The following is a 121,896-nucleotide window of genomic DNA, read 5'->3' on the forward strand; positions in this document are numbered from 1 at the left end:
CCTTTGAAGTAGCTGAATTGCTGCTTAATGTCTTCTGAAAGAAATCAAAAATCATGGCTGAGCTGCTTCGGGCATCCCATGACCTCTTCCTCGACGTCTGACCTCCACCTGCAGACCCGAGTGTAACGAAAGCACCAGAATCACTGAAATATTTGGACTGAGTTGATGTTGCAGTGCTGCCTTCAGGTGATTTTAGAGGTGAATGCTGCTGATTGGAGTTAGATGTAATGGAAGGAGAAGCCTCGGTGGAAATGTTTGGTAATGAAGGCATGTCTCTTTTAGCTCCAGGCTCTGATATAGAGTACTTCCTGAGGTTAGTGCTGGTAAAAAGATCCTGAATGGAAGTCTGTTTAATCTTAGCTCCTCGTTGGTTTCCAGTGTCACTCTGAGATTTAGGAGCTTTAACAGGTGAGCCGTTAATGTTGACAAAAACTCTGATGTTCCCAACGGACCTCTTCACAGGAGGTTTTCCTCCAGCGGTGCTAGCTGGTCTGAAAGAGGGTGGGGTGTTTGAGATTGAGTTGGTTTGATCAGATAAGCCAGAGCAAACTGGAGAGGAGAGACTTCTATAAGGAGATGAAGGGGTTGAGGATATTTTAGGTGAGGAGATGAAGCTGGATGAAGCAGACACTGATGGTGAGTGAGATGTGGAGGAAGAAGAGAAGGTTTGGGACGTTCCTCCTAAGAGGAAGCCTTTCCCACTGAAAGGGATGACGTTCCTTATGTCCTGAGATCCAGAACCTGAGCAGAAAGACAGCAGGTATTAATAACAACTGCAATGTTTGTACAATTAAAACTGAACACTCTTGATAAGGTAAAATCCCATCACCTTTGCCTGTTTTTGAGAGCTTCCCATTTCCTACGATATTCTTCTCTGAGGCCTTCGTCTCCTTCTTGTTTTTTTTCCCGTATCCTTCAGGCTCCTTGACCTTGGTGTAAGTCCCACCACATGTTCTCTGGTGGTCCTCCCACCAGGGGTCCTGAGAGGACGGTGCCCGGTTCATGGACCTCTTCACGTACCCAAAGTAAGGCTTGCGACTCTGGCAGGGCCCGTTGCACCGCCACCAGTGCTGCCGGTAGACGTCGACTTCGTCATGGAAGCTGTGGTAGACCTGAAAAAAAAAAAAAAAAGGCAGTTTCACATCAATGACTGGATGGTGATCAGCTGACAGAGCTCAATTTGGAAGGAAGTACCCTTACAGTGATGTTTGTCCCGGTGGCCTTGTTGATCCTGTTCATGTGTTTGCAGAACTCGGGTCCGTGGCCGTCTCTGTCTCGGTTGTTCTGGGTCACAAACAGGAGGGCGTGGATCATTTCATGGAGGAGAGTCTGTGGAAGCAAACAAACATTTAACAATGACCTGCTCAATCACCATCATCCCATGGCAGGAACTGAGGAAAAATTAGAGAAACGTTTTAAAATTGACTTTTGATGCACATCAATATAATTAAAACATAAAAATCTTTCTTTTAATATAACACTGATGTGAAATGTATGATTTGACCTCCACCAGGTCTTTTCTGGGTCTCAGCTTCAGCAGAGGCTCACTGAGCCGGATTGAACAGAGTCCACCTCGGCCTTCATAGGAACACACGCCGGCACACCTACATAAAGAAAAAACAAGGAGAAAAGCAGGAAACAGCTTCTTTATTCAGGAAACTAAGACACACTTACATTTTTCTTAAAAGAAATTCTTATACACCTAATTTTATTGCTACTTTACACACTTATGTATACTTTTTTTTAAGAATGCAAGACTGCCATTTGAATGATTAATTAAATTTTGTAGATTCTCACCAGAGGCAACAAAATTGTGAATGAAAACACATAGAATTATGTAGTAAACAAACTAAAAAATGTTTAGATTCCTGCTTTGCTCTCTTGGCATTCTCTCCCTGAGCTTCATGAGGTGGTCACCTGAAATGGTTTTCCAAAGACTCCTGAAAGAACTTCTCAGACGTTCATTTGAGAGACGGCCAAAGATGAATGTTTCTGTCATCACAGAAAAGGGCGGCTACTTTAAGGAATCTAAAATATAAAACCTATTTAAAGTTCTTTTACAATTTTCATTTGCTACATATTTCCATGTGTGTTCATCTACTGTTTTGATGCCTTCAGTGAGAATATACTTAAAATGTAAATAGTCATAAACCCATTTAAAGAAAGTGTCTTAAACCTTTAACCTGTAGTGTATATATAAACATATATAATAATAAAGGACTAGAAAAAAACAAAACACATAGCATAAAAACACTGCATGTCTGAATGTTTATCTAATTTAAAGTACAAAATAAACATTAAAAGAAGATTAGATGAAAAATTACGGAATATTGTATAAAACTAATAATGTAAAAGGTCAGTTAGCACATTTTTTGCACTAATAAAGATATGAAATAACCTGCTGGTTGTTTCAAGAAATGTTTTAAATGATGCATTTATGTGTTTGGGGTCATTATTTTGACAGCCAAAATGAATTTAAATGAACAATTTTGAATGTCAAATAAATGTTTATATTTTCTTGTCTTCTGAAATAATTCTACTTGTTCTCTTTTTTTAATACTACTCTTCTAAAATGATATTCTGAAATGATATACTTGCTTGAAAGAGGGGATTTGTGTTTACTGGCTGAGTTTTGCAAAGTGCTGTTCTGCAAAGTTCCTGAGGGGGTCAGGGGGGTTGATAGTCCAGTCCACATGTATTTGTGGTTCTGGAGAAATCTCTGAAGGTATTCTATAAGGTAGTGACCTTCAGCATGAGCTAGATTGGTTTAAGGCTGGGAATCAGCTCTTCTGAGGTAATGGTCTCCACCAGAAATACGTGAGATGCTCTCCTCCACCTTCAATGTTCTAACTTTCAACCAGGGTCAAGAAATATGAATGACCAAGAAAACAACAGTGTGTTACATGAAGCCAAAAAAGTGCTTTCTCTGTAGGGTGGCTGGACTTAAAGATAAGGTGAGGAGCTCCATCATCTGGAGGGAGCTTTGAGAATCAATGCTCCTCCACATCAAGGGGAGTCAGTTCAGATTTTTCAGTCATCTGAGCACGATGCTTTTTTTTTGAAGGTTGTCTTGTCATACCCCATAGGGCAAAGATCAGAAACTCAATGGAGGAATCGCTTCTGGCCTAGGAAAGTCTTATGAAATCATGAAGTGTGTCTACTAAGGAGAGGGATGACTGGGGTTTGCCTCTTAGTCTTGTTACCACTTCGACCCAAACTTGATGAATCAGAAGTCAGCGAATGGATGGTAAGCATCGTTGTGTAATTTTGTGCTGGGAAACGCTGATATTTTTTCTCTTTTTCCTAATAAACCTATTCAAATATTACCTGTTCACAAAATGTCATCAACCCAACTGTTTTACTCACAGATGAAGAGTCACAGTAATCCTAATCTGTTGTATGTTCAGCGAGATGTGGCACCATGCATTCAAAGACTGACGATTAATAACAAAACATGATTAAATAAAAAGTGTCCTACAGAGTCATCCTGGGGCTCCACTTGACCTCCACTCCGCTAAGTTTCCCCCAGAAGAACATGTCGTTGAACTCCAGGAACATGGCCCTCACGTCCGGGTTGGGGTCCAGCATCTCCCAGGACTCGTCTACGATACTCAGCGGCCTCTCTGGCAAGAAGGTCGGCGGTTTCCAGCGGGGAGTAGCGTCGCTGCCACCTCCAGATGCCTCAGCTTTCGGTTTCTTGCGGCTCTGTCCTGGTTCATCGTCCAGAAAGCACTCTGGTGGGAACTGGGACCTCTGGTATTCGTTGTCGAACTGCTCCTGAAGCTGACTGGCGAGCAGAAAATCAGCATCCATGACAACAGCGAACAGAAGGCTAGCTTTGGAGCTCAAAATTAACGTAAAATACCAGCAACTTAAGCTCTGAAAAGAACAAATACTTCGACCAGATCATAATAACAGCCTATTAGAGTTAAAATACTCGAATTTTCGATACATTTTCGAACTTAGTCCCATTTTCAGAACTAAGAGTATCTGATAACTGCCATTGTGCCAAAAGTTAGCAGATAGGTTATGTCAAACGGAACAAAGGATTTATTTCCGGTAGTTTCTCAAAAATAAAAGCATATTTGGTACACGTAGCTTCGTTCATTCGGCAAATTCTCGTACTTTTTGTATAATTTCTAAATAAGCAGATGGCCTATATAGAAATGATCAATAATAAATTATAATCTAACTTTCTATTTATTAGAGTTCCGGCGTTATCTCAGAAACTTGACGACGGGCAGCAACAGAAAAGACTTCCGGAAGTTTTCTTCCGTGCTGTCAAAACTTGACCCGGATGTTGTTTTACGATCAAGTCAACTCTAAATTGAAATATGCGTTTTAGAGATATAAAAGCTTTTTTTTGAATGACCAATCATAACCAAATATTATCATCGCAATTAAAGCATAAAAAAAAACTTAACGCTCAAACATAACTGGGTCAGTTCGTGGCCAGTCATGCCCAGCCACTTTCCTATGTGTTGTAGTACTATTTTCCAAAATGGGAAAATGTATTTTCATTTCCAGATCGAATGCATACAGGTTCTGGTTGACATGTCCTGCAAAATCAATGGTCAGTAAACCCATTCTATGAAACCTAAATGGGATCAAATAAAAATGTATAATAAATACATTTCTCTAGATTCTTTAACATTTTTATTTCACAGTATTCATCCTTACGCATCTCCTTTATTAATCACTGTAGTGAAAGTTAAAATAAATAAATAAACACACGTGGTTCATAAAAAAAATTACACAAGTCAGCATTTATTTTACTTTGCCTTGATTTGTGGAGCCGAGCCTACCTCCTCAATATGGCGGCGCCGTTGACGTGCTAGTCATATTGATCCCGTGACGTTCACAACCCGGCTGTCAACCTTTATACAGCTTCCTGTTTGTGCTTTGGCGGATATGAAGGAGTTTTTCCGTTGTTCTCATTCTCTCTTCTAATTATACTTTTGATTTAATAAGTAACGAAACGCAGGATGTCTGAAACCGGGAATCGACTTCGGAAACTCCTCGAATCACCTAATTTCGACCCGCAAACCTACGTGAAGCAGTTGTCCCAGCAGTCCGATGGTGACCGAGACCTGCAGGAGCATCGCCAGAAAATCCAGAATCTTGCCGACGAGACGGCCCAGAACCTCAAGAAGAATGTGTACAAGAACTACAGGCAGTTCATCGAGACGGCCAAGGAGATCTCGTATCTGGAGAGCGAGATGTACCAGCTGAGCCACATCCTGACCGAGCAAAAGAGCATCATGGAGAGCATCACTCAGTCCCTGCTGTCCACAGATAAAGATGAGACCTCTAAGGAGATGCAAGCAGCCTTCCCCAAAGAGACAGAGGAACTGAAGCAGCGGACCCTCACCTCCCTGCTGGAGAAGGTAGAAGGAGCTAAAAACATCATGGACACCCCAGGGAGACACCTGGTCTACAATGGAGACCTTGTAGAGTTTGATGTGGACAACATGTCGCCCATCCAGAAGGTGCATGCTTTCCTCATGAACGACTGCCTGCTGATTGCCACCTGGTTACCTAACCGCAGAGGCACGGTGAAGTATAAGTACAACGCCCTGTATGACCTGGAGAGCTTTGCTGTGGTGAACGTGAAGGACAACCCCCCCATGAAGGATATGTTCAAGATCCTCATGTTCCCCGACAGCCGCATCTTTCAAGCGGAGAACAGCAAAGTGAAGAAGGAATGGCTGGAGATCCTGGATGAGACCAAGAAAAACAAAGCCTCCAAAGACAAGCACAAGAAGGAGGAGGAGGTCCCCATGTCTCCTGTGCGGGCTGAAGTGTCCACCAACCCTTTCGACATCGACGATGATGAGCCAGCGGACTCAGAGAACATTGTGGACCTCAGCCTCGAGTGGATACAGGAGCTGCCAGAGGATCTGGACGTGTGCATCGCCCAGAGGGACTTTGAGGGCGCAGTGGACCTTCTGGACAAGCTCAACGAGTACCTGAAGGACCAGCCTGTGACCCCGAAGGTGAAGGAACTCAGGGCTAAGGTGGATGAGCGTGTGCGGCAGCTGACGGAGGTCCTGGTGTTTGAGTTGTCTCCAGATCGCTCACTCCGTGGTGGACCTAAAGCAACCCGACGGGCTGTGTCCCAACTCATCAGATTAGGTTATTGTTTTTATGTATTACTTACAACAACAATCTACTAACACCGTACAACTGGAGATGCATCGATCACGCTTTTCTAGTCCAGGTCAGATTATGAACTCACTTGTGTAAACATTGACCATAAAAAGAAAAACAACACACAGTACAGGTCCTTCTCAAAATATTAGCATATTGTGATAAAGTTCATTATTTTCCATAATGTAATGATGAAAATTTAACATTCATATATTTTAGATTCATTGCACACTAACTGAAATATTTCAGGTCTTTTATTGTCTTAATACGGATGATTCTGACATACAGCTCATGAAAACCCAAAATTCCTATCTCACAAAATTAGCATATTTCATCCGACCAATAAAAGAAAAGTGTTTTTAATACAAAAAACGTCAACCTTCAAATAATCATGTACAGTTATGCACTCAATACTTGGTTGGGAATCCTTTTGCAGAAATGACTGCTTCAATGTGGCGTGGCATGGAGGCAATCAGCCTGTGGCACTGCTGAGGTCTTATGGAGGCCCAGGATGCTTCGATAGCGGCCTTTAGCTCATCCAGAGTGTTGGGTCTTGAGTCTCTCAACGTTCTCTTCACAATATCCCACAGATTCTCTATGGGGTTCAGGTCAGGAGAGTTGGCAGGCCAATTGAGCACAGTGATACCATGGTCAGTAAACCAGTTACCAGTGGTTTTAGCACTGTGAGCAGGTGCCAGGTCTGAAAAATGAAATCTTCATCTCCATAAAGCTTTTCAGCAGATGGAAGCATGAAGTGCTCCAAAATCTCCTGATAGCTAGCTGCAATGACCCTGCCCTTGATAAAACACAGTGGACCAACACCAGCAGCTGACACGGCACCCCAGACCATCACTGACTGTGGGTACTTGACACTGGACTTCTGGCATTTTGGCATTTCCTTCTCCCCAGTCTTCCACCAGACTCTGGCACCTTGATTTCCGAATGACATGCAGAATTTGCTTTCATTCGAAAAAAGTACTTTGGACCACTGAGCAACAGTCCAGTGCTGCTTCTCTGTAGCCCAGGTCAGGCGCTTCTGCCGCTGTTTCTGGTTCAAAGGTGGCTTGACCTGGGGAATGCGGCACCTGTAGCCCATTTCCTGCACACGCCTGTGCACGGTGGCTCTGGATGTTTCTACTCCAGACTCAATCCACTGCTTCCGCAGGTCCCCCAAGGTCTGGAATCGGCCCTTCTCCACAATCTTCCTCAGGGTCCGGTCACCTCTTCTCGTTGTGCAGCGTTTTCTGCCGCACTTTTTCCTTCCCACAGACTTCCCACTGAGGTGCCTTGATACAGCACTCTGGGAACAGCCTATTCGTTCAGAAATTTCTTTCTGTGTCTTACCCTCTTGCTTGAGGGTGTCAATAGTGGCCTTCTGGACAGCAGTCAGGTCGGCAGTCTTACCCATGATTGGGGTTTTGAGTGATGAACCAGGCTGGGAGTTTTAAAGGCCTCAGGAATCTTTTGCAGGTGTTTAGAGTTAACTCGTTGATTCAGATGATTAGGTTCATAGCTCGTTTAGAGACCCTTTTAATGATATGCTAATTTTGTGAGATATGAATTTTGGGTTTTCATGAGCTGTATGCCAAAATCATCCGTATTAAGACAATAAAAGACCTGAAATATTTCAGTTAGTGTGCAATGAATCTAAAATATATGAATGTTCAATTTTCATCATGACATTATGGAAAATAATGAACTTTATCACAATATGCTAATATTTTGAGAAGGACCTGTAGGTTCCTTTATCGAGGCAGTAGTATTGAATCCAACAGAAATGAAGGGATTAACCCGTCTAAAGCATTCAGTGCTGGTCAGGAGTTGACAAACACTAATCGTCAGCATGGAGCCCATTTTGACTCAAATCATTTATTGGACCTGTTCTTTTTTTTTTTGAAGAATTTGGAGGTCCCTCATAACCTTTATTGTTCCACCACTACCACTGGCAGCAAAACAGAACCTCACCATGATGCTGCCACCACTGTGCCTGGCAGTTGATATGGAGTCCTTAAGCTTAAAAGCCCCAACTTGCATTCTCCAGGCATACTTTGGACAGTTCTGTTCAAATGTTTGAAACGTGGACACAATAGGCTGCTACAACATGATATCGATACCATTGATCACTGGCTGACTGATTAGTGTATCACTGATCTTTTCTACATCTTAAATTAGTTTGCAGGATTTTAGATCTGGTAGGATTGCTATTTAAAGACTAGAGAACTTGATGTCCAATTTTAATCATTTTTTCCCAATATAATGCTATATAAATTGGTATGTTAGTTTACTCTGTTAAGAAGGAACAAATCACTCAAACAAAATATTTAAAGTTGTGTTTTCATGAACGTAGCACTAACCAGTGATACTATGAGCAGCGATAACCAGGTCCGACACTGAGAAATTTCATTTCTTTTTTCCTGTTTATTAAATGCATCAAAACTGAAAGATCTCAGCGTCTGTTGCCTGTGAACACATCAACAAACATCATGTTCTTTGAAACACTCTCTGTTTTGAGTTTGGTAAATCTGAGATTAAGTTCATAAGCATAAACTCCCACCTAACGTTAATTGTTGAATTAAAACGATTACAAAACTGAATTGGCACAAGAATCTGCAAGTCAGATCTCAATGAAAACTGGAATTTTGTATCATCCAGGAGAATCCTGATCGATGCAACTCGAGGAAAAAAAATTCAATGGCATCAATAACATTTGAATAATGTAGAATGTATAATATTCAGTACTTTGCACAAACTCTTAAGTCTTCTCTCATTTCTATATGGGTTGTTTCTAAGCTGCCAGACCTTCTTGTAATCCTTTCAAAATGCTCTTGTTCTAAGGTTCTCCAGGCTACCTGAAGTTTCTTTAGCTATTTTATAACCTTTGAAATCTCCCGTCAATCTTCAGTCATAATTTTTTGTTTATTAAGCCTGACAGCAACTCTTAAACACTAAGCAGAAAACGAAGAATCTCTTTTTAATAGGCTCTTTAGGTACTTTGTTTTTATCAGCCTAAAATACACTATTTATTATGATATTCTGAGTTGAATCTATAACAACTTCCATGGATAACACAGTTTGGCTGAGGAGGAGTTAGAACCAACAAGGTGATTCCCTAACAGTTCCTAGCTGAGAACTTGGTTTACAATTTCTTTTTAAAACTTCGAACCTCCAGATACTATGAAGTGGTAAAATGTCCCTGCTGTCCAAGGCTGGAAAAGCTTCATAAAAATCTTCAGAAGGTTTCAGAACCCTTGCAGAAAAAACTACAAACACACGCAAAAAAATAGCAAGAGCTAGATAAATGTCAAAAAGCGAAGCATAGTGAAACAACTCAGCAGCAGAACTTGATGCAGTGAGATGTTTAAGCAAAGACCAACAAGTTTCCCCAGAGAAAACAGTTTTCAGACTGATTCAGACATATTTTATTTTCAGCAAAACTCCTCTGACTGCAAAGAAGGCTCACAACTGTTCAACTGCTGAATTTATTTTTCACTTCATTTATCATCTACACAATGGGTCAGAAAAATAGTTCAGTAAAAAAAACTTCAGAGAGCCTGGAGAACACGGGATAAGACTTCTGCACAGTACTGGAAAATCTGTAATGACTAATGGATCCTGCTGGTTCCAGGTCAGTCCACCAAAGCTTGTGAGCTGTTCCTGAACAACCGCGCCGCGGCCGTCCAGACTGCTATACGGCAGCTTCGCATCGAGGGAGCGACGCTTCTTTACATCCACAAGCTCTGCAACATTTTCTTCACCAGCTTGCTGGAGACCGCCAAGGAGTTTGAGATGGACTTTGCAGGAAACACGGGCTGCTACTCAGCCTTCGTGGTGTGGTCCAGGTCAGCCATAACTATGTTTGTGGACGCCTTCAGCAAACAGGTCAGCAAAGACACTCAGAGAGGAGCTTAATACGCTCGTTAAAATGTTCTTTAGCTCTGGTTCTTAACAGAACAGGCGTCCAAAATGTTTTTCACTCTTCCAGGTGTTTGACAGTAAGGAGAGCCTGTCCACAGCAGCCGAGTGCGTCAAAGTGGCTAAAGAGCACTGCCAGCAGCTGACCGAGATCGGCCTGGACCTGACCTTCACTCTGCAGTCACTACTGGTGAAAGACATCAGGGCGGTCCTGCAGAGCTACAAAGATATCATCATTGAAGCCACCAAGCACAGGAACTCTGAGGAGATGTGGAGGAGGATGAACCTGATGACTCCTGAAGCCTTGGCCAAACTCATGGTGGAGCCCACTGTTCACCATTGTTGTCATCTTTTGTTCTGCTCGCTGTATTGTTACTTCATTCTCAGTTGGTGTTTTTAGATGTTTGACTTTGGAAGCTGAAGTTTGCATGGTATTTTGGAAGACTTTAATGGAGTTCTATAAAAAAGACCAAAAAAGTATACAATATCTATTGAATGGGAAACTAGACTATATGAACTAACACTGGGGAAAAAATGATCAAAAACAGGACCTAAGAGATTTCCCTGAGCAGTGGCGCTAGTAATGGGGGGGCACTGACATCCTGACCACATGGTCGTGTTTTTCTCAAAACATTCATATTTAACTTTATTAATATTATTATTACAAAAATATCACCCAAAGGAGAGATAAAAAAAAACCAGAAATTATTCATAAAATGACTTTGTCTCAAGTCTTATTTTGATTTTTGATTTTTCTTTTTTTTTTGCTTGTTCTTCATATTTTAGAATTTATGGGAAAAAAAAACATTTAAATAAATTGCAATATTTATTTATTTATGCTTACTTGCCCTCTGTTATTTTTGATCTGGCTTTTGGTTTAAATGTTTCACCCCAAACCTTTCCAGTGGCCCCCAATTAGCCATTTGGTTTTTAAATTTGATGGATGCACCTCTGATCGACTGTGCGCCAAGTTTTATCTGATAGGTCTTCAGGGATCGTCTTGTTGGTGCTAAAATTAAGTTTTTTGGCTGTCAAGTTGTGTTATCTTTGATATTTTTTGTACATTTGGCTGCAGAAAGGGCAAGAAATTGTATTTTTGTGACTGGCTGCTGGTAACAATTTTCCTTTTAAATAACTTAAAAACAAATTGGTTCTTTGTTCATTTTTTTATGTAAAATCACAGCACTGGTTCACCCCCTTAGTTTAGGAGCTTTTTATTCCTTGAAGGCGCAGTGGGAAGCATTAAAAAGCTAAAGGAAAAAATATTTAAATACACTGAAAATTATATGACAAAAGCAGGAACAATATATATGTATTTTTAAATACTACAATCTTCTCTCTTGCGGCAGGAAGAGATGCGCAGTTGTGGTATCAGCTTCCAGCAGTACACAGGGGACGACTGCTGGGTCAACCTGAGCTACACCGTTGTGGCCTTCACCAAGCAGATGATGAGCTTCTTGGAGGAAGGCCTGAAACTCTACTTCCCTGAGCTGCACATGGTGCTGCTGGAGAGCCTGCGGGAGATCATCCTGGTGGCAGTGCAGCACGTCGACTACAGTCTGCGCTGCGAGCAGGACTCCGAGAAGAAGTCCTTCATCCTGCAGAATGCCACCTTCCTGCACGATACCGTGCTGCCGGTCGTGGAGCGGCGCTTCGAGGAGGGCGTGGGCAAGCCAGCCAAACAGCTGCAGGACCTGAGGAAGAGCACGAGGCCGGTGCGGATCAACCCCGACAGCACCACATCCTTGGTCTGAGACTCGCTGGAACCTCTGTGGCTCATTTTGATGAAAATGGATGAGACTGAAACAAAGGACGGTGGCCAAGAACGCCCACACATCCTTTCCTCCCTGCAATTTCAAGTCAAATTTCAGAACTGACCAAAACACTAAGTGCTGCTGGTTGTTGTGATGCTACAGCAGAAAAATGAAAGTATCGTTTAAAACAACCGCGGTAACATTGGTTAAAAGAAAGTGCACCTTTTTCCACATAAAAGTTTATTTAGATCCTCTTTCATTTTAGTTTAAAAATATAATTCCTGCTGCAGCTGAAAATGTTTTCCTCTCGCCCAGCATGAGGTCAGCATACGCTTAGATCTTTATACTTATTTATCTCTTCCATTCATATAAGCATCAAACATCTGTTTTTGCCAAATCCATTTTCTGTATTTACATAAAATCATTTTACAGCACAGCTAATTACCAGAGTTTACCCACCGCTGAGGTTCATGCTGTTAGATTATATGAGATGTGATGCTCGATCATGTGGATTTTAATCCAACTGTATTGTAATGACCACTCACGTATGTGAGATGATATAAAGAGATGACTAAACAACTCCATTAAAAGCCAAATGTGCGTTTTTGTCTGATCTTAACACATGAAATCAAATAAAAATCTTAAGCACATATAATCTGTTTTTGTCCAGTTCTGTGGTTCAAACTAGATCCAATGTAGTTTATATGCATTCCTGATGGTGATAGTTGCATTATCTCTGCTGTTTAAATTGATAATTTAATACAAGTAGCCGAAATTAGCTTCCTCTGCAAGCTAGAGATAACATGAGGAGCTCGGAGGTTTTTAAAATGTCTCCTTGATAACTCCCTTTGGAGGTTTTCCAGGCACGTCCCACTGGGAGGAGAGCCCGGGGCAGACCATGAACTTGGTAGAGGAACTATTTGTCCCTTCTGATCGGGGAACACCTTGGGCTCTTCCATGAGGTGCTGGAGACTGGTCGCAGGGGAGAAGGTTGTCAGGGTTTCCCTCCTGGATTGGGATTTGCTTCATATCTGACTAAAAGTGGTTTGTCTTAGCAAGATCAAATATAGCATAATGGATAAATCATATTTAAAAAAACCTATTAGTTGCTATGTAACAGGACCATTCAGAATTAAAGTGGATTCATTCAGTGGTTCTGAAACCTGGCAGCTTTCCCCTCAGTAGGGTCACAGCTCAAACTTTGGGAACCATTAAGGTAGACTAAATTCAAATACTTTTTTAAACGTGTTTATGAATGAGGTGAGCAAACAGGATAATAAAAAATATCCAAAGTTTACAAGCATGAGTTTTCACAATGAAACATAAAATCCCTTCAGTAATCCTGAAGCTCAGATTTGAAGATGTCACACTGGACATAGCTTCAGAGACAGAACCTGTTTAATTAAGATGCTTTTGAGGATTTTTAAATAAAAGTATTAGTCAGTTTACATCAGAAATAATTTCCTGATTTATATTATGAAGAATTGTCGCCCTCTTGTGGAGCATCAGGAAATAGATGTTTATTTATATGTGAAAATTCATGACCTCCAGTGATAAAAAATATCAAAATATCAGAACTCGCAGCCAAAAAAAAGGCAAAAATAAATGCTGATGAATTCATTAAAATGGTGTGCATGGTGAAATAAAACCCAATTAAAATTGCAGAAACATTTTTTATAGCAGTCACTAAATCAACCTGGAAGAATATCAGATATCAGTTATTTGTTGTTGCTGCCTAAGAGTTCACCTCTTTACGATCACCGTGATTGGGAGTTTGAGGGAATCCTTGGGGGATGTTAACAGTTTATATTCCCAGAGCAAATGCATCAAGACAAATTTGGCAAGAATTCCCTCATCTTGAGGTTGTTAAAATTAAAACCATTAAACATTAAAACAGCATTCATCTAAGGCAGAGGTCAGCAATTTTTGCCCTCATTCTGGCTAAATAAAACTTGTTTAGAGCCACAAATGTTACATTACCATTAACAAAAAAGGCAACTTATAATTAAAAACAAATATCTGCTAAAAAAAATCAGCTGTCATTTTTAAATAACCACTATTTTATTTATCTTTTTAGGCTTTAGAATAAAGGGAAAAAAAAACTTTTGCACAAAGAGGTTGGATAAATTTCTTCTTTGGGATGTTGATATTTGTAGAAAATGATGTAAAACTAAAAAGCACATTCTGTATCATTTTAGCCAAAGTTAGTAAGAGCCATTGTGGAAGGTCCAAAGAGCCACTGCAGACCCCTGATCTAAGGGGTAATTGAGTAAATAAATGTATAAATGTGCAGATTTATCTTACTGTATCTTTCTGAAAGAGAGTTAATTCCACACAACATTGCTTACAGATGAAGTGAGGAAATTATTGATTATTATTATCCGAGATCAACTTTATTTCTTTCTTTTATTAATTTCCTGTGACAGTTCAACACATGGGATGTAAAGGTAATAAAGGAACATGTATATGACGTATGAAGGAAACAATAAAACTAACTACAGCCCAAGTTTATAAATGAAAAAATAGGACATCCTATGAAAGCCTGTGCTTTTCTAACACATGTGGACCTGTGGGTATTTAAAATCACACATAAAAAGACCTTTTAAACTTTTTGTAAAATGTAATGATAAAATAAATGTCTGGTGAGGAATAGGTTAGGATACTGAAAATGACACACAGGTGTATCCCATCAGGTGTACATGATTAGACCAGGATTTTAAAGGTGGTTTGCCCTCTTTAAACCTCAGACTTGTAGCTTGGTGTGTTCCTGACTGCTGAAGTGACACTGAACCTTATTTCAAGATCTTAAGAGCTGTCTGAGAAGATTGTTTGCAGCTTTAAGAAATGGGCTCAAAGGAATTTGAAATCAGACATTCTACTGATTGAAAAATATTCTACAAGTGGAGGATACTAGAAACGACTGCCGACATGTCCGGGTCTGGGCATCCAAGCAAGTTTGCCCAGAAAGTGGACCACAGCAGGCTGAAAGAGGTCTCCAAGCCCTTAAAATGTCATCATGAGACCTACAGCAGGTTGTTGCTACTACTGATATGGAAGTGCATGACTGTGAAAGAAAAAGTGCACAAGTTAGATTTTTATGGGAGGTATGCAGAAAGCTTTGCTTTGCCACTGAGTCGTTTGTAAAGCAAAGTAATGAAAATTAGCTTTATTGCTTTATTTCACAAAATGTTGTGCTCCATAAACTCTAAAAACCCCTTTTTTGACAGCCTACTGACTATTGTTCTCTGAGAGCATCTATTGTGACTTTTGAAAAGCCATTTAGACTTTCAAATTACCGTCTAAGTCTTATCTTCAGTTTTCACACTTATTGTAGACTGCAGCTCTATGGTTTTAGGAGCACATATGCTCACAAGGAACAAAATATATCTATCTTAGATTGTTATATGGAATGAAAGCGGATAAAACCGTCAGAAACCGTCTTGTCTGAGGAGATGTTCACACTATAATGTACACAGATGCTCCCTGGTGCTCATTTCACAACAAAACAGATCTGAAAAGCAGGTAATAAGATGCTAACAGGGCTGACAAATGGAAAAAATGTTTCAGTTTGTGGAATTGATGCAGCTCCCTGAGGGACCCCAGTCACTGCTGCTGTCTGCTCTGTTAAATGTTCAGCTAACACAAAAGGGCAATGGGAGAAAATACAAAGGTTACTGGGTCGATCTGCCTTCAGAGCTTCCCTCATCCATTTTCAGTGTGTTTGGAACCATCTGATCGTTATTTGATGGAGAATGTGCTTCCACCGCAGTGATCATGTTTCATCCGGCTCAGAACGACGGGCAGAATGAATGCCGAGCTTGAGGCGGTCGCAGTAAATGATAAGCATGATCATTATCACGGTTGTCATTATTGTTGACATAATGATGTCAGTTAGGGCCTCTTTTTCCTTGTAATGGTAATAGGAAGGTCAGTCAGTCATTTTCTACCACTTATTCCATAGTGCGTCGCGGGGAAGCTGGTGCCTATCTCCAGCAGTCTATGGGCGAGAGGCGGGGTACACCCTGGACAGGTCGCCAGTCCATCGCAGGGCAACGCATAAACAACCATGCACACACTCATTCATACACCTAAGGGCAATTTAGAGTGACCAATTAACCTAACAGTCATGTTTTTGGACTGTGGGAGGAAGCCAGAGTACCTGGTGAGAACCCACACATGCATGGGGAGAACATGCAAACTCCATGCAGAAAGACCCCTGGCTGGGAATTGAACCCAGGACCTTCTAGCTGCAAGGCAACAGTGCTACCAACTGCACCACCATGCAGCCCATAATAGGAAGGTATAGAGAAAAATAAAATTTTGTCCAGGAACACTAAGGCGTTGGCAAATTCTTCCTCAACAAGTGGCTTTATTGGTTTCCAGCTCCATTCTGGGCAGGGTATGCAAGGTAATAATCTCCTTATCCACAGAGGTCCAAAGTGTTGTGTTTGTCTGAACTGTCTCCTCTTGGAATTAAAAGAACCTGCCAAGAACCATTTGACTTCAATCAACAGCCATATGGGGCACAAGACCCCAAAAACTGCACCCCTCTGAGGCAGCTATAGTAGGGTTCCAGAGACAGACAGGACTTATTTGAGAGATTACAAGTCTCAGCTGGGGATCCCCCCAATGGAGCTAACCACAAGACAGAGAGGTCTGGGGGAACTTTGTTTCTCCTCTTTAATCTCTGCAATAAAAATGCTCTTTGCAGTTTAAATAAGCTTTTTTAATTGATCAAATCTATTTTGCTGGGACCATTTTTTGCAAAGTTGCATTTGTGGCAGCAATCCTATGTTAGATAAAATCCACAATTTTCAATAATTAAACTTGTGATCAAGCTGATCACATTCACAGATTCACAGATCAATTCACATTTTTACACGATCGGTCACAAAGTTTTTAATATATCTGTTTTGGGTACTTTTGTGTTCTAGATTTGTGTCAACGCAATTTTTAAAAACAGTGGAAAGAAAACATTAAATTGTTAAAAAAAAAGAGTACACTATCTTTCAGTTCAGGGCTTTGAAGTATAAATAATCTATACATTAAAGTGGAATTGTGGAAACTAAGTACACCCCCTAAAATCTAAATTCATTCAGAATGTAGACACTGTAAGGTCGTGAAACAGAATCTAGTGAGATCTAATTCCAGGACCTATAAAGCAGTGTGATTCATGAACAGCAATGGTGATTTCCGGTCTCTGTACAAGCAGAGCAGGAGTTTGGTCCGCATTGCCGGCACTAAGTCGGACCTGTTCCCGGTGCATGTTGGACTCCGGCAGGGCTGCCCTTTGTCACCGGTCCTGTTCATAACTTTTATGGACAGGATTTCTAGACGCAGCCAAGGGCCGGAGGGGGTCTTGTTTGGGGACCAGAGGATTTCATCTCTTCTTTTTGTAGATGACGTGGTCCTACTGGCCCCCTCTAGCCAAGACCTACAGCATGCACTGGGGCGGTTCGCAGCCAAGTGTGAAGCGGCTGGGATGAAGATCAGCTCCTCCAAGACCGAGGCCATGATTCTCGACCGGAAAAGGGTGGCTTGTCCTCTTCAGGTTGGAGGGGAGTTCCTGCCTCAAGTGGAGGAGTTTAAGTATCTCGGGGTCTTGCTCACGAGTGAGGGAAGAATGGAACGGGAGATGGACAGACGGATCGGTGCGGCTGCCACAGTAATAGGGGCGCTGTGCCAGTCAGTTGTGGTGAAGAGAGAGCTTAGCCGAAAAGCAAAGCTCTCAATTTACCGGTCGGTCTACGTTCCTACCCTCACCTATGGCCATGAACTTTGGGTCATGACCGAAAGAACGAGATCCCGGATACAAGCGGCTGAAATGAGCTTCCTCCGTAGGCTGGCCGGGCACTCCCTTAGAGATAGGGTGAGGAGCTCGGCCATCCGGGAGGGGCTCGGAGTAGAGCAGTTGCTCCTCCACATCAAGAGGAGCCAGTTGAGGTGGCTCGGGCATCTATACCGGATGCCTCCTGGACGCCTTCCTCGGGAGGTGTTCCAGGCACGTCCCACCGGGAAGAGGCCGAGGGGACGGCCCAGGACACGCTGGAGGGACTATGTCTCTCGGCTGGCCTGGAAACGCCTTGGGCTCCCCCTGGAGGAGCTGGAGGAGGTGTCTGGAGAGAGGGACGTCTGGACGTCTCTGCTGAGTCTGCTGCCCCCACGACCCTGTCCCAGATAAGCGGAAGACGACGAGTACGAGTACAATGGTGATTTCTTTTTGCCTCTTGAAATTAAAATTTTAATGTTTCAAGTTGGAAAGATTACTCTGAAAGTAGGAGGGTCTCATTCAGCCTCAAGATGTGAATCAAACATGGCTACTCTACATGTAAAGGGGGTGGATGTGGCCCAATGGAAATAGTTTTTGTCTTCCAATGAGAATGTGGTGCAGTTTCCCAGAGGCCTGCAGATCTGCATATCGGTGAATAAGTGTGGGAACTTTCTAGCTACGGGTGAGTTAATGAGACTTTGTTAAAGTTGTTTCAAGTGGTTTTCATGACTAGAAAAACACTATAATTTCAGTCTATTTACTTACTATAAAACATAATGCCGACAGCTGCCTTAATAAACAGTTTATTTACGCCTCGGAAAGTTTGCCTCTCCTTCAAACATTCTCCAGTCATAATACAGTACTGCCTTTGGTAGTGAATGTGTTGCTATAGAGTTTGAAATCATACAAGGATGAAAATTAGTGGTGCTCAGTGACCAGGCTAATTGCTGTTTGACTACTTTCAACAACACAAGCTAATAGCAATGAATGTCTTTGCATTTTTTTTGTTTAAAATACAATAGAAGTATAGTCCAAAATACAATACTATGTAACCAGTTGATTTAAATTGGTACAATTCATCAGAGCTACAAACGAAATGATACCAAACGATGGTGGAAATCTCTGTGCTCATCTCCACCAGCTTCCTAACAATTTTTGGATCCATACATCAAACAACAACATGGCCCAACACTTAATCTCTCCTCTTAAAATACCAGGATTTGGCATATAGAAATATAAATCCTGCTTGTGTTGGCCATTGTTGTTCAGCAACTACAATCATGGCGACATGAAAAACCAATGAAATAATAATAACATTAAGCACCTTATTGCTTCATGAAATATAAACGATTGAATGAATTGAACTTAATAGAGAGAACTCTTTCCATATTGTAATGGACATTTACAAAAAATATGTAGGCATAGATGAGAAAAACTTAACTGTTGTCAAATGATGAATAATTCATTGTGTTTGACTTTGTTTAAAAGGACACAGATCACTGTGTTTTTTTTTTTTTTGTCTTTTAACTTAAAATTGGAAGTTAGTGAGTCTATAGATACAATTTTAAATGTTTTCATAAAACATGTTTTCTCTTCTTTCTCTGACAAAATTAGGTATTTTAACCTTTGTGTGTTCCATAGCGACTGGTCTTTAGGGGCCTGGTTTTACCTCTGTTGGCTGCAAACATGAAAAATCAAAACATGTTGATAATAAAATCAATATATCAAAATATACTACTTACATTTCATTTACTCGAGTGCAACACATAAAATATGTTATGTAAATCCTTTTTGGCTCATTCTTTGGCCATTTTGACTTATTAAGTATAGAGAAGCCTGAAGGTGGGGCTAGCTCATTTGTGCAAATGAAAATGTATTGCATTTTGCAAGCACATGCTGATTGGATGATTTTGGATTGATCTTAATCATGTGTACACCCATTGATATATATTACTGGATTGGACAACATGTAACTACCTCATGACACACATGCAGGATTGCTATGCATTGAGTCAGGATGGCTGCAGAAGCAGCGTCAGAAGTACACAAAGCTGGTTCTTTTTAAAGAGCAATGAAGTTCTATGAGTAGAATCCCATCTTGTTTTGGACAGTTTCACTTGAATGTAACTGATATATAATTGACATGAAATGTTATTTGTGAAAATCCTTGAAAAATAAGCAATGTACACAGGTATGCCATAAAAAGTAGTACAGTGTTTTAAATATGTTAGAAAACGTTTTACCGGTTAATAAAGGTCAAAAAGAATAATATAATACAAGGATTACAATAATCATATAATGTAATTTGTTAGCGAAGTTTATTAAAGGTACATAGAATCTAAATTCTTGGACATTTTAGCATTAGGCTACATTATGGCTAGCATTTTTACTTGTCGCCACTAGTGTTTTTGTCTTACCTGCTCCTTTATGAACAAATATTAATTTACCGCACTTTGGTGTATCAGTGCCCAGTGCTTTTTTTTTTTGCCCTCTCCCTCTTTGGCTGCCTCTCTCGCTCTATTTTAAAAGCTCTGCACTGCTGGGACAGACAGCCTCAGAAAAAGAAAGGAGGAGGTGTCTGGGAGCTTCAGTGAGTCTGATTCACGAGTGAACCACAGGAAAGGCATGGATTGTTTATTTACAAAAGCACGACCTGGACAGAGCCTGATCCAGGAAATGTTCCGGTGTTCCCCATAGCCAGTCCTCCAATGGGCCAGGTGACAGGGGTCATATGAATCCTCTTTTTATTCATCAGTTTAGAAATTTCAGCATCAAGGGCAGAAACCAACAAACAGGCAGCTTGAGCTGTTAGACATCAATTGACAGCATGGCTTGTTTGTAGCATAGGAGGTATACCTGTCAACACTATAATGGACAGCTCCCAGACTGCTTTTAGATTTCTGTTTAGGGAGAGTACATATTTATATGTATCATAACATCAGCTTTAATTAGAGCCATATCTTATAAAATCAGATAAGAAATAAAGGTGCTAAGAGTGGTTTTGTGACAGGACAGCATGGTTTTGTTGACAAGACTCAATGCATAGCAATGGCACCTACATGTGCACATTACTACCTACAGTGGCTAATAGGCGATGTCCAATCCAGTAATATATTTCGATGTGTATAACATATGGTTGAGTGTAATGCGAGGTGCAGATGGAGCCAGAGCAGTTTAATTGCTTTTAAACTGTTGTGGGTGGAACTATTTCCTGTTTGACCTACAATGACGTCATTTAACAGTCAAGAACGGATAGGTTAGCTTGTTGGATGGGTAATCAATCCCAAGTGAAACATTGCGAGCAGTTAAAAGAGGCAGGAGCTTTTCATTTCTGTTGTCGCTACCTACAAACTTAAAGATGAATAGAGTGGACAGAGAAACCCGAGGTTTGTTGGTCACCAGACGTATTATCACTCAAATGAAAAATAAAATAAATAGGTTTTCCTCCAAGAACTTTTTAGTTAAGTATCAAATACATCCTCAACAAGAAAGCAATGAGAACAAAGACAATTCTTGACAAATTTGGGATCTATGATGCATCTCCTTGAAACGCCCTATGTATAAATACTGATTTATTTATCCCTTGAATTTTTGTTTGTATTATGTCTTGAAAAATATTAAGCCATGTGTGGAAGAATATTTAAAAAACAATAATAACCACGGCTCTGATTTGTGCCCTCCTTCATTTTGAAAAGTCAACAAATAGCTAAAAATTGTATTGTGTTGTATATAGTGAGGTTTAGGTATAGGCTTAAGCTCTTTGATCAGTTTGTTTGCTTCAAATGAAAGAAAAAATAATTTTGCCATGATCTTAAATTGTTATTGGTACTGGATTTCATTTCTGAAATAAAATCATTGTTCCATGTTGGAAAAGGACAATTCTCTCCACATATACCTAAGTAGCTAGACACGCTAAATGTTAGAAATAAATTTAAATAAGAAAAAGAGAAGAAAAGTCTGGGCTACAACCCTGATAACAGCTATTAATGGCCTTATATCTGACTATCATAATGAATCAAACCAAACCAGTCAACCCTCCCCCCGGTGCGCGCATGCGCAGAACAGTGCAGGGAGCTGTCCGCGGCAGTCGGTGCTGGAGTGTTTCACCCGCAGCAGCTTCACCGGACACAGCTACAGGAGACATGGAGGAAGAATTGAAATGCCCTGTTTGCGGTTCCTTCTTCAAGGACCCGATCCTGCTGCCGTGCTCCCACAATGTCTGCCTGTTGTGCGCCCGGAACATCACTGTCCAGACGCCGGATGGAGAGACTCCGGTGCAGAGCCGTGCCTCCGGCAGCTCTGACTATGACTACCTGGACATGGACAAGATGAGTCTGTACAGCGAGACGGACAGCGGGTACGGCTCCTACACCCCCTGCCAACTCAAGTCTCCAAACGGGGTGCGGGTTTTTCCGCCGGTCGCCCACCATCGGAACTGCTCCCTCACCTGTCCGCTGTGCCACCGGAGCGTCTCGCTGGATGAACGGGGGCTACGGGGGTTTCCTCGGAACCGGCTTCTGGAGGCCATTGTGGTGCGGTACCAGCAGACCCGCGGCATCCCGTGTTCTTCATCTTCCTCGGCGGTGAAGTGTCAGCTGTGCGACCGCAACCCGGTTGTCGCCACGGTAATGTGCGAGCAGTGCGATGTATACTACTGTAACGCCTGCCAACAGCGATGCCACCCGTCCCGCGGTCCGTTGGCCAAGCATCGCCTGGTGCCACCGCCGAACCAAGCGGCTGGAGGGGCGGCCAGCGGCGGCGGTGCTGGAGGAGGCAGCGGTGGTCAGCAGCCGCCCTTCACCGCGCGAAAAGCGGGGACCTGCGTGGATCATGACTCGGAAAACTTCGGCATGTACTGCTGCAGCTGCAAGGCTCCAGTGTGTATGAAGTGTTTGGAGGAGGGGAAACACGCCAAGCACGACGTCAAACCGCTGGCTGTGATGTGGAAGCAACACAAGGTGAGTGGATGCACAATCAGACAAACTCACAGTTATGCACCTCTGAAATACTAACAAATGATATCTGTGGCAAACCGGTTTTCATACAGAGGTCAACGAGTATTTTGTCTTGATTTATTAGTTTTGTCCTGTTTATGGTCCAGACAAAGACTTGAGGGAGACATGATTTTTAAGTTTTCGTTTTGATTACTTTAATCAATATGGACGGAAAATTTAACAGTTGTTAAAAAGAATAATACTTTAAACATTTATCATTTATCTTTTTGTGCAGCTTTCCTCTGCATCTGTTGTATAAGGGGACCCCTCTGACAGCCAATCCGGGTCAAAACCTGTCAACCGGTGAAGTGTCGCTTTTTGCTGCTTGAAAGGGGCGGGGCTTGAACTTGGGCTTTTTTCTATATTTGGATAGGCTACGTAGTAGGAGAGTTATGGCTGCTACTCACAGGAATCATCACAAGTCTGGGGGCGTATAGAAAATGCAGATATTTTAGGTTATGCAGGTGGTTGCGACATCTTTTTCGGGCGGAACTGGCGAGAGAGCAGAACATTGCAGAGAGGCATCCTTGTAGAGGCAGAAATGACATACTGACATCTGTTGTTTCATAAAAGGACAATGTACAGACCTGTTTTATATAGGGCTATATATAAAGGCTGCATCCACACAAAAATATTGCTTAATCCCTTTTCCACACAAAACCTCTGATATATCAACGATAAACTGACCGAGGAAATGTGATGGTAACTTTATGGCTACCCCATTTCTATAGTTATTGGCCTGCGGTCAATACACAAAGCATGGGTCTCAAACTCCAGCTTTTAAATTTGTCTCCAGAGCTTCATTGCATGCTGAGGAGTCAAGTCAGGGATGTGTGTCAGGTTTGTTGGACCACTTCTAAAAGTGGCAGGACAATGGGACTTTCAGACTGGAGTTTAAGAACCCTGACTATGACCCCTGGCTATGCTGAGAAACTATATGAAAATATTCACTTTACTCACCAGAGACACATGAACAATTAATACATTAACATTTATGCAATTACATAAATGAATATTAAAGCATGTACAGAGTGGTGCAGAACATATTTATTGTATTTTAACAATAGCTTTAACCTCATTATGATTCAAGCTGTGTTGGATGGAATTGTTGTTGCCAGCTAAATCAGCAGGTATAAAAAAGTCCACACAATGCCCAAAGGCCAATCTTTAAAGGCAATTTGCAGCCAGATCCTTTTTTTAAATTGTAATTGGAGCTTGGACTCCTTACATATCGCTATAAAAGAACCATCATGGCAAGAAATTGTTTCTGTTGACAAAAAGCATTTTCAATCAATGTGCAAATTACAGGTAATGTGTGAGTAAAGCTAACCAACATTTTGGTAAGGTGGCCTGGTTTATGTGAACAAGAAGGTTTTGGTTTGAGGACCTGGGGACTCGAGTTGGTGTATGTGGCTTTACCATCACAGTAATGTAGCCAGGAGCTTGACCATGTAAGGACCCGGAAAATTAAAGTCAGGATTGATATTTTTTTAATGAACGGGTATCCAGTGAAAAGAGAGTAAAACGGGAGTGAAATGAGCTCTTCTGTTTGTTCCAGTCAATAGTTTTGCTGCAGAGTAAAGGTTGCAATATTTCTTAAAAAGATATACATAAGAAATTTGCTTGGTTTCATGTGTATACACACAGTTGCATACATCTGAATTTGTTTGTGCACACAGTTTTCTGAACATCAGGGTATACCATATTTCAGTAGGAAATCCAAGCCTTTGTACATGAGGCCCTTGTTACCCTTAATATCTAGTACATGTTTCAATTGGTTTAACTCTCTGGCTGTTGCAGTACAGGACTTTGTTGAATTCTTGCAGAAAACAGCTCTTTATACCATTTTTTAGTGAATTAATCTTGTCCATTCTGAGATACAGCGTTGGATTCGCTGTATGTGGGGCAAATTAGATGTGAATGAACACATTAGAAAATAATTACTGTGGGCATGTAAAGTGTAAATGTGGGATGAGTCATATCAGCCACTGGCCTACATCTGTACTGTAAGTGGGTGCATATGAGGAGGGAGGAGGTCAGCTTTGGTTCATGCCTTAAAGGCTTTGGGAATAAGGTGGACTAAAATCAGTGGGTAATTTTTTTTTACTCTGTGATGCCTGTGGTTACACATCATAGAGATGTTAATATGCTCTGGTGTAGAGCTTGCACAATATATTGAAAATCACAAATTCTTATCATCATATCAAAGGGTGCAATATTGCAATCGCAAAGGACTGATTGGATGTAATATTTGATAGACTACTGTATTTAATGCATAATGCATTTGCTGCTAAATATATATTTAGCCTGTTAGATGTACCTTTACTATTCTTTATGGCCACACCAGATCTAGAACTTAGCAAATTAGAGTGGTCAGAACATGGTGATGATGGAAAAGAAGAAGATGATTTGGGAGATGTGAGTCATCGTAATATTACAGTAATGTTTTAATTTTCTCATATTGTGCAACGCTGCTTTGGAGGATTATTTCACATAATTTATCCCTTTCATTGGTTTTGATAATATGGATGTGAAAATATCTTGGAAAAACTAATGATAATGATAATGATAAAGTGCAAAAATGATTTTGATAGTTGTGATCATTTAAGAGATTGTCTGATATAAATAATGTAAAACATGTAATTTGGGGAGTATGAAGTAGAAATAATTTTGATTTAGCTTATTTTGTCTTCAAAACAATAATTAACGTAGACACATGAAAAAAACTTGATTTTTTGACTAATTGTAAAATAAATCCTGCTGTCCTTTGCTTTAATCTCTCTTTGGAAAATAGCTGTACTTATAACACATTGATTCTTCCATTAAGACATTCGAATGTCTTCAGGGACAAAAAGACTGGACGAAAACCTGCTGATACTAGTTCTCTGTCCCTCTACTCTGTCTGCCGAAATAGGAAAATAAATAAATCACCCACCTGTTTTATTAGGGAGTGATTAATGGTCTAATCCATTTTAAATGCCTCTTTCATTAATTTTAAAGATGAGTCTGCTCCTGGGCTGAGGTCAGCTTAAGTTCATTTCCCTCAGGTTAGTGGTGACCCTGCTGAATTTTATTAAAGATCCTGCTTTGAATGCATTTGTGTCTCATGTTGGTATAATGAAGGAAATCCTGATTTGATCATGCAAAAATAAAGACGTTCAGATTTTTCAAAGTAAGGTTTTGTGGAGATGTTATAATCAGTCAGCATCAAACCGATAATTTCATGGAAGGTTGAATTAAACAGTGCTAACCAGCATTAACAGCCTTAACCATTATTTGACTCTTACCTAAAGTTATTAAATTAAGAGGAATGCAGTGTAAAAACTGTCACATCAACAGCTACAATGTTTGTTTTCACCACACATTATTTTGTGGTTAGATAGCTATAGGAACTATATGGTTTGTAGTGGTGAACATAGAGCTTGATTTTACTGGTTCCGACCCCCACCTATGATGATGAGATATGGATCACAAGATACTGGATACGCGGGGCTGAAATGAACTTCCTCTGAAGGGTGTCTTAACTCAGAGTTGAAGATAGGGTGGAGAGCTTTGTCATTCGTAGGGAGCTTGGTGTAAAGCAACTATTCCGCCGCAACTACAGGAGTCAGTTGAACTGTTTGAGAAGGAAGCATTTTGGTTGCCTCCATTTGGTGGTTTTCCATGCATGTCCCTCTGGGAACACACCCAGAATCCACTGGAGGGGCTATATATGTCCTTTCTGGCCTGGTAACACCTTGGGATTTCCCAGAAGAAGCTGGAGAGCATCTATGCCAAGTGCACAAGACAGTAATTTAAAATTTATTGTGCTGTGCAACTGAAAAATCTTGATGTTAGTTCTAAAATAAACAGTTTTGCAAACGTATTGTTCTTTGAAACTATAGTAATATCACATTATCTAACTAGCATGTAAATCTGGGGAATTTAGTATAGTCATGTAAAAAGGCCTCAGGAACAGGAAGCAAAATGGTTTAAGGAAAGTAAAAACCTTGAGACTGTAGAGCTGTTTAAGTTTAGGTTATTTTACCTCCTGTCCTTTTTTATAATGTAGTATTTCATAAGGTTATCGTCCTCTCATCCAGACATCATTGCACAAATCAAAAGACATTCTTTCTGCTTTGTGCTAAATGGGTCATTTGGACTAATCTCTGTGTGTCTTTCTTGTTTTTTGGGGATTGGAATCCTGCAGCCATTCTATCTACCATTTCTTCCCTACACATATTAGCTTTTTCCCTCTTTTTCTAGCTCTTATTATAGCCTATCTCTTATTTACATCCTCCTCTACCCTTCATTTACCCTTCTCTGCCGTCCTCCATCCTTTCTCTTCATATCCCCCCATCGCACAGTCTCATAAATGGGCTGTGAAAATCCCATTAGGATGCAGAAGTGAGAGGGCGTTGAAAAGTAATCAGCAGTGTATGAACAAGAGGTGGGACACATCTTAGTTAATCTGGTGTCCTCCATGCTGAATTTGATCGATGACATCGTCTTTTCAAAGCTGAAATGGCTCTTCAGTTTTTGAAGTGTCACTCACTGAGATCAATGAAGTCTATTTTATTTATTTTTAATGGATTGCACCGGTTTCCTTCAACCTGCTTTGGTGGGTGTAGCTTTTTCCAGCTTCCTCCCCCATTTTCTTCTTGATCTCCTCTTCTTTTTGCTCTTTCTCTATTCTTTCTTCCAAAGCTTCATGGCTCTCTGCCTGTGACCCAGAAAGATTTTTTTTCTACAGTATTACTGGATGACGGGTGTTTTTGTTAAAACATTTCTGACCAGATCGTGTATCTTTGTAAAGATTAATTGATATTGAAATGCTGTATTTCCTTCTCCAAAGCCAAAAACGAGCTGGACGTTTGGAAACAAATCCTGGAAATGGAATTGACAGGCTCTGTAAATCATTGGTTGTAATTTTTTAACCATTAATGGAAAATGCGTGTGTCTTTTATCTGTTATAAGCCACTAATAGGAACAAGATTGGTGTTGTCAGACTGAACAAAAAGGAAAATCTTGGTTTCAGCAGACCTTAACCACAATAAATTGTAAGCTTTTACACTGGCAAAAAAGGGACAGATAAAAAATAGAAAATGTCTGTAAACAATTCAATTTGATTTAATCATTTTCAATGTCAGAATAAATCTGTAAAAAGAAACTTAAATATGTTTTAAAATGTCGCCAAGCTTTATTCCATTATCTAATAGAAAAGAAACCTGAGTTTACTGAAACAAATTATAATGTTTTTTAATATTTTATATTTATAAGATGTTTTCAGGTATGTTTCATGTTGGGGTTATTTAATTTGGCTTTCGAATTTAAGCAACAATGATTGACAAAAAAAATCACATTTTTTAAAGACATACAACTTTTTTCAGATCAGTGTATATTTATATTTTCAGCTAAAAAATAAAACAAACAAACACAGCACATAAAATTGGAGTAGAGCACACTGTACCTGGCCCAAGTTAGGAGGTTTCCTAAATTAAGTTGATGCCACAATGTATTCTCTGTTATCTGTAAACCTGGACAGACCACATGGTCCTTGATACTGTCAGGCATCGTTTGCTGGAGAGCTCTGCAATAACACAACCCTAAACCCATAATAAGTAAAAGTCAGCAGGTGACTAGAAAATGGCCAAATGAAAATGAATAAAGGTTAAATTAAAAGAAAGTAGCCTGGAAGTAGTGGAACTGCATTATTCATCTAAATATGTCATAAACATATTGTCATATGTCATTTTTCTGTTGGGTTACTTTCTTAAGGAGTGCTGACATCTATTGTGTTGTTATCCCCCACAGTTAAGAGTCTGGACCAGTTTCCCAAATTTTACAACTTCATACAAAATAATATCAGCTGCAGGAGACCTTTAACATTTAACCTTTTTACTGGGGTCGCCAAAAGTAGGCAAATATTACTAATGACCACTTGATCAAGAATATAATGGGCAAAATTAAAGTTCTTGAACACCATAATACTATTTTAAAGGAACCCAAGTATCGGCTGGGGATTTAGGCCAAGGTATTTTGAGTGATCAGTCTCAGAGTAGCTGGCTGCACTGATACGTGTTGTCGCCCTACTCTCCAGGATTTACATCAGCCACACTGTAAATGCTGGGAAACATTGTGATGGGACGTGCCAACCAATGTCGGTACCATGTTTGCAGAATGAAAGAAGTACAGTCACCACTTGGAAAATTAATAGTTCTGTCATGATGTAGGGTTGTTTGGTTTTTGGTTTCGGAGTTTTTCCTTATGTTTTTCACTGTTCAAGTTTTGAATCATGTTTCTGTTTATTTTCCCGGTCATGCTTTTGTTTTGTCCTCTTGTTCATGTTTTGTCAAGTTTGGTTTTCGGATCTGGTTATGCTTTTGCTTCATGTTTTTCTAGTTTGTGTTCAAGAGTCTCTGTTTTGCTCCAGTCACGTTTTGTTCTGTTAATTAAGTTTATTCAGTTCACCTGCTTCAAGTTAATCTGTCTCCTTGCTCCACCTGGTTTTCACGCCATATATTCACACCTGTTCTGTTAGTCTTCACGGAAACATCTTTCATTCTCATGCTCATGTCTTGTTCTAAAACCAAGTCTCGTCTTTTTGATCCTGCCATGCCTGTCTTGCCTGCCCGTTTGTTTTGTTCCTGCCTCCTGCTAAGTGTGAGTTTTCGTAATTTAACCTTTTTTTTTCATTTAAAATCACGCTGCCTGCTCGTCTGCATTGTGGGGTCCAATATCAAGACAGAACCGTGACAAGCTCAGGTATTTTACAAGGCGGTACTAATTTAAATAGACATTTACAATTTAAACCTTAGGCCAAATATGGGTTTACCAGGTAACTCTGAAAGTAATTAAGGTGAAGCAACATACTGTTGACATGGCCAAAGTGACAGTACCTGAGCTAGATTTAGAACAAGGGTTTACCATCACCTGATATCTTTTGCCAACTTCATGCTGTCTGAGAGGTTCTCTACAGGACTGTACAAGTCTGGCAGGAGTCAGGCCAGGGTGTGGCTAATGAAATTGAAAAAATACAAGTGGTTGATATAGTTAAAATCATGAGTTGTCATGGGGAGGTGATTATTTGTTCACATGGAGCCATGTTGGTTTGGAGAGATTTCTTTTCACCTAATCAATGAAACCCTTGCAAAACACAAAAAAATGCAAAAATGCAAACTACAGTTTTCAAACTGTATTTACTCAGGTTATATTTGTCTTATAATTAACATTTTAGTGTGACAAAAATGCAAAAACAGAAGAAATCTGCAAGGAAGCAAATTGTTATTTGGTGCACTGTACATGAAAATAACTTTCATGACTCAATTGTACTTGTGTGCAGGTTTCTCAAATCTCTGATCTTTATCAAGATAATTATGTTGTTCCTCAGTATTGTATTTGTCTGTGATAACAATAATGGATAAAAATGCATGTACCAATAATGTTCTACTATAGTTTGATTGCGGGAGTTCACATAAACAGTCTGCACTTGTTTCATGACCCACAGTCTGACCCATACCCCAGCTTGGAGAACCATTGTTCTTATAATAAATCTTTTATTTGTCTTCATCTGTTTTTTTCATAACTATTTTCATTGCCAGCAGATTTATTTAGCTGCCCATTTCTGTGGTGGTCCCATTTAGCCAGCATTAATCAGTGTAATCCCTTTGATTTTGTAGTGTAATAAAAAGGAGAACAGTTCGATGAAATTTAGCCCATATGCCATCACTGGCATCCTTTTGAAATATTTAATTACTGTCATACCCAAAACAAAGGGAGCAAAATAAATAAAATAAACTAACTGATTTATTTTTCAAATGACTTTATAAACCCGGTTTTTCAACATAGCAACATAAGAATTGTTACCAGGTTTTCCACATTGATAAACATATCTAAACATTTGTAAACACAACGTGGCAGTTAATTCAGGCCTTAAAAATCCCTTTTATCAGCATGTTCTTACAGACATGTCAGCTTTCTGTATTGGTGTTTTCGGCTTGGAGCAATACGCATCATGGAGCATAGTCGGGCTTCACTGGACCAAAAGTGAGCTGCCCCACTTGAGGAAAAGACATGAAAAGTGATGAGTCATGTTGCATGGAGTTTAAAAGCCAGTCTTCCTAGAATACTGTTATGTGAAAGGTTGAAATCAGAGAAAAACTCATTGTGAATGTAGCTTACTTAAACCTACAGAAACAAAGCTTAAAAGACAACTATCTACTGTAAAACACGAAGGAGGTTGTATCATGCTGATTTGCTGTTTTAGAAGAACACCAAAGATAGGATAAAAAAAGAAGTTAACTTGTTTTTAAAAAAGCTTCTATCATTTTGAAAATGATACAGAGGAATCTAATTTAAAATATTAAAACATATGTGTGCAATAAACGTTGGCTGTTAACAGATGTGTTATTACTATAAAGTTTTACAGTTTTAAGGCTGTTTATCTCATATAGTTTAAAATGAACATTTGTGGAGTGAATGTGCTCATGTTTAAACATTAGTCTTAGAAAGCATTTGTATATGTTTAGTAATATCTCAAATATCCAATATATTCCAATTTTATTGTTTAATCAAAGCATACAGCAAAACAATTACTTTTAGATCTTCAACAGGTTAATGTGAAAAATGATTAAACTACACAAAATAGCTAGACATATATAAAATAACTAACAATATGAAGTGTGTAATCTTGACAGCAGGTCAGCATTTAAACAGTTTAAGGCAGAAAGACGTGTAGCAGTCTAGTGGCTCGGCATAGGGAATGTTAAGATTTATAATTTTTTATTGTATTATTAAATTGTTAACAAAGCTTTTGAGTTAGATTTTTTGTGGATTGTGAAACTTGAAATGGTTTCAACTCTGGGTTGCTATTAGCTTGGCTCCTCCATCTTAAGTTCTTATGGAGATTAAACCTGTGGTGTTTGGATTTTGACCTATTTTTACTGTTTATTATGTTCTTTAGGTCTTGCTTTCTTTAGTTCATTTCCCCCATGGTTATTATAGTTAGGTGTTTAGTTTGTTAGCTAATTCACTTGTGTTTTACTTCCTAGTTTGTTCTAATGTTTCGACATTTAGAGTTGTTCTCTGTTAGGTTTCTGTTAGATACTTCCTTGGGTTTCCATCTCTGTTCAGCTCTACCTGTGTTTATTACTCTCTCTCTCGCAGCTATCCTGCCTTCCTTCTGTCACAGCTGCTCCAAAGTTGATTACTTTGATTACTCTTCTGTTTTGCCTGTCATTTCTCCACCCCTGCTCTGTATATAAGATCACTGGGTCATTTTTGTTACCCAATGGATCCTTTCATTACTATGCCCTTTTTCTCTCACTGTTTAACCCAGTTCTCTGTCTTCTCCTCGTGACTTCTTGTAACTTTTTGTATTTTTATTTATTAAATCATTTCAACTCACCATGCTGCTTCCACAGTCCTGCCTGTGTTTTGGTCCAGCTTCTACTTCACACAATATGACTATCTGTGTTTGAAGGCTAAAAAAAAGTAAATTTTAAAGATGGACAGTCATGAGAAGTTATTGCAATGCAATGAGTTGTTTCACTGAGCAAACACACCTTTGGCTCCTCCCCAACATCTGCACATCTGTGGATGTTTTCTAATAATCAAACTGTTCTCTGTAAGTATCACTGACTCGTGTTGAAAGCTGTGGATGCTCTTCATATTATCACCTTGCTTTCTGAAAATCATTGTGTTTGACAGGTTCTCTATCACCAACTCAGGAAGTGCATGAAGGCCAAAAGCAGGCTGTCAATACCTTTTTAGCTCTTTGAATTTAATTGTGATATATTTATGCATAATGGGTCTGCATCCGCTGGCAGCATTAAATGCATCTCTGAGCAGTTATTAGATCATTCCTCCTCTCAGAGATTTCAGCTCCTCTGATGCTTCATCATTTAATTCTGACACTAACACATGTTAAGCTGCATCCACGTTATGGATGCTGCCAAAACATTTTGACAGATTGTACTGTGTCAGAGCTGCCAGCTATTTGTTTGTTTAATTGATGATATATTTGATGCAGCTTTTAAAACACAAATTTACAGGGATTCTGCACTCAAGGGGTTGATTATATGCCACATCTAAAATGCACACATCACAGAATCCTTGTAGGGTTTTGGGCCCTATTATAGAGAAAAACGTCTAGATATATCAGGCAACATAAATGCTGTTGTGTCATAGAGATGAAGCAGTGTAGACTGAGTGCAGATTTGTGCCAACAGCAGTGCCCGACTAACCTCGTTCCAAATGGCAACATGCCAGCCGAATCTGACCTCAAGCCCAACAACGTGCAGACGTGCAGCTGACTCTAATGGCTTCATTATTATCTGACTAACACATCAGAAGACATATTTCAGTCTGACGTGTATTGTCAATGAGCTACTGTCATGATTTGTGGGTGTTTTTGAGTTCTTATTATTATTCTTGATAGGTTTATCATGCTTCTGTTTATTATTTTCCTGGTCATGCTTTAGTTTTTGTCCTCTAGTTCATGTTTTGTCAAGTTAGGTTTTTGGATCTGGTTATGCTTTAATTTCATAGTTTACTATTTGTGTTTCTATTAGTTTGTATTCAAGAGTCTCTGTTCTGCTCCCGCCATGTTCTGTTCTCTCCTGTCTGTTTTCAATCATCTTCATTCGGTTCACTTGCACCTAGCATTCAGTCTCCTCGTTTCACCTGGTTGTTGCTCCATAAAATACACAACTGTTCTGTTCATTCCTCACGGAAACATTTTGGATCACTCTCTCTGTTCTCTGTCTTGTCCTTTGATCATGCCAAGCCTGTCTTGCCAGCCTGCCCATGTCTGTTTTTGCCTTCACCGTCTGTAGTAAGTTTTGTTAATTAAATCATTTCACTTACCGTCATGCTGCCTGCTCGTCTGCATTCCGGGGTCCTCCACCAAACCAGCCATGACAGCTACAGTGTGTTTTTGGATAAAAACTTCCATCTACTTGTTTCCTTCCCTACAGTTATACTGTAATAATAGCCAAAATAAAAGTGATCAAATGTTTATCATTAGCTCTGAGACAAGAAGTACAGGAAGGAAATGGGAACTGAAAAAAATATAGATTATTTGCTTAAATGTAGGTTTAAATATTTTTAAAGACAAAATGATCAAAAAGACTAAGCAGAAGCTTTAAATAAAGTGACAAAACTGGATCTAAGCAGATAATGTGTTTTATTTCTATTTTATCAATGAATTATGAGCAACAAAAGAAGATAAACACTTTGGACATCAGTAGTTCTTTGGGCTTAAAATGGCTCAAGAGAGCCTAAATCCATCCGTCCGTCCGCCCGCCCGCCCGTCCATCCGTCCGTCCATCATCTTTCTGGTACATTCTGTCTCCTTCAACCCTTCAAAACAAGCCCTGCTCTTTTTACAATGTCATAATAATTTAACAATCAATATGCCTCTAGAGTCTGAGATAGAGCTCTTGGGTTTTTGCAATATCTCTGAGTATTGTAGGACCTGATTTTGGGTGAAATTGCTCGAACGTTCACTCCAGATCCGTTTTCATTGTTCTGGTACATAACACTATAGAATCAAAAGAGGTTGTACCTTCTTTTCCAATACTTTTCTCATTAAATACCGATGAGAGACATTACTGACAGATCAATAAAAACAAGCCCGCAATAAGGAGTAGATTTTTATTACTACATGGAGGCTCAGTCCCAAAGAAACAACTGTGCTGAACAGATTTTTGTCCTTGCAATGTTGTAAGCACAAGCAAACACAATTTCTCTCCCTCACACGCAACATGGCACTCAGTGACTAAAGGCTGTGCTGCAGGACTTCTGCAGAGAATGTAGGTTAATGCCCATTTTACTGCACTTCCTCTGTTTTGGCCCTAACATCCTCTGGAGACATGCGGAGTGTGTAGCTGGAGCCGACCTAGGGCGCACGTGTGTGTATTAGATTGTGTGTTCCTGTGATCTATTTTGGGCCACAGAGCGAGTGGTGCCAGACTTCTGAAAAGTGTGTGGACAGTGAATATTGTTGCTATGGCTACAAACGTTTGCTCATTCATCACAAACCTCTATTGAAAAAATGGATTAAAGACAAGGTTTTGTCATGAATGATTTTGTCTGTTTTTAAAATAATTTTCTGTCTGCTTTTAAGCAGTAAAATGTTTGGAACTTACTCAGGCAATGCTGAGTTAAAGTATATGGCGTTAAAACCATGGGTTAATGATTCCAACTTCATGTTTCTCTTAGTTTTTCAGTTTCTTTGTAATGCAAAAGATTCTACCAAAGACTTAGGCTGTCTTGATTTGAGGTTGTTGTGGACCTAAATTGCAACTGGGCCGAGGCAGACGCATGGTAATGTATTTCAATGATCAAGCTGAAGAACTTACAGGACACAATGAAACACTGTAACCAGGGAGACAGCAACAGACAAACAGGAATATCCAACAGAGAGGAAACAGAACCTGGGAAATTAAGCGGCGGTGTAATGAGCTGCATGAAAACCAGGTGAGTACGATCAACATAATGCAGAGCAGCTGAGGAGAAACTGAACTGCTGAGGAAATGGACACAGAAAGGATCGAAATACAAGCAAAGTGAGAACAAAAAAACAAACAGCTGCAGATCATGACATACGCTGCTTTTAAATTATCCACTCATTAAAAAATTGGTCACTATATTGTGAGTCATTTATCTGGTGCTCATTATTCACCGGAATGACATGACACAAAAGTAGTACACAGAAGTTGCTCACTAAATCTGTTGAATTCAGCCGTTGTGAGCTGTAATCTGAGACAGTGGAGCATGTCATCTTCCGCAACTCATTACTATGATTTTATTTTGATTTGCTGAAAACAAACAAGCATAATATTTCTTCAGACATCTCAGCAGTCTCTTCTGCTGACTGGGTGCAGGGTTTTAAGGGATTTTTAGTGCCTTCATTGATTTTGTAGCTATTTATTGCTTGATTATTTCTCGTGTGTCCTTTCTTAATGGCTCTGTTTTTGTTTAGTTTCTTAAGGTTAATTTGAAATTATACAACAAGAGAAGTTGGTGTTTTTGTTTGCAAACAAAAAGACAAAAACCCGTACAATATCACATTGTTTTACAGCGCTTACAGTCAAATACATAAAACGATCAGCTAACCTTAAGGAAATATTTCTTAAATTAATTAAATGAAGCGTGGACTTCCAACTTCATCCTCAGTAGAGGTGGAGAGAGTCAACTCAATACAGCTGTTTTCTGGGGAATGTTTTGAAGTGTCCATGTTCCCAGATATAAATAAAAACAATCACAAACCCTCAAATATGCGTCATTAACAGAATGATTTTAACTTGGGTTTCAAAATTTATTATATAAAAGCTATAAAATAATCACAAGTAATGGCTACAGAACTCCTCTTTGGTCAATGTTTATGATTGCAGTTACTTCAATCCATGGGATTTGGAGTGATTTTGCATAAGATATAAAGTATTGTTGCTGTGACAGAATCCTCACGTCTAGTTTTATTACGACAGCAGCCTTTCTTTGTACCACTCTGCCTTACATTTAATGGAGTGGTGTAATTCATAATTTTGACCATTTCTATTTATTCTTCCAAGCAAACCTAATTGGAACACATTTTCAGCCAATTATGTGTGCAGCGAGCTATATGTTCTCTCTGTATTTATGAATATGGAAGATGCTGAGATCAATTATTGATTAAAGTGGCCAACCTTCTTTTCTCTGCTGCAGATTTGTTGCCTTGACACTCTACTGTAAGAAGCTAGGGAGATAAAATAGCCAGCAGCTCTGGTGGAGTTATTATAGATCCACAGCAGGATTGAAAGCAGTCAAACTGTTTTTTCCGTATTGCTCTGATTTGCACAAAAAACTATCTGATACAATAACACAAAATATTTTCTGTATCTGTGATGTAATCTGCTCTCTGTGCTCTCTTGTTTTCTCTTGAGTTGTTCAGACAGCTTATTCTCTCCTTGGCATTTAGTTTGTGCCTCTTGCTTCAGGTGTTGATGCTGAGGTGCAGTAAATGTGCAGCATTTCAGTGCAGTGTATTAAAAATGCTTTTTTATAGCAGAGCGCAGAGGATTGGGAGGTTGGATGCAATGGTAGATGAAAGAGTATAGAGGAGAAAGGAGAGCTGAGATTGGTTTTCTGAACTAATAGGACAACAAAGCTGGGGGAGGGATCGACTGTTCTGCTGCAGCACAGCTACACATATACACATATATATATGTGTGTATATATATATATATATATATATATATATATATATATATATATATATATATATATATATATACACACATATATATATGTGTGTATATATATATATGTGTGTATATATATATATATATATATATATATATATATATATATTATGGCATGCCGTTCAGGAAATTATTTATATTATATTTATATTCAAAAATCTGAATATATGGAATGAACCTTGAATATATGGAATGAAAGTCTGAATATATGGAATGAAAGTCATCAAGGAATTATGGGTAATGTGGTCCGTGGTCCTAAACAGAGAAGGGAAGGGCAGAAGCTTCAAGTTTTTATACTATCATGACGTTGTCGCTAAATTAAATATTTTCCAGATGTGTTAAACAAGAAAATAGACATTAATATATTATCTGACCAGTCAGTTTATCAACATTGAGCATAATTTGAAATTTAGTCTGGGGTTTTCGAAACAGCAGAGCTCGGTTCACAGATCGCCTTGGCTGCTGAACTAACCGAACAGTTGGAGTGGGGTTTCCCCTCTCACGTATCGTATGTCGGATAAGCAGGCTGTCATTTCCCGTTACTCGTTAGTGACGGTTACATTTCAGTTTTGTGGCGAATAACAGCAACAACCAGAATATAGAATATATGATTTTTCTCCTTAAATTTTTGATATTTCTAAATAATTTTCACATTTTGTAATCTCTCAACTCAAATAGATTTTTTGTATGTCCCCAAAATAATTTTGGGTCAAATTCATAGAAACCGTATGTATGTTGTATACCGTGGTGATCAAACACTTTAACCGTTCCTTGTACATAACAGAAAAAAAAATTTTCTAAGTTTGACTTCCTGTAAACCAACCTTGTGAGAACTCTTAATTGTTTTTGATTTTTTTTCAGGAGGATAGACCACATTTCCAAATTTGAATCTCTCATCTTTTTACCTTGTAAACATTTGTAGACAAAAGCAAAATAACCAGATTCAGTCTCTACAATCAGATAAGTGAGTTTGCAGAAGACCCGTTCTGGATAAAATCAATGGACAAACCTGTCAGGAGAAAGAATTAAATGTAATAATTTTCTAAACTGCCTTAAGATGTCCACAAGCAGAGTTTGGACCTCAATCCTTTGATCTTAAGTGGTTAACATCATCCATCCATCCATCCCGTTTATCTTTTTGGAGTCGCAAGGGCCTACTGGTGCCTATCTCCAGCAGTCATAGGGCGAGAGGCAGGATACACCCTGGACAGGTCGTCAGTCCACCGCAGGGCAGCAGAGAGACAGACAGGACAAACAGACAACCATGCACACACACACACACACACACACCCCCACACACACACACACACACACCTAAGGAGAATTTAGAGAGACAAATTAACCTAACAGTCATGTGTTTGGACTGTGGGAGGGAGCCAGAGTACCCGGAAAGAACCCACGCATGCACGGGGAGAACACACAAACTCCATGTAGAAAGACCCCAGGCTGAAATCGAACCCAGGACCTTCTTGCTGCAAGGGCTAACATAATACAAAGCAAAAATGTGATGCCAACCAAATCCCGCACACTGCACTTGGCACTATCCTCAATAAAATGGATGAAATAAGAATATCTATGGGTTCTTTTAGAGTACTTCGTTTGATGCGTACTTAGGGTTGGAACAGTGCTTGAGCCACTGCCGATGAAGTGTCAAAAGCACGCGAAAACGCTGCTACAGACAACTCTGCATGTTTTGAACCACATTACCCATAAGTCCTCGAGGGCAGTCCGACTTTCATTCCATATATTCAAGATTCATTCAATATATTCAGACTTTCATTCCATATATTCAGATTTTTGAATATAAATATAAATAATTTCCTGAACGGCATGCCATAATATATATATATGTATATATATAGAGAGAGAGAGATAGAGACAGTACAGACCAAAGGTTTGGACACAGCTTCTCAGTCAAAGAGTTGGCTTTGACTATGAATATTGTAGCTTCACAATGAAGGCATCAAAACTATGAATTAACACATGTGGAATTATATACTGAACAAAAAAGTGTGAAACAACTGAAAATATGTCGTATATTCTAGGTTCTTCAAAGTAGCCACCTTTTGCTTTGATTACTGCTCCACACACTCTTGGTATTCTGTTGATGAGCTTCAAGAGGTAGTCACCTGAAATGGTTTTCACTTCACAGGTGTGCCCTGTCAGGTTTAATAAGTGGGATTTCAAGCCTTATAAATGGGGTTGGGACCATCAGTTGTGTTGTGCAGGAGGTGGATACAGTACACTGCTGATAGTCCTACTGAATAGACTGTTAGAAATTGTATTATGGCAAGAAAAAAGCAGCTAAGTAAAAAAACGAGTGGCCATCATTACTTTAAGAAATGAAGGTCAGTCAGTCCGAACAATTGGGAAAACTTTGAAAGTGTCCCCAAGTGCAGTCGCAAAAACCATCAAGCGCTACAAAGGAACTGGATCACATGAGGACCGCCCCAGGAAAGGAAGACCAAGAATCACCTCTGGTGCGGACGATAAGTTCATCCAAGTCACCAGCCTCAGAAATCGCTGGTTAACAGCAGCTCAGATTAGAGAACAAGTCAATGCCACACAGAGTTCTAGCAGCAGACACATCTCTAGAACAACTGTTAAGAGGAGACTGTGTGAATCAGGCCTTCATGGTAAAATAGCTGAAGGCGCAGGTATGCGCAGGGATGCGACCCTCTCATCCACTGGGGTAAACCCCAACACGAGACGGCTGAGCTGGGGGGCAACAAGCAAACCCACACCAGCCCGCCGCCTCTACCCGTGTGCCACTCCAAGGTACAAGAAAGTCCAGCCCCTCTCAAAGAGATGGGTTCGAGAGCCCACGCTGTGCGTGGAGGCCACACTTTAATGTTTAATTATCAGCTTGCTCTGAGTTGGACTCATTCATACTGAATTTCTCGCGTTTAACAGACCATTTTAAATATATATTTACACATAGAAACTTATATTTCTCTTTCACTGGTGTGCACATGAATGAGCTCCAACGCAGAAAAGTGTGTGGGAACTGTGACGCACTGAGTGGAGGCGGTTGCTTCCTCTGAAATCTATCAGGAACTGTGTGTGGGTTGCAGGCAGACTCGCCCTACGGTCTGCCTTGCATTCTGGATATTTCTGGTGGATCTGGTCAGATGAAGAGACCTCACTCTGAAACTTTCAAATAGCCATGCAGTATTTTTTCCCCCAAATATATTTACAGCACCCTCTATAAGGATTGTTAGTTAATCTTTTATTGCATCTCACATTGACAATCTAAGCTTTATATTGATCACATTTATTCACTGAAGGGAAAAAAAATCCACTTTAAGAAATCATACAAAACAAAATCACTGGTGCTACAATTCCTGGCTCCTTTGCTTTTAAAACTTTTTATAACCCTCTCTATTCTATAATATGTTAAGACTTTGGAGCAAACAGAGAGGAATCTTTAAATGCTCCTCTTTTCGACTGAGATGGCCAAGGAAGAAGGTGGATTTTGTTTGCCATATGATCTGGATAACTATTCTGCTGAAAGACTCATTGACAGCCGGTTTTCAGTTTACTTACAGAGGCAGACAGATGTTACTTAAACATTCCACTTAATTCAAAGAAATGTATGTTGCCACACACTGACATAATTCTCAGGGGGTTTAGTAGAGAATCTGGGCCACACCTTGATAGATCCTCCGCTGTACTTAAAAGAATCAGCTTTTTTCTCAACGTTTCTGCACTCAAACAAGGAATCTGATTTTGATTCCACTTTGCTGTCAATGAAGACATTTCAAGTATAAATATATAAAAAAATAAATGTTTTTTTCTTCTTCTTGTAAACATGTAAAAATGTTTTGGGCATAAGATACTTTTCATCTTTATCCTTAAGGAACTAGAGAAACTTTTTGCAAAGAATCACACACAGAAACCACATAAATCAGGTTGCAGAAGGCTGGAAAGCAGGAGGAATCAAAACTGAAAGGCTTCTAAATGCTGGGGGTTGATTAGAGTAAGCAGAACTAGGTGAGTGTAATTAACAACACCTCTGGCAGCTCTAAGAGGAGAAAGTTAAGGAGCTGAGGGAAATAGACGGATGACAGAGAGGCATGGAAGCAATGCAAGGAGACAATGGGGAATAACTGATAAACAACTGGAACTAAACCCTTTAAAAACAAGACTAAAGGAATAACTTAAAAAACAGAACACAGACAAACTCAGATTCAAACTTAAAGTCCATTGTATTATGACTGACTTATAAAGAGAAACATACATCTGGAATAACCGGATGGTATTCTCTCGTCTTTCCCATTTTGTAGGGTGGCTGGTACAGATAGGCCTCTGTGTCATGTTTCTACCCCGGGGAAACAGGAAATAATGGATTACTGATTAAAATTTCCTCAACACTTTGTCATCTTTCATAAATAAAGTATACTTTTTAAGAAATACTTTGATTTAGTTAAAAGCCAAATAATATTGCTGAAGTTAAAGGTTGGATTTTTCAGTGTGCGCTTGTGCTACTGTAAGAAAATCTTTCAAGGCCTTTTTCAAGGGTTATCATTTAAATATATTATTTATTGACATGTGTAAGCTTATTGTTTAAGCAAAACTAAATGTTAAAAATTAGAAATTTTTGAAAAATTCTAAACTATTTTTGCTGTACAGTAACAATACAAAATATCAGTTAGAGTCACATTCTTTTTAAAACGGGTAAAAAGGATATAAAAGACTTAATATTTAAAGTAAAGAAAGGAGGTGAAGAGGTAAAATATGACATTTTTGCTCCTCCTCCTCCTCCTTTGCCTCCTCTTGTCCCCTGGGTATTATTTTTGACAAGGTCAACACCACTATCACCCAGCTGACAACTAAATACGTAATCGCTCTCTATTGTTCTCCTGTGTGTTACTCTTGTTGGTTCTACTCAACAACAATGTGTCCATGAGAAAGTGGGCAGCACCATGGTCCTTATGTGTGTATATGATTCTGTATTTTATTACAAAAATCACGATAAAAGGGTAAATGCTGGACTTTTTTCACATGAGTAAGCTTAACAGTACAGTCCACTCACAGGTTATGTGTCTGGCACTGGCATCGGTCAGGCTTTCTCCTTCAGGCTTTGTTCACACTGCCATAAAAAGGGCCAGTTTTATGATGCACCATCTGACTCTTTTTCATCACAAGATGGATCAGTACAGGCTGTCTGCTCCCATCAGCAGAAACAGGAACCTTAATGCAGAGATAGGGATACAGAAAAGTGTCAGATGTTTAAACAGCTACTGTTTCATTCTATTTGTTTCTTTAATTCTTGCTCTTCAGAGTTGATGACATCCAGACTTTACATTGTCTAGCAATGAAATAAATCTGGGAAACAATTTTTATACATTGAATATTTCATTATTATATTAAACTGGATTTCCTTCATAAATTGTGTTTTGTTGGCTCAAATATCAGCACTGCAGAACTAAACTGGCAGAAAAACACCTGAACTTGTACCTTCGGAAGTTGTACTTCTTTTCTCATCTGTCATCCATCTATGTAGCCTTAACCTGACATACTTTCAACTGTGGCTTTAAACATATAGTTCAGGGGTTTTGAAGCAAGGTTCTGTTAAAGGAGTATAAACAGCTAATATCTGGCCCGATGTAGGTCCGTCTGTCCTTTCTTCCATGCAGTCTCTGGTCTGACCATTTTAGAAATATCTGCCAATAAATTAAGAGTAAAGCTTTATTTATTTTATTTCATTTATTGACTTTTAATGGAACACACTGAGGTTCTAGATCTGCTTCAACATGTTTCATTGTTGATCGTTTTATCACCTGAGGAACGTTAGAACCTCTCCTCTCATCTGTAAACCAACACAGCCGTGTTTCCTTCTCTGGCCTCTCTGAATGTCATGGACTGAATAAATGGCTGTGCATTATTCACATAACAACATAATACGATAATAGCACTTGTCTTTGAGAGCGGAGCTGAAGGCTGCTGACAGCAGGGAAAAAAAACAATGACATTACTGTCAGAGGATGAAAAAAGGTCATGGGAGGAGGACAAGAGAAACAAAACATAGAATAAATTGGGTTTCTAAGTGAAATCTGTTCTGCAGATGTGTGATTTTCTCTGGAGAGATATAATCAATTTCTTACCTTTTTCTGGTATTTTCTGACTTTTGTTCCATGTCTGTTTTCCGGGTCACAGCCTTTAACTGCAGGGACCAGCGTGTCACATTTAAGCGTGTCACAACCCTGGTGTTCAGGGACTATTCTCACTGAGGAAGAGGTAGAGAGTACTTTAGTGTTATTTCAAACCTGATAACATTTGATGTTAACAGGATTTTTCTTGTGCAAAATTTTATTTCCTCACATTGGATTTGTAGAAACTACTCTGGAACTATATTTCAGAAATATTATGGGATGGTCAAATGGTCTAAAATCCCCACTCTACTCATCTCTTGCCTCTAAACTCCAGAATGAGTAACTGAAATCAATAATCCAGTGAGCTTGTTGGGTTCAGAATAAGTGGAACATTACGCTGGAGCCCTTTTGTTTTATCGATTGCACAACTACAATTGTTATCATGTACCGGGTTTACTACATAGAGCATCCACCAGTGCCTGTTAACCCTGCTGTTAATACTTTTTACAGCCATCTTTCTCCAGGGAGAAAGGACTTCACAAGGTTGGAGCATTCAGTGAGAAAGATCTTTGACCAATCCTCTTTCTCTCTAGATCTTCCAGAGTCCTGGGTCCTCTCTTATATTAGCTTCCTTTCAGGTCACACATCACGTTTTAGATTGTTATCCTTTGGAAATACCCAGTGATTACAAATGTTGTTATTTTTTTCCCGTTTTCTTTCAGAGCCCACCATATTTTAAATATAAAATCTACTGGTATTTCAAGGATTTCATGATGCCACTCACTCTAACAAAGTTCCCAGAACTTTGGTAGAGAAAGAAACCCAAGGCATCACAAACGCTCCAACATACTCAACAGTAAGCATTAAGGGGCTTTTTAACATTGTCATCCTTTGTTTTACACCAGATCCGCCTGGAATATTTGTTGCCAAAAAGCTCCATACTCTCTAACCAAAGTTCCAGTTAAAGTTAGGGTTGGACATTGTTTGAATTTGAACGCTTCTAGCTCCGATTCCTCGTTTTGATTCTGGTTCCTAGCGATTCTCAATTGCTATTTTTTGTAGAGGCAGGGTCAAAAACGTTGACAAGGTTTAAATGAGCAAACTAACCAGAATTCTTTTAGGATGAAAAAGACTGCCAAAGTGCCACAGAAAGGTTACAGCATATATTGTGAAACGTATTCCCAAAATATGCTCAGGAGAGAAGCAAATACACTTTGGCAGAGGCTTAAAAGCTTCAGCTTTGGGGTTTCTGCATGAGTATTTCAGAAGTCAGTTTTAAATGATGTCACATATTTACAGGTTGGATAAGTGGATGTTTTTCTATGTTGCAGTTTCTTCTGTCGTAGAAAAAAACCCTCGAAGACTTTAGCTCTTCAAAGATCGGACTACAATCTGCCGCTGCTACTGTGTCTTTCTGCCTGTTCACACAATGCATGCTGGGACTGCTTCCAGCCCCATATCACCCTGCCAAAGATGTAGTGGGTGAAGAAAATCAATGAATGAATAAAACATGGTCAAAGCAGTGAATGAACGAGGGAGCTGACTGTCAGGGCAGAAGAGCCTCAGAACTTTGACCTGATGAGAAAAGCTGCAGTTAAATAAAAATAGAAACTGACAGAACAAATAAGAAAGTAGAAGATGTGGCAGAGTAACCCACATGGCACATCCATCATCTGCTTGTTAGCATCTTGGCACTCACACACAGAGAGGGGAGGCATATTAGTGGTCCAGATGGCCTCTGGGTGAAGAGTCCCACAGAGGGGCTTGGGTTGATTCATGAACCACCAGGTCCACATGTCCCTTCTCCGGACAGCACGGGGCTTCGAGGAAAGTGGACCGGGATGAGATCACTGTGGGAGTGTTTGGCTGTCAAAGTGTGGGGGTGGAGAGGTTATTGTGTGGATGAAAAGAGGGGATTACAAGCAGAGGCAGATTTAATTTCAGATGAAAGCACCGGACTGAATGAATGAGAGAGTTTTATGACATCATGCGTTAAAGTAAAAATCACTGATCCGTAGAAAGGTTGCTCATTGTGGCTTAATGTTTAATCAATAATACTTTAAACTGAGATATGAATGAATACACATGTTATAAATAAACAAGTTAGAATAATTTTTAGTGTTGATGAAAAAACATATTGAAAATGAATGGTCACGAAACGGGAAGTTGGCCTTCTCCAGCCTTTAATGATTGCAGATGAAAACAAAATCACATAAAAATGAATGTAGAAAAACAGCATTTTATTAACAAATTGTTCAATGCATGGGAAAAAGGCATTCCTTGTTCTAATAGAGAACAGTAGCTGTTTTAGGCTGGAAAACATCTAATTCTATCGTTGCCTTGTTCGCAGGTCAGTAGTTGCTAACAAAATCAGGTTATGAATGAATCTTTCAAAAAAACATCTATATGATGAACAAAATAATGTCATAGCACCATTTATGACTTGTTAGTAATGAAAACAGGAAGAAAAGCAATGAAAGTGAATTCAAACATATCTACTCAGAAGGTTTTTAACAACGCATATAGCTTTCTGGTGGACAGAAGAAAAACTGAGGAACAATTTTTCTGACCGTTGAGGAAACAAAATTGCGCATATGAAAAATAGGGGCTGTTATGTGCAAATATGTTCCAAATGTAACTGACTGAAGATTAAATCTGATTAGTTATCTGTCCCAAGTTATTAATCAGAAAACCTTGCAGATAGAAGATTTGTTTTTACTTTTAGCCCTCTCTCTATATTTTGATTGAATCTATTTTATGTTTAATAGAGATGATTATAAAGGTAATTTTAAACTGCCTTGTCAGATGTTATAATCAATCTAGAAATAAAAATAATAATCAATCGTAAGATATTTTGTTTATACCTTTATTTAAAACCAGGGTCATGTCTAGTCTTTATGTGCCATCAGTGTGTTAAAGAGTGAGTTTCAGTTTGGAAAACATTGTATATTTTGGCATTAATCTCTGTTAAAATGTTATCTATCTAGCAATCTCTCGTCCTGAGCTAGGATGTGACAATGGTAGGAAGAAATGACTCCATTTTAAAAGAAAAAACCTCTAGCAGAACTCAGCTGCTGTATGCTTTCATTAAGTCCCTCAGCAGCTCAGTTCTTACTTCCTCACAGCTGTTGCCAGTTTGCAATCATTCATAATGCACCATAACGGGATTAATTAACCACAGGCCTGTCGCCCCGATGTCTGTGGTCATGAAATCCTGCATCTGAAGGACATCAGGGGTGCCCCTGTAGTTTGCATACCAGGCAAACATCAGGCAGCAGATGGTGCTGTCAATTTGGGACTAAACTTCATCCTGCACCACCTCAACCACCCAGGGACGCATGCCAGGATCCTGTTTGTGGACTTCAGCTTGGCCTTCAACACCATCACCCTCCACCAGAAGCTCACCCAGCTCATAGTGCTGGCCTCTACCTGTCAGTGGATCACTACCCTTCTAACTGATTAGCAGCAGGTGAGGACCAGGTGAGGCTGGGGGGCATCTTCTCCTGCACAAGAACATGAGCACCACCCCCCCAGAGGTGTGTTTTCACCCCACTCTTCTTTTTTCTGCACACAAATGACTGCATCCATCCAGGACTTGTACAGGTGTAGGGTCAGGAAAAGGGCAGTTGACGTTGCTGCATACCCACGCATCCTGGACACAAACTGTTTTGACTTTTACCTTCAGGTTGGCACTACAGAGCACTCTTTGCAAAAACCAGCTGCCACAGAGACCGTTTCTCTCTGATCAACCCAGAAGACCAGGCATATTTGCACTAATTCTCCCATGTCCTTCTCTTTTGTAAAAACACAATGTACACAATTGTTTTGGTACACTATGTACCAAAAAACCTTTTATTTTTACTTGCGGTCTTATATATTCATATTTAAAATCTTTATTGAGAGCAATTTGGAACTGAAGTCCTTGTTTGTGCACACAAATGTGGAAAATAGAGTTGATTCTGATCTGTTTTGCTTCCAGTAATCAGCCTCCCCAGTATTTAAGCCTTCTAGTTCAGTTCCTCTTTTAACAGATCCCCTTGTTAGTTCCTGCCATGCTCCAAGGTATTATTTCACCTTCTTTAACCAGCCAGTTTCTCTCCTGAGTCTCTCTATGCGCCTCCATCATGACTTAAAGAACGAGATCCCAGATACAAGCGGCCAAAATGAGCTTCCCCTGTAGGGTACCCGAAATCAGCTGACCACTTGATGCCTTTGGGCCCTGTTGCATTAATACAATTTAATTACAATGTGATGTTGGCAGTCTATTGACTTTGCTTTCTGCAGAAAAAAATCACTATTTAAAAGGGTGATTAATTCACATCATGGGCACATTGTTACATGAAAATTGTAACCATATTCATGACTTCTACTTCTTATGATGAATATTGTTATATTTGGCTCCTCTTCATGTTGCCTTCGGGTCTTTGTGTGTGTCTGCGCTCATTCATGAGAACACCACCCAGAAAAAAGAAACCAGGTGGGTGTGTCCTCAGAGGAGCAGATTTATCATGGGTTGGCATGTGTGTAACAGTGTGTGTCTCCTTTGTCCTGTCTTTGCCTGTTTACCGGTGATGGATGAATATGTGCAAAAGGACAGAGAGATTTTGTTTGGGAACAGGTTTAATAATTTTTGTTATTAGAGGGTTTGATCCGTTTTTTTCAAATCACTGACGTCGACAATAAAAATATGTATTGTTTTGGAAAACAAAGAACAGCCTACATGGTCAGGAACAGTCCCTCACAATACAGAAAGTATTAGTCAATAATTTAAAATTCAGATGTTTTATTGCTTATTTACAATTCATTGATTATTTTGCTAAAATTTCATTTTATTTGAAAAGGAATAATTAACAAGTAGCCTGTGTCTTTACAGTAAGCTTACAGTATTCTTAGATGCTCCAGAATTAGCCATATAGCTGCATTTTTAAGAAAGAACAAGAAACCATGCAGTTTAATCCGTGAAGCAGATTAAACTGCATGGTTTTCTAAAATATATTCTAACACAAAGGCAACTTGGCATTAAATGTTTTATCAAAAGCTCATAATGTGACTTAACCCATATTAACATAGATTATTGGAGTGTAAAAGTGACAAATGATGATGTGTTTGCTCTTCCAGTGTAATCAATACATCTGTAGGGGGCGTGTTTTGTCAGCAGCTTTGGATGTGGCGTTTAGGTGCTGTTGGAATTCTTACCCAGATTTCAGTTTACCTTATTTTTCTTCTTACTAACCAACTTTTATTTTAAACCACCTCATATGGAGGCATTAGACATATTAGGATTTCTTGGTGACAGTAGGATTTTAGGATGTAATCTCAATGTTGTACAAACAGCACAATGTTGTGGGACAATGCATCAGCACATCTATACCATGAAACAATTGGACTGTGACAATCCAAATAATGAGACGGGTAGTTCTTTGCAGAAATGGTTTTCTCTATGTTCATATTACTGCATCAAACTGTTATTTAAGAATTTTTTGTGATGAACACAGAATTTCAAAGGAAAAGTAGATATGTTTTATTTTAATTATTTACTACTAGAAATCTGTAAAGAATGGTGTACATTTAAATTTAGCAACATTTTGTCAGGTTTTCTTCCAGGATTGATCTGTACTTAGCTCCATCATCTTCCCATTAACTCTGGCCAGCTTTCTTGTCCCTGCTAAAGCAAGACATCCCCACAGCATGATGCCACTGCCACCATGTTTAGTTTTTTGCCACAAAGCATTTTGCATATTGGCTTAAAAAAGGTACAATTCTGGTCTCATTTGAACAGATCACCTTCTTTCATGTCTTTGCGGTGTCTTCTACACAGCTTCAAAACTTAAAATGGGACTTCTTATAAACCTCTTTCAACAATGGCTTTTCTCTGGTCACTTTTCCATGAAGCCCTGATTTTTGTCGAGTGAACGTCTTGTCAACAGATTCTTCCTCCTGAGCTGTTGTACTCTGCATTTTCCAGAGTTACCATGGCCTCTTGTCTGCTTCTCTGATTAATGAAGCTGTGTGGCTGAACACAAATGCATTTCATACCTTTTTCAGAGTTTTATTTGTATAAAAAATCAAAACCATGTAATGTGTTCCTTCCACTTAACAACAATACTCTACCATGTCTTGATCTATTAGATGACATTCTTGTAATGTTACAAGGGGGGCTTGGGTTTCGCAAGAAATTGTAAAACAATTTAAAATGAATTTGGGAAAGTATTTCTGTAATGTTGAATTATCTGCATGTTAATTAAACTTGACTCATTTGTGTTTAATGGACCTTTAAGTCGTTTCTAAAGCACAAAAGCTGCAGGATCGACTGTGTTAAATTAACCTATAGTTTTATAGCAGTGCCATCAACATTTTATCCAGCCTCAGGACCCAGATATGATGGACTCCATTAGCTGTTTGTTCAGTGACATTTTCTGTGCATCTGCTCAGCCTTCCACAGGAACATAAACCTTTATTGGCCAGAATGTTCAAAGAGGAGAAGCATGAGGAAATTATTTACAATACATATAAATACAACATTCATCATACCTTTTCTCAGGATTGGGATTTTTGAGTTACATGATATTTAAGAACAGGTAGGATTTGTTTGTTTCAGAGCCAGTTTAAGGATTATAGTATTTTTCTTGTTCTAAATCACATTGACAAAATATTTGAAAGTAGTAATAATACGTGTAGTATATATTTGAGGGTTAGATATCATTCTAATGATGATTTCTACAAAGTATAATTTGCATTACATGTAAATCTGCAAACATGACAAATGAAGTTTAAACAAAAATTCAACATGGAAGACTCACCACCCCGTCTCGTCCAATCACTCCTCACTGGCTGCTCCAATCAACGGCAGGTCCGCACTCCTCCTTGGCCAATCATCTCCCAGGGCATCAATTTTAAAGACCTTCTGCACGGAAGACACCGCTCTTCTGCTGAGCTTTGACCCGCCTCCACCCCTTCTTCACCATAGGCTCCCAACTCCTTCCATACCAAGGCCTACACCACCACCAGGATCGGATCCCAGGGGGGAAGACGTACCTAATCATAATCATAAGATGTTTTTTCAAACTCATTTTATCCTCAGCGTTCATGTCTGCCTCAGGGGTGCAAGGGCCAAAGAAATTGTCACAATGTGGTTTTGGATCGGACCAATGTGCAGACAAGAGCTTGGCAGGATCATCTTTGTAATTCAAAGATTTATTTACAAGGTCAAAAACGTAGCAAAATCACTGCAGGTTTCCCAAGGCAAGGCATGGCAAAAAACAAAGCATAATCATGGACGAGAACGAGGTGTGACGAACACAAAGAACCAGCAACAAACAATGACAAAAAATCAACTAATATACTGAGGGATAACAAAGGGCAGGTAATCAGAGAAAACAGGGAACAGGTGTGACAAGGAGGCAGGGAAGCAGAAGGAACAGGTGAAACAAATACAAAGACTGAGGATGGGCAAAGTAACTAATAAACAATAAACAGAAACACAGACCAAGCAAACCTATAGACAAAGATAAATAATCAAATGGGGAATAAGAAAACTAGAATAATCATGACTAAAGTAAACAGAGAAACTAGAGGGAACAACAATAACAACTTGAGAACAAACAAAGAACCCATAAAGAAAACCTGAATACAAAAGTAAACAAACTTAACCACACTGACTGAAATAACTAGAAAGGAAACAGAAAATAAACTAGTAAACAAGAAGAGTGCAAAGGAACAAATAATAAAACACAATTAAACACAAAGATACTAAAAAGAAATAAAACTAGAGAATCCAGGGAAGACCAAGAACTATAATAATTACAATGATAATAATAAACAATACAAAGTAATTCAATTCAATTCAATTCAATTCAAAAATACTTTATTAATCCCAAAGGGAAATTAAATGTTGTTGTAGCTCATATTATGAAGGTTTCTTCAAAGAGCCGTTGTAGATGCTGATGGCTGTGGGCAGGAAGAATCTCCTGTAGTGCTCCGTCTTACAGCAGATCTGAAGAAGCCTCTGACTGAAGACACTCTGTTGTTGTAGGACAGTCTCATGAAGAGGATGCTCAGGGTTCTCCATAATGTTCTTCATTTTATGAAGAATCCTTCTTTCCACAATGATCTCCAGAGGTTCCAGAGGAGTCCCCAGAACAGAGTCAGCCTTCTTTATCAGCTTGTTAAGCTTTTTTAAGTCCCTGGTTCTGATGCTGCTTCCCCAGCAGATGATGGTAGAAGAGATCAGACTCTCCACAACAAACTTATAGAAGATCTGCAGCATCTTGCTGCAAACACCAAAAGACCTAGGCTTCCTCAAGAAGTACAGTCTGCTCTGTCCCTTCTTGTAGATGGCTTCACAGTTGCATCTCCACTCTAGTCTGTTGTCCAGGTGAACACCGAGGTATTTATACTCCTCCACCACCTCCACTTCTTCTCCCATGATGGAAATAGTTTTTGACTTATTCCTGTTTCTCTTAAAATCTACAATCATCTCCTTTGTTTTAGTCACGTTCAAAATGAGATGATTGTTTCCACAGCATGCCACAAAGCGGTCCACCACCTTCCTGTACTCAGCTTCTTGTCCATCTCTGATCCACCCCACGACTGCAGAATCATCCGAGTATTTCTGCAGATGACAGGAGTCTGTCTTGTACTGGAAGTCTGAGGTGTACAGAGTGAAAAGGAATGGTGAGAGTACAGTACCCTGTGGTGCTCCTGTGCTGCTGACTACCTGGTTAGACTCACAACCCTTCAGTCTCACAAACTGTGGTCTGTTTGTCAGGTAGTCTTTGATCCAGGAGATTGTTGAGGCCTCCACCTGAGTCTTCTGGAGTTTCTGACAAAGCAAATCAGGTTGGATTGTATTAAATGCACTGGAGAAATCAAAGAACATGATCCTCACAGTGCTGCTGGCTTTGTCCGGATGACAGTGGGTTTGTTGAAGCAGGTGTATGATGGCATCTTCAACTCCAACTCCACAGCGATAAGCAAACTGAAGGGGGTCCTGATGGTTTGCTGTTTGCTTACTCAGGTGGGCAAACAGGAGTCTCTCTAGGACCTTCATGATGTGAGATGTCAGGGCAACAGGTCTATAGTCATTGAGGACTGATGGGTGAGTTTTCTTTGGTACCGGAACAAGACAGGAGGTCTTCCACAACACCGGAACCTTCTTCTGGGCCAGGCTAAGGTTGAAGAGGTGCTGCAGAATCCCACAGAGCTGCTCTGCACAGGCCTTCAGGACTCTAGGGCTGACATGATCTGGACCTGCAGCCTTATTCCGATTCAGTCTTTCCAGTTGCATCTTCACTTGACTTCTTGAGACACACAGGTGGAAGGAGGAAGCATCAACATCTTCTCATATGGTTGAAGGCAAACATGTAGAAGCAGAAGGGTCTAGGGCTGAGGTGGAAGATAAAAAATGTGAGGTGTCACTGGACAGCAGTGGGTCAAAGGAGGGTGGACTGTCTGTTTGGCTGTGAGCAGGAGAGGAGGATGCGAAGCTTGTTTCTGAACTGAACCTATTGAAGAATGTGTTCAGTTCATTGGCTCTGTCCAGATCTCCATCGGTGTGATCATTCTTCTGCTTGAAACCTGTGATCTTCTTCATCCCTGTCCACACATCTCTGATATTGTTTTGCTGGAGCTTGCTCTCCAGCTTCTTCTTGTACACCTCCTTGCTGTCTCTTATCTTGACTTTAAGTTGCTTCTGTAAACTCCTCAATAATTCTCTGTCTCCCTCTCTGAAGGCTCTTTTTTTCTTGTTAAGCAGGTCCTTCAGGTCACTGGTGATCCAAGGTTTGTTATTGGGGAAGCATCTCACGGTTCTGGTGGGGATGATGTTATCCACACAGAAGTTTATATAGTCGGTTACACACTCAGTCATGGCATTTATGTCCTCTAATAAGGAAGCAACCATAAAAGAACTTAAGTAGTAAACACTAGGAGGCAGAAGAGGGATAAAAGAAAACATGATACAAAAACCAAAATAGAAACATCTAAGCAAAAGGTAAACAAACACAAAGCCACAAACAGAGTCCAAAAATTTCACTCTATGACAGAAATAATCTTTCATTAATAAATTCTTTAGCCGTCTTCTTGTTGTTTCTCCATTATGTGAGTCTTCCAGGTTGAAATTAGGTTTTCATGGATTTTCCAGCCTCTAATCTCTGTAGATGGCAATCTGGTGGTGATTTTAAATTTAATTCACTTTACTGGGAGATTGAAGACTTTTTTGTTTTGTTTTTTTGTTTTTGCATGTAGAATAAATTTCCAGGGAATTCGCTTCAGGCAAGGATCAAGAGTAATCAGAGCCTCCATGGAGAAGAGTCTGATTATATAACCAACATCTTAGGAAAAGCCTCAGAGCATCATTGGTTGTATTGGTTGTACTGGTTGCACGGTTTTCCTCAGAGAAATACGAGCCTTAATCCATCCGCATACTGAGATAATTTAACAGTTTTTTTTTACTTGTTTAATTTTACTTGTTCAAAGCAGGAAATGGTAAAAAAATGGGACATTTCTTTTGTCATTGTTTTTCAGCAGCTTTGGGGTGTCTTTTGCCAGAATAAAAGTGTATTTTAGCGCATATTCAATATTTATTTCTCTGATTTTATAGTCTTTGCAGTTCAACAAATTGAGCAAACAGTACCAGCTATGTATTATAGCCTAATGCATCTCCCTTCTGTTATTCTCTGCAGTGCCAGCTCTCCCAGGCTCTAAACGGCGTCTCTGATAAAGCTAAAGAAGCAAAGGAGTTCCTGGTTCAGCTCAAGAACATGATCCAGCAAATACAGGTATACTAATAGACTTCTACAAGTAGGAGTATGGAGATATAAATCCTATCTGTAGGATTGGACATGGCTGTGAACAAAAAGATATACTGCAGAGATTTCTGCACTGCCACAGGTTTTTTAAAACAGGAGTTTCATTATTATAAAATGCAACAAAGCACAACAAAATCATCAAGGAGAAGTGACACAGACCAAGCTTGCTGTGGTTAATGGAAAATCTGAAATTAAACTACAATAAAGTATCTAAACGGAAATTGGAATGTTTTTATTTTTTTAAGGTGAATTTGCTGTTTTGGTAACTGCATTAGCTAGCCAATGTTAGCTCATTAGGTTAATAAGGGATGCAGAGTTCTCAATAAGTCATGGATTGTTGACTAAGGGCTGCGCATATTATGGAAATATCAATGTGTGCAATAATAATATTGCAATAGATTGCTGAATGCAGTATATTGTTGTTTCCAACAGATATACATATACAGTTAGCATGCAGCCTGTTTGATCAAGTCTCAATAGAGTATGCCCAGATCTGACACAGATAATAGTGACCAGTTCTTTCAAGCTTGGACATTTCCTACTTCAAAAGAACTCTTGAATTTTCAATAGTCCTAATGTAGCATTTGTATGTAATAGTTTTCAGAGACCAGGCAAGAAAAAGCGTCTGCTCAAAAGATGAGTCAAGAACAAAGAAATTCCCAAACCAGGAATGTAAGAACAGCCCTGGGAGAGAGATGTAAAAAGAGAGGAAATACTGGCCTTCAACCTGCAGTAAAATACAACACCTTACACAATTTTTATGTTTTTCACAGTTTGTCTAAAAGGCAGTTGTTTAAAACAAGATAATGTTTCAGTTGTCAGTACTGTATGTCTGATTTTATTGCTCAGGTGCATGACTACTTGTAACCAGCAGTCAATAAAAATCATTTATAGAGTTCACTGACAAGAGGAACCTTCCACAGGTAGAACCGATAAATGTTCTTTCAAGAGATGAGTGATGTAACGTCAGTCTCAGCAAGCACATTACCATGAAGTAGCACAGTCTAAGGACACATTTTGTTAAAACTCTGGTTACAAAGTGCACACATAAGAGTGATAGTGTACCTACAAAACAGTCATAGTCGCTGTGTGTTATCAAATATATTCTGAAAAAGTAAAAAATGTTCAATATTATTTATAAACATCAGTTGACTTGGCAAACTATCATATAGGTTTCTAGCTGATAGTTTTGCATTTTGCCCATCAGAAGACAGACTAAAATGCTAAAAACCTTGGATCCTGTTTTACCTTTTAGTTTTTTAGGGGAAACACCAGTACACATTGTCTCTAGAACAACAGCCGATCAGAACAGTTGGTAAAAACATGAATGAAATGTTCTGTGAAAGTGAACACAGAAAACTATCTGCCTGCCCCTGTGTCTCTGAGCTTTCCTGACGGAAATCTCAGCAGGAGATGTTCAAACGCTCAAGAACACCGTGTGTTTTAGTCAAACTCTCACAAGGAAAAGCAGAAGCAGAGCAGAGATGTTACTGCGCTGCATGAAAAAAGCTAAAATTCAGATTTTTATTTTGAAGCTGAAAAAAAAATCTGAATTTATGTTGCCACTCTCTTGCTGGATAGTAGATTGTGTTTAGGTTACCTTTACGTGCTTTGTTACAGGAAAACAGTTCCATTAAGAAAAGATGTTAAAAGTCCAAAAGGCAAACTTTCACAGAGCTTTTTCTGTTTGTGTGCTGCCAAGACATCTTAAAATCATCACTGTTTTCATATTATGCCTTTCTCTGGAAACTTTCTCATAATGGACCATGAGGCCCAAATAAATCAGAGAATAACATTTGGTCTTTTAGATCGGCAGAAGGGAAATAAATCCACTAAATCAATGAACCAGACAACAGGCAATACATGTATGGAGTGTGCATTGTGAGTTTGTTTTCCTTGCAGACTGTATTACTATGCAGCTGACCTCTCCTTGCAGCATCTGCGGGACACGGACACGTGTACGCTGATATACTCCAACAGCATTTAGAGGAATTAAGAGTCTTAACATAAAACAGGGATGATTGAATTTAAGTAAAAAAAATAACAAGTTTGCAGGGTCTTAAAGCCAAAGAGATGGCTGGATGAGGATGGAATGAAGAGAACGATCCTCTTACAGATCTGAAATTCAGTCCTGAGGGCAGCAGGCTTGATTGGAAATAACTGCAGTGTTAGAGCTCCTCTCATAATCAAATGGATTCTGATGTTGGGAGAGAAAAGTGTTCTAATCAGTTTCTCTGCTGAACTGACAAGGTGCAGGAGTTTCCCTTTTTTATTTGAGTAGACTCTATTTACTACTTTGATATACACATGCATGGTGTTCAAACCTTTTCAGAAATAATGTTAGGCATTTATACTGGAAATTAAATTTCCAGTATAAATGCCTAAATGAAATTGGCCACATTTGAATTTATTTAGGGGCATCAGAGTAAAGGTGGCTAAATGCGGTACAGATTTTTTGTAAGGATCTTTGAAAACCACAATTTCTTTCCACTTCACAAGTTTATACTGTTTTGTAAAACACACTGATGTTTATGGTTGCAAGACACTATAACTCTGCTGTCTGCTTGCTGATTTGGTCTAATGCTCCAACCCACAGAAAAATTTACTCACTGTCAGGAAAGGTTTAGGAGTCAAAGCTCAAAGCAGCTGACAGAAGATATCTTGTCCTTATGTGCTGCATCTATTGGTGGGGAGTTGAGTATAGCCTCTGTACTAGAAGTAATTACATTTTGTCAATGGTGTGGCTGTGTGCACAGCCTATTGAAATAATTAAAGCTGTGTGTTTGTTTGTGCAGCTGAATCGATAAATTTACATATTAATGACAAACTAAAAGCATCCCTGAGCTGATGAATGAACACATTTGCACCAACAGATCTACTATCATCATTGTGAAACATCTCAAAGGAACATCACTCACACACAAATAACAGTTAATAGCATATGGTCGGTGTGTTTCCTGCTTCAGGAGAATGGTGTGGAGTTTGAAGCTTGCCTTGTGGCTCAGTGTGACTCTCTGATCGAGGCGCTGACGAGACAGAAAGCCAAACTGCTCACCAAAGTCACCAAGGAGAAGGAGTACAAATTGAAGGTGAGAACCGCTGATCTTCGCAGGCTCTCAGTTTTTTACACTGCGAATAACAGTAGAAGAAATGTCAATCAGTGAAAGACAACCAAACCCCTGAAATGTTATTGTTACGCAAGGCTTGTTTATATTTATGTCATTGTTCATACAACAAGGTAATTCATGTGCTTTTCAGAAAAACAAAGGAAGAAAGATGAAAACACCAAATACATAAAAATACAACACATTGCATGATAAAGAGAGGTTAAAATGACACATTTAAGCAAATAAAACCGAAGACGTGACAAAAATAAAATGGTAAAACAATCTTTCACCTTTTTGGGAGAGCTGCAGGAATTGATTCCGTTCTGATTCTGTCACCATTTTGAGGTCTTTGAGTTTTGATTTTCTGTTTTGTGTGGATTTCTTTATTGTTTTGTTATTTTGGTCCTGCTTTTTTAGGTTTATTTCTCTGTGATGTATTATTGTTAGGGCTTCTCCTTACTAGTTAATTATTTTTTGTTTTATTATAGTGGTCCTTTTTTACATTTAGTAATATTTCCTCTTGGATCTTTATTTGTATTTCCCCATGCCTCATTTCCTATCAGAAGCTTCAGCTTCTTGAATCCAAATTATTTCAAATTTAAATCTCCATTCATAATTTTGGGCCTAACTGTAGCTTTTTACATCTGTGTTTCTTCTGACATTAGTTTTGAACAACTCACTGATTGTGATAATAGCTAAATTTGAGCCATCTTCCCTCATTGATAATATCCACACAGAAGAGTGTTGCTGCTGGAGCAGCCTGTTGACATTTAAGGATGCTGCTTTCACTGATTGGGGAAAAACAAATCTGAATTTTTTGAGTGTCTGACCTGCCAGCTGTATTTCCCAATCTGATCCCAAGTCAAGTCAAATCAAATAATCTTTATTGGTCATTGCACATGTACATTACAACGAAATTTGTCCTCTGCATTTAACCCATCCCTTTATAGGGAGCAGTGGGCTGCCATTGTGTGGTGGAGCATTCTGAGGCTAAGGGTCTTGCTCAGGGAGCCAGAGTGGCAATCTGTGGGATATGAACCCGGCCCCTTGTGTCCCCCTCCAGAACCTCCTGTTCTAACCATTACCACTCCCCAGTCAATTCCTCGGTTTATCTCAATTTGTTGCACTGAGTCTCTGAATTAAGTTGGCAGTTGAATTAAAATGTTTGTGTGTGTTTAAATCAGAAGGGACCATCATTGCTCAGAGATAAACTGGGCGCTTGTATCAGCCAGTTATATTCCTGATCGGTGCACTTGTTTTCCCTTCAGTTTAGTGAGTCTCAGCTATTGTTTTCCAACCCTTGTTTACGTCCAGTTGTAATTGGGGGGATTGAGCCTCTCTGCATATACAGGTCCTTCTCAAAATATTAGCATATTGTGATAAACTTCTTTATTTTCCATAATGTCATGATGAAAATTTAACATTCATATATTTTAGATTCATTGCACACTAACTGAAATATTTCAGGTCTTTTATTGTCTTAATATGGATGATGTTGGCATCCAGCTCATGAAAACCCAAAATTCCTATCTCACAAAATTAGCATATTTCATCCGACCAATAAAAGAAAAGTGTTTTTAATACAAAAAACGTCAACCTTCAAATAATCATGTACAGTTATGCACTCAATACTTGGTCGGGAATCCTTTGGCAGAAATTACTGCTTCAATGCGGCGTGGCATGGAGGCAATCAGCCTGTGGCACTGCTGAGGTCATCCAGAGTGTTGGGTCTTGAGTCTCTCAACGTTCTCTTCACAATATCCCACAGATTCTCTATGGGGTTCAGGTCAGGAGAGTTGGCAGGCCAATTGAGCACAGTGATACCATGGTCAGTAAACCATTTACCAGTGGTTTTGGCACTGTGAGCAGGTGCCAGGTCGTGCTGAAAAAGGAAATCTTCATCTCCATAAAGCTTTTCAGCAGATGGAAGCATGAAGTGCTCCAAAATCTCCTGATAGCTAGCTGCATTGACCCTGCCCTTGATAAAACACAGTGGACCAACACCAGCAGCTGACACGGCACCCCAGACCATCACTGACTGTGGGTACTTGACACTGGACTTCTGGCATTTTGGCATTTCCTTCTCCCCAGTCTTCCTCCAGACTCTGGCACCTTGATTTCCGAATGACATGCAGAATTTGCTTTCATCCGAAAAAAGTACTTTGGACCACTGAGCAACAGTCCAGTGCTGCTTCTCTGTAGCCCAGGTCAGGCGCTTCTGCTGCTGTTTCTGGTTCAAAAGTGGCTTGACCTGGGGAACGCGGCACCTGTAGCCCATTTCCTGCACACGCCTGTGCACGGTGGCTCTGGATGTTTCTACTCCAGACTCAGTCCACTGCTTCCGCAGGTCCCCCAAGGTCTGGAATCGGCCCTTCTCCACAATCTTCCTCAGGGTCCGGTCACCTCTTCTCGTTGTGCAGCGTTTTCTGCCACACTTTTTCCTTCCCACAGACTTCCCACTGAGGTGCCTTGATACAGCACTCTGGGAACAGCTTATTCGTTCAGAAATGTCTTTCTGTGTCTTACCCTCTTGCTTGAGGGTGTCAATAGTGGCCTTCTGGACAGCAGTCAGGTCGGCAGTCTTACCCATGATTGGGGTTTTGAGTGATGAACCAGGCTGGGAGTTTTAAAGGCCTCAGGAATCTTTTGCAAGTGTTTAGAGTTAACTTGTTGATTCAGATGATTAGGTTCATAGCTCGTTTAGAGACCCTTTTAATGATATGCTAATTTTGTGAGATAGGAATTTTGGGTTTTCATGAGCTGTATGCCAAAATCATCCGTATTAAGACAATAAAAGACCTGAAATATTTCAGTTAGTGTGCAATGAATCTAAAATATATGAATGTTAAATTTTCATCATGACATTATGGAAAATAATGAACTTTATCACAATATGCTAATATTTTGAGAAGGACCTGTAAATGTTGTGCCTATTCTGCTTTATAATGGAGAAAATATCTTTAATTAGTCTTCTGTTTGGTTGAAAATAAATTGGTTTTCAGTTCACTTTTTAAACAGTAATACTTTTCAAATATTTTTACGTTATAGTAAAATATGCTCCAGATCAGCTGTAATATGAAGCTTATACTGAAAGTGTTTTTATTTTATTCTTCTTAATTCCTGAAAACACCATTTCAGTGTCAGAACAGCTGGCCTCCTTTGTCTCTCTGTAAATCCAGTTCCTAAGCATCAGTGTATGAACTGGACGCCTGCCAAGCGTCCACGTACCCGCCGACCGACTGACCGTCTGGCTGACAGCGGGGGAAAGCGAGGGGAGGAGAGGGAGCGTGTTCGAACGGCAGCCTCAGGGACAGCTGCAGTCATTATCTGCAGACGCTGGACATAAATTTGGTTTGAGGGCAAAGAGCCGCAGGGTGAAAGGAGAGGAGAAGCTGGTTGGAGGTGTCTGGTCCAAATTTTAAACCTAAAATAATCGTCGGCATGATTTAAGGAATTTATTCTCCCTAGAGGGGAGAGAAAAACCCAGAATGAAATCTCATTTAATTATTCTGAAACAGCAGATGTTTTCAAGGTAACATTCACTAACAGGATTACATTTCCTCTTACCATAATGAAGAAACGTTATGTAATATTTTAGGGATGTTTGAACATTTTTTCTGACTTATTTTTTTCCTGGAAAATGAGATCAGCAGCATCACTTAAACACTTCACACCTAATTATCTTAACGGTGTTTTGGATTAAATATTTAACTCTCAGAAACATTTTATTATGCCTTTTATTATTATCAAAACTAGTCTTACTTCATACATTTATGTCACCTTTTATAAAGTATTTGACATATATAGTATAACTACAGCCAGAAAATCTTAGAATAAACAAAATACTCCTTATAAATTATAGTTTGTATTTGTATAATTATATTTGTATAATTAATTATGAATGAATTAAAATGTTCTATATAATCAGATTAGTTGCAATAAACCGATCACAAAATGCTTTGTAAATGAATAAAAGTATACTTTTTAATAAAATGTTTCATACAAAAAAAACCCAACAACAATTAAATTAACCTGCAAAACCACACTGTGGACAAAAAGAAATCTATAAACAAAACTTTAACTAGGACCTCCTATTCATAAGCTGCAAGACTACCAAGATCAGAAAGATTTCTAATTTTCTATTTTTTTTTCCATCCTCTATCTCATCCTTATCTTCTATTTTCACTTTACAGTTTTGTTCTTAACCGAATTGTGTATTGTTGCAGTAAAGGAGCTTTTTTTTCGTGGCAGTTATATTCGACTGATTATAATTTTGCGGTTTTGGTTTGCTTTCTCAAAAATGTGTTAGACGTTTTCTGTAGCGACGGACCCAAATGCAGCCAAAGCTTTAAGAGCAGAGAACATAAAAAATGTTTGTGTAACGATTTAATGAAAACTGTAGCCTCGTTGCCGTCTCATGGTTTATATCCAGACATCTAAAGTATGTATAACAGATATTTTGGCCTAAAATGCTTTTGTCAATCTGTGCAAACAGTTTGGCAGATTTTAAAAACACACTTCTGCAAACCAGCAGTGGAGCAAATGCATTGTGGACTGAGCACAGCTGCTGTTTGGTTTTTGGATGGCTTCATGCTAAATTTGCCTTATGTGGCTGCCGTTAAAAAAAGACCCAGCCAGACTGTAGCAGATCTGGTTGGATTTTTAGATGATTTCCATATTTTTGTAAATTCCTGTTTGTGATTTGTTTGGTTTTGCAGAACAGTTAGAATGTTTTTTAGTTTTTTGGGGAAATCTCTGTGGCCAGCCACACAAATTATGTAGACTGTTCTAAACATGAAAGGCAATTTGTTTTAAAATAAAGCTTTATCTCCTAAAAGCAGCACATCTATCATTTTCTCTTTCATATAAAACAATGAAATGCTAACTATATCCCCCCCCCCCCTGTTGGTCAGCCTCCACCATTTTTCCCATTGTTTTTGGTCTAATACGTTACATTTAAAAACCATCGTTAAAAAAAGTCAGACTGTGAACATACAACAAATCTTGGAGCAGAATACCTTTTATTCTGGCAAATCAGATTAAAAGCAAATACATATTTTAAAGATTTTTAAAGGCAGACTTTAAAGTATTAAAACGGACCTTTTCCAAATCATATAACGCCTGTTTAATTCTCTGTTTAGACCAGAGTTGGTAAGCCTGGGCACATTTAATGTCCTGCATGTTTTAGATGTGTTCCTGCTCCAACACTCCTCATTTACTTTAATTAATCCCTGAGCCAATCACCATGTTCTGCAGGAACCAATTACTAACCTATTTAACAATATCAGGTGTGTTGAAGCAGTAGGGCACTTTAAACATGCAGAATACTGATTGTTAACCCTAACCCTCTCCATATCTAGATGGGGAGTGGAATAATGGAAGATCTTTGATATAGAAATGCCTGACAATGTTCAACGTGCTTTTTGATGAGTTAACTCAATATTCACACAAACACTGTTCAGCGATGCTCTCTGATGCTTTAGTTTTAGTTGTAATCCATCATATTTGTACATGAAGGAGACTCTGAAGATGATTACAAGCCGTAAGGCGGAGGTTCTTACAGTCAGAGGTCAGTTCAGGTTCAATTGATCAGTTTTTCATAAAAAATGTAAATATACAATTGTTGTATACATTTCAGGTGATTTTTAGGAATAATTTAACTTTCCTTTTCTCACCTTCTCTCTAATAACATGCATAGATTATCTTAAGTAATTTGCTTTCTTTGAATGTGTGTAGTATTTATAAGCAGTCTATATGTTACTGGTGCAGACAAGTCAGAATGATGCCAGTTAGGAGAATCAGAACAAGCCAACAGCTACATGGCCTATCCAAGAATAGGTTGCTTCTATCTAAACCAACTTAAACCCAAAACTTTCCTAGAAACTGTTCATGTGATCTAACGTATTGCCATGCTATTGCATGGTGCATTTTTACACAGCATTCCTAACCTAAATTTAACTCCAGACTTCCTACTCCATCCATCCATCCATCCATCCATCCATCCATCCATCCATCCATCCATCCATCCATCCATCCATCCATCCATCCATCCATCCATCCATCCATCCATCCATCCATCCCAAATATCTGATGGAAAGAGAAATATCTGCTCTAGCATCAACATTTGAGTTTCTGAATGCAGTCAAGCAGCTTTACTGGAGCTGATTGTGGTTCATAGGGAGTCAAAGAAGATATAGTTCATATTTTAGATTTGCAGTTACATGTTTCAGCATTCACACTCTTAAAATAATTTCACATGCACATGGAGCATGTTGGGAAAAGCTCCTGAACCCAAACTGCGAGAGATTGTGGGAAGGACAAGATTCAGCAGAATAGTTCACGCCTCATGCTTCGTGTAATTTACACAGGAAATAAGGTCATTCAGCAAAGGGTCTTGATGAATGACTAAGGTAAATGTTTTCTTAAACTAAAGGTTTTGGAAAGACGATACAGTTGTTCAATATCTTTTTTTGTTTTTACTTTTAAATGATCTGAACTCTATTAATTACAACACCTTTTAAAACTTATACATGTCTAAAGACAACTTGGCCAGTATTTGCAGATTTACTTAAAGACAGGAAAAAAAGTTATAAATTAAATTAAATCAATGTATCCAATTAAGATTTCAACTGAAAGTGAAACAAAGCCTTTACATACTTTTTGTAAAATAATTCTGCTCAGCTATATAATTAATTTGACTCCAATAAACAATGATTAATAAATAAATACATACATTTTTTTGTAATGTGAGTTTTTATGTTTTTCTTGTGTCCAAGAATTGTTCTAGTAAAAAAATACAAACTTGTATATGAGATTTATTTGCTACAATAATATAGTTATTAGTTACATTAGACATCCCACTTTTGTGGGAGCTATATTAACACATAACCTATAACATAAATCTACTCTAACTGAACTTTTTCACATTTTGTTACCATAACAAATTTCTGTATATTTTATCGTGATTTTATGTGACAGAATGTAATTAGGAAATGGTAGGAAAATGATACATAGTTTTGAAGAATGATATCCATTTGAATTCCTCCCCCAAATAAAATGAAGTGTAACCAATTGCAGTCAAAGCCTGCTAATTAAACAGTGTGTAATTTAAGCCTTACTATAAATCCAGTAGTTCTGTGAAGGCTTTAGAAGTTTTTTATAGAGCACAAGGGAACAAACAGCATCATGAAGATCAAGGACAACGGCAGACGAGTCAGGGAGAAAGTTGTGGAGAAGTTTAAAGCCGGGTTAGGTTAGAAAATTAAATCCCAAACACTGAACATCTCACAGAGCCATGTTTAATCCATCATCAGTAGATAGAATGAGGTTGGCACAACTGCAAATGTACCAAAAAATGGCCATTTACCAAAACAGACCATGCAAGGAGAGCAGTAACCAGAGAAGGAAATGGTAACTCTGGAGGAGCAGTAGAGATCCATTATATTTCTCTTCACAACAGTTCAACATTTATTCTTTCAACAATAGCTTGCCAACAAAAAGCCTTTGTTGAAAGGAGGCCGTATGAAGTGGTGTTTACAGACATGTAGGAGACAAATCAAGCATGTGAAAGAAGGTGCTCTCTTTAGATTAGAACAAAATTACACTTTCTTTTCAAGCCAACTACAGAAACCATGTCCTGCCCCCAGTTCCAGGAAGGAAATGGCACAACCCAGTTCAACAACTCTCCTATTTAAAGCAGAGCATACGTCCTTCCAAGTTGCTGCACCTTATAGTGACTAAACTGTAGCACAGCTGACAAAAATATTAATTATTTATTAGTAAAGTTAGTTGATGTGTGCAATCCAAATATTCAAAAAAATTGTGAAAAGTTTCAAATAAAAATGTGTCTTATGTCAAAGATCAAAGCGTTTGTGTGAAATTACCCATAATGAATATAAAAAAATGTAAGAAGAAATTATGTAAAAGTTAAAAAATAGAAGTAAAAAACAAAATGCCCAGAGTATATTAGGTGTTAATTCTAACTCTTCATGCTCTTCGTAGTTCAGTCCAGACTGCAGCTGACAGGTATATAATTAACTTGGATATCGTTAATCCTGAAACAAATGAGGCGACTAATCGCAAAGACTCCATCTAATTAACTCAGATTCATCCAGGCGCTCTCTGGTTTAATTATCTGAGAGTCACCAGAGTCGCAAGATGTTTTCTATCTGATCTTCAACTCAAATCCTGATGTACATTTACTGTAAGGGAGCCTGACACCTGAATTATGAATCACAGCACAAAGGCGCTTCACTACTTATCAGGATGTATTAAATAGAAAGGGACACTGGAAATGTGACCTGCAATGTGGCATGAAAGGATTGAGCTAAAACAGTTGGTGAGAATATCATGCATCCACCTCGAAGTGAAAACTGTTTTCAGTTTATCTGTAAAAAATACTCAGATTGTAAATGGGAGGTTTAAAACTTTAACTAGTTTTCTTAATGGGTTATAATTGTTAATTAATGAGACTAATAAACTCATTCTGGGGGTCCATGGTTTAAACATCTTTATCAGACTAGCAGTATGGGCAACATAAGATGATGCCTTTTAAAACCAAATACTGTTGAATGCTGATTAGTTTGATGTACAACTTTGTCAGGTGGTGCGTGACCAGATCACCCACTGCACCATGAAGCTGCGGCAGACCACCGGCATGATGGAGTACTGTCTGGAAGTCCTGAAAGAGAATGACCCCAGCGGATTCTTGCAGGTACTATTAATGCATTTATTGATGCACTGTGTGTGTGTGTGTGTGTGTGTGTGTGTGTTTGTCAGGGTTACTACATGTTTTCCATGTAGAAATGACATACTTTTACTGACCTAATTTTTTCAGTCCCTTTTAGCACACCTTTAAAAGTATAAATACTACACATTTATGGCAGATGTAAATAATAAATTAGCCTGGATGGATAGGCTGGGTGGGTGGATGGATTGATGGATACAATATTCAGAAAAAGGTATAAAATAAAGTTAAGCATACTTAATTTCATTTTTCAGTATTTCTCCAGCCTGTTAAGGAACCCTGGTGTGTGATTTCTAAAGTGAAAAACCAACATATAAAGAGAAAATTTAGTGAAACAAAGTTGGTGGAAGAACATTTGTTAATACTTTGTGGTAAAAGAGATGAACAATCATTGATGAGGAATATTTAAACTAATGAACAAGTGGAACAACCAGACATCTAATACCGAGGTGTAAACCTTTAATGAAGAAACCTCTGAACTCTGAAAATAACCACGTATTATCATATTTAGGTTCTCCTCACATGCTTAGATTTCTGCAGGCTTAAATGATCTTCAGCCAATCTGCCTTTATGTGCATAGTCAAGGACAACAGAAAAACCAACAACTAAGGAAACATTTGTGACTGTGAGAGCCTCATATTTAAAGTTCATTTTCTGCAGCTTGAACAGATGCTTACACTTTACACAGTTCCCTTAGGAGTCACTAATTAGCAAAAATATTCACTCTTTTTATTGGTTCAAACCAACATCAAAACTTTTTGGTTGTAAAATCAAGACCCCTTTAAGAGTAAATATGGGAACCTAACACAAGCATTGGTTATTCATCACAGCATAATAAATGGGAGAAATTCATGAAGTTAGATGCTGGTGCAAACCAATAAAAATGATGCTGATCAGGTCTCATTGTGATTTCACTGTGTCTGATTAAAAATGCACTGCACTTGAATATAAGGCAGATACAAGACATTTGCTGCTTTTGGTTTTGAATGATTTTTCTTGAAGAAAAAAGCATGAGGGAATTGGAGAGAAAGAGGGAGATAAAAAGAAAATCAAAGATGCTGGGAGGAACAAACGCCCACGCAAACATCCCTCCGTTCCATTTCTCCTTAATATTTTATAATATATTGATCAGGTGCTTCTTTATCATTAGCAATGTCTAAACTCTACAGGAAGGCTCTTAAGAATAAATCACGCTGCAGTTTGGACTAATCCGACAGAAAAAAAATTCCCTTTTAAAGCTAAAGGGTCAATTTTCAAATCCCCAGCTTTTTAATGTGATGCATTCGTTTGGCTTTTATTTCTTGCTGCAGTAAAGCTCCAATGATCAAACTGGTGTTTAATTTGTATCCTGCTATGTTTGAAGAACATTTAAAGGCAGCATATTATGAAGCCAGGCCAGAGGAATGCATCCCAGAGGGGAGCTGCCTGTTGGCAGAGGTCACACAGTGAAGAGAGGTTTGTTTCAAAGTATTCAGCGTGTAATTTTATCTAAAAAATGTCTGTTTGCATGTGTAGATCTCAGATGCCCTGATCAAGCGGGTGACGTCATCTCAGGACCAATGGGTGAAGGGGGCCCTGGAACCAAAGGTTGGCCCTGACTTTGACCTCACCCTGAATACAGACTCGTTGATGCAGACCATCCTGCAACTGGACTTTTGCCAGGGAAAAGGTGAGTCCACAGTTGTTAGACAGTTAACAACTACAAGCATGTAAATATTGTGTGCATCTGGATAAAGGCACACCAATACTGTGCAAAACATTTAAATCTGACATAATTTCCTTATATTTGGCCTCTAAGCAGTTGGACTTTCTTACAATATTTTAAAGTGGTGCTGATCAGTAATCATTGTGTTCATATTTACTTTGTTGGCTTTTTAATGCGTTTTCTGTTCAGTTTTTGTACCTGATCTTGACTGCAAACTGCACATAGTGTATCATGAAAGTGAAAGACTAAAGGAGACGAATGAGGACTAAAGAAATCTAGACAGTATTTAAACATTACATCTTTTAAGAAAAGTAAAAAAAAAAAAACTTCAAAGACATTATTATTCAATGGATCAATATTTATATGACAAGTTGTCTGCTAATGTTCCTTTAGAATTGCCTTGTTGGCTATTTGTCAAATGGCTTTTAGTATTTGTCATAGAGTCGGCTTAAGAAACGGGTACTATATGGGTCATTTCATTTAACCATCAAGTTTCTTCTGACTGAAGTCATATCAACATTTTGGAGTGACCCAGCCAGAGTCCTGACTTGAATCTGAATCTGTGGAGGGAGATAAAGATTAGGGTGATGGCAAGGCAGCCTCCCAACCTCAGAGACTTTGAGCTCATCAGCAAAGGGACATCGTCAAAATTCCAACAGTAACATTCACTACGCTAAAAAAGGGTTTAATTGCTGTTATACAATAAAGATATTTCCACTTATTATTGAGAAGGACATGAATAATTGTTGACCTTCCATTGTTTGATGAAATGTAAATAAAAATGGATAAACATGTTTCTTTCAGAATTGATGCTCCTTTTACATTGCTTTATTATCTGTCCATCTAGTTTCTTATCAGAAACAAATGTCTTGGTTAAATGTAAATGATTTTTTTATGGGGTATGAAACATTAATGGGCTTAACTGTAGGTCAGAGGCAACATACTAGTCTGACTATAACTGAGCATAAAAAGCAGCCAAAGAAATAACAAAAAAACCTTTAAAAGCCCAAAGAACTGTTAATAAAAAGCAGGTTAATTTGTATAGCAGCATTCATTCATAAACAAGCGTCTTTAATGTACTTTGCACTAAAAATGGCATTAAAAGCAAGAACAAAAACATATTGGGGAATAACAGTAAAATTAAAGCAATTCATAAAAAGCAATAAACAGTAAAAAACATGATAAAAATCAACTAACAAAATATTATTTGACCCGTATGTAAAAATAGCAATAAACAGTAACGTTTTCAGTGCTGATTTAAAGGAGCCAACAGTTTTTGCTTATCTCAGGCTTTAACTGTTTGTTCCAGATTTGACGAGCACAGAAACTAAATGCCGCCTCCTCTAGCTTGGTTCTGGTACTGGGATCTTAGAGGTCTACATGGTTCACCCCTGACAAACACGAGACCATTCAGTACCTGATAGGCGCTGATAGCGTCTGATAGACTGCTGTGATGTAATCTAATTGCCTGGTGTTAGTCAGGACTCCAGCAGAAGATGAGCTGCAGCTGCCTGGTTGATTTTACTTGCTTTGGTACAGAAACCATCACAACAATCTAACGTATTGAAAATGAAAACAAAGCAAAGCATTGCAAGAATTTCTGGCTGCTTGGAAGCAAAGTTTATAAAATTATGATGTCTTGCCAAGCATTGCAAATAACAAATAGTATAACTGTCTTTCTCCCCCTAATTAGTGTTATGCAGCTGCTGTTATGAAAAGTGTGGATTTTATATTGACTCACTACATGAACCACAAACATCTCCATCTTCCAAGCTTCAAAGCACCAGAAATAGGTTTTAGCTGCTATTTGTTGTCCTCCTTAAATAAGAACATAAATATAACAAGGTTACCTTTTATTGGCTGTTTCCACTGAGCAATCAGTTGTTGTACAAGAGAAAAATCGTGTTGTATTTCCACTGTGGTCCCAGATTTACTCAGTTGTATCAGTGCATGTTAAACTTGTTAACAATTTTCATATTTTATTCCCACACAGCTCCACTGGGGCTTTAAATAGTTTATGGTTGTTTTTCTATTAATTCAGAATTAAAATGGCTACTTATTAACATTCATTATTCTGTGTTATCAGGCACTTTATGGTGAAACAAAATAAAAACTTCTCTTTAAAGACATGCATTTATTCAAACTCTATGATCCATTATTTTAAATGCATTTAAAGGAGTATACAAAATATGGTTTAAATATTTTAAAACTTTGGTAAAGCTGACTTCTTAAACAGAGAGGACGTTGAGCCGTCAGACACAAACACCTGCAGGTCGTCCCGCAAGTCGAGCTGCGCTTTAAGCAGAGTTTCTTTAATCTTAGCTGCAGTCAAGCTTGTTTGGCAGAGGAGAAGCTTTGATCATCCCGTCTTTGTTCTGTCAGGCTGGTGACATGCAACTCGCCGCCTCATTTCCGCACATTCACATCTCACTGATCATCCAGAATGAAGCTACAGAGTTTAAAGATGGGCAGTCAGATTTTATTTTGAGCTATAGTCTTTGACTTTTAAAGTAGGGTGAGGGAGTCTTTCTCACTGATTATTATAAAATGATTAAATATTTGAAAAAAATGCTGATTTTTCTAATTTCACTTTGCAGAAGCGTGAAGAATAATCTAAGTGATTAATCTGAGATCTGCTCAGTTAGGCGAAAGTTGCATATCCACACAGTTGAAAAGTCAACAATTTTTAAACTTACTAAAATTTGCCCTAACAAGAATAAAAAAATTGTGATACTATCTCAGAGGTTTGTTGGAGAACATTAGTGAGCAAACAGCCTCATGAAGACCAAGGAACACAGCAGACGGGTCAGGGAGAAGGTTGTGAAGAAGTTAAAAGCAACATTAGGTTATACAATATCTAAGCTATCTAACCCTAACATCTCACAGTACTGTTCTATTCTTTAACGTGTAACGAATATGTCACACCTGCAAACCTACCAAGACATGGCCTTCAACCCAAAGTGACAGGCCAGGCAAGGAGAGTATGAATCAGAGATGCAGCCAAGAGGGCCATGGTTATTCTGGAGGAGTTGTGCAAAACCACAGCTCAGGTGGGAGTACCTGTTGGCAGGACAACTGTTAGTGGTGCTCTCTACAAATCTGGCCTTTTAAAGCAGAGTGGTGAGAAGAAAGCTATTGTTGAAACGAAGCCAATTTAGTCCATTTCAGATTGCTGTGTAAGGAACACGACCAACAAGAAGATGTTCTGGTTAGATGAAACAAAAACTGAACATGCAGCATCGTGCTATGGGGATGTTTCTCATCAGCTGGGACAGGGAAGCCGGTCAGAGTTAATGGGAAGATAGGTGGAATAAAATGCAGGACAATCCTGAGCAAAAACCTGTTGGAGGCTTCAAAACACTTGAGACAGAGTTGGAGGTATACCTTCCAGCAGAGTAATGACCCTAAACATACCGCCAGAGATGCAATGGATCAAAGCATATTAATGTGTTAGCATGTCCAAGCTAATTTATGGACCTCAATCCAGTTTAGGTTTGTGTTGGTTTATCACCTGAAATCTCCAGAAGACACATTGAAGCTGGTTATAATGGGACAAAATGTGTGAAGGTTTATGATTTATGAACACTTTTGCAAGGTGCTGTTTATATTTATTTTAGACCCGAACTAAAGTCTCGGTATTGTTTATATTTGTCTGTCAAATTGGGCTTTATTGTTTCAAAACATATTTTGCCCAAACATGGAGATAATTCTACATTTTGTAATAAAGTAACCTTTTCATGAACCATTTACTGAGCGGGCATTTTCATGAAGTTTATTAGTTTTTACTAAGCACATCAAGATCTTTCGTAAATGAAGGAGTTTTTTTTATATATAATTTGCCTGATGCATCAGATCCTTTTTCCACCACCAAATGTTGAACTCATGTTGACCTTCTCCACTGGTTTCACTCTTTGCTGTCCTGTTCTTTAAAACACCCAAACCAACATCCTGTTTCCAGATGTGCAGGAGAAACCAGTATTGAAACTAATGCAGGCAGCAGACAGTGGTGAGGCTGAGATGGAGGCAGAGAGCACAGGAGGTATTTCAGAGACTGTAACCCCTCACAATGAACCTTTGTTTTCATTCCTTCAATGTATTTTGTCACTCCTTCCTCATTCCTCAGCCCTGACAGCCCTGACTGTCAAGTCAGCTGGAAACTCACTGGTCCTTTTTGTCCAACAGCATTTCAGTGGTCTTTTTCCTCTGCATGGCTGATGTTTTGTATATCACCTCTGCAGAATTATGCTGTGCAAACATTTTTGTCTCTAGTTACATGATATTAAAGCTTTACTTGCAATGAAATTGTAGATGGATTGAAAGGAAGAAAAAATGCAATGTACATCTTCCAAGAGTGAGTTTATAAAGTTGTGTCAAATATAATTCAGCTACTGCAGCATGACTAAACAGAGCAAAACTGCTATCTAGGCTAAAATGCTAAGTTGGAAAGTTTGGTATATGACAAAATCAAGCTTTAGGATCATTTTGATTAAAAGGTAAATGTTGCCAGATTAGGTATCAGGCTTAACACTATTGTGTTAAGGTCTGACAATAAATTAAGCTAAAGTCAAACAAAGAAATTTCAGGCATTCAGAAAGTGACCTTAAATCATAACAAAATGCACTTTGAAAGAAATTATGGAGAAATTAAATGTAGTTCAAAACTTTTGCACAGTACTGCACTTGAGTGAACGAATCACAGTACATAATGCAGTTTAATTTTAGTAAAGATTTAAAAACAGGAAGACAATTTTTTTGCAAATAAAGTGGCAGATTGACTGTTTTAAAAAAAAAATAATTTTAGTGTGAGATCATCCTTCAGCAATAAAACATAAATTCATTTTACAAATTTTTACACATCTTTATCAGGGGGGCCTACAAATGTAGCCAAAACTCTGTATGAAATGTTATCTAAAAATGACAGATTTTCAGATATTCTGAATAACAATCCTCTCATGTTTCCCCTTTTGTCATGACTGCTGCCTTCCCCTTGTGTCGTCACAACAGTTTGTTTATTAGATAAATATCCCAAAATAATCATGAAAAAGCAGGGTTTATTACTCAAATCTGTGTTGTTTTTTTTTCTCGAGTACCAGTTTTTCCTCAACACTGTGGTTAGACTGATATACTGCTTCCTCCTGTAGATCCTGATGTCATACAGTTTATTTCTGCTTTCATGTACCTCAGTGTAATAATGTCTTGATTTTAGCAGGGAGTTTCTGTCTCATACAGATTTAGCACCTTGATCCAATGATTTCAGCTTTTGAAGTCAAACGTCAGAGCTCATATCAGTCTAACCCGGTTCACCACTTGCACTGCTGCCCTTCAGAGTGTCAAATGTCCTCCCGTGGCCTAGTTTAAGCCTTCAATTACTTCCAGCTGTTTTCTCCCAAATGAACCTGGATTTCTTTCACCCCGTGAGGCCTTTTAAGCTCCCACTAGGTTCACATTAAAGCTTCTATTTTCTTCCCTCAGCTTGTTCAAACAACAACCAGCGTCCTCCGTTTTCCTCATTCAGCTTTTATCTTTGGACCCTTCCCCATCCCTGTTCTGTGTTACACGCTTTCTGCATCACTAGTCCTTTATGTCTCAGTTAATATTTCATCCACACATCTCTTCCCTCAGTGGAATCCGGACCCTCGGTACCAGCGGCTCCCCTTTTGCAGCTGGAGAAGTGCTGCACCAGGAACAACAGCGCTACCCTGGGCTGGAGGGTATCAGTGCCTACAGGCTGCCCCATCGAGGGCTACATCCTGGAGCTAGATGATGGAAATGGAGGACAATATAGGGTTAGTTGTTGCACATGCTTGGTGTGAGACACATATAAATATTTTATTTTTCTACATTATTTTACACAAAATAACATGAAACACTGCATATAGTTTTAAAGGCAGTTTAAATAGAGTGGAACATTAATGACAGGAAAGAAAAAATATTTGGTCATGGATCCATGGACTATGTTGTTTGTGAGGTATTAAGATCTATAGGAAGAGTAGGAAGCAGGTCAGAGAAAGCCTGGAGAGGTGTAAGTATTATTTGAAGAAAGGCAAGATGAAAGTGAGTAGAAGGACAGAATCCTGGTTTGTGAAAGAGATGTAGACAAGGGTAACGTTGAAGCTGAAAAAGGTACAGATGGATGAGTTTAAGAACCTAGGGTCAACCACAACACTAATGGGGTGGAGAAGAGAGCACAGGCAGCTATTTGGGGATGGAGACGAGATGCTGCAAGAGTGAAAGGGAGAACGTACGGAGTGGAGGCCTGCTATGATGCGTCATTTGGAGACAGTGGGGCAAACAAAAAGACTGGCGGCAGAAGTGGGGGTGTCTTATTCCTTCTTTCTTTGTATTTTGTTTTTTAAAGTCAGTCTTTCTGGCATTGTGTTCAGAGCAATCTTTCTAATATTGTTTAGAGTTTCTGAAGGACTTCTAAAGTTTTTCTTAGCATTTTGGTTACTTTTTCTCTTGATTTTAGTCAACTAGCTGACCATTTCCGGAGATTTTCTTTGTTTTTTTGGGAATCCTCGTCCAGGTAAAAAGGCTTCTATAAAGTATCTAAATATTGGAAGCTCCAACTGGATGATTTCGAAGAAGCATTTAGCTGGAGACTTGTCATACAGTAGATGATTCACTGAAGAATGATGAATCTCCGCATCTTGGTTATGTCTTTTGTCGATTTGTTTTTGGTTTTTATTTGTTTTTATCTAATACATGGCTATGATATTCTATTGACATTAGGAGATTATACTTTTATTATTAGAGGTTTATTAAAGGTAGTTGAAATTTGCTTGTGACTAAATAAAAACATTGCTGTCATTTGTTCCGGCATCGTGCAAATCAGAATAAATCTGATTAGAAATTATTGTATTAAATTATAGTTGTTTATAAAGAACTGAGTTAACGTTTGCTCATAGACAGGTCATCCTTTCAGCCATGTTTTCTCAACATTATTGTTAAAGAGCAACTGATTGAACTATTAACTAAAAAGAGATACAGCAATCGATATACTTTCTCTTGTAGCTCTTCTCTTTATATTAATAATAAACAAACTGTTCTATTCTAAAAAAAGAAAAGTCATTAATGACAGCTCATCTTTGCGTCTGTCTCATGTATTATGCACAGAGCATAAACTGTACTTGCCCACATGTAAACGGTATTTGTAATGATGCTGAAACATGTTCTACCTCAGGAGGTGTATGTAGGGAAAGAGACGGTCTGCACGGTGGACGGGCTGCATTTTAACAGCTCCTACAACGCCAGGGTGAAAGCCTACAACGGCATCGGAGTGGGACCGTACAGCAAGACGGTTGTGCTCAAGACTTCTGATGGTATGAGTGAGAAAACAAGTTATTTCTGCACATCTGAGTTAATTTTGTTTTTGCTTGTGCTTTTTTGAGAAAAAGGTGTACAAGAAAATGGATGTTAAGGCAGAGTGCAATAAGGCAAAGAGCCAAGAAAGTAGAAATTTATTGATATAATAAGTAACACACAAGCCAAAGTCTCCAAGTCATTGGAAAATAGTTAAAAAATTAATTTTCATCAAGCATAAAAATGTGATTCATGGCCTAAATGTGAACTTTATAAATGTACTTTTATTTACCGTTATTGTGATAAAAAAAGAAAAGAAAAACAGTTGCTTTGCTCAGACGACAGTTTAAATCAGGGACCACATTTTATGAGCATGTTTTTCAAAGGTGCACACACACCATTTGATACTAAGCTTTTGTTTTGTAATGAAATTACATTTTAACACACACATTTAAAACTTTTCAATTTTACAACCAGGACTGAAATATAGAACCCGTTTCAGTTTCTGGGTTGACTCTTCCTTAGTTCACACCAATTATGGTTAACCTGAATAATCTGCTGATTTCCACCCTTTCCCTAAAGCCATAGTTTAGAGAAGCTACTTTGGTGATGAGCTCAAAATCTTTGAGGTTGGAAGGCCTCCTTACCATCACCTTAATTTTTTACTTCCTTTATAGATTTCAGAGTCAGAAACCTTAATATTACTTCCAATCAGAAAAACCATGTTGGTAAGCTTAATTGACAGGGATGTCAATAATGTTGGGTTTAATTAGATGATGTAAAAGTCAATTAAAACATCCTGTTATTAGCACCATGAAAAGAGAAAAAGAGAACAGGTTATTAAGGTTTTAATTAAATGTTTTTGTTTTTTTGGTCTGTAACATGATTTATTTTTGTTTGGTATAAATGTGTTGTTTTATAACAGGTAAATTAATTTACCAGTCACTTTATTAAATAAATTATATGTTTTATCATTAAAATCAAAAAGATGATTTAAACAAAAAATCAAAACAAAAGACAAGCTTAATGTTGATTTTGAAATAAGTTAGCATTGAAATAACAAACGAAATATACGTAAAATAAAGTTGTGATATTATATATATTTTTAATGACCAACCTTTTATGTTTATGTGTTCATATTTTTTTTTACACAGTTTGTTATGGTTTCTGTTCCATTTGGGATCTTTTGCAGTTCAACCCAATGTTGTTTCAGACCAACCTAATTTCTCAGATTCTAATTAACACCCCTGCAAATTATTTATTACAAACGTCACCATTGTTCCTTCTTGCATTTAACTCACAATCTTTTTCATCATAGTCGTTGTTGTTTTGCATGTTTGAAATTAAATAGGAACAATGTTAAAACACATAACTGTAAAACATGAACACATAAATAAAACAATTCAAACTCACAGTAGGCCAAAATTACAACCTTGGACAAAGTTGCGGGCCAGCTTTGATATTTATTTAAAAACATCTACAAGTGAGGACGTTTTTCCATCTCTTCAGATATAATGATAAACCTTTTCATATAAAAGCAAGCAAACCATAATACTATAAACACATGAAATTAAATGTCAAATCCAAGACACATCTAAGGCATTCATTTTTAAATTAAAATCAAGAACATTTAATGCCTCTTTATAGGTTAAATTTCCATTTCAAAATTGTTTCACAGGCTGAAAATACTCGTACTCGTACTCGTACTCGTCGTCCTCCGCTTATCCGGGACCGGGTCGCGGGGGCAGCAGACTCAGCAGAGACGCCCAGACGTCCCTCTCCCTAGACACCTCCTCCAGCTCCTCTGGGTGGAGCCCAAGGCGTTCCCAGGCCAGCCGAGAGACATAGTCCCTCCAGCATGTCTTGGGCCGTCCACTGGGCCTCCTCCCGGTGGGACGTGCCTGGAACACCTCCCGAGGAAGGCGTCCAGGAGGCATCCGGTATAAATGCCCGAGCCACCTCAACTGGCTCCTCTCGATGTGGAGGAGCAGCGGCTCTACTCCGAGCCCCTCCTGGATGGCCGAGCTCCTCACCCTATCTCTAAGGGAGTGCCCAGCCACCCTACGGAGGAAGCTCATTTCAGCCACTTGTATCCGGGATCTCGTTTTTCGGTCATGATCCAAAGTTCATGGCCATAGGTGAGGGTAGGAACGTAGACCGACCGGTAAATTGAGAGCTTTGGTTTTCGGCTCAGCTCTCTCTTCACCACAACGGACCGGCACAGTGCCCCCATTACTGTGGCAGCCGCACCAATCCGTCTGTCGATCTCCCGCTCCATTTTTCCCCCACTCGTGAACAAGACCCCGAGATACTTAAACTCCTCCACTCGAGGCAGGAACTCCCCTCCAACCTGAAGAGGGCAAGCAACCCTTTTCCGGTCGAATACCATGGCCATGGACTTGGAGGAGCTGATCTTCATCCCAGCCGCTTCACACTCGGCTGCGAACCGCCACAGCGCATGCTGTAGGTCTTGGTCAGTAGGTCAGTTATGAACAGGACCGGTGACAAAGGGCAGCCCTGCCGGAGTCCAACATGCACCAGGAACAGGTCCGACTTAGTGCCGGCAATGCGGACCGAACTCCTGCTCCGCTCGTACAGGGACCGGATGGCTCCTAATAAAGGGCCCCCAATTCCATACTCCTGGAGCACCCCCCACAGGGCATCACGAGGGACACAGTCGAATGCCTTCTCCAGGTCCACAAAACACATGTGAACCGGTTGGGCAAATTCCCATGAACCCTCGAGCACCCTGTAGAGGGTATAGAGCTGGTCCAGTGTTACCACGGCCGGGACGAAAACCACACTGCTCCTCCTTCGACTATCGGCCGGACTCTCCTCTCCAATACCCTGGCGTAGGTCTTACCAGGGAGGCTCTCATCCACCCCCGAAGCCTTGCCACCGCTGAGCTTTTTAACCACCTCGGTGACTTCAGCCTGGGTGATGAAAGAGTCCGACCCCAAGTCCCCAGCCTCTGTTTCCACCACGGAATGCGTGATGGCAGGATTGAGGAGATCCTCGAAGTACTCCTTCCATTGCCCGATAATGTCCTCAGTCGACGTCAGCAGCCTCCCAGCCCCACTATAAACAGTGTTGGCGAAGCACTGCTTTCCCCTCCTGAGGCGCCGGACGGTTTGCCAGAATCGCTTCGAGGCCAACCGGTGGTCCTTCTCCATGGCCTCACCGAACTCCTCCCAGGCCCGAGTTTTTGCCTCTGCCACAGCCCGTGCCGCAGCACGATTGGCCTCACGATACCCGTCAGCCGCCTCAGGAGTCCCACAAGCCAACCCGATAGGACTCTTCTTCAGGTTGACAACATCCCTTACTGCCGGTGTCCACCACCGGGTTCTGGGATTGCCGCCGCGACAGGCACCGCAGACCTTACGGCCGCAGCTGCAGGCAGCAGCATTGACAATAGATGCGGAGAACATGGTCCACTCGGACTCTATGTCTCCAACATCCCCCGGGATCTGGTCGAAGCTCTCCCGGAGGTGGGAGTTGAATACATCCCTGGCCGAGGGCTCCGCCAGACGTTCCCAGCAGACCCTCACTATGTGCTTGGGCCTGCCAAGTCTGTCCGGCTTTCTCCTCCTCCAGCGGATCCAACTCACCACCAGGTGGTGATCAGTGGACAGCTCAGCCCCTCTCTTCACCCGAGTGTCCAAAACATGCGGCCGAAGGTCTGATGATACGACAACAAAGTCGATCATCGACCTCCTGCCTAGGGTGTCCTGGTGCCAAGTGCACTGATGGACACCCTTATGTTTGAACATGGTGTTCATTATAGACAATCCGTGACTAGCACAGAAGTCCAATAACAAAATACCACTCGGATTCAGATCGGGGAGGCCATTCCTTCCGATCACGCCTCTCCAGGTGTCACTGTCGTTTCCCACGTGGGCGTTGAAGTCCCCCAGCAGAATAATGGAGTCCCCAGGAGGGGCACTATCCAGCACCCCCGACAGGGACACCAAGAAGGCCGGGTACTCCGCACTACCGCTCGGCCCATAGGCCGAGACGACAGTCAGAGACCTATCCCCAACCCGAAGACGCAGGGATACGACCCTCTCATCCAATGGGGTAAACCCCAACACTAAGACGGCTGAGCTGGGGGGCAACAAGCAAACCCACACCATCCCGCCGTCTCTCCCCGTGGGCCACTCCAGAGTAGAAGAGAGTCCAACCCCTCTCAAGGAGATGGGTTCCAGACCCCACGCTGTGCGTGGAGGTGAGCCCGACTATTTCTAGTCGATATCTCTCGACCTGCCGCACAAGCTCAGGCTCCTTCCCCCCCAGCGAGGTGACATTCCACGTCCCTAGAGCCAGCCCAAGCATTCGGGGATCGGGCCGCTGAGGTCTCCACCTTCGTCCGCCACCTTCGTCCGCCACCCAATCCTCTTTGCACCGGTCCCTCACGGTTCCCCCTGCAGGTGGTGGGCCCACTGGGGGATGGCCTCGTGTCTCCCATTCGGGCTTGGCCCGGCCGGGTCCCGCGAGGAGGAACCCGGCCACCAGGCACTCTCCGGCGAGTCCCGACCCCAGGCCTGGCCCCAGGGTGTGACCCCGGCTCCACCGTACCGGGCGACATCACGTGCCTCAATATTTTCGTCCTCATGAGGGATTCTTGAACCGCTCTTTGTCTGACCCATTACCTAGAGCCTGTGTACCATGGGAGACCCTACCAGGGGTATTTAGGCCCCAGACAACATAGCCTCTAGGATCATTTGAGCACTCAAACCTCTCCACCACGTTAAGGTGGCGGTTCAAGGAGGAGGCTGAAAATATTTATAATAATAATAATAAATTTTCCTTCAATTAAAGGCCATGCCTTGGAGTATCAAGGAAAATTGCATAAAGAAAACATTATTACAGCTTAGTTTGCCACACTCTGATCTACTCTGAAGCACACTGGGCCAACACAGACACCGGGATCCTCATCCTGTACAGATGTGACTGGTTGTAGCATGACGTTGCCAATTAATTTCAACAGTGGAGAGGGGCTTGATGGTTCTGACTGATGCCAACGTACCAGCAAAGCATTCAGAGATTTGTACTATGCACCGTCTACAGATGGGACAGCTCTAGCAGACAGTCATGGGCCTGAGTTTGACTCCTAACTGCCTTACAGCATCCAAAATATAAGGGGAAATTGTGTTTAGAAAATACCTTCCATTGCAGGAACAAGGCAGATTCTTTCTCCAGTTTAGCCTTTTTTCTTTACACATTTATTTCTTTAATGCAAAGAATCTTGCATCCTATTTTTGTTAAAATAAACCTCTTTGGTCAATTTAATACCTTCATCGAGGATGAAGGTATTAAATCTGATCCTTCATATTATGATTTTGTTGCAGTAAATTTATAAATGATATTTCTTCATGTAAGGTTTTAAAGGTTTACCTGAATTGATCAAACTCTCCAGCACTGCGATGGGTCAGCTGTACTCATTTGATGTAATTTGCCAAGAATAAGACAAAACATCTGGCAACCAAAGAAGCAGATGTTAATAATTTTTCTTGTTAACACAGACTTTAACTGGCTAAATGTAGTGTCCTCCTTACAGTGGCTTGGTTCACCTTCGACCCCACATCGGCTCACCGGGACATCACCCTGTCTAATGAGAACCAGACGGCCACGTGTAGCAGCTACGACGACCGCGTGGTTCTGGGGACGGCTGCGTTCTCTAAGGTGAGTGAGATTTAATTTTTATTGACTCTTTGTGCAAGTGGTTGTATTACAGTGCAGATTCTTCCTCAAATGTCAGGGAACTCACTATTGGGAAGTCAGGATCGATCGCTACGACAACCACCCGGACCCTGCGTTTGGCGTGGCAAGGATTAACACCATGAAAGAAATGATGCTGGGGAAAGACGACAAGGCCTGGGCCATGTATGTGGACAACAACCGCTCCTGGTTCATGCACAACAACTCTCACACCAACAGGTAGGAGTTTACCGTCACTACAGTTTTACAAGGTAAGAGAAACAGAGTAACATTGTTTTTTTTATTTTCAATTGCCCTCTAAACATTGTAACTTGTGCCACCATTGACAGCAAAGTCTGCCATCATGCATTTGTCCTTTATATCACTGCAAAGGATTTCTGACCCACTGTTCTTTGCAGAAATGCACTGTCCATAGAGGGCAGTCACTGAAAAACTTAAACTGAAAAAGTGATGCGGCAGTCCAATTTGCTGAAATGTCATTGCAAAAACTCAAAATGGTACTCAGTAGTTTTTAAGGCCACCAGTTGCTTGTATGCCTTTCTGACAATGTAAGGGAATTCTCCTTATGAGGTGGCAGATGGTGTCCTGGACTATCTCTTCCCAGATCCTCACCAGGGCATCACTGAGCTCCTGGACTGTCTGAAGTGCAACCTGGTGGCATCAAATTGCCCTACACATAATGTTCCAGAGATGTTCTACTGGATATAGGTCAGGGGAGATTGGTGCTGCAAGTGACAAGGAACTATCATAGTGTCATATCTTTAGTGTTGTCCAGTAAAAAGACATAATAAAATATTTACAAAATCTGTAGTGTGTACTCACCTTTGTGAGATGGTGTATTTTATTGATTCATTACACAAAAGGGACATATTTCAAGCCTTTTGAGTCATAAGCCATAAGCATCATGATTACGAGAAATAAAGGCTTGAAATATTTCCTTCTATGTGTAATTGTCAGGCTGTGTGTGGTTGTGGTCGGACTAATTCCCTTTTTACTTGTTTTAACAAATCTACTATCAGTTGTCTCCAGTTGGTCCAGAATGCTGCAGCGAGGCTTTTAACAGGAACCTTTTAACAGAAGGGCTCACACCACAACAGTTTTATCCTCTTTACATTGGCTACCTGTCAAATTTAGAATTGATTTTAAAATTTTAGTCTTGACTTTTAGAGCTTTCAATGGACTGGCTCCCCAATATATCATTGAAATGTTGATCCCTTATTCTTCAGGTCGCAATCTTCGGTCCTCTGCCCAGAACCTTCTAAAAGTCCCTAAGACCCAGTTCAAAACTCGAGGCGACCTGTTCTTTCAGGCAGTAGCCCCCAGGCTGTGGAATACCTTGCCCTTGTCGCTTCGTATGGCCGACTCTGTTGATTCCTTTAAAAAGCAGCTTAAGACACTTTTATTTAGACAAGCTTTTAGTAAAATGTTCTACTTCTTTATTTTACCTGTTCTTATTGTCTTTGTACTATATTAGGTCTATATCTGCATTTATTTTATTTGCACTCTGTAAATTGCTTTGTGATTTTTAGCTGTGAAAGGTGCTATATAAATAAAGTTTACTTACTTACTTACTAAAGTGCAGAAAAGAGCGAGGGAGCCGCATGGCGAGCAAATGATAGATTTAATGATTATCAAACTTACATGATGAACAGGTACAGGAACACAGGCATGAGAATCACATATATAAGGAAAAACAAACTAAAACATAAAACGTAGGAAACCAGGAAAGTCACTAAAACCTAAACACCAGAATGAATCTAACAAGCCTAAATGAACAGAAATAAAGCAAGTGAAGAACCTGGCAGAGCAGAGAAAGTAAACAGATCACAAAGTCAAACACTGGCAGATTGTGACAGTAATAAATCCATATAATATATAAGTTTAACTTTCTGAAATGAGTCACAAAAAATCTTGAACTTTTTAACGATATTCGCGTTTGTTGTGATGTACCTGTGTATATATTCAGATATCCAGAATGGAAAAATCACAGTCTGGAAAAAATATGGAAGGATTATTAATTGTAAATCATATTAGTTATTATTTATGATTGACATGTAAAAAGGTCAGACTTCTTGACATTTCCTTTGTTGCCTGTGCTGACAAGCAACTGGAAATGTTCACTCCTGTTTATTCCACATTGTTTTTAAGTGACCTGTTGTCTATTTCGGGTTTGTGTGCTGGCAGAGCGGAGGGGGGCATCACTAAGGGCTCCACTGTGGGCATCCTGCTGGATCTGACCAAACGCACTCTAACCTTCTTCATAAACAAGGAGCAGCACGGACCAACAGCCTTCGAGAACCTGGACGGAGTTTTTGTTCCTGCTGTCAGCCTCAACAGAAACGTTCAGGTTAGTCTGTGTGTGTGTTTGTGTGTGTGCTATTGCTTTTCTTGACTGTAACATGTTCTGGTCAGTCTCTAACCTTGTATGGATCAGTACTCTTTAAAAACACTGATGGGGTTCTGGAACTGTCTTTAGATCTGTGAATGAGTGGAATTTGAGAGTTTTCAAGGTCCAGATAAGCATGACAAACAGGGCATGAAAAGTTATTTTTATTTCCGCACTATTCTGTCACATCCTCTAGAACAGGGGTCTGCAAAATGCATCGTTTTGTTCAGTGGGATTTCTTTGCTTTATTAAAATTTTCCATACCTTAAAACATTAAATATTTTCATTCTTATAAAGAATTTTCGCTCTAAAATCTGAAGGTATGAAAGAATTGTGGTTAAGTTTAAAACGGACAATTCCTATTTAGTAAATATTTATATATAATAGGGAATCTTTTTTTGAAGTCATGTAGATTGTTTTTAGACCAATTTTATTTAGCGGGAAAAAGAGCAAAAAGGCTCTTTGGAAAAAAAAAGACAACTCCTGTTCTGGTATATAAAAATACATTTTCTTTACAATAATTTAATTTAAAAGTTGCAGATGCAGGTAAATGTTTTGTTTAATTTTCCTTTCTAAAGGCCAAACAAATATTGAAGTCAATTTGGAACTCAAATGAAAGAAAGACAATGACATCTGCATAAAAATGTTTATTTACATCTCATTTGGCATCAAAATTGATGTTTTCAACTTGTAATTTTTTCTCTATTTTTTGTTTGCAGTAAATGCACCATCAGTGTAAAAGTCAAGATTTTTTTCCAGTTCCCCCAGATTTACAATTATTATAGCATCCACCAAAACAGATTTTTCAGCAGATGAACAATAACTGACAGCTAGATCTTTAAGAAAGAGGGAAACAATCCAGCAAAGACCTGACACTGAAACCTGAGATACACATCTAGCTGGGCTCTGTTTGCTGAGTGTTTCGCTCTGTTTTCTTCCCTTCAGGTGACCTTACTGACCGGCCTGGAGGTGCCAAATAATCTCAAACAGTAGGAGCTGGTTTCTCCTCTCCAAGAGTGCCCTGGATACAAACCTCTGATGTCACATGCAGCCTCAGCTCTCTTCTGTCTGAAAATGTTCCTGAAATGTCAGATTGGGTTCAATCCATCTTTTTTGAGGTGCCAACGAAGGAACAAATCTGATTGGTTGTAAAGTCTTGTGGACATTATTGCACAGGCGATTGGAGTATTGATTTGTTTTCTAGCAATTCAACTCCAGGATGCAAACATTCATTCATTTTTGTCCTAACTACTACTATTCCATTTATTTTATAACATGATAATCGATCCTTAAATAGTAAGGCCAAACAGCTAGAAGACATTCTCACTGTGCAGAAAATATCTGGTAGAATAATAGCAGAGTTTACAGCAACAAGGTGCTTTAAGTGATCATAAAATGAGAGAAGAAACAATGAAGTTTTACTCCAAGCCTTTCTGCAGATAATCTGCCTACTTTGAATTTACGCAGCCCCTTACTTGCAGAAATAGCTCCTGTTCAATTCAGTTTTTTTAAATCACATATGCATTTGTGGTTAACTGAACAAGGAAAAACATGAGATTGGAGGATAAAAACAGGAATTGCAAAAGCTGTAAATGTGGTTCAAGTTTTTAGAAAACACATCTTAGATTTAAAGCAGAATCCAATAGCTGCCTAAATTCAGATAAAAGGACATTAAAGCTCTCAGTACAGAGAAATGCAACATTTGTTGCATCCCTGGCACCCAAATACAACATTTGGGTGCCAGGGATGCTTTTAAAAAAGCATCCCCCACAAAATGCCTCAGAGGACTTGATCGGAAACCTTCTCCAGATCCACAAAACACACGTTGACTGGAAAACAAAACTCTTTTTACCCTGTTGGCAAATTTGTGAGATAATTTGATATATGGATTATATGTATGCATACCTTGTGGCTCAGTTCCAAGATACAATTATAGGCTAATATAGTGAGTATAGCCCCTTTTTAATTCCAATTATACTTGCTTCAGAAGCTGTTTAATCTCTATAATGAGGCTGAAAAATCTCAAACATGTAGCTTCATCTTATTTAATTTAGCATAATTAAAATACTCAACCCGAAGATGTCTGTTTTCTTGTAAGAAAGCATATGCATCTCCATACAGTGTCACCCAAGTTCAATTTGACATGTGTTCCCAGAATTCTAGATTATCAGCTACAATGCTGAAATATCTCTTCTGTATTTTAGATAAAGTTTATGTAACCATCTGTTATTTTGTCATTACCAGTTGAAATAATTTGCATCTCGACAAACATAAAAAGGTGACCCATTATTCCCCTGTAGCGGCACATCCTGCAGCCTCTTCCAGACTCTGTACAACAAAATTAGCTATCAGAAAATTTAAGATGAAATGGACTTTAGTCAAACCTTTTTTTCATTCTATAGGACAAATAGGCATTATATTACAATCAAATGAGATTGGAAGAAGTGTGTATCATGATAATTTCATTCTGTGCTCATCTCTTAGTCTCTCTGAAGAAACTTAGATGCTCTCAAGCATCTTTAATGCATCACACTGAAAGTGATATCCAAGTCACATCAGGTTAAACCACATCTGCTGCTGCATTTTTTCATTAGGGACGAGATACGGCTACCTGGAGAGGACAGTAGCTTAAACCAGACCACTGTGACCTGATGGTTGTAGGATGTAACATACGTGAAATACACAACAGCCAAGAAGGCTTTATCACAGCAGAGAACAGATAGAGAGTTTATTACAAACTGAAGGTTTTTGATATCGAGTTTTATTACATCTACTTCATGTTTCTACTCCCTAACAGCATGAGTGTGAGAGGAATGAGAAAAGATTGACCTGTCATGTAAAAACTGGGTTTGTGTGTGAATGAAGATCGACAAACTGTAGATACTGATATGTGATTTGTGATATTAAGCATGGATTAACAACAAAAACGTTTGCAACTATCTGAAAATGTTATTTAAATAGTGTTCTGTTTTATTGCCTCTGCGATGAGTGATATTACTGTCAGCTGTAACAGGTCGCCCCCCACTGGCCAACGTCGGGAACGGCAGCATTGGAGGATGATTATCAGACATGCAGTGTTGGTCTGATCTGTTTTTCACACTTTGACTCACTGAATTGTAAAAATATGTTTAAATTCCTTTCAGTAATTTAAAGATCTTATAATGTTTAAACATTTAATCAGGGATATGAGGTATGTAAATTATTCTTTGAAGTTTTTGGTTATTTATTGATATTTAGAATACTGTTCATTTCTTTCAATGCCAGTTTCATTTTAAACAGTATGAATGAACACAAATGCACAACGGTGGGCAAATTGTTGGTGTTTTTACTGCATTCGATCAGGTAATGTTTTTATTAAAGTCATCTAGTAAGTTCTGTATTTTCTAAACATATTTATCTTTTAAACGGAAGAAAGTGAAAAATGACTAAACCTTGTATTTTGTGGAACATGTGGTGATATATTCATTTATTTTGTTACAACTGTTGTCTAAAATCCCAATTTAATATTTACATGGGGTATAATTACCAATTATTTCTGAAACACTTTCCACTACTTAGATATTTAGTGCCCAGCATTTTCCATCTCAAAGCAGCTACAACTACTATCACAGTACACATTGCATTAAACAAATCCGTGTCATACCTACACATTTGGTCCCTTCCTACTTCAATTATGTACCTGTAAGCAAACCAGTTTGTACCCATGGACCTATGCCATGTGTGGATACAGTTAACACTTAAAATCATTCATACCCCTGGCAGATTTATTCTTTTAATTTTACCAATGTTTCTTCTGACTGGAAGTAATATTAAAGTTTTGATAAGGTCCATCCAGAGTCCTGATTTAAATCTGATGGAGAATCTGTTTAGGGAGCTAAAAATTAGGGTAATGGCAAGGAGGCCTTCTAACCTCAATTACTTAAGAGTTTATCACCAATAGATAAATCATAAAAATTCAGGAATTATAACAAGGTTTTGATTTCTGTTATCCCAGTAAAGATCTTTCCTTTAATTATTGAGATGGGTATAAATAATTTTCTTCTCAGCCCTTTTTAAAACATTTTAAAGAAAATTTTAATTTATCTTTACACATTTTTAACCCTTTGAGACAAGTCTGTCTCATTTACTATAGAAAAAACAACAAAAAACTTTAGAAACTAATTTAAAATCTAAACCTGCCAGGGGTATAAATACTTTTGGGGAAATTCTCCAAAACCACATAAAACAATGTAATATATTTTTAAACCAAAATAGATATAAATGTTAAGCATTTTTTTCACTTACGCACCTTTGTCTGCAGATAGGTTCGTAGTGTTTAGCCCCAAGCTCCTAACATTAGCAACTAGCTGAAAAAAAAAAAAAAAAAATAAAAAAAACAATGATGGTATATTTTTTTACCAAAATGAATGCTTAAATATTCCACCTTTACTGTACTCTGTTCCACTTCATTAAGTGTATTATAATAATTTTTGTTTTAACCTCATTCCAATTTCACTCTAGCAAGCCAGAGTTGCTAACAGCTGCTAGGTCATTAGCACCAATCAGGCAATGTCGCAATTAGCTTCATTATACTGAGATAATGTTGACAAATTTTTTTTATTTTGAAAACTAAAACCACAATTTCAAAGTTTATATTATACCTTTACCTGACACGTAAGTTTCGTTTGACCAGAGACATGTCTAGCTGACAGCAGAAAAAAAGCTAGCTATAGCATTTTATGATTTGGTTGCTATTGACACAAAAAAACAGCTGCAGTAGTTTTGCAACTTACAAATAATAACAATTATATCCAAATAATAATAAAAACATTTTTTATTTACATTGTATTTGGCACTCGAGTATGTAGCCCATTTGACTTTCCCACTTTCACATTTAGCATATTTTCTAGCATGACAAAGACATCAGGGTGAGCATCTGCTGAAGGGGACATGTGTCTAGATAGCAAGCTTCCACCCAAGGGCTTTATTTTTATCACCTAGCTGCTCAGCTCTGACCCTGCTTTCACCTCCTTCACCAGATCAACAACCTGCCCTGTGGCTGACTTTACTGTAACCAAAAATAGATTTCAGCCCAATAGTTGTTGGCCTACAAATCAAACGTGAGAAGAGAAACTGTTGTTTATGCTCGGAAAGTCGGGATGTGCAGGCTGTGTTTATTGCTAAATGGTTCAGAGGAAATTTTACTTGGAACAAATGAACTGTGGAGCTCTATCTTACCATGTTCTAGTGGTTTCAGATGATATGTGGCTACATTTTCTCTTTATCCCAAAAATGTTGTGACACACGTCAATGAAAAAATTATTGAATTGATTGACATGCATACATTGCTGTGTAAATGTTTTGTAAGTGTGCTTGCATGCCATGTCCCTTTACCTGACACTTACCCATGAATGTGACTTATTTCTTAGATTTAACTTGCTGTTGCTGAGGAAAGCCCGTCTTCGCATTTACAAATTTAACTTAAAAACAGTAAATAGGAAAATATCTTACCGATTTAAAAATATGTAGATATATCAAATTACAGGTATGTTTAAATATCTTTACTTCTGTTGACCAAACCAAGTTGACCAAACTTGTGTTATCATGCTGCTCATAACATACAGTTGTTGACTGATGCTTGCCTGCAAAATATTAAACACCTATAGCTTTCAGGTTAAATATGTTGCACAGAAGCTTCATCTGTTCTCATGCTCTTCATTTTGGAAAACAAAAAACTCAAGAAGCTGCTTTGAGAAAACTTTAAGTAACTGTGACCTCACCCAGCTGCAAACAACCCAATCAGTTGTGTCTTTCATTATTATTCTGCTCAGCCCAATTACTTTCACATTGTCTCTCTAACATCGGGTTTCTGTAGAAACTCCAGTGTTTACAGCTAAAGCACAGCCTGTTGAGAATGGAAACATGTTTTGTAAATTTGAGCTTGAAAAACTGCATTGGCTCCTGCTTCCTCATGGTGTATATATATTTATCAAAAAAAAATAATGAGTGTACTTTTTTTTTACCTCAATTTTGTTCTCCAATTGTCCCCTGCTGACAATTTCCATGTTTTGTACAACTACATGGTTTGTAAATAATGAAAACACCAACTCATCTCCATACTTTTTAAAACCTAAACATTAAAAGTACAAGACACTGCAGAGTCTCCTTTTTTTGTGTACTTTATAAGCAAAGGAAATAAATAAACCAATGTCTGAAATTGATCAGGCCAAGTCCATTTTGGTGCGTATTTTCATGTCCATTTCGGTTTTCAAGATATCAGAACCTTGACTCATCCCAACGTTTGCTGCAGACCTGCGTCTCGTCAGAAAATCAGGATCGTTTCCTGCTGCACGCCGAGTCACTGCACAAACTCCTCCTCCGGCCTGCTGCTGGTTTTTGTCTTGCTTCCCTGAATAATAGAGATTTTAAACATGACCATTATCACCTTCAAGTTATTTTAATTTAATTTCACATGTACCTCTAAAACGTATATGTAAACTGAACTGAAGAAGACTTTTGGATGAGAGGTGAAACATCTTCCAGAAACAAGAGAAGTCATTCAGTTGTCTTCTACTTGAGCACTTAGTCATGTCCTGGATGACTGAGAATCTACACCAGTGCACAAAATGATGTTAGAATGAAATGCAAAACATCCTCACGCCATCTTCATACCTTGTCCCTTTACTTCTTGCCTTTGATTTTCTGGATTTCCTTGGAACTGAGGATCAGCATCCCGTTCTTGAAACGACCCACCTGACCCGATGGCGCCACGCCAGAACTAAAGGCTGGTTGTTTTTTTTGGTTTCTGAGGGAAATGCACAAGCCATTCAAGTTGACAACTGAGATTCAACTAAATATTCTGCATCGATCCAATTAAAACAAAGGCTGAGGCATCTGTTCTACATTTGAAACTGCTGTGAAAAGTATTTGAAGATTCACTTACCTTTGATTACTCTTCTTCTTTTTCTTCTTGTCCTACAAAATATATATGTTACAATAACACAAAATGCTTATTGTGAAATAATATAACTTTAGTAATAATAGAGCATGCCAGCCTTACTTGCTGAAACTCCTCTTTTACTTTCTGCTTCTTCTCTTTGATTTGCTCCTGCAGTCCCTTGTAGTTGACATAGTCCTTTTTTGGAGGCTTCATTAACAACATTAAAAAGTAAATAAAAGGTATAAATTATGTTGGCTGGTAAAACATGTCATTGGAACAAATAAACTGTTCTGTGAAAATGTATTTGCCTCCTTACAGATTTTCTTTGCTTTTTTGTCTAACCAAAATGTTTCAGCTAATCAAACACATTTAATATCAGACAAATAAAACTTCACCAAACCCGTTGCAGTACTTCAGCTAGTTGTCCTGCTGCTTATTATATCTGGACGCTCTCTTTCAGGATTTTCTGCTAGAGAGACAAGCTCATGGTTCCATCAATTACAGCAAATCTTCCAGGTCCTGAAGCAGAGCAGGAACCCCAGACCATCACCCTACCACTACGTTTGACTGTTAGTATCATGTTCTTTTTCCTGAAATGCTGTCTTAGTTTTCAGTACAACGTAACTGGATGAAAACCTTCTATATGTTCAGGTTGTCTCATTAGTCCACAGAATATTTTCCCAAAGGTCTTGTGGTTCATTGGTGTATTTTGGCAAATGTGATTGGCCTTTGTGTACTTTTTCTTCAGCAGTGCATGATATAAGGGAACTCAACCTTGGATGCCATTTTTTCCCAGTGTCTTTCTTATTGTTAAATCACAAACACTGACCTTAACTGAGACAGGCATGATTTCCAATGGTTTAGATGTTATTCAGGGTTTTTTGAGACCTCCTGGATGAGTTGTCCATAGGTTCTTGGAGTGATTTTGGTAGGCCGGCCACTCCTAGGAAGGTTCTCCACTGTTCCATGTTTTGTCCATCTGTGGATAGTGGCTCTCAGTGTGGTTCTTTAGAGTCTCAAAGCTTTAGAAATGTAACCCTTTGGGGCTCGATGTTTTGCGTTTTGAGATCTTTTAGCCTACTTCATGCTGACAGGTTCCATTTAAATATCCCTGGATGTGTCGAGGGAAATTGAACTCAGCCATCCGAAACATTTGGTTGATCACAATTAATTCATGATTTAGCTTTTCACACAGGGTCAGGTTGGTTTGAGTAGCGTTTTTAAACCTTGTGAAAAGGAAATAATATTTAAAAACTGCTTTTTGATTTGTTTGGTGATCTGAAACATTTAAGTGTGACAAAAAAGCTAAAACAAGAAATAAAGGGCCAATGTTTTCTCAGCACTCTAAATGTCTTGTCTTACTCTGGCTCCCAGCATTATTGCTCTGTCCTGCTCAAAAACCCGCTGCTGCTCCTTCTTGTAGCCCGTGATTCCAAACCGATGGACCTCCAGACGAGCCTGTGGCCAACATGTCCAGTTACAACACACAGACAATATATCGCAGAGGTTAAATGGGTAATCACGTAATGCAACAATCCACAAATCACAACATAAATTCAAAGGAGCGACATCCCAGTAAAATCAAAGTAAATAATGCTGTCACCTTTTCCAAACTGAGCTGTTCTTGCTGGATGATTTGCTTCTGCTCTGCTTTCTGAGGGTCGTGATGTGACGAGCGTGACACCCGAAGGCGGTAAAGACAAGAGGAGAAGAAAAGTGATGGAAATAAGTGGTGACAAGAGAAACAGAAAAAAAGAGGTTGCCTGGAGTTCATTCAGTAACATTGGTGGGGGATTAAAATTACTACATTTTTTTATTATAAGAAATACATTTAGGATCTGACGTTTGTTGCATTAAAAGGTTATCGTCTTAGGGTTAGGTTAAACTTTGAACCACATAATTTAAGCTGAAAAGACATAACTCTTGCTTTCATGTGTTTATCTCCTATGGAATCATGTAAACATTTAATTCTTTAAATCATCAGTCAGTGGGTAAAACCCCCTTTGAAACAGGTTATTTAAGCTTTGATCTGGATTTTTATAATTACATATATTTTCTGTTTAGCAAAGTAGAATAAATGGCAAAGATCCAGGCAAACCTTTGTTAAAATATGGGGTACAGTTTTAGCAAGTTTTCCCCTTTTTAATCTTGAGAAGTTATGGTTTAGATGAGATTTTTATCAATTATAAACAGGAAGACTGACCTGTCCAGATATAACAGGGATCTTGGTAGAGACTGGAGTTTGTTTGGTTTTCTTTCTGGGGTCCTGAAATGTGACCACCTCCACTTTGTCTTCCAGCTGGATGCTTGAACCTGTTAAATTACAGTAAATGATCATCAGAAAAATAATCTGCAGATGCTAATTAGGAATGGGAAAATAATTACAGGGGTTCTGCAAATTTTAGATCAATTTAAGACTTAATTTTTAGCCCTTTTAAAAGGCCTCTGTGGTGTAAATATTAGACATAGGCAAATTACACATAGCTTTTAAAAGTAAATTAACTTAAAGCCTTACTTACTAACATACTTTTTAACTTAAGCAAGTTAAATATGACTTTTATCACTTTAGTTTGTGTTTTTCAGCTTTGCCAGGTGACTCCAGTACAGGTTTTGGCGATCAACTGAAATCCCCGTCATCCACTTCAGGTCAAATCTTGGTTAATATTCACTTTTTTCTTGATATGGGAACTGGTAGTAAATACCCAGCAAGAAAATTTACAGTTTAATTCTTCAAAGAAACTTCAATAAACCAGTTTAAAAAGTATTTCTGGGATTTTGTGGGGAAGGCTTCAATCCCAGATGTTCCTTTCAACAGGGATGTTTGCTACCCTTCACTATGGGCTTTGTAGTTCAAGTGACAATAAAAAATGCCTAAATTCATCTGCTGGACTACAAAACATGTAATGAATGAATGCTGCCAGTGCATTTCTGGGGGGAAAAAAGCAATCAAAAACCAAAAACAATCTTCGATAGAGCAAGCAATAAATAAACATTCAACTTTAAGACCCAACTAAAGCTCATTCAGCAGTCAGTTCATACAGAAAAACCTGGAGACATTTAAGATTAACAAATGTAAGACTTCAAGACCTTGTATTTAGGAACTAATTGTAAAGTTTCACCTTTTATTTCAGTGTTTGGTTGCTGCTCTGCACCTCTGTAAACCTCAGCTTCTCTGCAGGTTTCCTTCGCTGTATGAAGTTCCACTTCTTCCTCTTGTTCTTCGCATCTTTTTCGTTTTTTCTTTTTCTGGGTTTTGAGATTCTTTTTTTTTTCTGATCCTGCAACAAAAATAAAAACTACAAACTTGAAACAGATCTAACTAAATCATTGGAACATCTTGATGAGGTAAATTGACTAACTTGATTTTTGATTAAAGTTAGAAACACACGATGAAGATGCTGATACCAAACCACTGCATGCCAGATAATACCTTACTTTATTGAACACATTAAAACTTAAATACAACAGGACTGTCACACATTGGGCATCTGGGTCCATAAACTACAGCACTGCTCCATACTGATGGAAGCTCTACATAAACATGTGATCTTTAATTCGGTCATAAGGCATTACTGTGTGCTTTAAATCAGCTCACATAATGAAGAAAAACAGCTTTTGGTGTTCATATTTTAGTCAAGAATTGTACTGCAACTAGCCCTAACCCTAATTTTCCTCACTCTTCACCTTTCTTCACCATCATCATAATGACCACATCACTATGAGACATAGAAAGTCCATCCAACTGTCTCAATTTATTATTGCCAAGATGAGGCCCCTGAAATGTTATAGCCACCCAAATATTGCATTTTTTGCTGCAATACTGCAAACACTAAATCTGCAATGTTCACTGCAGAAAGCTTGACGGGTTCAGGCTTAGACATCATTATAGAAGCTATATAATCTGGAGGGAAGGGGGCTCCAACTAAAGCCGCTGGTGCTCTGCATCAAAGATGTGTCAGAATGCCATCTGGGCACATTTATCTGAGGGGAGATCCCAGGACAGACAAGGAACTTGGTGGAGAGACTACATATTCCTACTGGCCTGGGAATGCTTTGAGACCCTCCAGAATAAGCCAAGAGTGCTACTGGTAGGAGAAAGGTTTGGATTCACTTCCTGAGTCTCGTACCACCACAGCCTGATCTAAGAGAAAGAGAAGATAGATGGACACAGGGACCGATGGGGAAAAAAGAGGGGTGGATAAATGTATGGTAAATGGGTGGGTGTGGTGATGGATAGATGGAAGGCCTGTAACCTCTACAAACTGATCTCAAATAAGCAGAAGAGGGAGGATGGAAGAAAGGATTTTACATTTTGGGCTTGTTACCTGATCTCAGATAAAAGGGAAGAAGGGAAGGAAGGGTTACCTCCTGGGAGGGAGGGAGGGATGGATGGATGGATGGATGGATGGAGGACATGACAGAAAAACTGTCCATTCATTTAGGTATCCGTCATAATGTTTGTGTGTAATGTTAAGGGTCTAAGCAGCACATGCAAATATTCTGATATACCGGTATAAATAATGCGCAGACTATGTAGCCTTTTATAATAAGAAAGCAACATGAATAAACTCAACAACAAAATTTGAAAAATTTGCTCAAGTCTCGAATACGCCCTATGTACTCATGTATGTGTTAACATGATTATGGTAACTATAACAACATGATTGTACTTTAATAACCAGTTTTTATTAAATGGGATATGTGAAGGATTTTCTTTCTCTTATCCCTGATTAAATTGAGCTTTTTTAGTAAAGAAAACTATGAGTTACTAGTCGGTTTCAATTAGTTTGACATTAGGATTTGTTAAAGTACAAAATGAGATAAAAATGAAACATTTTTGTTCTTTCCGTTAGTTTTCTTGCATAACGCAGAAACAGCAGAGCTTTAAGCGGCTAACAGAGCTAGCATTCGCTCATAAAGCTTACCAAAATCATAAAGTGAATCCAGAACCCGCTCCAGGAACAAACAGTCCTCATCTTTCCCCCCGTCCATATCTGAGATAATTCTGGGAAGGTGAACTTACGAAACTTATAGGAAAACAAAAAATGTATTTGCTAGCTTGTTTTTTTCTGAATGACAACACACGTGACAACACACAACGCGGAACACACCACCGTAATGATCCTTCTTCTTCTTCTTCTGTGTTATTTTTTTGGCAGTTGGCAAATAACGTTATGATGTGCATTACCGCCACCGACTGGTATGGAGTGTGGTTCTTCATGGTTTTAAATCTTATTTACTGTTACAACAATCAAATTCTATTTATTAATTTAGTGCTTTTAAAAAATCTAATTATAATTTGAATATGCTTGCTACCTAAACTTCTTTGCAAAGTATCTCTCAAAATACAATTTTCTTTAATACCTACAAATTCTCTCCTTAAAATTGTTCTTTCTTGTTCATATTTCTGACACTTCAATATTACATGTTCTATTGTTTCCTCCTCTCCACAATAATCACATTTTCCTGTATTATGTTTCTTTATCTTGAACAATGTAGAATTAAGTCCTGTATGTCCTAGTCTTAATCTTGTAATTAATCTTTCCTCTTTTCTACTCCTTCTTCCTGTTCTTACTTCTCCTACTATCTTGTTGATTCTGTAAAACCATCTTCCTTTCTTTTCTTCATCCCACCTTTTTTGCCACTCTTTCCTGATTCTCTGTTTAATTATATTTCTTGCCTCTGACCTACTAATATTTATTATAAAGCTAATGTTGTTTTGTGTTGCCTTCTTTGCCATCCTGTCCGCCTTCTCATTCCCTCTAACTCCTACATGTGCTGGTACCCATAAAAACACTATTATTAATCCCATTCTTTGTATTCTGAATAAAGTATGTTTTATTTCCAACAAAATGTCTGGTCTACCCTCTGAATGATTATGTTTTAAACTTAATAATGCTGAACTTGAGTCTGAACAAATGATTGTTTTTAATGGTTTTATATCCTCCACCCACTGCACTGCTAACAATATGGCTAATAATTCTCCTGAATATACTGATAATCCATCTGTAATTCTTTTTCCTACTTTTATTTTAAATTCTGGTATTATAAATGCTACTCCTATTTTTTCATCTGTTTTTGATGCGTCTGTGTAAATCTGGACATAATGATAGTAATTGTTTATATATTCTTGTATTATACTTGAATCTAAACTACATTTTGGATCCTTTTTCTTTTCCATCAACGCCATATCCACCACTGCTTCTGGTAACAGCCACGGTGGCACTACTGGCAAAGGCAACATTGAACTTGTTTCTTTTTCATATATTTGAAATTCTTCTGCTATGTTATTAATAATCCAACCAAAACTCTTAACTTGTTTTTTTTCTTTTTCCCAGCATGGTTTTAAAATATCACGTGTGAGATGATCCGGATTATTGCTTTGTAAGTTTATCCAGTAATTTATTACTAACTGTTTCCTTCTTAGATCTAATGGCATCTCTCCCATCTCTACCTGGAGTGCTGCTATTGGACTGGTTCTGATTGCTCCTGTACAAATTCTTAAAGCTTGATGTTGTATATTGTCTAATTTTATAAGATGAGTGTTTGCTGCTGATCCATAAATTATACTTCCATAATCAATATTTGATCTAATTAATCCTGTATAAATTATTTTTAATGATGTTCGATCTGTTCCCCAATCAATACCAGCCATACATCTCATAATGTTTAATATTTGTTTGCATTTATCTATGATTCTTTCTATATGTACTTTCCATATAATTTTTTCATCAAACCATATACCTAAAAATGTTATATTTTTTACTTGTTCTAAAACTTGATTGTATAATTTTAGTTTTATATTTTCTCTTTTCCTTTTCTGTGTAAACACCATTACTTTTGTTTTTTCCACTGAGAATTTAAATCCCCATTGATTTGCCCATTGTTCTATTCTAATAATCTCATCCTGTATTTTCTTTTCAATAAGTTTGATATTACGACCCCTTTTCCATATAGCTCCATCATCTGCAAATAGTGAACAACCGACTTCCTTACCAATATTTTTAAATACATCATTTATCATTATAGAAAACAATAACGGACTTATAATACTTCCTTGAGGAGTACCATTATCTATTATATATTTACCTGACAATTCTTGACCAATTCTTACTTGTATTGTTCTATTTGATGAAAAATCTTTAATCCAGTTAAACATTTTTCCAGTAATACCCATTTTATTTAATTTAATTAATAATCCTTCAACCCACATCATGTCATAACCTTTTTCTATGTTGAAAAATACAGCTACTACATTTTCTTTGTTTATTTGTGCTCTCCTAATTTCATATTCTAAACATAATGCAGAGTCATTTGTGCTTTTCCCTTTTCAAAAACCATTTTGATTTCTAGATATATATCCATTAATATTTAAATAATATGTTAATCTATTATTAATCATTTTTTCCATTATTTTACAAATATTTGATGTTAATGCGATTGGTCTATAATTTTCTGGTTTTGTGTTATCTTTTCCTGGTTTAGCTATTGGAATAATTATTGCTTCCTTCCAGCTCTGTGGCAGCTCTCCCTCCTCCCAGACTTTATTGTATAATTCTAATATTTTGTCTTTTGCTTTGTCATTGAGATGTTCTATCATCGTATAGTACATTTGATCTTTTCCAGATGATGTATTTTTTGTTTTCCTGGTTACAAAGTTCAATTATCCTTGTGTAAATGGTTCATTTATTAATTTATTTGTATCTACATTATTTTGCATTAATTCTTTATATTTCATCTTTGTGATTTCCCAACCTTTCTTTCCTTCTTCACTAATATTATTTGAAGTATGAATTTTACTAAATGTTTTAGCTAATATTTCTGCTTTTTCTTTATCTTCCGTTATAGTTGTATTATCTATTTTTAATATAGGATATCCATATTCTTTTCTAATACCCTTCATTCTTTTAATCATTTTCCAAATTTGATCAATTTTTGTTTCTCTCCCTACGGTATTACAAAAGTTTCTCCAATAATCTCTTTTTGCATTCTTAATGATCTTTCTTACCTTTGCCTGCTTTCTTTTGTACTCAATTAGGTTCTGATAAATTGGGTTACTTTTTAACATTTTAAATGCTTTATTTCTTAATTTTATTACTTCACTACAATCTTTTGTCCACCATGGCACAATTTTTTTATCGTTCTTTCTTCCTCCTTTTTTTATTGATTTTTCTGCAGCCTGTAAGATTTTTTTTACAGATATTTATATTTAAACTATTTATATCAATTGACTCATCTATTTCTTCCAATTTCTTTTGACTTAAATATTTAAATTTTTCCCAATCAGCCTTATTAAAGTTCCATCTTTTATATAATCCTGTATTCCTGTTATTTATTAATATTCCTGTTATGATTTTAATGGGGTAATGATCACTGCCTACTGTTGTATCTTTGTCAATGTCCCACTCACAGTTATTGGCTAAACAATTTGATATAAATGTTAAATCAATCACAGACTCTGTACCTGTTTTTACATTAATTCTTGTTCCTCTTCCATCATTTATACATACCAAATTTTTTATTTCCATTATTTCTTCAATAACTTGTCCATTTTTATCATTACATTTTCCCCATAATGTGCTGTTAGCATTAAAATCTCCACACCAGATTACTTTTCCTTCTAAGTATCCCATTAATTCATCCATCAACTCAAATAATAATATTTTACATGGATTATAAAAATTTATTATCTTACATTTTTCTTTTTTATTGTAAATTTCAACTACTATGTATTCTAAATTTTTACCTTTTCCTAATATCTGATATTGTATCCCTTCTTTTATAAATATTCCACATCCTCCTCCACTTCCTTCTTGTCTATCTCTTCTGATACTATTATACCCTTTAAACACAAAATCTAAGTTTGGCTTTAACCACGTCTCCTGTATACATATAATTTCTGGTTTTTCATTAATTCCATCTATATACCATTTAAATTCCTGTCCATTAGCGATTAAGCTTCTTTCATTCCACTGTAATATTATCATATATTTCTATCAGCTGGGGTTCCTCCTTGCCTCCCATCTGTTTCCAACTTTTTATTAATGTTTTCCCAAGATCCTTCTTTAAACCCTAAGAACTTTTCTGCTCCTCTGACTATCATTTTAATCTTTTCTGTTTTGTGTTTAGCCTGTTCAGTGCAGTTAATGACATAAGCTATGAATAATATAAATTTTTCCACAGACATTGTAACATTTTCCTCTGATTCTACTTTTCTTTGTTGATAATCTTGAATCCTAATTTGACCTTCATCCCTTGATTTTTCTTTCTGTACATTTTTGACTGCTTCAGCATAGTTTATGTTTTTAGTCATTTTAATTTGTTGAATTTCTTTTGCTTTCTTACTTACCTCACAACCCCCGAATGTGACTCTATGTTGCCCTCCACAATTGCAACATTTTTCCTGCACTTCTTCCCCACAATCTTCAATTCTGTGATTTTCTCCACATTTTGGACATCTTTGTTTTCCTTTACAGACAGCTGCTATATGACCATATCTCTGACATTTAAAACATCTTAGTGGTGGAGGAATGAAAGGCCTCACAGAAAAACTCAGATATCCTATTTTAACATTTTGTGGCAACACCTTTTCTTCAAAATCTATTAAAATTGACAGGCTTCCTACTCTTTCTCCATTTACATTTTTTGTCAGTCTTTAGAGATTTTTTATCTTTGCACCAACAATGCTTTTTTTTAACTTGTCTATATCTTCCTCCAGAGGAATGCCATAAATTACCCCCCGAATGATTTTATCTTCTCCTATAATCTTCCTCTCTGTCACCGTTTTCTTGCAAATGTTTTCAACTTGTAAAGCCTTTCTTCTTTGTTCTTCGGTTTTACACAACATCATTATATTTCCATCTCTCAATACTTTCACCATTTCAACATCTCCTATCTTTTTTTTTATTTCTCTAGATAGTGAAATAGGACTCAGGTTCTCTTTTTCTTCTTCATTTTTTATCTTTAATATTATTTTACATTCTTCCCTTCCGATTTTCCTCCTAACTACTCTCTCTTCCTCAGAACTGTTTTCTTCCAGCTCTCTTTTACTCCTTTGGCTGTCTAACAATTTCCCTTCTTCTGCTTTACCTCTTCCTCGTCCTCTCCCTCTACTTACTGGCGTCCATATTGTCCTCCTGTGTATCCATTCTGAACCATTCACATACCAGTTTATGCCTTTTACTGCCACTTCCAAAAGTAAATAATTTCTACCACTGTGGGGTTCTAAGTAGACCAACGTTTTCAGACCGACGTTTCGCGCTCCGCCGACACTCAGCCTCACTCGTCTTCCCTCTGGCCCCAGCCCGTAATGATCCTTTCCAGCCACCGTAGGTCAAGAAATCCGGAAGTGAAAAGATGTCCCTGAAAAGTCAGTTCTCACGCCCATGTGAATCTCTGCAGCTGCTGTTAGTATTTTAAAGTATTGCATTGAGAGAAGGGAAAAGACATTGATAATCACCTGGAGACATCTTCATCGGATGCAGCTGGTGTGTTTGTACAAAAAATGGCGTCCAAAGCTGTTTATTCGGTATGTATGTTGTGTTTGTTAGCTGGCTGAGCTAGCTGTGCTCTCTCTTTCTGAACATTTCAAACAGAGTCCGTGGTTGCAGCTTAAACTTTAAATGCACTGCTGCTGTAAAGATGTGACAGAGAAAACCCCCGAGCTGTGTGAGGGTTTTATTTGGCCCGGCAGGTTGATTTTAAAAACTGATCTCCTGCTGTAGAGGATATGGTATTAAACGAGCAACAGTGGTGTTTTCTGTGTCTGTTGATGCTCATTGCAATGACAATTTACCTCGCCTTTTAATTGGAGGGTTTTTATGTGTAGACCACCTAGTCAGGGTTCCTACGCCGTCTGGAAAAGTCCTGGAAATATGGGTTATCATTTGGTATTTTCCATGCTGAAGTATATGTCTGAAAAAAAAAATATATATATATGATTGTTTCCAGAACTCGTATAAAATTATTTAAGTTACATCTATGCACCCCAGCTTTCCATCCATCCCACCTTCCACCTGTATCTGTACATTTGTTTGTCCATTCTTTCATCCATCTGGTTTCCATATTCAAAACTCACTGTAGAAATGTTTTATTTACATTTCAATTTACTTTAAATCGACTAGAGACTCTTGAAATTACAATTTGGAAAAGTATAAACTTTTAATATGGAAATATGTAAAGTGCTGTTGCTTTTGCACATAATTACAGGTATGTTAACCTCATCATGCCAACATCGATCTGATACTTTTCTGCGTAATTTGTCGCAACACTTTTAACAGCATGGTGTCACACCACTGGTCTGGCGGATGAAATAAACAATCTCCATGCCAGTAAAAACCAGCCCATTCTCAGGCCCCTGCGTGTAGAAGTGACTATGCACTGCTCTTCACATAGAGTGCCACATCTCCGAATTGTGCATAGACTTGATTAACTTTTGCTGGGAGATATAAACCATTCAAAAAGTTACAAGCACATCTAGGGATGGTTGGCAGCGCTTCAGTTTCTCTGTAGTGCTGGAGCATTGGTGAACCTTTGAAAGACCCGCCGCTCAGTTTGCAGGAGCTAAAAAAAACGTGCTGACAAAGTAAATGTTTCATATTTAGTTTCTTTAAAACATTACGTGATCTACTATGTTGTAATCTACTTAAAAGTCCTTCCTAAAACCAATAGAAAAGCATTTTTGTTTTGAGGGTATGTTCCTGCAAAGTAATTTCTTTTTCCACTTTAATAGCATAGAGATCCAGTGCTGAAAAAAAGAGATGAGTTTGAGGACATCCTAGAGGAAAGGAGGACAACTAGCGACCTGAGATACGCCCTCAAGTGTTACACACCTGTTCTCTATAAAGGACTGACTCCTTGCAAAGCCAGCGAACTCAAAAACATGGTGCTGCAGTCTGATCAGCTGCATTATGTCATCAATCAGGTGAATTTATGTATTTTATGCCAGTTAACTCAGTCTTGCTGTTTGGCCCTGATTGTTTTTCTTCCCATCATGAAGAGATTCCAACAAAATTTGCAAAATCTCTCCATTACTCCACATGTGTCACGTGTGTGGAAATGATGAGATTCCACAGATGAACACCATTTTCTTCTGTGCTGGAAAACCAACAACTGTGGAGCCATTTTTATAGTTTGTTCCTCATTTCTCTCATTTTGTCCCGTTTGGATTTCTGTTGTCAAGCCCAAAAATGCTTTAGCTACAGGTAGCCTAGCTTTGATTTCTCTTCTTCTTGTGAATTGTTGCTGGTGTGGCTTCATCGCCACCTCCTGGTGCAGCGTGAGTATTATGGCACTTTTAGTTGGAATCCCAGAGATCATTTTGACACAAAGTTTTTATATAATGGAGGAGCTCAGCCATAATGGGTATTCTAAACCATATTACGTATTTAGAGCGCTGGATCCTTTTTTATTTCGTACTCCTTTAACTAGATGTGCCTTTATTATTGAGATGAAGGGTTGTTGCCCTGCCCATGTTTTTTTGTTGTCTCAGCCTTGATCCACTGCGGCACATGAAATCAGATCTTAGTTTCCTTCCTGACATATTTTTAAAATCTTTATCTTAAGTAAGGACACAGTACACAACTTTCTGTGTTCACAGATTTAACACTCTGATCTTGATCTTATGTATTTGCCTTGAAGTACGGTAATCAGGAATTCCTTTTAGAGCAGATTGTGTATTTTATAATGGGGTCTTCCTCAGGGGATGTTACAGTATACACACCCTATGCATACAAGGTTCTGTAATTATAAAAACGGATCTGAATTTATGGAAAATGGATGAAAAGGCTTATAAATTGGTTCAAATAGTGCAAAACACTCCATCTTTGAATTACACATCTGATAAACTAAAAAAAGTTTCTATTTCAGTTTACAAACCAGACAGATTATGAATGAAACCATTGCAAATGTGATTTTCTTTTAGGTTTCCAAAGAGACAGGCACAGCCACAGATGAGATCCAGGTGGAGGTGGAGGCCATCTTGGAGGAGATGGCCCACCGCTTGCAGCTAAGCACAGTCCGCTTCTTGGCTTTCACTCTCAGTAAAATCTTTAAAACTCTGTTCAGCAGCATCTGTGTCAACGAGGAGGGCATCCAGAGAGTGAGTATACTCAGCTGGGAGAGTCGGAAATACTCACAGAAACAAGGTCATAGCTAACTTTGATCCATTTTCAGCTACAGCAGGCCATCCAGGAACACCCGGTGGTTCTTCTACCAAGTCACCGCAGCTACATGGACTTCCTTCTTGTGTCATACATCCTGTACACCTATGATTTAGCTCTACCGGTCATTGCTGCCGGCATGGGTAGGTCATGTGGCCTAAAATTGGTAGAATTGCTCCTTAGAAAGTGCACCACCACCACATTTTAGAGACTCACTTGTGAGAGTGTTTCTCTGCAGACTTCATGGGAATGAAGATTGTTGGGGAGATGCTGCGAATGTCTGGAGCTTTCTTTATTCGGAGATCGTTTGGTGGAGATAAACTTTACTGGGCTGTTTTCTCCGAGTACGTCAAGATCATGCTGAAGGTGAAAGGGCTGCACCCACAGTCTTATGAAATCTTTGGTTCCTATTAAGTATTTACACCATTTAACGTTGTTTCAAAACTGTTTTTCTTACTCCAGAATGGGTTTGCACCAGTGGAGTTTTTTCTTGAGGGCACAAGAAGCCGAGCAGCCAAATCCTTAACTCCAAAGTTAGGTAAGGGATGGCACAGGGAATTAATAAACTCCCATTCCTGTTTTGTAATCTTTTAAAGTTGTCTTTAGGGGTCATTTTTGATCTTTTCACGATGTTTCAAAGTTTTTATTTAGAAACAAATTTGTGGGGATGCTTAATTTCAGATGGTAGGGTGAAGTTAGACAGAGTTGATGGAAAGATGTATGGAAATAAATGCAGAATAATTCTGGAGGTAGACGTGTCGCAGGCCGCAAAAGAGTTGAGACTGGGGAGGAGGTTCAAGTGCAGGACAACAAATCAAATCACACAGCCAGAGCTGTGGAAGGTGGTTATACAAAGTGTTGATCCAGGGGGGGTTGAATAGAAATGCACGCCACACTTTTCAGATACTTATTTTGTAAAAAGAAGGTTGAAAACTGTGACACGTTTCCTCCGACTTCTTCTTGCACTACTTACTGTTGATCTTAAAGCCCAATTAAACAAATTGAAGTTTGTGGTTTTAATAGAACAAAATGGGAAATGTATAAATACTTTTGTGAGTACTGTCTGGAAAGATCATGTTTGCGTTCTGTTCCAGGTCTGCTGAATATTGTGATGGATCCCTTCCTGAAAGGAGAAGTGTTCGATGTCAGCCTGGTCCCGGTCAGCATCAGCTATGAGAGGACCCTGGAGGAAACGCTCTATGCCAGAGAGCTGCTGGGCATCCCGAAGCCCAAAGAGTCCACTTCAGTGAGTTATCCAATCTCATCAGTTTACTGTGAACAGTCTTGGATCAGTATTTCATTTGCCAGAGATGGAGGTGTGTTCAGCTAAAAAAGACAAGGTTTTTATTGGTCTTTACATGAGCTTCTGTCTTTTGTTTTTTCCAGGGTTTGTTTAAAGCCAGGAAGATCCTGAGTGAGGACTACGGCAGTATCCATGTGTATTTTGGGCAGCCTGTTTCTGCCAGAAGCTTGGCTGAGGGCAGAGTCAACCGCTCTCAGTTCAACCTAACACCTAGGTACAACATTATAACAATATATTTAGTGATAAGCACCAACGCGTCTTTAATCAGTATAAAGGACATGATAGTTGGTAATTAAATCATCTTCACCACCACAGATAAACCTGACATGTAGCTTTTGATTTTCAGGCACATCCCCAGGAAGCCCGCAGAGGAAATCCAAGACTTTATTAACGACACGGCCTTCAGGCTGGTCCGAGCTCAGGAGGAGAGCATGGTCCTAAAACCCTGGGTCCTTCTGGCCACCTTGCTGCTCCAGAACCAGGCTGCTGGGAACAAACGGGGAATGCCGTTGGATGAGCTGACTGAGCAAGCTGTGTGGCTCAGGGACCTCTCCCGGCAGTTTGGAGCCTTCCTTCACTGGCCCGGTACAATGGTCTTTGTTACTGAGGCAGACATGATGACGGCTGTGTTTACTGTACAGTTTTTTTGGTTTTTAAAGCGGTTAAATAAGATGTTTGAGCATATTGGTGTAAACAAAAGCAGCAGTTTTCAGTTAGATGTGGCCAAGACCCCCACTCATAACAGGAAACACTCATAATATATTATTATATTATTATAATGATCATTTGTATACCAGGAAATAAAAACAAAAAAGGAAAAAAATGAAGAGTCAAGTAAAATAGCTTTCTTTTCCTGCTCTCATCTAGCAAGGGCAGCGCCTGTGAGTGGGCAGCAAAGCCTCGGTGACCCGTCCCCCCCTTTGGATGGGTTGTACTGGAATTCTAATTTCCCCTCGGGGATCAATAAAGTATCTTTGAATTTGAATTGAATTGAATAAGAACAGAGTATAGAAAAATACTTGTAATTCCACCCTTTATTTCCTGTCCAGTTGTTTTAAAGTTGCTTTTGTCCATCAGACGTCCTAGTAAATGAGTTGGGATAAATTTAGGTAAGGTGAGTTTATTTATGTAGCGCTTTTCAGCAACGAGACACTCAAACGCTGTACATAAAATTACAATGCAATCACAAAGCAAATAAACACAGACACAGAAAAACAAATCAAATGATAAAATCAAACAACAGAGGTAATTTAAAAAAATAAAATAAAGAGAATAGAATGATGGACAAGAAAATGAAAGGAAAATTGGACTGAAAACGTAACTAATAATGTTTAGATGGCCCAGTCAAAGGCCACTCTAAACAAATAAGGTTTTAATCTTGATTTAAAGCAATTTTGGGTTTCGGCGCTTTTACAGTTTTCTGGCAGTTTATTCCAGATTAGTGGAGCATAAGAACTAAAAGCTGCTTCTCCATGTTTGGTTCTGGTTCTGGTTCTGCAGAGTAGATTTGAGCCAGAAGACCTGAGAGGTCTGGGTGGTTGATACACTGACAACAAGTCTGTAATGTATTTTGGTGCTAAGCCATTCAGTGATTTATAGACTAACAGAAGTATTTTAAAGTCTATTCTCTGAGCTACAGGGAGCCAGTGTAAGGACTTTAGAACCGGGGTGATGTGCTCCACTTTCTTAGTTCTAGTGAGGACGCGGGCAGCAGCGTTCTGGATCAACTGCAGCTGTCTGATCGACTTTTTAGGCAGACCTGTGAAGACACCGTTGCAGTAATCAATTCTACTAAAGATGAACGCATGAATTAGTTTTTCAAGGTCCCGCTGAGACATTAATCCTTTAATCCTGGAGATGTTCTTTAGATGATAGAAGGCCGACCTTGTTACTCTCTATATGTGCCTCTGAAGGTTCAGGTCTGAGTCCATCACTACACCCAGGTTTTGAGCCTGATCTGTGGTTTCTAGCTGTATTAACTGAAGCTGTGTGCTAACTTTTAAACACTCTTCTTTTGGTCCAAAGATTATTACTTCAGTTTTGTTTTGATTCAGCTGAAGAAAATTTAGGCCCATCCATGCATTGATTTCTTCTAAGTTTTTGTAGTTTATTTGGTGAAATTGGGAAATTTTGTCAAAATCAGTTCTAGTTGGAGACAACATTGGTACTGGAGTTGATGTGGATGTGCTGACTGCCCCTCTGATCTTTTGGGTTTTTTTCAGTAAAGAATTTAGCAAATTCATTGCAGGTCCTGGTAGAGTGGAGTTCAGATGCTACAGTTACAGGAGGGTTTGTTAACCTGTCGACCGTGGCAAATAATGCACCAGCATTGTTAATGTTTTTGCTGATGATCTCAGAAAATAAAGATTCTCTTGCATTTTTCAGTTGTAGGTTATATCTGTACAGTCTCTCTTTATAGATCATATAGTGAACCTGGAGTCCAGTCTTTCTCCACCTGCGTTCAGCTTTTCGACACTCCTGTTTTTCACTTCTGACTGGTGGAGCACTGCTCCATGGAGACATTTTCTTCCCAGAAACGACTTTCACTTTAATTGGAGCAATTGAATCAATGATGTCCGAGATTTTAGAATGAAAGTTATCTACCAGCTCATCTACAGTGTTACAGGGCAAAGTGGAGGTAGAAGAGTAAATCTGGTTAAAGGTTTCAGCAGCACCGTCCTTAAAGATGCGTTTTCTTATCATGTCTCTTTGGCAAACTGAGTCATTGCAGATGATGCCCCGTCTGAGTTATAACATTCACATCACAACTAACCTGGAAACTGTTTCTGTAAATTGTAAAGGATCAGAAAAATACTTTTTTCACATCCTCTGCTGAATTCTATAAGAAATGTGCAAATCCAAGGCTTCAAGCATTATAAAAGCAGTTTTACCATTTTAAATGTGCACTTTGAAGACCACCGCACATACTTTTTTGATTTTGTTGAAGGCGCATTTAACAACAGTTTTTCTTTTGCTTGCTCTGCTGTGAAAGCCTCGTTCTTCATCTTCACCTTTTGTTTTCTTCAGAACACATTCCTCCCTCCAAAGTAATTTCCTCCAGCCTTTCCCTCCATCGAAGCCTTGTGAAGATCTCTGAGGGAAGAGTCCAGTTGACTTTGGAAAAAGGTTTAATTTTATTTCAGACTTTTTAAATGTTTATCACAGCTATGTTTAAACTTGCAAAATAAAATATGATGGAAAAATACAGTTTTATTTTTTCTTTTCTTGTGAAAGCTGGAGGTCGAGCTGAACCAGGGTTGCGTCTGCCTGCAATAACACCAGAGGATGAGCTTTTGAACCAGGCAGTCGTCATTCTCTCTTGCGCCTCCTACAGGAACCAGACACTCCATGTCTTTATCCGGTCATCGCTGCTGGCCTCCGCCATCCACTATGCGTCTGTGAATAAGAAACGTGAGGAAGACCGTTTTCTCCTCCTGTCAGCCTGTTAGGTCATCCTTATAGGTGCAGTTTACAACTCAGACGATTAAATTAATAGATCTGCTGTCACAGAACCAGGCTTCTAATTCAGTCTCGGAAAACATTAAATAAACATTAAATTTTCCAGCCCTCAAAATGTTTGGAGCAAGTTAATGAGAGTCATGAAAAATATTTTGTATTTCTAGACATTATTCTCTCTCTTCTATTGTCTGAAATGTATCCTTCCTTCTGTCCTTCCTTCCTTGCCTTCTTCCGTCCGTCCCTCCCTCCGTCTGTCTTTTCCTTCTGTCCGTCCTTCCTCCATCCCTCCCTCCATCTCTTCCTTCCTCCCTCCTTCCGTCTCTTCCTTCGTTCCTCCCTCCCACCGTCCCTTCCTTCCCTTTTCCCTAACTTTTCTTTCCTTCTTTTATTACAGGTTCTGTTTTTGTGGATTTTGTGGAAATATTTGCTAATTTGTAATGATCTATTTATGTGTAATGTATGTTAGTAACTTTAAAGTGAACTGAAATGACTGAGAACTCTGTAAAGTTAAGTTTGGAATCATAGCTGAAAAATCTGCAGAACATTTGAACTTATTCAGCATCATGCAACATAAAAAATATAGTTTTAGTGCAATTTTATTAGAATGCATTGGTTTTCTAATGCTTTCAGTAAATTGTAGAAGTCCTGCTCTTTTAAATACAGGATGTTTAAACCTTACCATCTGTTTTATTTTTCAGAGGAGATCTTTAACACCTTCAGCTTCTTAAGGAACATGTTTTCTGACGAGTTCATCCTTCGTCCTGGAGCTGAAGTGCAGGTGAGAAAAAAACATTTGTAATCAACTGGACTTGTTGCATGTTTGCATCTATAGTCATATATATTTATTGTAGCTGATGCTTGTTTTTTTTTCAGGACTTTGAAGACGCCTGTTACCTTTTGGTGAAAAGCGGAACTCTGCAGATCAACCAGCAGGAGGTTCTGGTCACAGACAGAGGTCAAAGGACGCTGGCATTTCTCACAAATATTTTGGATCCTTTTGTGCAAGGATATCAGGTGATTGATGCGTGAAGTCTAGCTGTAACTAGGTATGATTTGTTGTATTTCATGTCCAGCAAATTTATTTTTATTGTGTGGTGTTGTCTCTTTTGATTAAATATTCATTTAAATATAATCTTAGGGCACCACCGTTAGTGCTATGTCAGTTTCAAATCATTTTCACCTGTTTAACGTTGGAGGTGATCAGAGTTTTTCCTCTGTGTCACATGTTGTCTGTGGACTGAAAGCAATCAGTTAAAAGCTGTATGTTGGAAAGTAAATATCCGAAACAGTCAGGTGATGTCACTGTTCCCCGAAGAAATGTCTACAGGCTTATCGCAAGACTTGACATGCTTTTTATTCATATATATATATTTTTTTAGTATTTATGGTCCGTTCCTCTCTCTCCTTCAATAAAATCCATTTTAATATCGAGGCATAAACAGTCAGTGCGGCAGCAACGTCTGCCGTTTCTCCTGAGGACTCTTTCACATCATGTCCTGTTCTTTCACACTTTGCTCAGCCACTACTCTGGGGTATTCCCAATAGTGAAAATGCTTGTTGCACAGACAGCGTCATGCTGTGTAATGTGTGCATGGCGAAGCCACCGCAGTTTGAGCTGATGTGAGAAAGCGGTTTTAATAGTGGGGTTTTCTTTTTTTTTTTATTTGCTCCCAGATGGTGTGTAGGTTTCTTTGTGAGGAGGAGACAGAGGGTCTGACTGAGAAACAGTTTGTTCCTGCAATCCGGAAGTTCATCATCAAACATCTTTTAATAGGTTTTTTCTTGACATTATTTCTTCCAGACATATTGACAACATACAAATGTGGTTGACTATGACTGTTTTTGTGTCTGTATCATCCAGGGAGATTAAAATATGCTGAGGTTCTGTCATCGGACCTCCAGAAGAATGCTCTAGCAGCTTTGCTGAGACTTGGAGCTGTACAGAAACTCAGAGGGTATGTTGGGTGTGAACTATCTTGTGAACTGTGAACTTTCTTCCTGGTTGGTGTTTTTGAATAAACAAAAAAAAAATCCCGGCACTCCACTTTCATTGTTGAATATGTTGTGTTAAAGGTAAGGATTGGTGCATCTGACTAGAAAACATAAACTAGGAAGCTGTTGTTAGTGAATATAAAGTCTGAAAAAAGCATTTTTAAAAGAAACAGTTTAGAGTCCATGTAACGTGTGTAAATAAAAGGGGATATTATTATTATTAGTAGTAGTAGTAGTGATGAGGCTAATAAGACTTTGACCCCTGTTTAATGTGCAAATTAACATGCACAATGCCATAAAATGATGCATTTTTGGGCACACTACAACCACAGTTAATTATTTGTTTAACTGGAAATCTGAAAGGTGCGGGATGCATTTGTATTCAATCTCATTTTCTCCGATACTGCTGAATAAAGTTTTTTAGAATTATCTGGAGAAATGACCTAATTAATCAATAAGGTCGGGTTATGTATCATTCGGTGTCAGCATTGTTACTGTGAATGGGCTGGATACAAATGCACTCCACACTTTTCAGATTTTGTTTTGTAAGAAATTTTGACAAGTGTATCATTTTCCTTCCACTTACCAAAAGTATGAGATTTTGGATGCAGCTATAAATGCATTTTATTTGTTGTTCTTCCACTTGAAACTGTCTCCTTGTTTCCTTGGCTGCCTCCTAACTGGTTCTGTCAAAGAATCTAGTTTGGATTTCCACAGCTGAACATTTTTAATCGTTTCTCAGTTCTGATTTCCACCGATCTGATCAGTATTTATAAACAAAATGATTCATGATTAAGAAACATCAATGGTTTATAAATTCAGGGGAAACCAGCGACTGCAAATAGCTTTGTCATGTTTGATCGCCAACATTAACTACATCTGTGATTCTCACCCTGATAGCCTCACCCGCCTTTAATGCAGAATACATGTTTTGCACTAAATGCTCTACTAAATGACAATGAAAAGTCTAGTTGAAACGTCCGTGCGTGAAACCCACGGTTACACAAACAAACTTGAGCTCCACTGGCTAAGGAAAGCCAGTTGCGCTTAACAGAGGGGGTGACGTGTGCTCTTACCAGACGTGCAGCCTCGATCTGGACCATCTGCAGAGGTTTCACAGAACAGTTAGGATGACGTGACAGTAGTCAAGGGAGGACCATAGACTGTGCTGGGAGCTGGGTGGCATGTTGAGTTAGGCACAACCTGATCTTAGGTTTAACAATGTGAAGCTGGCATGATTGTGTGACGGTGACAGCATGATCTTTAAAGGTCAGCTGGTCATTCATCATGAAACTCAAGTTTCTAACTACTTTTGATGGAGATGGTGTGGTGTATGATTAGCTTTTAGAGAGGGTTATGATGGTGGAACGGAAAGCACTTGTGCAAAACAAGCTTTGGTTGTGTTTAAGCACTGGAACCAGTATGGTGGGAACAAAAACAACTCAGATTTATGAAATTACTCAAGATATGAATGGAATATATAAAGGTTGTTTTAATATGTGTTTTAGCTAACTGGTTTATCACATGGGGTGTCCTGAACATTTGTCTTTGCTGCTTTTTAAATGTCTTTAGAAGATTCTCCATCGTTTCACTTTAGAAACTATTTCTCTTCTTTTCTGGTAAAAATACAATAGCTTCATGTTAACTAATGTTTGATGAACAAAAAGTTAATTGACTGTTTTCAGTTTAATCAGTTCAGCATCTAATATCCCAGACTAACCATGCTGCAGCTCTTAGGTTTGATTTCTAACTTATACATGTTTGCATATCATTTTTCTGTTTTTATTGGGGTGGGGTTTATTAGTAAAAGCAAAGCATTAGAAATTCAAATACATAAAACATTTAAGGATTGAGCACCTTCTATCTTTAGAAGAATGTCATCTGTAATTCATCTAAAACTCTATGCGTCTTTTAAAGAAAGTTTGCCATCTAGAGTTCTGGATTATACTAAGAATATCTAATCGCTGTGCTGTTTATTTCCTCCAGAAGTGAGGAGGAGTGGACTCTAAAGGTCAACACGGTGATGGTGAACTCACTGGAAGACATTTTGGGTAAGAAACAAGCTGTCAGCTGGAGCCTAAGCGCACAGAATGCCAAATGTTTTAAGTTATCATCGAGCATTTAAAGAAATCTTATGTCCTTTTTTGTGTAGGAGGAAAATTGCCCACCCAGAATCCCCTCGTTGCTCGACTCTAACTCAGTGACTTCATCTATCAAAGTGGACGATCAGTGCAATGTGGCGGTGTCGCTCCTCTGAATGTGGAGAGTACGACGCGTCCCTGTCGGCCGATTTTAAAAAGGCCAAGCCAACCTGTCTCGTGAGAGGTGGAACAAAAGAGTTGCATCAGAAGACAACTTGAACTGGTTTTTGTCAAGATTTATGTTTCTCTTCTCCTCAGATGTTTTCAGGCTTTTGATGATGCTTTTCATATACCTGCGTTAACACCGGATAAATGGGGTCTAAAAAGGTTTAACCAGCAGCTCCCTCTGAGTAACGGAGAATGTTTGAATTAATTCAGTATGGTAGCCATTCTCTATTCTTCATCATTGCTTTTTATATGCACTCTCTCACCCTCTGAGTAGCTTTTATTTGTGTTATTTTGAGTCTGTTCTTCCTCTTCTGTCTGCCCTTCCTTCCTTTTTGAGGCACTTTTATCGCTCTACTAATGCAGTGTGGTGTGGACCTATACCTTTGATTGATTTACTTCACTTCGTCTATAATTAAACAATCCCATTCAGAAGTTTGCATACACTCCTCACTGGCATGAATGGCCTTTGTTTGGAATCATTTTTAGGGTGGAATGACAACCAAAACTTCTGTGGTTTTTGATTAAATTTGTGTGCATCACCACAAATTTATGATGTATTTTCTCTATTTCAGACAGGTTCAAAATTCTAACTAGTCTCAGGTGTACCTTCAGTCACTTGGTTAAATGGTCATTATCATCGACTACATGCTTTTTGTGTTGTCTGGAGTTGTGACCACTCCTCTAAGTCGTTTAGACCCGTTTAAAAGAAAATATTGGGGGTTATTTATTGGTTGAATATCGGTCATGAAATCTCATCCCTGTGCTAAGAGCAGATTGAGGTTTTACTAACAAGCTGAACTTCTTTGTTGGCTGATGATCTGCCAACATATTTCACTTTTGAGGCAAAACAGGTCAAAATGTCACAATTCCTCAAATGATTTCTGCTGCTAGAACATCCAACTCTTGGTTTGATACCTTTTATCTTGTAAAATATAGTTGTTAAAGACATTAACATTTTTGTGGAGCTTTAAATGATGGGGAATGAAAAGCTAAAGATCATCTTCTCTCTTAAAAATATCTTTAACTGTTCCAGACAAAAGGAAAATCAGAAAACTCTGAAGCTTAACCTCTTTATTAATAGATATTTAGACACTTAATTCCTCATAACTTATGTTTTAAATTCAGCTTCAGATTAATAGTTTAAAGGTAACTTGGCTTACATTGAAATTGAACCTAACAACATAAAAAGGCTTTACAGCTTGCAACTCCATGAATCATGTATTCTACCACAGCTACTGTTACATTTTCTTACCTTGCCACGCATGTTGTTGTTTCTAAAATCCTTTTTACAGTATCCAAGCTCAAAAAAATGAAGCATATGTTGTGAAGCATCAAGTCCTGTCATGAGACGGAGGATGTAAAATCTAAAATCTGCTCTTGCATCAGGACAGTCTGTTACTGTACGTTGACATTACTGTCTGAATGTTTCTCTCCCTATACCTAATAATCAGTTGACCATCTGGGGATGAATGTTTTAATTCCCCATGCATAGTCTAAGCCCTCCTAAGATCTGTTTGCTGCATTAGTAAAAAAAATAAGCCCAACTCCCTTCCCATGTCAGCTGCTTTAAGGGCTTAGCATGCTGAGGTGAGTAAATCTCCATTGGTACAGATAGACCACCTGCACGGAGTAGCTTGATATTCAGTTATGCTGTTACTGGTCATTGCTGTATTTATATAATTTTTGTAGCAGTGTTGCATATTTAAAAGTGATACTGGAGCGTTGTTTACTTAAAGCTGTGTTTCATAAAACGTTACAGGAATGCAAGGCACATGCAAAATAGGGTGATGGAAGTATAACATAATTTGCCTTGGCGGTGCTATTAAACCTTTATGAAATTATAAAGGAATTAATTACCATTAGGCCATATTCCCTTGTTTTACAAAGCTACATGAAAATATGGTGTCAGATAGTGTAAGTTAGAGTATTCAAAAGTGTCAGTTGTAATGTTTCTGTACATGTCAACTTACATTTATTACACATATGGGGAAAAGGGCCCTAAAAGCAGAAAGACCCCCAGAAATAATTAATTTCTAACCCCAACTTTGAATAATCAGCATTTTATTAATGAAATTAAACGCAACGTCCAAATTGAAAGTCTTTTGGATCTAAATCTAAATCTTTCGAACTAACATATGCCCCAAAATAAGTTGGTCTAGTTTGTAATTTCAGAGTTTCTGCTCACAGAATCGACAGCTTTTGATTCAAGCAACATACAGTAAAAATACCTTAAAGGTCGCCATTCAAGCTGGCCTACAAACCTAACTTTTAAAATCTTTGAGTGATCATGTTGTATATGCAAATAATTTATCATACTTTCCAAGTCATGCTACTTATGCTGTCAAATTTTAATTACGTGAAATGGAAGATCTGGTTGTTTTTCAGTATATTTGGCTGGAAGAATATATTTTCTAAATCTGTTGCCTTTTATTCAGATGATATGTCTTTCTGGAAGCAAAATATTTCCTATTTGCGTGCTAGTAGAAGCCTTAAATATATTGGAAATAAAATGTTTTGCGACCGGATAGTTTATTAAGAAACCTATTTTATCTCCATTTTTGGAATCAAGGACACTGTTGTCATCAATCTTTGGAACCTGACAACCCTGCAGTTAGTGAACGCAGACAGCAAAGCAGTATTGCAACAGAAACATCTATACATGAACTCAGCAGCCATAGTTCAAATCTGCCATATTTGTGGGATTTGTTTTTCAAACCTTATTGTGTTGTATTGTTCTGTGTTTGTGGTTTGCATTAACTGTTAAACTGTGAGGCCTTTCGCTACTGAACGAAAATGCTAATGAGATAAAAAAAAAAAAAAAACATCTAATATAGTGTTTTCAGATACAGCTGCTGGCCCTGAGTGTCTGTTTAATTTTACACTAACTCTGTTGTGTGGTGGGGATTGTCTTTGATATTCAGTAATATGGCTCCATCGCGTTGTGAGACGTTCTGCCTGTTTGATGGTCCCATCTCTTGTGGTTCAGAAAACTTCTTTGATCGCACCTGATTAAAACATGATATCCACGTTTGATCATGATTAAATCTTAGCTTTATCATCTTTAGGCTCCTCCAGTGTTTTTTCTCTCTTTATACAGATGGTTAGTTACATTATGAAAAGTGTTTCTAAAACACCTTTGGAGAAAAACGTCTCACAAAGAATCGTGACTCGCTCTGAATGGCATTTAAGCTCTAGTAGCACCATGCAAAGCTCATATTCATGTAAATTTCCTTTGGTATGAGGGATTAACTCGCTGCAGTATCATTTTCCCTCTTCAGATGGAATTAAGAGTTCCTTAAAACCATAGAAGCTCTTTCCCCTCGTTTAATTCTAGAAATGGGATGATGATTTTATTTTTTGCATCTAGCAGGTAAATTAATATGGGAAGTCTCAAATGTTTACAATCAAACCTGACATTTTTCTTTTCAAATCTGGATGAGAGATTTTGGTTTAAGCTTATTTTGCATCAGGGTTACTGGTCAGTCTGGGAAAGGAAGGAATTTAAGTATTTTTCAGGGCTGGATACATGGTCTGAAAGATCCATCCATACATCTGCTTGTCCATCAATGTGTCTGTCCATCCATCCTTTTTTCCTTCAGGTCTGAAATGTCTTGCATAAATTCATGTTGGAGTTTTGTATTTATTCAAAATTCTGCTTAAAAGTAAGTGAAATGGTTGAAACTTTGAAAATTTGAATCAGGAAAACTATTATGTTTACATTGGGGGCGACCATTGCATTGAGGTCCTGCTCTCTTATTTTTTAGCCTTTCATGGAGTTGGTGCCATTGAACAAGGAACCAGATCCCCGTATTGTTCCCAGGGTGCTGTAAACATAGCTGCACAATTTCAGACAGAGGTCAAATATCTCTGTGCAAAAAAAAAAAAAAGGATACCAAGAAAGTGTGAAGGAATCTATCTGGGTGACTAGTTCAAAATTTCTGTTAAATTTTGGATGCTGTGTGGTTCATTGGATAGAGCAGGCATCCTCTGAGTAGTTGTCCTGGGTTCCCCTTCTCTCTCTGCCCCTCTTCCAGTCTACCAACCGCACAAGAAATGGTACTAGTCCTGCAAAACCTTTAAAACTGGAGGTTTTCTAGGCAGCACATGGATCAGTGGGTAGAAGCAGTGCAGCAAACTGAGGTGACTCGGTGGAGCTATCCTTTGTTTGAATCACCAGCCCGGGCCGTTTACTGCATGTTTCACGTTTACTGCATGTTTCACCTTCTGTCTCTGCTCCCTTACTGTCTAATAACTGTCAAATAAAGACCAGTGCCTCATGTTAGAAGATGTTGCTCTTGGAGGCCGTTTTGATCTTACATTTTATTCATGGTCATGCTTTTGGACAGCTGGAGGAAGCCCATTTTCTTGGATGAGAACCAACCCCGCATATGGAGTGTTTCAGGATGCTTCAATGTTGGCACCACAGCAGTCATGGTAGCTATCATATTTTCTGCTCTGGACAAATGATTTCCCAGACATCCTTGAAACAATTCAGTACAAGAATTTATCTTCCAATCATTTACTTCAAGCAGAATTCAGTCTGGCCTTGAGGTTTTCCTTTGGCAAGAGGGGCCCTTTGCTGCCCTTCTCGTTGCTTTGCTACAGGTCTTCACTTCAGTATGTGTGCAGACACACCCCTACCTCCTGCTGCCAAAGCTGAACAAGCTCTGAGCCGGTGGCAGCTTTACTATTTAGTGCACTTTCAGGATGAATGGGTACTTTCTATTGCTAAAGACTTTTGGGTATCATGAAAATTAATGTTCACAGATGTTCTCCGTCCAATCAGACTGAGCCTGGACTATTTTGCGAAGAAAAATGGGGAAAACAAATTTTAGTTTTTTGATGTACAGAGCTGGTAGAGACATATAGCTATAACATTATAGGACAAGACTTGATTAGAAAACACAGCTTGGTGGAGTAATCATTGAGATGCAACATGAAACCACCCTCTAGGTGTCAGACTTTTCTCTCTGTTCAGGATTCGATCCTTGGCAGTTTGATGAACACAAACACACACACGCACACACACTCTCTGTCACAGCAGCATTTTTCATCAGGTTTTGTGGCGCCATTGCTGACTAAGAGACTGCTGCCAGCAAATCCACCACTTCCCATCCATATTGCCCTTTCCTTCATACCCACTCAGTCTCTGACAAATTATAGGTTCATCTAAAGTTGCCACGCCAAATATATATATATACACACACACTCCGGTCCATCCATTCGTCTAACCATCTATTCATCCATCCACTTCCTCCCGCTTTCTCGTTTTCTCCATCTGTACCCGTGTCTTGGAGGTGTCAGCTACAGCCATATCAGCACTTTATCTGCTACGTTATGACAAGCTCTTATTGAAAGGGGAGGTGGGTGAACACAAATACAAGGATTCAGGAGGGCAACACCCAAATATACTACCTGCTGGCTGGGGACAGCACCATGGAAATGAAAGGAGAGGCTGGCTACTGCTTTGTAACCTCAACTGCTTTGTTTGGTTTTGTTTTTGTCCTTTAGGTCTGACATTTCATTTCTTTACTCTCTGTTTGTGCGAGTGCATGTTAAAAGTGTGACCAAGTCCTCGCTGGTGATGGCGTTCTGCCCAGAGGGGTGTGTATGGAGAGAATTGATCAAAAGAGAAAAGGGTCCCTGGTGGGTAATCCTTCAGCAGTTAACCTTAGGTAATAATGGGTTGATGGATTCAGTTCATTTTCAGCAGCAGAGCCTGTTTATCAGCTCTTTGCTGCAGGCTAAAGCTTCCAGAAGAGCAGCGGTCAATGTCAAATCTGGAGACTTCTGAAGAAAACAAGGGAGACTCAAACATTTAAAACCAAAATTACTCTAAGAAACAGATGGCAGAATTTGCATCCATGAAAGAATTTCAAGACAAAAACCACTATTGGACAAAAAGAAAAAGAGTTTGTCTTACATTTGCAATAAAATATGGTGATGGATTTGGGAAAATATTTTGTGGACTGGGGAGACAAAAGTCCACCATTTTTTGAATGTACACCATGTTACATCCGGTGTAAAACTAACACGGCATTTGAGAAAGAGAACATCACACTGGTAGTCAAACATGGTGGTGGTAGTATGATCTCTGGGGCTGCTTTGCTCTCATTCAGGTCTTGGATGACTTCCCATAACAGATGGAACCTTGAATTACTAAGAATGGCTGGTCACCAGTTGGTGACCGTAAGCTCAAGCACACTTATATTATGCAGCAGGGCAATGAACCAAAGTTTAAGTCTATGTCTAAATGATAAAAATAAAGAATTCAAAATGAAGGTTTGAAGTGGCCTAATGAGAGTCCAAATCTCAATCTGTGTGGCTGAATTAAAAGAATTCTGCAAAAAGGAGAAGGCCAAAGTTCCTCCACAGAGATATAAAGGACTAATTTCTAGTTGTCACAAATAGCTGATAGAAGTTGTTGCTGCTAAGGGCAGTTTAGGGCGCAATTACTGTTGCACATACAGCCAGCTTAGTTTGGATAGATTTTCTTCCCTTAATGAATAAAAAATAATTTGAAAACTCCTTTTTCTATTTACTGAGGTTATCTGAAACATTTAGGTGTCACACCTACTAATCAGGAGACAACTGAAAGCTGAGGAAAACAATTTTTTATAGTGCTGTATGTAAAAATCCAGCTGTTGACCCGAAGTATTCATCATGAAAAAACATTCCTATTCTGAGTGCCCTAAATCACAACTGTTCATATCTGTTATTTATGACAAATTATAGTAGAAAATCTGCTGTAAAAGCCCGTCATATAGTTGAAATAGCATCAAATACCTTTCATAGTTCCCTCGGGAGCGAGTTCCTGCAGTTTGAGGAAATTTATAGCTGAAAATAGTCCCAAAGGAATAAAACAAGTGACTCAGCTTTTGTTTTTCCTCTGTACGTTTCCTGCTGGTTCCAGAAGTCTCCACATTAGGGGGTGGAAAGCCCAGAGGAACTGCCTTGTATTTAATGTGGAGAAATAGGAGGGCTGTGGAGCATTTAGAAGTTTAATAAAAAGAAAAAATACTGTTCTTTTAGTATATAAATGTTTTTTAGTTATGTTTTCTCTGAAAATGGTACAGTACGCATTATTTTATGACTTTTAATCACATAACAGAAGAATCAGCCTCCTCTGCACTGTTGGAACTCAGCCATGGAAACAACATTAAAACTCCGGTACAAACTTTTCTGGAACTTTCAAAATAAAAACGGTAATTGTAAAGGTGTGTGTTTGATTCTGGTGCTAAGCTATCAGCCTCCTTTGTTAGCTTAACTGCTAACAGCTAAGGACACGTGCTTGCTGCTAAATAATATTTACCCAGAAAGGTTTAGGTTTCAATCGAGTAAATAATGTGTCCCTAACATCATTTTACTAAATTTGATAACTAAGTAAACACCATTAAGCCCCATTTCTCCAGAAAGATTTGGCTCTTTCCAAAATATTCCCTTAATATTTCTTCAAATATTATTTCAATAAATAAAGGCAGCTAATGAGACACCGTTGAGAATTAGTCATCCAGAAGGTTGGTTTTATACAGCAGATTATTCTTAAAACATTATTTTATTAAAATAATATTTTACCTGATCTTGTATCGTGAAGGGTTGTCTAAACGTTTGCTGGTTATTGCCTAAGTTTGTTCCAAGACTAACTTAACTTCACTTCCAGATTCTTCAAGATAATCCTTGGTTCGTAAACATAAATAATATTGCATGGTAATGTTGCATCACTCTTTTGGTCATGGTTTTCAATCATCTTTAATCAACTTGTTTATATTGTACATAGCCCACTAGTCTTCCTTATTCTTTAATTCTGCTTGGTAGTTTAGTTGGATTGTTTTAGCATAGTAAATAGTTTGTTGATTGAAATATGTTTGACTTTGAGTTGACTTATTTTTGTTGATAAATTCTTGTATTTTAAGAAATTGTGTGAATCCATTCCATGTGTGTGCAGAGTTGTGCTGTTCAATAATGTCAGAGCTTGTCTCACACCTTTCCATTTTGTCATAATACCATTGCCTTACTGGGCTGGTATTCACAGGACAACCCTTAACAGACCAAAATATTATTTGATAAAATATTAATATTAAATATTAAATAATATTCTCAGATTCATAATCCCAACATTGGCGTCCCTGGGTGGGCATTATCATGAACAGCTTGCACTGTACATAAATGCAAATGAATAAACCACAACTTTACATTATTGATGCACCAAGTGATTAGCTTAAAACCAGCTGTCACTGGTCACAATAGGACTCAAAACATCAGAGTTCTAACATCAGATGTCACTGATTATATTTAAGAAAACATTATAACTCGTGACATTCCAGGAGTTAACAAATTTAGACTTTCGTCAAAATTAATAACTCCAATATCTCCGTGCTAGTAACAATCAACTCTGCTACATAGGCAAATTTTAGATGTTCGGACTCAGTCTGTTTACTTCTGTGTAAGCAATAACTTGAGACTTGGTTTAACTTCAGTTAACCTCACTGTCCAGACAGTTGCTGCACATCTGTATCCAGAGGCTGTGTTTTGTGTAAGACCACAATCTGAAACTGAATTAACTTTACAGTTAATTTAGTATCTGACCTAATTTTGATGCATGTATCCATTCAGGAACTTTATAGTTTGTTTTATGTTTTGAAAGAACAGGATTTATTGCCAGATTAAATCCCAAATTTAATCTGTCCTTTAATCTAATTGAAACATGTTTGACTTTGAGTTGACTTATTTTTGTTAATAAATTCTTGTATTTTAAGAAATTGTGTGAATTCATTCCATGTGTGTGCAGAGTCTTGTTGTTCAATAATGTCAGAGCTCATCTCACACCTTTCCATTTTGTCCTAATACCATCGCCTTATGGGGCTGGTATTCACAGGACAACCCTTAACAGACTGAAATATTATTTGATAAAATATAAAAATATTAATATTAAATATTAAATAATATTCTCAGATTCATAATCCCAACACACTGATGGAAAATGCAGTTAATAGAATAATTCCCATGCCAATTACAGAAACTAGCAGTGGAAAATGATAAATTATTGGATAACAAATGAGACAATTACTTAGTAATTTTAAGATGTTTGTGCGTACTGTTTTTTTTTTATGTTAATAAAAGCTGGTGGAAACCTGGGTTTAATTTCAAATCCAAGGTTTGATGACACTAATTTGTTGAAGATTGTCCTACTTGGTTTAAAGAAAAATAAAATAATTCAGCCCAAATTACACAACCTAGTTAAACTTTATGCCATTTGCATTAACACACCCATAGTTATGCAAAAATAAAGTCCAGGGACCCAGGAAATTTAAAGGACATTTAATTAGTTTTAATTAATTTTAATAGCTTCCACTGGCCCTTTGGGGTTAGACATGGCACATTATTTGCTATTTTAGAATTATGAGATTGTTAAAATAAATATTTTAAATAAAAGTTTGTATGTATTGCTTGTCAACATGATGAACTCGATCTGGCACAAGGAGGTTAGATTATCCACATGAATATATAAACTTCAAATACAACTGCACCATGTTATTTTGCTAATAATAATTAGGAAATAATGCCTAGGAGCACAAGGTAAAACATTGCTGTAATTTGTAAATGCTAGTCTTGACTTCTGCTTTTTTGAACAACTAATTTGTTGTTTACTGTTCTGACAAAACAGGATCAGTTTGGATCCATGGAGCCAGCCAACCAAATACCGTACCTGCCCAATTAGCAGTGTTTGAAACAAATATGAACAACAGTTAGGGCTGCTATTCTGCCTCTGGACCCGTTCCTAAACAGTCGGCCAGTGTGTGACCTATGTGAGAGTGATGACAAGGAAAACGTTCCTCTTTAATGAAGAACAAAGCATTTGCTGTTAGGAGAAGATGTCATCATGAATCATAGGTAACCTGTCGGAGTAATATAATTTATTTATTAACTCTAGTCAAAATAAATGTGCAACTTAGAAACAAACTACTGCAGATCACCCGCTGATTAATGCATAGCCGGCAGTCCAGGGTGCTTAGCAGATTCACCGACTTTATTATTACTTCCTGGGAACATTTTGGTCCCAGAATCTAAAACAGACCTGTTTAAATCA

The 121,896-nt window shown here is 38.7% G+C and overlaps 5 protein-coding genes across 8 annotated transcripts in view; 3 read left to right on the forward strand and 2 right to left on the reverse strand.

Moving 5' to 3' along the window:
• sprtn (SprT-like N-terminal domain) overlaps positions 1–4,261 on the reverse strand; it is a 5,155-nt gene extending 894 nt beyond the window's left edge. The window contains exons 1-6 of one of the 2 annotated variants that reach the window (XM_047387937.1): positions 4,194–4,261; positions 3,479–3,787; positions 1,505–1,604; positions 1,201–1,329; positions 830–1,112; positions 1–741 (exon numbers count right to left, since the gene is read on the reverse strand). The exon at positions 1–741 is cut by the window's left edge and continues 894 nt beyond it. In XM_047387937.1, coding sequence (XP_047243893.1) covers positions 1–741; positions 830–1,112; positions 1,201–1,329; positions 1,505–1,604; positions 3,479–3,588 — 1,363 coding nt within the window. In that variant the 5' untranslated portion in view covers positions 3,589–3,787; positions 4,194–4,261. Of the gene's footprint in view, positions 742–829; positions 1,113–1,200; positions 1,330–1,504; positions 1,605–3,478; positions 4,163–4,193 lie in introns of those variants that run through there. The other variant, XM_047387936.1, reaches the window with a different exon arrangement.
• Positions 4,262–4,860: 599 nt separating this feature from the next.
• exoc8 (exocyst complex component 8) lies at positions 4,861–12,468 on the forward strand. Its single transcript, XM_047387935.1, has 4 exons — positions 4,861–6,135; positions 9,776–10,029; positions 10,133–10,381; positions 11,412–12,468. Exons 1-4 carry the CDS (start codon positions 4,986–4,988, stop codon positions 11,814–11,816), a joined length of 2,058 nt encoding a protein of 685 aa, XP_047243891.1. The 5' UTR covers positions 4,861–4,985; the 3' UTR covers positions 11,817–12,468.
• A 6,267-nt stretch (positions 12,469–18,735) lies between these two features.
• LOC124882032 (E3 ubiquitin-protein ligase TRIM9) lies at positions 18,736–88,802 on the forward strand. Of its 3 annotated transcripts, XM_047388134.1 has the most exons (12): positions 18,751–22,544; positions 53,579–53,674; positions 56,671–56,793; positions 65,414–65,524; positions 67,073–67,226; positions 71,221–71,301; positions 72,884–73,047; positions 74,445–74,583; positions 80,121–80,245; positions 80,322–80,500; positions 82,466–82,628; positions 83,613–88,802. In XM_047388134.1, the coding sequence occupies exons 1-12, from the start codon at positions 21,573–21,575 to the stop codon at positions 83,658–83,660; spliced, it is 2,355 nt and encodes a 784-aa protein (XP_047244090.1). In that variant the 5' UTR covers positions 18,751–21,572; the 3' UTR covers positions 83,661–88,802. The 3 variants fall into 3 exon arrangements, with proteins under 3 accessions (XP_047244092.1, XP_047244090.1, XP_047244091.1); XM_047388136.1 differs by lacking the exons at positions 82,466–82,628; positions 83,613–88,802 and adding an exon at positions 80,886–81,069 and having other exon boundaries at positions 18,736–22,544; XM_047388135.1 differs by lacking the exon at positions 71,221–71,301.
• Positions 87,463–94,718, reverse strand: c15h1orf131 (chromosome 15 C1orf131 homolog). The gene is made up of 9 exons (XM_047388137.1): positions 94,512–94,718; positions 92,706–92,864; positions 91,790–91,899; positions 91,190–91,240; positions 90,949–91,044; positions 89,707–89,793; positions 89,590–89,621; positions 89,319–89,451; positions 87,463–89,055 (listed from the first exon to the last, which is right to left on the reverse strand). The coding sequence occupies exons 1-8, from the start codon at positions 94,576–94,578 to the stop codon at positions 89,328–89,330; spliced, it is 726 nt and encodes a 241-aa protein (XP_047244093.1). The 5' UTR covers positions 94,579–94,718; the 3' UTR covers positions 87,463–89,055; positions 89,319–89,327.
• A 5,147-nt stretch (positions 94,719–99,865) lies between these two features.
• Positions 99,866–114,869, forward strand: gnpat (glyceronephosphate O-acyltransferase). The gene is made up of 17 exons (XM_047388107.1): positions 99,866–100,114; positions 101,318–101,509; positions 102,509–102,685; positions 102,760–102,889; positions 102,985–103,112; positions 103,209–103,284; positions 103,841–103,992; positions 104,133–104,263; positions 104,396–104,634; positions 107,077–107,175; positions 107,284–107,460; positions 108,207–108,286; positions 108,382–108,522; positions 109,183–109,282; positions 109,370–109,463; positions 111,487–111,551; positions 111,653–114,869. Exons 1-17 carry the CDS (start codon positions 100,091–100,093, stop codon positions 111,694–111,696), a joined length of 2,049 nt encoding a protein of 682 aa, XP_047244063.1. The 5' UTR covers positions 99,866–100,090; the 3' UTR covers positions 111,697–114,869.
• Positions 114,870–121,896: the final 7,027 nt, after the last annotated feature.

The sequence above is a fragment of the Girardinichthys multiradiatus genome, chromosome 15 (genome assembly GCF_021462225.1).
Source record: "Girardinichthys multiradiatus isolate DD_20200921_A chromosome 15, DD_fGirMul_XY1, whole genome shotgun sequence".
Taxonomy (NCBI): domain Eukaryota; kingdom Metazoa; phylum Chordata; class Actinopteri; order Cyprinodontiformes; family Goodeidae; genus Girardinichthys; species Girardinichthys multiradiatus.

What these genes read in the sequence shown, in the direction of transcription:
- gnpat (XM_047388107.1), top strand. Translation starts at nt 100,091, where the DNA reads ATGGCGTCCAAAGCTGTTTATTCG. An exon ending in CGTCCAAAGCTGTTTATTCG is followed by an intron (nt 100,115 to 101,317) that starts GTATGTATGTTG and finishes CCACTTTAATAG; the next exon opens with CATAGAGATCCAGTGCTGAA. An exon ending in CAGTTCAACCTAACACCTAG is followed by an intron (nt 104,264 to 104,395) that starts GTACAACATTAT and finishes TTTGATTTTCAG; the next exon opens with GCACATCCCCAGGAAGCCCG.
- LOC124882032 (XM_047388134.1), top strand. Translation starts at nt 21,573, where the DNA reads ATGGCCTTATATCTGACTATCATAATGAATCAAACCAAACCAGTCAAC. An exon ending in AGAAGGAGTACAAATTGAAG is followed by an intron (nt 56,794 to 65,413) that starts GTGAGAACCGCT and finishes CAACTTTGTCAG; the next exon opens with GTGGTGCGTGACCAGATCAC. An exon ending in ACCCCAGCGGATTCTTGCAG is followed by an intron (nt 65,525 to 67,072) that starts GTACTATTAATG and finishes TTGCATGTGTAG; the next exon opens with ATCTCAGATGCCCTGATCAA.
- exoc8 (XM_047387935.1), top strand. Translation starts at nt 4,986, where the DNA reads ATGTCTGAAACCGGGAATCGACTTCGGAAACTCCTCGAATCACCTAAT. An exon ending in GTCCCAACTCATCAGATTAG is followed by an intron (nt 6,136 to 9,775) that starts GTTATTGTTTTT and finishes TGCTGGTTCCAG; the next exon opens with GTCAGTCCACCAAAGCTTGT. An exon ending in AAGCCTTGGCCAAACTCATG is followed by an intron (nt 10,382 to 11,411) that starts GTGGAGCCCACT and finishes CTCTTGCGGCAG; the next exon opens with GAAGAGATGCGCAGTTGTGG.
- c15h1orf131 (XM_047388137.1), bottom strand. Translation starts at nt 94,578, where the DNA reads ATGGACGGGGGGAAAGATGAGGACTGTTTGTTCCTGGAGCGGGTTCTG. An exon ending in GGATTCACTTTATGATTTTG is followed by an intron (nt 92,865 to 94,511) that starts GTAAGCTTTATG and finishes TTTTTGTTGCAG; the next exon opens with GATCAGAAAAAAAAAAGAAT. An exon ending in TCCCTGTTATATCTGGACAG is followed by an intron (nt 91,241 to 91,789) that starts GTCAGTCTTCCT and finishes CACGACCCTCAG; the next exon opens with AAAGCAGAGCAGAAGCAAAT.